This window comes from Bos mutus, chromosome 2 (assembly GCF_027580195.1).
Source record: "Bos mutus isolate GX-2022 chromosome 2, NWIPB_WYAK_1.1, whole genome shotgun sequence".
NCBI classification, from domain to species: Eukaryota; Metazoa; Chordata; class Mammalia; order Artiodactyla; family Bovidae; genus Bos; species Bos mutus.
The window spans coordinates 13706931-13850687 of record NC_091618.1 but is presented as its reverse complement, the minus strand read 5'-3'; the positions used below and the strand labels follow the sequence as shown (position 1 = coordinate 13850687).

At 44.4% G+C, this 143757-nt stretch overlaps 4 protein-coding genes and 1 pseudogene across 7 annotated transcripts in view; 3 read left to right on the top strand and 2 right to left on the bottom strand.

The window, feature by feature from the left end:
- Positions 1–3077, bottom strand: part of SERINC2 (serine incorporator 2) — a 16151-nt gene extending 13074 nt beyond the window's left edge. Inside the window, exon 1 of one of the 2 annotated variants that reach the window (XM_070384418.1) lies at positions 2948–3077. In XM_070384418.1, the coding sequence (XP_070240519.1) occupies positions 2948–2986 (39 nt within the window). In that variant the 5' untranslated portion in view covers positions 2987–3077. Of the gene's footprint in view, positions 1–1240; positions 1309–2947 lie in introns of those variants that run through there. The other variant, XM_005906180.3, reaches the window with a different exon arrangement.
- A 9756-nt stretch (positions 3078–12833) lies between these two features.
- Positions 12834–14120, top strand: LOC102273547 (methylosome protein WDR77 pseudogene; annotated as a pseudogene).
- Positions 14121–39805: 25685 nt separating this feature from the next.
- On the top strand, positions 39806–48270 carry FABP3 (fatty acid binding protein 3). The gene is made up of 5 exons (XM_005906169.3): positions 39806–39918; positions 40767–40851; positions 44321–44493; positions 46386–46487; positions 47984–48270. Exons 2-5 carry the CDS (start codon positions 40779–40781, stop codon positions 48035–48037), a joined length of 402 nt encoding a protein of 133 aa, XP_005906231.1. The 5' UTR covers positions 39806–39918; positions 40767–40778; the 3' UTR covers positions 48038–48270.
- Positions 48271–48968: 698 nt separating this feature from the next.
- Positions 48969–100579, bottom strand: ZCCHC17 (zinc finger CCHC-type containing 17). 3 transcript variants are annotated; one of them, XM_005906171.3, is made up of 9 exons: positions 100474–100526; positions 92189–92289; positions 91868–91988; positions 83064–83121; positions 73855–73955; positions 72331–72422; positions 64502–64602; positions 62384–62529; positions 48969–49869 (listed from the first exon to the last, which is right to left on the bottom strand). In XM_005906171.3, the coding sequence occupies exons 3-9, from the start codon at positions 91931–91933 to the stop codon at positions 49708–49710; spliced, it is 726 nt and encodes a 241-aa protein (XP_005906233.1). In that variant the 5' UTR covers positions 91934–91988; positions 92189–92289; positions 100474–100526; the 3' UTR covers positions 48969–49707. The 3 variants fall into 3 exon arrangements, with proteins under 3 accessions (XP_005906233.1, XP_005906235.1, XP_070240512.1); XM_005906173.3 differs by lacking the exon at positions 92189–92289 and having other exon boundaries at positions 100474–100579; XM_070384411.1 differs by lacking the exon at positions 92189–92289 and having other exon boundaries at positions 100468–100536.
- A 160-nt stretch (positions 100580–100739) lies between these two features.
- On the top strand, positions 100740–126561 carry SNRNP40 (small nuclear ribonucleoprotein U5 subunit 40). The gene is made up of 10 exons (XM_005906177.3): positions 100740–100938; positions 103738–103867; positions 105517–105610; positions 107325–107490; positions 108538–108660; positions 116612–116732; positions 118939–119021; positions 120102–120163; positions 125418–125521; positions 126054–126561. Exons 1-10 carry the CDS (start codon positions 100795–100797, stop codon positions 126101–126103), a joined length of 1077 nt encoding a protein of 358 aa, XP_005906239.2. The 5' UTR covers positions 100740–100794; the 3' UTR covers positions 126104–126561.
- Positions 126562–143757: the final 17196 nt, after the last annotated feature.

The following is a 143757-nucleotide window of genomic DNA, read 5'->3' as shown; positions in this document are numbered from 1 at the left end:
CTCACCCTGTGCTGACCTGCTTGGTGACTCCCATCCCCAGTGGGTCTACCTTATCCCCTCCTGGCCAGGACTCACCTTCAGTCCAGCACAAACACTGACCAAGAGGGCCACTTGTGGACTTCCCTGGTTGTGCAGTGGATAAGAACCCACCCGCCAATGAAGGGGACACGGGTTCGATTCCTGGTCTGGGAAGATTCCACGTGCCCCGGAGCAACGAAGCCCATGTGCCAAAACTACTGAGCCGGCGTTCGAGAGCCTGTGAGCTGCAACCACTGAAGACTGCTTGCCTAGAACCCGTCCGCAACAAGAGAAGCCACCACAATGAGAAGCCCTTACTTGGTGACTAGAGAGTAGCCTTACTTTCTGCAACTAGAGAAATGAAGTTGCAGTTCAGCAATGAAGACCCAGCAGAGCCAAAAATAGATACATAAATAAAACTCTTTTTTTTTCTTTTTTTATAAAAGAGAGAGCCACTTGCATTCCCTACTTGCTGTGACAGATTTGCATCTGACCAAGGGGACCCATGTATGCCAAAATGTTCCCCCTAAAGATGCCTGACAACCCCTCATTAGAACTTCAGTCCTCTCAGGCAAGTGTCCATTGAAACACTGTTATTGGTTATCCAGCAGTGCCCAACAGCACCACTTAGTACTACGTGGCTGTGGGAAAATCGTCTTCTCTCTCTGATCCAGCTTCCTCAGCTGTGAATAATGTTAACTTCCTCACTGGGGTCGCTGTGAGGACTAAATGAAAAGATATATACAAAATGTTCACTACACCGCTGGGCTCTGAATTCTGGGCCTACAGTAAGGACCTAGTCAATGGCGGCTATCATCAGTATCACAATCTGCAAAATAAGTTAACTCTGTCATGGTGGGGGGGGAGTGGGATGGGTGGGTAATATGGCACGGGTGAAGGGCTCAGCACAGCACTTGGCATGCAGTAAGCACCCGGTAAACATCAGAATGCCAACAGGAGGCTCCTAACAGGAGGGGCAGGTCCCTTGCAGACATTAGATACCTGCAACCTGCCGAACCTCCTGATTCTACTCTGGGCCAACCCTGCCCCTCAGCACCCAGAATATGAAGGGAGGGGAGACGTGGGCAGAAGCCTAGACTAGGGATCAGATATTAATCCTGACTATGCAGATCTTCCTCCTTTTGCTGTGCAACCTTAAGCAAGTCGGCTAAACTCTCTGGGCTGCAACCTCCTCATCTATAACCCATCGGTTGGCGCTCACCTGTCTGGTGCCTTCTGATTCAGCATTGCAGGAGCCTGACTCACAGACCAGCAACTGGTTCCAGAGGGAATTCTCCACCCACCTTTTTAAAATGATAATAACAATAGCTCCTGTTTGGAGAGCTTACTGTATGCCAAGAACAAGGTGGGGCACTTTTAAATCTTGAGGGAGGCAGATGGAGAGACAGAGGCACCCGGAAATGGCAGGTTTCCTTTCAACAACCTCCCCCGCCCCCAGGCTAGCCCAGATAGAAGGAATTCTAGTCAACTCCAAGGAAACTCCCTCCCCAACCAGGAAGCAAACCCTTTCGGGCCAGAGCTCCAACCCAAACCTTGGTGTCACTGGGCAGGAAAAGACCTCAGGAATCAGCTCCTGCACAAGCACACGTGCGTGCACACACACACATACACCCTTCACAGATGGGAACATGGAGGCCCAGAGGGGACAAGGGTCCAGGGACCCACTCTATAGCCTCTCTGTGCAGACACCCTTCTCGGAAAATAGCTGTAAAGTACATCTCTCTAGATCCCCAGCTGTGGGCCCCAACACCCCCATCCTATCATTCACACACATCGGGGACAAAGGAAAGTTAAGTCTGGGATTCAGCAGCCACCAGAACCCCCTCCCCCTTCCTCTCCGCTCCTCTTTGTGTAGGGCAGAGGGGGAGGGGGCTGCCTGAATGAACCTCAGATTTAATGAAGGGAAGAGGGAAAGGAAAGGGGGCTGGGAAAAGGAGAAGGGGCCTCCCTGCCGGGGTCTGGCTGACACTCCTCCCCTCTGCTGGCAGCAGCGCCAACTGAGCCTGGCTGCTCCCCAGGTCCCCGAGCAGACGACCAGGTAGTCCCTCCCCGCCCCCACACACCCCACCCTCCCTCAGGTCCTGGGTTTCCCCACCCAGAGTTGGGCCGGTGTTGGCGTAACCCGTAAGACGGACTCAAGCTCGCTCAAGATCGGCTTAGAAAGGCAGAGAGGGTCTTCCTCCCCACCCCCGACTTCGGCCCTGGGGCCTAGGAGGGAAAGGTCTGGGGTTCACTGGAAAAGTGCCCAGGAAAAGCAGGGACAAGGCACAGAGAAACTGACAGCCCGGACAGACACGGAACCATAAAGACAAACAATGACAGATGTTAAGAGGCTTCGGACGGACAAAGACAGTCGGACGAACGAACGGACAGATATGAGACACATACAAAGGGACAAACTGAGGCAGACGGGCAGGGACAGACAGTCTGACTTGACACACACAGAAACAGAGGACACCCGGCAGAGAGGGGCAGGGACCGGCAGGCACACAAAGAGAGCGTCCGGGAGGCAGACGAGAGGCTCACTGCCAGGACGACTCCAAGTTGGGCCAACTGGGGCTGCAGCGCCCATGCCCTCCCCGAGCTCTGGGCCTCAGTCTCCCCGGTTCCCTGGAGGGGCGCCCGCCCAGGACACTCCCTTCCCCCCGCCCCGGGGCGCCCCACCCGTTCCCCCGCGGTAACCCGATCGCCGGACACCAGCCGTCTCCGGCGCCCGCGGGCCCGGGATGGGGGTGGGGGGACTCGATGAGCCGGGGTACCCGAGGAGCGAGGAGGCGGGGTGCGGGCCCAGAAAGACAAGTTTGGAGGAAGAAAAAAGAAGAAACTATTTGGAGGAAGAAGAAAAGACAAAAGTGCGAGCCCGAAGAAGGGGCAGGCGGCGCGGGCGGGCGACGGGGTCAGGACTCACGCAGCTGAGCAGGGAGCAGGCGCCCAGACAGGCCCCCATGTTTGCGGCGGCGCGGGTCGCGGGGTGCGGGCCGAGGGGCGCCGGCTCCCGTCCGGCTCCAGGCGGCCGGGGCTGGCCCCGCCCACCGGCCCCGCCCTGGCCCGGCTCCGCCCCACCTGCCGAAACCGCTCGCCGCTTTCCGGCGGTGTTCGGGGCCTCCCGGGACTCACCTGGGGCAGGTGCGCTGGGCTGGACCATAAGGAAAGTCGGGGTACCGGGGATTCCAGCTGCCGCGCAAGCCGCGCAACTGGACTCACGTCCGGATACAAAGTGATGGTTTGGAAATAGGGAGACCTGGGTTCGATTCCCGGAGAAGGCAATGGCACCCTACTCCAGTACTCTTGCCTGGAAGTACTCATCCCATGGATGGAGGAGCCTGGTAGGCTACAGTTCATGGGGTCGCTAAGAGTCGGACACGACTGAGCGACTTCCCTTTCACTTTTCACTTTCATGCATTGGAGAAGGAAATGGCAACCCACTCCAGTGTTCTTGCCTGGAGAATCCCAGGGACCGGGGAGCCTGGTGGGCTGCCGTCTATGGGGTCACACGGAGTCGGACACAACTGAAGCGACTTAGCAGCAGCAGCAGCAAGGTTCAATTCCCGGCGAGGCCACAACACGACCTCAACAACACTTCTCCCTACCCCAAGAGATGGTCACACGGGACTCCTCGGCGTTTGGCATAGCCTCTGCCCAATATCGAAGTGTTGCATGATTGGACAAAGAAATGGGCAAGTCACTTCTCCTCCCTGAGCCTCAGTTTCCCCGTCTGTGAAATGAGGATACCGTCTTCAAAGAGCCAAGTGTGTGCTCCCTGCCCCCGCTTCTAGGACACAGCCTTGCACCTGTCCTCCCCTCCATCCACCTGTTCTTCAAGCTCGACTCACTCCTGGCTTGGACCACATGCTCCCCAGAGCCCCCTGCACCTGGTGATTCATCACTCCCCAGAAACACCCAAACCTGGCCCCCAGCTAAGGAGCTCAGAGGGATGGGTGGGTCACATTCCTGCCAGACCATCCCGCAGAGAGGTGGGAGAAACCCAGATGCAGGGCTCTGTAATTACACTCACTTCACCCTCCAGCCCTCTCTCCTCACCCAACCACAGGTAAGATAATGTTAGGGAAGAAATCTGTGTGCCTCGAAGCTGGCCCCAGGGTCAGAGATCTGGGCCTGCCTACATCTTTGATGACTCAGCAAGCGCTAGCCTGAGCCATTCATTGTGTTGCAAACAAACCCTACACTTTCCCTCCTCCACACTTTTGTTCACAGGTTACCCTCCTCCTGAAAATTCCTTTTTATCCTCCTCTCAGCCCTTCAAACTCTTGGTCCTATCCCGTGTCTTCTCAGTGAAGAGGGCAGCCACTGCCCTGAAACCATTACCTGGCCCCAGTAGGGATAACTAGCCTCCTGCATCTCTGTGTTTCTAAAACATGGGACTCCTTTGTGGCCTCACAGATAACTAAAGTTACCACACAGCTAAGCTCATACCAAACTCTTCCACCTGCGTGCTGCGTGCTCAGTCATGTCTAACTCTTTGTGACCCTATGGACTGTAGCCCACCAGCTGCTCTGTCCATGGGATTATCCCGGCAAGAATACTGGAGTGGGTTACCATTTCCTCCTCCAGGGGATGTTCCAGACCCAGGGATCAAACCTGTGTCTCCTGCGGCTCCTGCATCAGCAGGCGGAATCTTTACCACTGAGCCACCTGGAAGCCCCAAACTCTCCCACCTATGTGGTCCCATTCAAGCCCTACAGTAACCCTGAGAAGTAGATTAACTCCCACTTCATCCCATTTTACAGATGAGGAAACAGGTTCAAAGAAGTAAAGTGATGTGCTAGATGTAAACTGAGCACTTAATACAAATCAGCTATGACTATTGTGGTTGCTACTATTGCTGCTTAAAGCCACACAGCTCAGAAGGGCAGCACTAGAAGACCACCCAATCTGGCCCCAGTCTCAGAACCCAAGGCCTGTCTCCAACATCCTATTGCCTCTGGGTGAAAGCAGACAATACCCACTGTGCCTATTTTTCTGTCCAATCATGTCTTCAGCCCTAGTCTGAGACCCTTAAGCGACGTTGAGCCACCCAAGGACTATTTGATTCACCTCTGGTGGGTCCCTCCCCTGACCTGGGCACAGCACAGGGCTTGGCACAGTAAGGCAGTGAAAGTGCCCCAAATGAATGAACTCCTGAATGTTTCCCAAAAGCCCAGTGTCCTCATTCTGCCACTCAGCAGTCTGAAGTGAATCCTTCTCATGGCCACCCTCCCCAGGGTCATCTCCTTTTGACATTTCTGCCCCAAGCATCAAATTTTCCATCCCTCAACCTCTCCCTTTCCAAGACCTGGTCTAGTAGAAAATGGCTAGTGGTCCAGTGGCTAAGATTCCACGCTCCCAATGCAGGGGGCACCGGTTTGATCCTTGGTTGGGGAACTAGATCCTGCAAGCTGCAGCTAAAAATCCTGCATGCCACAATGAAAAGATCCCACGTGCCGCAACTAAGACTGCTGCTGCTGCTGCTGCTAAGTCGCTTCAGTCGTATCTGACTCTGTTCGACCCCATAGATGGCAGCCCACCAAGCTCCCCGTCCCTGGGATTCTCTAGGCAAGAACACTGGAGTGGGTTGCCATTTCCTTCTCCAATGCATGAAAGTGAAAAGTGAAAGTGAAGTCCCTAAGTCGTATCCGACTCCTAGCGACCCCATGGACTGCAGCCTACCAGGCCCCTCCATCGATGGGATTTTCCAGGCAAGAGTACTGGAGTGGGTTGCCATTGCCTTCTCCGGCAACTAAGACTCAGCACAGCCAAATAAATAAATAAAAATATTCTCTAAAAAAAGAAAAAGAAGGGCTTCCCTGGTGGCTCAGTGCTAGAGTCCGCCTGCCAATGCAGGAGACACTGGTTCAATCCCTGATCCAAGAAGATCCCACAGACCTCAGAGCAACAAAGCCCAGGGGCCATAACTATTGAGTCTGTGCTCTAGAGCCTGGGAACTGCAACAAGAGAAGCCGCCTTGCAGAGAATCCTGCTCACTGCCACAAAGAGTAGCCCCGGCTGGCTGCAACTAGAGAACAGCTAGTGCAGCACCAAAGACCCAGCACAGCCAAAAATAAATAAATATAAAAGAAATCGCCCAAGACCTCAACAAGCAACACCTGACACCCTGGTTCTGTCACCGCCTCTCATACCCTCTGCCGTCATGGAGGTCACTTCTCCTCTGAATTGGGCGTGATTATCCTGCTTAACCTCACAGAACAGTTGTGAGTGTCTGGAAAGCATTTTAAGAAATAGGCAGTCATCTGAAAAGAGGGAGGGATTAATATGCTTGCAAGTGTAGAGAGACAGCCCCTTCTGACTTTTTTAGATTGAAGCTTTCCAGAACAGGAAAAACAGAGGTCGTGCCCTCACCCTGCCCAAACTGGGCTCTCACATCCCTGTGTTGCCCCGGACAGAGGGGCAGACCCCTCCCCACCCCATGCAATAAACTCACTGTGTTGCCTGGTCCTGGTGCCTCCTCCTCTTTCAGCCTCATCCTTCTCATCTGTAAAATGGAGATAATTGTTTCTGCTACAGTTATCTCAGGGGACCAGTGAGGAGGTGGATAAAGAGGCTTCATTCCTCGGTATCCTGACCAACCCACCCACCTTTCTCCCAGTCTTAAATCTCTTACAAGGGACCAGAATCACTCTGTCCTTCACACCTCCAAGGGCAAGATTGGAGTCAGCAGCTGTGTGATTCTGGCAAATCACTCATTCTCTTGGAGCCTCACTGGAGGGTTGGGATTCTGGATCACCACAGCTCTTCCAACCATATAATGCCATGTAAACTATGTCCATTGAGAGAAAACTGCAGTGATCATTTGGTCCATCCCCCTGTGCCCATCACCCAGCTGAGACAGATGCTAAACTCTCCAGATCCCAAGGAAGCAGGCTCTGGCTTCTTGGGCCACTCACCCCAAGAGTTCTCTTATCCCATCTCATTGGGGCTCAGTTTTCAAATGTGCAATATGGGAATAATCCCCTGATCAAGCCCCTGGTGCCCCCTAGTATCTCCCAACCATCCTTGCCCGTCTCTCTCACCATCCTCCCGTCCATGGGGACTCAGATGCACTCTGGCTTTGAGCCTCCTGTCCCCTTGCCTTCGCTCTCTGCACTGGCCTCCACTTCCTGCTTCTGACCCATTTACAGAGCAGGACTGAAGCTATTCCTTATGAATATTCACGTAGGTAATGAGGGCTTGGGATTGGGAGAGCATCTGGGGAGAGGCATTAATGAGACACCATCCACCTACTGTCCCCACACACAGCCCCCTGTCAAAGCTGCCCTCCCTCCCAAAGGGTGCTCGGGAGTTTGAGGCAAAGGTTGAAGTAACCGCAATAATAATATCCACAGCAACCATTTTCAAGTGCTTACAACATACCAGGCACCCTACTAAGAGCATCTCCTGTAAGACGCTTTTCAGATGGGAACTATTTTCCCATTTAACAGATAAGGAAATCGATGCTCCAAGAAGTAACACTCACATAAGTCATATGTGAAACCTGCACAGTGATTACGTGCAGAGCAAGGATGGAACCCAGGTTTTGTCAGACTCTAGAACTGGTACTGTTAACTCGTGCCCCCCGTATGCACGGGGCCACACCTGGACCTCCCATCCCAGCAAATGTGCTCACGGTGGTCTTCAGTGACCAAGGCTTTAGGAAAGGGCTCAGGTGCTGGAAGTGACTCCATCTGGATAATGGGAAGACACGCAGACAGGCGTGAGACTGTGTGATTCACACACACACACACACAGTGCACTGTGAGTCTAGAGTGCGTTGATACAGGTAGAGTGTATTGTATGTGCCTGGCAGTGAGTGTGTGTGACACAGATGCCCCTGAGGTTGCCCAGAGACGCACTGTTCTGCCACTGTTCCTTTTCCAGTTGACCAGGGGGCCTGCTGGGTGCCAGGTCAGGGCATGTGGTGTGAAAAGGTCAACACCATCCGTGCCCTCCTGGAGAGACAGTGTGGTGGCTTTGTACCCAAATGTGGCAATACCGCAGAAGGAGCCTTTGTGGGAGGTCTTCTTCGTTTGGGAGGTCTTTTTTGTGGGATGTGGCTGGAAGGTAAGGGACAAGACTGTGGGGAGAGCAGAAAAGTGGGACATGCAGGAGTTACTGGGAACCCCCTGACACTTGCCAGAGGCAAGGGACTCTCCGAGGGTTGCAGGTCTGGAAGGTCTCTGGATGCTTCCCTCACAGATGTCAAAAGTCCGCCACAAATGCACATGGAGGCAGTGTGTGTGTGTGCGTGTGTGCGCGTGTGCACGTGCGTGCACAGGTGATTATGTGTGATATTTGTATATGCGAGTTCATGTCAATAAGGAGAGGACATGCTTGAATTAGAGAACATGGGAGAATCGTGTGTGGTGTGTGTATATGGGTTTTGCATGTAGGGGTGTGTGTGTGAGTATGTGTGAGTATGTGGACAGCAAGAGTGTGGTACTGTCAGGGAAAAGGAGGAGGGAAAAGAGCATCATTCGACCCAGGCCTCATATTCATGAGCCTCAAAAATACATCAAAAGACAGATGGATGGGTGGAGGGGTAGAGAGATGATGGATAGATGGATGGGTGGATTCAGATGGACTGACGGGTGAATGGAAAGAGAGATAGATATGTGATAAAGCAAAGACTGCAAAATGTTCATTGTAGATTTCAGAAGGTGAGGATGTTAGTGTTCACTGTACGATTGTTTCAATCTTTCTAGATGCTTGAAATTTTTCATAATAGAATGTTAGAAAACAATGTACACACCAAGAAGACTGGATGTCGAGCTCCAGGGTCTCCTGGATAAGATGGAAAGAAGAGGACTCTCATCGTACGATTTAAAACTGTATCCCATCACCAGACCACACAGCACTGTGAACTCATCTTTTATAATTCTGCAATTATCTTATGAATCTCTCAGTTGCATTGGATTTGTGTGTGTGCATGTTAAAGATATTAATTTATTAAGTAAAAATGTGTGTAGCACACCACAACTGTGGCCAACCTGTTTCAGCATATCTTCATTTTTAACTAACAAAGAGCCCCAAAAGTCAGGACTGGTTCGGGCCTCTCTTAGCCTGTGAGAGTCCCTGCTGTGCGGCGTGTGCATGTGGGCTTATGTGTGCATGTGCATACAAGCACATGTAAGGGTGTGAGTGCACGTGGGCAGGTGAGGCTAACGCCCACAGGAGCACCCACCCAGGAGCTCAGCCTCCTCGAAACCCCCATGAAGCCAACACTGTTCCAGGAGAAGGGAAGGGGAACCACCAGCCCCAGGGCAGCCTTGGGGACCGAGAACTCTGTCATCTAAGGCTTGGAAACGCTCAGGCCAAGCGGCGTCCCCTGGCCAGTAGTGGAAGTGTGGGCGGCAGAAGCTGAGGCATTTCCCCAGGAGAGAGGGGCAAGGCTGGGTGTCCTTCAGCCCCAGGGCACCTCCCTTCCTCCCCACACTCTTGTTGCCTCCTGTCTAACCGCTCTTCCTCCTTTGCCCAGTGCCTGTAGGCTCAAATGGTCAGCAACTCCCATTGTACAGAAGGGGAAACTGAGGCCTGGAGGGAGCAGAGTTGCCCAGGCCACATAGCAAGATAGCAGCAGAGTCAGAACTGAGCTCCAGCCTGTGTTCTGTTCTCTGCGCCACTGCCGGTCACCTTCGAGTGTCCCACCTTCCGTAGGGGGAGAGGGGAGGGGCAGTCACTGTAGGTGAGGGTCCAGGCCCAGCAGACTGAGCATGGAAGGCCCTAGAATGCCCCTCTGCCTGTGTGGATCACATACAAGATCCAGGAGGCCACGTGGGTACCAGAGACAGCCTGGCTGGGAGGCTGGACCTGCGTTCTAATCCCAGGTCTGCCATAGACCCCTGTCGAAATGGCCTTGGACAGCTCCCTGCCCCTCCCAGGGCCTCAGTTTCTCCATCTGTAAATGGATCTAGGTGAACTACAGCAGTGGCTTTCACTTGTTTGGAAGCAGAACCTCAAGCAGCAATGAGAGTTGTTGCCCCAATCAATATGCAGGGATGGCAAATAGGTACCCAGCCAATGGACCCCTTCATTTCCCTTCCACCAAGGAGCTAAAGGAAGTCCCACCCAATCGCAGAATCAGGGGTTAAGAGATCAGGCTCCAGCATAGAACAAGGCTGGACCACTTACCAGCTGTGCTTGGCTCTCCAAGCTTCAGCTTGCTCCTCTGTAAAAGGGGGTTAACAGTATCAACCTCCTAGGGCTGTGTGAGGTTAAATGAAATAAGTCATGGCCAGTGCTTGACATGTGATGAACAGATTAAAACTTCAGGCAGGGACTTCAGATGCATGGGTGGAGGGGTAGAGAGATGATGGTCCAGTGGTTAAGAATCTGCCTCCCAAGGCAGGGGATGTGGGTTCAATCCCTGGTTGGGGAACCAAGATCCCACATGCCATGGGGCAACTAAGCCCACACGTTCTAAATCCTGCACGCCACAACTAAAGAAGCCCCTGCATGTCACAACGAAGAGCCTGTGCGCTGCAGTGAAGACCTACTGCAGCCAAAATCACACACACACACACAACTTCAGGCAATAGCAGCTCTTACTACTAGTCACACCAGATGAGAACCATTCATAAGCCAGCTGGCTTCACCGTGACTTGTATCTGTTGTTCTGGCCCCAAAGCCAGCGCATTCTGGCAGCTGCTACCCTAGATTCCTCAGCCTGCCTGTCTCTGCAGCTGCTCCGGAACAGCTGGGCATGCAGAAGCTGCTTTGAGGCCAGGCCTGGCCCTGGGGAGGGGAAGCAGAGGGTGCCCTGTAATCAGGACAGGCCATGGCGCAGGGTCTGGTTCATCCGGACGACCAAGCCTCTGGTAGGCCATCATTAGCTCCCCTGCCTTGCCCCAGGCCCTGACCCGGCTCCTGAAACCCCAGAGAGAAGGCAACAGGTATTTAGTCAAAGCCTTTCATTCTCAGGGCCACCCCCCAGCTGCCTAGTGACACAGGCAAGAGGGAAAGTCTGCCTGAAGCCAGGGGCCTCACCCACAGGCAGCCATCAGCTCCGGCAAGGACAGGCGCTTGGAACTGGGAATCCTGCGATGTTGGAGCTGAAGGAAACTCAGAATCACCTAACGTGTAGAAATACATACAGTGGAATATTATTCAGTCTCTGAAAGGAAGGAAATTCTGACACATGCTGCAACATGGATGAACCTCGAGGACATCGTGCTAAATGAAATAGACGCAGAGAACAAATGGTATACGGTTCCACTTACATGAGGTCCCTAGAGTAGTCGAAGTCAGAAAGACATAGAATGAGAGCTTCCAGGGGCTGGGGAGAGAGTGCAGCAAAGAGTTATTTAAAACAAACAAAAAAACACTTCTGGGGTCTGCCCTTATTTAACAAGTGGGGGAACCAAGGCTGAGATGTGGAAGGAGCTTACACACGTGCACTCAATGGGCGAGTGTTGAGAGACGCCCCCTGACTTTCTGCTCCTTCCCAGGCAAGCCCCACTCTCACCCCCACCCCACCCCCAGCTGCCCGTTCCACCTCCTAAACCTGACTCCAGCTTCCAGCTGGCTCTTTGGCACCCCTTCCAGTGCAATTTCTTCCATTTAAAAAAAAAAAAAAACTTTCCTCCTTCACTCCAGGCTTTTTCCTCCCAGTTATAAAATATCCCTGTCCCATAGCAAAGAGGGACCTCATCTGTTTGTTTCACCCCAGGATCCCATCTCCCAGATTTGTGTCAGGCAGGGCATGACCCAGGCTGAATACATGAATTTCAGAAAATTTGGAAAATACAGGAATACTTGAAAAAAAATAAATCACCTGTGGTCTCCCACCTTCAACATGCTTTAATGTATCTTATTCTTTCTTTAAATTTATCTTATTGAAGTATAGTTGATTTACAGTTAATTTCTGCTGCACAGCAAAGTGATCCAGTTATATATATATATATATATATATATATACACATTCTTTTTCACGTTCTTTTCCATTATGGTTTATCACAGGATACTGAATATAGTTCCCAATACTATACAGGCTTCCCAGGTGGAGCTAGTGGTAGAGAACCTGCCTGTCAATTCATGAGACTTAAGAGATATGAGTTCGCTCCCTGGCTGGGGAAGATCTCCTGGAGGAGGGTATGGCAACCCACTCCAGTACTCTTGGCTGGAGAATCCCATGGACAGAGGAGCTGTTCTATACAGTAGGATCTTGTTTCTTACCCACTCTGTATATACTAGGCTGCATCTGCTAATCCCGAGCTCCCGATGCCTTCCTCTCCCATCCCCTTCCTCCTTGGGAACGAGTCCACTCTGCGCGTCTGCGAGTCTATTTCTGTTTCACAGGTAAGTTCGGTTCTGTCATATTTTAGAGTCCACAGATGAGTGATATCATATGATATTTGTCTTTCTCTTTCTGACTGACTTTGCTTAGTATGATACCCTCTAGCTGAATCCATGTTGCTGCAGATGGCATCATTTCATCCTTTTCATGGCTGAGTAGTATTCTATTGTATATGTGCACCACCTCTTCTTTATCCATTCATCTGTGGATGGGCATTGAGGTTGTTTCCCTGTCTTGGCTATTGTGAATAGTGCCGCATTGAACACAAGGGTGCAAGTGTCTGTTTGAAGGTAATATATCTTATTCTAAGCGCTAATAACACTTAAACACAATTTTAAAAAAAGGTCAGCACTCACGACATGAATAGTTTTGTGTCCTGACTTTTTCATGTACCATTTCACCATGAGCATTTTCCTGGTCATTAAGATGTTTTCTTGGGGAGGGACCACGTGGGGTCTGGCGGAGCTGAATTTCTGGCAGTCCTCCAGTTGGGGGCTAGGTTGGAAATATGGAGTTGCTGAAGGAAACTTTACCCAGCCTTGTGCCCCTGGCGGCCTGGGACTGGAATCTTCCCCTTAATGTGTCCACCTGTATGGAGCATCCATTGGAGGCTGTGAGGTACTGGTCAGATCAGGTGTTCCTGCTCCAGTTTGCAGCTTTAGTTTCCAGCTTGAGCAGCCAGCTGCTGGGCTGGCTCCCTCTGGCCATTTATGGACCTTTGTGCTGCCCCCAAGGAAGGTTTCTACTCCACTGGAATCCAGACAGAGGCCAGAGAGGCTGACCTCACTTGATACCATCAGAGCCAGAGGTATCCTAGTGGCTTCCAGCACAGGTGCTGTTGACCTGTGGGCACTGGCTGAAAATGAGACACTCGTTGGCACCAAGTTCTACAAGTATGAGCAGATCACGTTGTGTCTACAGGGTCCCGGGCTGTGGCACAAAAGCTGTCAGAGGAAACAAAGACTTCTGCATCAAGATCCGGGACCTTGCTCAGCAGATGGTTCTGAATCCAGACCGAGCTCACTCTGGACGGGTCACCTGTATTGCTGCCTCTCCCCACAAGGACTCCATGTTTCTTTTCTTTTAACTATTTTTCATTTATTGGTAACTCACATCATTCTGAATAGCATTTGAAGCCTTGCTTCAAGCAGTGTTAGAAGCCAACACAGTAATAGTTGAGATTTATGATGTGCTCACTGTGGTTTAATTTTGGCCAAAGGTCAGTTTTGAGCTATTACAAAAAGAAAGCTCAAAGTAGTCATGATACTTGGTAACTTTTGTATTTCCCGTTAATCTAGCGAGGGAGTCCGTGTTCACGCAGTGAGGACAGCAGACTTTCACTGTGGGATCCCCCCGTCCCAAGCCAGCGTCACAGATCGGCTGCGGTGCCTCTGCCCACCTTCCTACCTCCCTGGCTTGGCATCCTCAGCAGACAGAAGTCTTTGTCTCTGGTGATGAGAAGCGATTGTTTCCCTTGTGGACACCAAGAGTGCAAGCCGTGTCCCCAACACAGCTGCACACTCCCAGGGCGTCACTGGGCTAGTGTTCTCCCCACACAGGGCCCCCTTCCTGGCCTCAGTCAGTGAAGCCTGCTCACCCAGGCCTTTCCAAGGTGTTTAGAAGCTGAGCCCACAGAGACTTTGTGAGCGATGCTGCTTGGTCCCTGCTCAGTCACTCCCTTCTTACTGCAGGGGGCTGGGACCACCAGGTCACCCACCATATCCTGCCCACAGAGCCTCTCCTAAGAGTGTTGCCAGGTAGACTGGATTTTAGACAGAAAGCAAATCCCCTATGAGTATCCACTCCCTTTGCCCCTATCCTCTCAGCTTGTGAGACAACACAAGAGCCTCATATAGTATGTGGGTTTCGTTTTTGTTTTATGATTTATTTGTTCATGGCTGTGCTGGGCCTTCATTGCTGTGTGCAGGCCTTCTCCAGGTGCTGTGAGCTGCACACCAGTTTCAGTGCACAGGCTTCTCATTGCAATGATTTCTTCTGCTTCAGAGCACAGGCTCTTGGCACACAGGCTCCAGCAGTTGTGGCACATGGGCTCGTTGTTGAGGCTCCCAGGCTCTAGAGCACAGGCTCAGTAGTTGTGGTTCATGGGTTTAGTTACCCTGCCACATGTGGGATCTTCCTGGACCAGGGATTGAACCTGTGTCCCCTGCACTGGCAGGCGGATTCTTTACCACTGAGCCACCAGGGAAGTCCTATACAGTACGTTCACATGCCAGATCTGTGCAGTTAATAGGCATCATCTCTCAGACTGGGGGAGGGCTGGATTCTGGGGTCCTGTAGTCCTGGAAGAAAAACATCCTTGAACATGGATATGTATGTGTACGGGTATACACATAGGTTTTTTTTTTTTTTCCAGGGGGAATAAAAAGTCCATTCCGCATCTCTCCCAGGCCCAATTCCCACCCCCCAAAGTCAGCAAAAGGTGTTTTGTTTTGTTTTTTTAAATAAAAAAGATTTATTTTTTAAGCCAGACTTTTTTTGCTTGTTTGTTCTGGCCACACTGCACAGCATGTGGGATCTCAGCCCCCTGCCCAGGAATTGAACCCATGCACCTCGTGTTGGAAGCACAGAATCTCAACCACCAGAGCACCAGGGAAGTCTCAACAGACGGTTTCTTTGCTTCACATGTAGCTATGCATGAGGAACTGGCCATGTCTGGATGGGGTATGAGATGTGGGCACCCCTGGGTTCTTGGAAGCAGCTCATAGACTACTCATAGAGATAGGAGCAACTTCATAAATATTTTTTTTTTTATAGAGTCAAATTCAGCTCTATCATGGGCAGCGCTCACATTCAGCCCAGCTCACCTTGTAGAAGAGCCAGGACGCTCACCACAGTTGTGCTCATCTCCCTGCTATGAAAGTGAGCCAGAAGCCTAGTTTCTGGCTGAATAAGAAGTTTGGCTGGCACCTGTGTAATGGCCACCCCTTACTCCCATGGAGCTGTGTATACCCTCAAAAGAGATGAGTGTATTTCTGCCACAGATGCCACTGAGAAAAGTTTCAGGATGGAGAGCTTAAGGGCATTTCAGTTAAAAATGACACAGACGTGCTCAGGAATGTTGGCCGCTGCCTGGGCCCTGACACGCTTTCCCCTGGGCCCCTGCCTCTGGATACAGGAAGCCTGGATGCTATTTGGGGGGACTCTCAAGATTTTAAATGCAGCATCAGAGAGAATCCGAAGTTCTGGTCAGTGAAATAAAAAGTTGATTCATTGTTGTTATTTTTTCAAAGAAAGGATGTTTTCTTAACAACACTGAGAGTGGCTCTGTCAGTGGGTGTCCTTCACTCAGAAGCCGCCTCCTCAGCAAGGCTCCTAGGACCACTCAGCTTAAAGTGGCCCTTTACTCAATCACCTTATTTTCTTCATGACGTGTCTTACTATCTGAAATTATCTTATTCCCTTATCTGCTCACTAGTGTCCTTTAAAATGCATTTAATGTATCTATCTATCTATTTGGTTGCACCTGGTCGTAGTTGCAGCATATGGGACCTAGTTCCCTGACCAGGGATCAAACCCAGGCCCCCTGCATTGGGAGCTTGGAGTCTTAGCCACTGGGCCACCAGGGAAGTCCCCTTCACTTGTGTCTTATTTGTCTGCTTATAAAACTAGCCATGAGGCAGTTGAAGCCCTAGGACAAGAGGAACGAATGGACCACTGGCACCTAGCATACAGCTCCCCTTACCAAACATTCATGGGCTGTGTGCCAGGCAGAGTCCTGGTTCCTCAGACCACAGCAGTGAATGAAAAGACAAAAACCTTTACACGTCACTGGGGAATGAATGAATGAAAGGATGAACGAACTGGATGAATGGATGGATTTACCTCCTGTAGTTAGACGTTTAGGTCAGTGCACCTTAAACTTTCCCCTGATTTACCTCTCAGGAAATGTCTTTAAATTCTCGCATTTGATCATTCAAATAAATGTAAAGTTTGTATTCTACGCAGAGTGACCAACTTGTCCTGTTTTGCTTGGGACTTTTCTGGTTTTCCCACTGAAAGTCTCTTGTCCCAGGAAAATATTTAGTTCTGAGCAAACTGGGACAGCTGGTCACCCTAATTCTTCACCCTATTATATTCATGATTAAAAAACAAAACAACCAGCTTTATTGAGATATATTCCACGTACCGTAAAATCCACTTGTTTTAAAGTGACAAATCAGCGGGTTTTAGTACAATCACCACCACTATCTAACCCCAGAACATTTTCAGCACCCCAAAAAGAAATCTTGTACCCAAGAGTCCTTCCATTTCTCTGCTGCTTTTGGCCATTTGTGGACAACACCTCCTCCTGGATAACGCCCAGGCTCACCTGCCCACTGCATGGAATCACTGATGGATTCAGGGATGGAATCTGTGAATTCCGTCACAGTCTGATGGAATCACTAGTTCTTGGGGTCACCTTCCTGGGCACACAACCTCTGAAGAAGAACCCCCTGGTTTGGAAGGGCCCCTCAATTGGTTTAATGCTCTGCTGTCACCACTTTGAAATTCTGAATGATTTTTTTAACAAAGGGTCTCACATGTTTATTTTGCACGGGGACCTGTCCATTATGTAGTCTGTCTTTCTTGTTTACCTTCCGCCTCTCACACAGGTTAATACACTCTTTGACCTCAGACTCTGTCCTACCCTCTCCGTGCCCTAGTGCCTGGTGGAAGCTGAATGAATGACTACTCAAAATGCATGAATAAAATGAATGAATCACAGGAAGAAAGGAAGGAAGGGGGAAAGAAAAGGAGGAGAGAGAAAGAATGAAAAGAAGGAACGAACGAATGAAGAAAGAAAGAAATTCACCTATTATACCTTGAGGAATAAGGTAGGAGGAATTTTCAGTGTAAACAGAAGTCGAAAGAACATTCCAAGCAAGGGGACAGCGTGGGCAAAGGCAGCCATGGGTGAAAATTTCCAGAGGGCAGGAAGGACCAGGAGGCCCTGGGAAACGTGGTTGCACTGGTCTCAGCTGAACCCCAGGATTCTGGGGGGAAGAGAGGGAGGCAATGGCTGCTCTCTGAAAGAAGCTCTTTCCCTGACTGGGGGCAGGGAGAAAGCCCTGGAATCCAGAAGAGGGGTGCTAAATAGTGCCTCCAGAGGGGCCTCTCCTGTCATGGGTGGTTGGAGAGGTCAGGCCAGGAAGTCGAGGGGAGCCGGTGGGGACAGCGTGGCTCAAATCTAGGCCATCAAGGCTCAGTGATCTTAGTGACTCCAATTGAAACGCCTTTGCCACCACTGGGACAGACGTCAGGGCTTTGACTCAGGGCTCTGCACCTCCTGCCTGGTGCCCTAGCAGCAACAAGGCTTCTCAGGGCCCCAGGCCCCCCACTCCAGCCCACCCTTGGCAGCTAGATAGTTCTCAGGGTCCCAGGACTAGTGAGAGGTCAGAAGAAGCCTTGGCAGGGGAGTCCCAGCTGCCTGCAGGGACAGGAGATAATGACCTCTTGGAGTTTATGGGCATAGGACTTGGTCCTGCCAAGTTCAAGAGAAGAGGCCCAGATAGCTGCAACCCGCCTCCGCCCCACAGAGTTTAATATTGCTAATCTGGGTCCGTCTACTCCTCCCCTCCCCTCCTGACCTCCCAGCCACAGTGACTTTCTTTCCGGCCCTTGATGAGTCAAGTTCATTCTCGCCTCAGAGCCTTTGGACTTGCTGTTCTCTCTGCCTGGAGCATTCATCCCCTAGATCCAGGCTTGCCTGCTTCTTATCATTAGTGGGGTCTTGTCTCAAACTCCACCTCCTCACTCTGGAACGTTGGAAGGGTCCACTCCAGCTGGACCCATGACCAGCCCTTCTCCACTCCATGACCTTGTTTAATTTTCAGACTGCCAGGCTCAGAATCCTCCCCACTATTATCTACTAGCTGGGGCAAGTTTCTGAACCTCTCTGCTTCTATTTCCTCACCTATAAAATGGGGATAATAGTAACACTTATGTCATTATGTTGTTGGGAGGAGTGAGATGGCACAGGCACACAGCAGGATTCCATAAATGGTAGCCCTTGTGACCATCACCGTTTGCCTGCCCCAACTCCCCCTGAGAGGAGAGCCTGTGTCTGGCTTGCTCATAGCTGCAACCCCAGGGCCCAGAACCGTGCTTTGTACAGAAAAGCCATTTCAGCAATAGGTTTTGATGTAACTGATCTCTTTGTTTCTCTCTTAATATTTTCCCTTTTCCTATTCTCCCCACTCCCCATGCAAGAGAGGCTGTTAAGCAGACTAAAGGCCTCCCAAGGCTAGAATGAGAGGAAGGATGGACAGAGTGATGAGAGCAGAGACATCGTGGGTGCTGAGAGGTCCCTGCAGGTGGCAGCCGGAGCCCAAAGGAGGACCTACCAGGACTCCCAGACCACAGTGTGACCCCAACTCGGCAGAATGATTCTGTGCCCTCCACAGAAGAAGTGGAGAGGGGTGTTGGCCCCCAAAAGCACCAAGGCGACCCATGCAGACTCATGGCTGGAAGACCCACGGGCCTACCCAAGCCTTAGCTCTATGTACATTCCTCTCCCTGACACCAACTCAGACACACCCCTGGGCTAACGAGAGAGAAAGTTCTACTTCTCACACCCTTGAGTCCTGGCCTGGCAACCATACCTGGCCCTCAGCTAGGAAGTTGCATCATTGTGGCTCACTGACCTCTCTGGGTCTGTCATCTGTAAGGGGAGGCAGTTCCTCCCAGATGCTATTCAGTTTTCAGGCTTGATAAAAAGCCTGGAAAAACTTTATGTGCTATCTCATCTAAGCCTCTCAAAACCCCTGAGAGATCAGAACTACTATATTCTCTGCCTGACAGATAAGGAAACTAAGACCCCAAAAGACTTGCAACAAAACAAACCTGGTCTGGGGTTGAGTGGCTGATCTGACCGGAATCCACTTCACCTAACCCCAGGCCCACCCTGGGTAAGCAGAGAGTGACAATGTTTTCTAAACCACACAGACCTGTGCTAGTGACAGGAGGCAGTGGGGCGGGGCGGAGGGGGGGGAGGGGCGCGGGCCGTACAGAACAGGAAAGAAGCAGAGTGTGACTCAGCCCTGGCCAGTGTGTTGCAGGGAGTATGTGCAATGTCATGCCACTTGGGGGGTGTGGCGCAGCACAGCCTGGTCTGAGTGGTCAGCAAAAGGGCAGAGAAGACTTGCCCCCTCCAGGCCCCAGTCAGCTGCCCAGGGAAGGCACCTGACTGGTCTCAGGAAGCCTGGATCAAGTGCCAGCTCTGCCTCTGGCGCTCAGAGTGACCTCTGCAAGTCTCTCTCCGCCCAGGGCCTCAGTTTTCCCACTGGGCCCAAGTACACAAGAACCTTGGCTGGAGGCTCAGAGAGCTGACAGCAATTCTAGTTGGGCTCTCTATTGCCCCCTAGTGGACAAACTGATGCATGCTTCCATCAGTTCCTAGGTGAGAACCTGCAGAATCGCCCCTCCCCAGTCTTGATCCCTGACCTTGAGTAGGTAGAGGCGGCACCCACAAGTCTCACTGTCAAGCCTCAGAGGAAGGGAAAGGTCCAAAGGAGATCTGGATGGGGCAGGAGAATTCCCACGCCCTGGTTCTGCTCCTCAATCGCTGTGTGAGCTTGTACTCACCTTCCTTTCTCTAAGCCTGCTTCTCTAAGGACGAGAGTTACAGGAAGAAGCCTGATCTGGGAAGCATAAGGCTTGGTTTCCATCCTTCTAAGGAGCTGTGTGTGTGTGTGTGTGCTAAGTCGCTTCAGTCGTGTCTGACTCTTTGCGATCCTATGGACCATAGCCCACCAGGCTCCTCTGTCCCTGGGATTCTCCAAGCTAGAATACTGCTGTGGGTTGCCATGCCCTCTTCCAGGGGGTTTTCCTCACCCAGGGATTGAACTCTACTGAACCCGTTTCTCTTATGTCTCCTGCATTGGCAGGCGGGTTCTTTAGCACCAGCACCACCTGGGAAACTCTTAATGAGCCATGTGAGCTCAGGCAATTGCCTGCACTTCCCTGGGTTTCAGTTTCCCCATCTGCACAACAAGCTGATGGGACCACATGGTCTCAGGACCTCTCTGGCTCTGACATTTAGGGATCTAAGTGGGAAATATGTGTTTAGGGAGATTAAGAGGAGGTGCAAGGGGCCACAAGGAGAGCTTCCTTGAAGGAAGGACTAGGTCAAAATTATCCCCCAGGGCTTATAGAGGGTCACATGGCATTGAATATATATTCAGGTTTTATATTTACTGAAAAAACCCACACCTAGGACCAGACCCTGTACTGGTCACTGGTCATATGATAGCATACAAAACAGACACAATCCTTGTGCTTGAGGAAAAATTCACAGCCAAGTCAGGGGCACTGATTAGTAAACAAACATTCGCACTCTTGTCTGAACAGGGATGATAAGATTATGGACAAGTCATAGCCATAGCAGTGTTGGAAAATGAAACATCAGAAGGGAGGTAACATGTGAGTAGGGTTTTGAAAGGTGAGGATGAGTAAAACAGGTGCTGAATTCTTCTAAAATTAAACAATTTTTCCTCTCACATTGGCTTGTGCAAAGATAGTGATCTTAGTGAAAATTCTGCTTTTACCTGGGAAAGAGGGACAAGCAAGTTGTTGATGGAGACAGAAAAATCTAACAAAAAGGGCTTCTTCTCTGGGTGCCTAAGTTGAAAATAGATATCAACAGACTGTGACAAATGAAGTGAGTCTCAGACACAGAGTGGGATGCAGAGAGGGGCTGAGGTCAAGGGTCAGAGATGTCTGGTGAGCCTTAATAATAAAAGAGAAACCTCATATTTTGATATGAAGGACTCAAAATGGCCAAGCCAAACTGGCTGTGTCTATGTGGCCTTGAATTTGACAGAGTCATTGCTTCAAGTTTCTTCCTCTGCTCCAAGGCACAAGCCAGCTCAGATTTTCCAGGGTAAACAGCTTCACCACAGTCTCTCTAGTCATGGGGCCTCTTTTATTGGCAATGTCCCATGGGATGTGTTTGGATGCGACAAGAAAAGCAGCACACCCAGCTGGCTCACACCAGCTCACAGGAGTCAGCTGCTAGAGTTTTGGGAATTCTGCAATTTCAGGTTGTTGAAGAGTCATTGTCTTAAAAAATTAAATGATATGAATTTACAATTAAGAGATATTAAAATACAGATAAACAACAAGGTCCTTTTGTATAGCAAAGGGAGCTATATTCAATATCCTGGGATATACCAGAATGAACAAGAATATATATAATTGAATCACTTTGCAGCATGGAAGAAATTAACACATGGTAAATCAACTACAATTCAGTTAAAAAGAAGAAATGTTAAAATAAAGGTAATACTCAAAACTCATGACTTCCTAATGATTTTACTACACTTTACTATGCTTTTAAGGTTATCTGCATCCACTGTAGCTAAATAGCAGAACTCTGGCATAAAGATGTACTTCCGCACACCTCTTTCCAAGTCAGCTTGGTGATTCATTACATTGGTAACTTGAAATTGGCCACAGTGGGAATTGGCAAATGTTATAAATTGGGACTTGATTTGCTGTTTTGTTGACTTTCTGGATTAAAGAAAGTGATGGGCAAAATATTAACAAAAGTGCTGAAGCTGAAAGAGGTCTCAGTTTAATGAATGTATTTAGAGGGGACTGAGAGAGAGTAGTGTAACAGTAGATCACATATCAGATTTAATGACAATAAATTTATTGGGAGGACAGTTAGCCCCGCAGACTAAAATGCAACTCCATTTCAAACTGTGGTTGAATTGCAACCACAGATTAACTAGACATACAAGAGTTCAGCTCTCTCTCTCTCTCTCTGTGTCTCACTCTCACTCTCTCTCTCCCTCCCCGCGCGCTCCTCCACTCTCTTCTCTTCAAGTCTTTGGGTTGGCATGCCCTCACACTTCGAGAATGGATTCTCCTGCTATCTTCTAAATAAAATAGAGCTGTAACACTGATTTGCCTAAGAGCTATAACACGGTTTGTCCAAGACCCGAGAGCTGTGACGTGCCGAGGACTTTAATGTCTGTCGCTCCAATTCTTTGTTGTGATGAGAGAAAGAACCGAGGAACATACACTCGCATGACATCTATGGTGCCGTGACTCGGATTTAACCTGGCTGAAACAACCTCTGCACGGAAGAGGCCAAGCACAGCAGGAGCCCAACTCAGCAAAGCTCCCGCGCTAGAAGCAGAAGGTGAAGAAACCCAGCACAGGGGAAGGCCCATCGTGCTGGAAACCAGGACGGCGAAAAACGAACTCAGCAGAAAGCTCACATGGCCCAGTCTCAGATTCCAGAAGACCTCCCGTTAAGATGGGAAATAACCAATCCACTTCCCAGCAGACGCCCTTGAGATGCATCCTTGATAACTGGAAGCTGTTCGACTCTCTAGCTCTAAGGAGAAGTCGTTTGAAATTCTTTTGTGCCACTGTGTGGCCACAGTATCCACTGGGGGACAAGGAACACTGGCCTGAGGATGGAACTTTAAATTACAATACCATCCTGCAATTAGAATTATTCTGCAAAAGACAAGGGAAATGGACAGAGATCCCCTATGTCCAAATTTTCTTCCGACTAAGAGATATGAAGGAACTCTGTCTTAAGTATGGGATTGTTGTATGCCCTAAAAGTGAACCCACTAGGCAAATGGTGTTAGGCACAGGCAACCAAGAAAAGGAACCCCCTCGTGAAGGCTCACCTCCCACAGGTCCCGAGTTGCCTAGTGCTCCTTCCTCATACCCAAATGTGCCCCCATATCCAGGAGCACCCCCCTCCACAAAAGCCAGCTCGAGTATGTCCCTTAGTTGAAACTGGAGGAGAATTAGGACCAACCCAGATGGAAGCAATCTAGATGTCCATCAACAGATGAATGGGTAAGAAAGAATTGGTTTCTTTCCACAATTGTGGTACATATACACAATGGAGTATTACTCAGCCATTAAAAAGAATACATTTGAATCAGTTCTAATGAGGTGGATGAAACTGGAGCCTATTATACAGAGTGAAGTAAGCCAGAAAGAAAAACACCAATACAGTATACTAACGCATATATATAGAATTTAGAAAGATGGTAACAATAACCCTGTATACGAGACAGCAAAAGAGACATTGATGTATAGAACAGTCTTTCAGACTCTGTGGAGAGGGAGAGGGTGGGATGATTTGGGAGAATGGCATTGAAACTTGTATAATATCATATATGAAATGAGTTGCTAGTCCAGGTTCGATGCACGATACTGGATGCTTGGGGCTGGTGCACTGGGACAACCCAGAGGGATGGTATGGGGAGGGATGAAGGAGGAGGGTTCAGAATGGGGAACACGTGTATACCTGTGGTGGATTCATGTGGATATATGGCAAAACCAATACAATATTGTAAAGTTAAAAAAAAAAAGTTCAGCAAAAATGAAAACCTGGAGAATCAATTGACTACATGGAATTTACAATCAAGAGTTCCTACATTGTGCTATTTGTACATTATGTTCTGCACATCCATTTTATCAGTAAAATTTATAACAAACATATGTGTATATGTATATAATGTATACACTTGGATTTCTGAAGAATCAGTTGTCAAATATGTGCTGGCACACCCTTGGACAGCCCAAGTTTAATAAAATCCTTTGCAAAGCACATTTCTGAAACTGAGCAAAGGGCTGGTGTGCTAGCAATGCAGAAAGACAAACTCTGACAGAGGAAGTTTGCAGCAAAGTAAGGGTTTATTTCAGGGCATCAAGAAGGAGGGAGAGACAAGACTCAGATCCACCCCAACATGGTCTTTGAGTTAGGGATTCTTTTTAAAGCGGAAGAACAAAGAGGCTGGGATTAATCATTGCCCAGTGAAGGTTCTTTGTGCCTCAGCTGGTAAAGAATCCACCTCCAATGTGGGAGACCTGGATTGGATTTCTGGGTTGGGACGATCCTCTGTAAAGGGAAAGGCTACCCACTCTACTGTTCTAGCCTGGAGAATTCCATAGACTGTATAGTCCATGAGATCGCAGAGTCAGACATGACTGAGCGACTTTCACTTTCAGTGACGGTTCTGTAGCATTTCTTAATTGTAGTTTCGGAAGTCAAGATGTCTCTAGTTTATGATTATTCGACCAGGTGGTCCACAGCTGGGGTGGAGGTAGGGGTCAGTTGACTCATCTTACCCTGGAAAAACAACCTAAATTTGTACATTAATGAGCATATCTTGTAATGACAACTGTAGTACATTAACAAAATGTTATTGACTACAGCAGTTTTAGTCATCTGACTCTGGTTGATGAGTGTTCAATTAGCACAGGATTGACGTCAGAGGGAACAAGAAAGGGAATAAAGTTTTGGACAGAGATTAATCATAAACTCGATAAAGGAACTCGGCTTCATTTCCACTTGGGGAAGCCCTCTCCACAATGGGAAGCATTTTCAAGACAAAAGACAGATGACTTCATGCTTCCACTGGGGACACTCCCAGGACATAGGGTAGCTCTGTGGCTTTGGGATCTGTCCTCTTCAACAACGACTATAAGACCAACACGTTCAGGGGCTTTGTGGTACTTTGCCGTTTTCCAGTTTAAACTTAAATAAGGCTATGTGGCTGCAGGTAACAGCCATTTCTCAAGCTAACTCACACGACAGCAAGAGTTATCCTAAGGATGAACGTAGGGGAGGAAGCGGTCATTAGCAGAAGGGGCAGCTCCCCTTTCCCTCCACTCATCCCTTGGAGGCTACTTCATCCCTCTCTGCCCCTGTACACAGCTTCCTGCATCTTTTCTTTTGTGCAAACAGCAGTGAAGGTGAAAGCAGCTGGTGTAGTCTACAAGTTTACCTGTTCTTAAGTCAGAGATCATCCTGAGTGGATTGACAGGCGGGTCCACAATTCTCAAAGGATCTGATTGGGTGGCTTGGAGCGTGTAGGCATTCCTGGACCAATCAGTCAAGGTCAGGGGTACGGATGGGCGGGGCCAAGGCTTCAGACCGGGCCTCAAGGGCCACACTGAGTGGGGAGCGTGAGCAGGGGCTGTGCAGACTCCTAAGTGATATTTAAGGAGGCCAGTTGGATGCCCAGGACTCACTGGCAGGGCGGGTTTCCCTTCATTCCAGTTCGTGAGAAAGTCTTCTAGATTAATTGGCCGCCACGTGGGGTCTACGATCCAAGCATGTAACTGACACCTCTGTCGGTGAAAATGCCTTCATTACATGTATGATGTTTTTCTTTGCAACAAGATTTTGAAAAGGAGTAAGTCTCTAGCTCAGGCATCTTCTATATAGTGAGCTTGGAATAAGGACAGTCATCTCTATGTGTCTGCAACCTGGTGACCATCACGGGGCTTCCGGGGTTGTCCATGGATCCCAGTCAAGGTGATGCTACATCATAATCTTTTTTCTTCATTTCACAGGAGGCCCCAAGAGCCCTGGGTCCACAGTGCCTGGTACATTCCTGGTCCAGCACCATGGCAACCACTGACAGAGAAGGCTCTCTGGAGCAGACAGCCTGGGCTAAAATCTCAGCACCCTTACTAGCTGAGTGATCTCAGATAGGTGACTCAACTTTTCTGTGCCTGAATTGCCTTATATGTAAAATGGTGATACATGACCGTACCTCTCATCAAATTGTGAGGACTAAATGAGTGAATATAAAGTGTTAGAAGTGCCTAGCACATGGTAAATGTTTAACAAGTGTTAGGTATTATTGTTACTGGCATTTCAACATCAGCTGTGCCCTTGCAGGCCGGCACACAGCATGGGTAGAGGAGCTGGCTTTGCCCTCCTATCATTCACCCCCAAGCCCGCAGGCAGAGTGGTAAGTGCAGGGGGGAGTTGTGTGGAGTAGGAAGGGTAGGAGAACTATGCAGCCCAGATGAAGGGCGGCTGGACCTACCCAGCTGGGAGGGGCGCTGGCTCAGTGTGAAGCTCAACAACCCAGGCACCGGTGCTCTTCTGTGTTTCTGGAGGGAGAGGTGTGTGTGCCTCGGCGGTGGTGGGTCTAGGCATGCAGCCAGCTTCCCAGGTGTGAGACCTATGCAGCGCAACAGGGCCCTGCACTCAGAAGGGCCTCCCTTGTGGTTTAATGCTTGGAATTCTTACTAATTTTATTTTTCTTTTTAAATTTTCTTAGTAACTTTTTAAACAAGGGGGCCACTTTGCATTGCTCCTGCTGCTGCTAAGTCGCTTCAGTCATGTCTGACTCTGTGCGACCCCATGGACGGCAGCCCACCAGGCTCCGCTGTCCCTGGGATTCTCCAGGCAAGAACATTGGAGTGGGTTGCCATTTCCTTCTCCAATGCATGAAAGTGAAAAGTGGAAGTGAAGTTGCTCAGTCGTGTCCGACTCTTCGCGACCCCATGGACTGCAGCCCACCAGGCTCCACTTTGCATTGGGCCCCACCAATTATGTCACCAGTCAAGGGTTGGGGATATGTGAGCAGGCGTCTGGGTAGGTATGTGAGGTCACATGCAGCTGAGTTACTGACGGGTTCCTGGACTGTGTCATCTATAGCAACTGATAAAGAGGCCAGATGAGAAATTCAGGCAAAGTTTTACTGGGACTTGTGCTGCAACAAGAGGGAGCAAAAACAAGAAACAGGTTCCCTTGCTCACTCCCTGAAGGAGGGCAAGCTGGTCCCTTAAATGGGGTGAGGGTAGGGGTAGGTTCATGGGTCAGGTCAGAGGGGTGGCTTGGGTGGTCTGCTCACCCACCTTGGTGGTGCTGTGTGCAGGGACTATGCACAATACCCTGATTTTTGCTCTTGACACCTCAGATGTAGCAGCTGGGTTTCTGGCATTTTTGTATCTTGTTTTTCATAATTTGCCCCAACTGTGCATGTACACAGTTATTTTTAGTCTCTTATAGTTTGTATTTTGTCGTTTGAGGAGACATTTGTCCAGGTATAAGCACTGCAACAAAGGGTCTCAGGTCCCTGGTCCCAGGAGTGTGTGTCTGAGGTGTCTCTTCCTCTGGACTTGGGGACTAGAATGGTGGTCTTTGTGAGAATTTCAGAAATACACAGAAGAACTATAAAAAAGATCTTCATGACCCAGACAATCACGATGGTGTGATCACTCACCTAGAGCCAGGCATCCTGAAATGTGAAGTCAAGTGGGCCTTAGGAAGCATCACTATGAACAAAGCTAGTGGAGGTGATGGAATTCCAGTTGAGCTATTCCAAATCCTAAAAGATGATGCTGTGAAAGTGCTGCACTCAATATGTCAGCAAATTTGGAAAACTCAGCAGTGGACACAGAACTGGAAAAGGTCAGTTTTCATTTCAATCGCTAAGAAAGGCAATGCCAAAGAATGCCCAAAGTACCTCACAATTGCACTCATCTCACACACTAGTAAAGTAATGCTCAAAATTCTCCAGCCAGGCCTCAACAATACGTGAACTGTGAGCTTCCAGATGCTCATGCATAGAAAAGGCAGAGGACCAGAGATCAAATTGCCAACACCTGCTGGATCATTGAAAAAGCAAGACAGTTCCAGAAAAACATCTGCTTTATTGACTATGCCAAAGCCTTTGACTGTGTGGATCACAACAAACTGTGGAAAATTCTTAAAGAGATGGGAATACCAGACCACCTGATCTGCCTCTTGAGAATTCTGTATGCAGGTCAGGAAGCAACAGTTAGAACTGGATGTGGAACAACAGACTGGTTCCAAATAGGGAAAGGAGTACGTCAAGGCTGTATATTGTCACTCTGCTTATTTAACTTATATGCAAAGTACATCATGAGAAACACTGGGCTGGATGAAGCACAAGCTGGAATCAAGATTGCTGGGAGAAATATCAATAACCTCAGATACGCAGATGACACCACCCTTATGGCAGAAAGTGAAGAAGAACTAAAGAGCCTCTTGATGAAAGTGAAAGAGGAGAGTGAAATAGTTGGCTCAAATCTCAACAGTCAGAAAACTAAGATCATGGCATCTGGTCCCATCGCTTCACGGGAAATAGATGGGGAAACAGTGGAAACAGTGACAGACTTTATTTTTTTGGGCTCCAAAATCACTGCAGATGGTGACTGCAGCCATGAAATTAAAAGACACTTACTCCTTGGAAGGAAAGTTATGACCAACCTAGACAGCTATTAAAAAGCAAAGACATTACTTTGCCAACAAGGGTCCTTCTAGTCAAAGCTATGGTTTTCCCAATAGTCATGTATGGATGTGAGAGTTGGACTATAAAGAAAGCTGAGAGCCGAAGAATTGATGCTTTTGAACTGTGGTGTTGGAGAAGACTCTTGAGAGTCCCTTGGACTGCAAGGAGATCCAACCAGTCCACCCTAAAGGAAATCGGTCCTGAATAATCATTGGAAGGACTGATGCTGAAGCTGAAACTCCAATACTTTGGCCACCTGATGTGAAGAACTGACTCATTGGAAAAGACCCTGATGCTGGGAAAGATTGAAGGCAGGAGGAGGAGCAGACGACAGAGGATGAGATGGTTGGATGGCATCACTGACTCAATGGACATGAGTTTGAGTAAACTCCAGGAGTTAGTAATGGACAGGTGTCAGGAAGCATTTAACAGGAGGCTTCCTGTGTGCTGTTTTGGATCTGTCAGGAATTCTCTGCTCCTTATTAATTCCTGAAGCCTCTCCCAGGACTGAGGAATCCAGGCATTTCCTTCATTAGCGTTTCTATATGGTGATAAGTACCCTCCTCCTTCTTGTGAACCATACAGTAAAAGTGATTGTTCACAAATCTCTAATATGGATTGCCTATGTTTTGTAAGTCTGGAATTTTAATCTTTATCTTTGATGGCATATATGCCCACACCATGTTGATTAAAAGACCTTTGCTCCATCAGAGCACTGGTCCCCATGTGTGTGTGTCTTTCTCTCTCTCTTTCAGGTTGATCCCTGAGTTCACTTTCCTGCCCGGGCTTCTAAGACCCTCTCGAGAAGGTGCTCTACGCCTTCACCCCATCGAGAGGGCGCCTGAGGCCTTCATGAACAGAGCAAGCCCCGTGCCAGGGGCTTTATTGGCTTTCTGGAATATCAGAAACCAAGGAATATCAGCCTCTTTCTCTCCTTTACTTTCCTATCGTCGACTCCAGACCACCAGGTTCCAGTCCATTAAAGGACCTCAACAGATAGGGAGCCTGGCATGTTGCAATCCATGGGGTCACAAAAAGTCAGACACAACTGAGCAACGAAACTGAACTGAACAAGGAGGTAACCACCCCAGCCCAGACACAGGGAATAGCCTGTCTCCAGTTCCTCCCTACACCCCGCAGCCCAGACTCACCCCCCACCTCTGTCTCTGCAAAACTTCAGTGTCCCACAGCACCCCTCCTCCCACCCCTGCGGGAAGATAGGAAGGGCAATGGAACTTAGATCACCAGTCCCAGGGAGAGAGAAGCAGAAGCCATGCTGGCTGGGCTAACATTATGTGCCATCATCTCCAGATGTGTCACCTCTGTCCTTCCCATCTCCCCCACCCCAGAGATCAGGGAAGAGCCTGTCTCCCCACTTCCCAGGTTGCTCTGTACCTCTTGATCAGGGCTTCTTATGGAGAGAAGCTGAAACAGGTGATCAGGAGTCCCTGTTTGGGGCCTGGCTTCGTCCCCAACTCATTCTGGGACCCTGGTTGCCCTTCTGGAAACCCAAAAAAGTTGATATTATAACCCCGAAATTCTCTTCAATAGTTGCATCTTACCTGACTCTTGGGTTCCCATGGCCTGTGACAGCCACTCTCGGCTCTGGACAGTGGGACCCTGACCCCAGGCCAGCTCCAAATCCCTGCCCAGTCTGACCTAGACGGTCACTGACTCCTGGATCTGACAGCACCCGGTCCCCTTAGACCGGGAAAGTGTGGTCCTGAGAGGGAATGTGGTGGCAGTGGCTTAGTTGCTAACTTGTGTCAGACTCTTGTGACCCTATGGACTGTAGCCCATTAGGCTTCTCTGTCCATGGGATTTCCCAGGCAAGAATACTGGAGTAGATTACCATTTCCTTCTCCAGGACATCTTTCTGACCCAGGGATCGAACCCACGTCTCTTGCATGGCAGGTAGATTCTTTACCACTGGGCCATGAGGGAAGCCCCTGAGAAGAAATAAAACACCAGTTTAGTTGCAGAGCCCAGGCTCAGGGTAAATCTTCCTGCCAGACCACCTCACCCCACCCCACCCTCTCCAAGCCTCTGATGCCACACCCACCATCCCTGCCTCTGAATTCCAAGCAGGATCCCATCTCTCTTGGGAAACCCAGCGCCAACAGCACCATCTCCAGCCCCACCCCCATCTTTCCTCCAGTCACGGAGGGTTTAAGGACATCACTGCATTCATCCATTGGACAGATGGGAAAAATGAGACCCAGAGAGGGGCAATGGTTGCTCCAGATCACCACTGGGGTACCAGGAGGCTCCTGATACCAAATCTTGTGGCTCCCCTTCATTTCTCCTCTCATCCTCTTACGTGGGACTCTAAATCCAGTTAAGCATCCAGAGACCCTGGAATCCAAATCCCTCCCTCCAGCACAGGAACTCGGGGTCGGGGGAGGGGGGGCAGGGAACACTCTATCTTTGGGAGTGGGGCTGGGACAGAAAGGTAACCCGGGATGGGCTCTGCCTCTTCTTTGCCAAAACACCTTAGACACCCACCTCCCCACCACCATCCCCGCCCCCACCTCCAGGCTGCAGGAAGAACAGGCAGGGGTGGGGCAGCCAGCCCTGCCAGGCCCAGAGATCCAAGTGTCCACCCTGGCACTCTTTACATCAGCCTCGCTAGCCCCCTGGACAACACAAGTATGTACCAGGCCCCTTCCCGGCTTCCACCGGTTCAGGTCCCTTTTACTTGTTTCATCTCCTGGACTTCTACCTAAAAATGTGTTTGCCGTGTTCTCTGTTGTAAAATGGCTCTTAAACCACATTGCCTCCTCATGCTATTCAGATGGGGAGACCACTCCAAAAGGCAAGTGGTTTGTCCCAGGTCACAGAGCAGAGGGTGCCTTGTCTGGGACCCCATCTCCTGCCTTCCAGGGCATGCTTTCCTCCCAGGGCTGCCTTTCAGATTTTCCCCTAAGCAGAGTCTGGAAGCGTGTGTGTGTTTGGGGCAGCAGGGGTTGGGGGGGCGCATAGAGGGCTTCATGACGGCCAAGGATGCTGCTGAGTCAACCAATGAACTCTGACAGCAGATCTGTTTTCTCTGGGGGACTATCGGTGCCCTGGAAGAGGACAGAGGGATCAGGGAGGCACAGCGCCTGCCCTCAGCAAGCTCTGCACCTGGGCCTGAATATGGGGAACAGGAGTCTCTCCAAAGCTAACTCTAGACACCTCCCCACTCATACTAAGCTTCTCATCCCTGCCCAAGAGCCCTCAATCTTACCACTCTGCCTTTTTCCTGAAGTTGCTGTATCTTCCTCCCTCCCACTCCAATCTTTCTAGGCTCTTCTCCTCTCCCTCCCACATCAGCGTTTATCCCACCCTGTTTCACAGACAGTAGCCTGGGAAAAGGAGCACAGGCCAAACAAGGGAAGAGGTAGGACAGGCAAGTGGCCCAGCAGGACCGGACTGCAACGCCCCCACTTCCCAGGAGGGGGCGCACTGTCATCCACAGCCACCCATCCCTCCAGGAGCTCAGCCCTGCAGGTGCAACCCAGATTCCAGAGCCAGGACCGACATCTTCACAGTCAAGCGGCAGGAAGGCAGGGATAAGCTTCCAAATGGAAAGACCCAGGTCCAGAGAAGGGTAAAGATGGCTGGAAACCTGGAGTGACAGAGCAAGTATGAGGCAGAGTCCATGAGCCCTGCTTCAAGTGCCCTGGACTCAAAACTACCTACCTTCTCCCGGTCCTGGCAGATCTACTCCTGCGAGTGGGACTCCATGCTGGGCTGCCTCTGGAGCTCCTGGGTCCAGGGGTACTTTTTCTTGAATTTCTTGAAGGGTACGTATTCTTGAATTCCTTCCAAGACTGACCTTTCTTTTCCTAGGACCCAGAGGGATCTCAGCTCTGCCAGGGGACTCAGGCAGCACCTATTCCCCAAACACTCGCTTCTCTCAGAAGCCAAAGACAGCCCTGGGACCTCACTATGTACCAGGCTCTGCTCCAAGACATGTGTTAGCTCACTGAACCCTCAGGTGAGGCGCAGAGAAGGCAAGTGACCTGCCCACATGGCCAGTGAGTGGCAAAGCAGGACTAAAAACTCAGGAAGTCTGATTTCAGACAAAGACTGTTAACCACTGTGTCAGAGACCTCTGGCCCCCGGATACCCATTATCTCCTGTTTCTAGACTAACAGGCAGTCCAGAATAACGACCACGTTTCTCAGTCTCGCTTGCACATGGATGCGTGGCTAACATCTAACCCAGAGAGAGGAGATGGTGTAGCTGTCAGGTCGCACCGTTAATTAGGAGAGGCGTGTCCACTCTGCTTCTCCCCTTCTGGCTGTCTGCTGGCGTGGGTGAGCAGACTGACAGCTGCCACAGCCTCACACGAGTGCCAGAAAACTCCTCCCTTAATATGAGTCAGATCGTCGTGCTGTCCTACCCCCAAACCTTCAGTGGCTTCCCATTCCTTCAGAAGAAAAGCCACTTCCTTCATGATGGGCAAGGCCTTCTCCTGCCTAGCCGTAAGCTATCCTCCCTTCCCAGATCAATCAGCAGGAAAATCTCACCCTTGTTTAACTCTCCCCACGTCTCCTGCTTTCCCAATTCCTTTCCCCACCCAGAAGACACTGATGTATTCATCAAGGCCCAGCCCAAAGGGTATCGTGGGATATCATCTATGTGAAGCCTCCCCTGGCCCTACTGGCAGAATGAGCGACTCCCTCCTGTGGTCTCTCATGGTCTGTGTACAGCCCGAAAGAATAGTGACAGTCTTTCTGTATTGTCATAATCTGTAGATGCATCCACTTCTCCCATCTCTCAAGAATGAGAGTTAAGTCTGGGATATCTGTTGGTTGTCAGTGACCTGTACAGGCCTAGCCATCATGCCAGTGGCAGTCAAGTTCAATGAGTGCGAGAGAGAAGGATACGGGGTGTAAGTGTGTGTGTGTGTGGTGTGTGTGGGTGCCCTGAGCTGGCTGAAGGCCCAGGCCAAGGAGACAAAGAGGACGCTTAGAAATAGCCCTATCCTAAGCCCCAGGCCAGGCCTGGTGCCCAGATAGGCTGACCCTGAGTAAGGAGGTGGGGGCCCAGGATGGGTGGGTAGAGAGGTGTGGCTCCAGTGGGCTGTGGCCCTGCTGTCCTCTAGAGTCTGCAAGCCGAGGCAGATGGGCTCTGCCTGCCTGTTGTCAGGTATCCTGGCACTTGGATTTCAGTGACCGCCCCCTTCAGTGACCAGCGAGTATTTCAGGCTGGGGCTAAACATCACCTGTTCCCTTGGCCCCACAACTTGTAGGGCAAAGGGGAATCCACCAGTCCATCCACTAAGGAGGGCCAGGGTTGGGGCAGAGATTCTGGAAAAGTTTGTCCCTTCATCCCTCTAGCCCCACCTCACCCTCTTCCCCACTTGGAAGTTCCCTTCCTGAACTACTGACTGCCAAAGGTTGAAGGATTAAAGAGATCACCTGGCCCAAGTCCTGCCATGGAGTTGGGGACACTGAAGGGAAAAGCCTGGCCCAAGGCTGCAGAGCGAGACAGGGCAAAGATGGCCACAGGGAAAGGTGATGTGGAATAGCAGTTAAGTCATACAAACTCTGATGCTGAAGCTCCAATACTTTGGCCACCTGATGCAAAGAGCTGACTCACTGGAAAAGACCCTGACGCTGAGAAAGACTGAAGGCAGGAGGAGAAGGAAGCAACAGAGGATGAGATGGTTGGGTTGAATGGTATCAGCAAATCAATGGACATGAGTTTGAGCAAACTCCGAGAGATGGTGAAGGACAGGGAAGCCTGGCGTGCTGCAGTTGATGGGGTCGCAGAGTCGGACACTACTGAGCGACCAAACAACAATATACAAACTCCAAAGAAAGTATGCCTGGGTCCAAATCCTCACTCTCACGTGTAAACGGGTGATGGAGACAATGCACCTACATCCCTGAATCGTCGTGAGAGTTGTAAGAGCTGAAAGATAGAAAGTTGTTAAGTCCAGTGCTCAGCACTTAGTAAGGCTGCACTGACTTTAGCGGTCATCTTCTGCACCACAGTTTACAGCACACAAAGCTTCTCAACACCCAGTCTTATTTGCTCCTTCCAGCAACCCTGAAAGGTAGGTATTATGAGCCCCATCACACAGAGAAGGAAACAGGCACAGACACTGACCGGCCAAGTTCACACAGCTGACATGTCTCAACTGCCCGGCAGTGGTCTTTCCATACCCAGCCCCCTGCCTCTGGCAGTTCATACACTGGTTCATCAAATAGAGACGGCGACATGGAGAGCTGGCCCTCGGCTCCTGACGCCTCCCTGGGCTCGTCTTACCCCTGCACTGGATGACCCAGTGCAGGGAAGACTAACGTGCTCATCTGACATCCCTTCTGCCTCTGATCCCAACCTTCTAATTCTTAGTCTTGCCACCACCCGCCCCAGAATGGGAAACCTCTCACTGCGGGCTCTGGTCCTGGTAGTCCCCCAGCCAACCCAGACCTTCCGACAAAAGGCTCTCTCCTTTTCCTCTCTAGTGTCTCTGTTCACTACAGAGCCCAGGGGTGCTGCCCTTCACTGACCCCCAGCCAATCCCAGGATCCCAGGCCCCTAAAAAAAGGCCCAGCCAGGCTGACAGCCTTGGCTCTGTATCTGCTTCCTGTAACACGCTTGGCCCCAGTCTCCCGAGGCCAACGGCAACTCCCTGCCAGGCCCCCTGCCATGGCCTGCCAGATCTCCTCACCTAAGGACGCAATACAGTGGTCACACGTCTGCACCAACCAGGTTCCCTGGGCCTCCTGGAGCTGCTGAAACTTCCCAGAATCTTGGGCAAGCTATTCCTAAATGAAGTGCACTCGAGGGAGTGACCATTGAACCACCTGTTTGGTGCCAGGTCACATGGCACTCGGACATGACCCAGAACTTAGGGTGGTGTGAGGTGCTGTTTGTAAGCACTAGGCTTACCTAATTGTACTTTACTTAATCCAATCTTAATCATCTGTAATTTTTCAGAGGCACATTTTTCATCTGATAGAGGAGTAATCTGGGGAAGGAGCCAGGAGCAGCCCCAAGTCTGGGATCCGGTTTATTTCCTGGGAGCCTCCCTGTCCCCAAAGAGACTCAGGCTACACCTATGTGTCCAAAAGGGCACTTCTCCCTTGAGAAGACTTGGGGCCCTACTCTCCACCGGAAATGACCCTCAGGAATGGAATGAGAAAAGAAAGAGGAGAGGAGATGGGATACTTTGGCAGGAAGAAAGCTGAGAGCAGTAGACGAGGTGGGGGTAGGAGGGGGGCTTTTCAAACAGAGAGAACACTGACGGGGACAAGTGGCTTTCTTTGCTGGAGAGAGATCGTCTGTCTACTCTATAAAGCCCTGCCCGTCCCTGCACCAGGCCCTGTGGGCACAGCGGGGAGCCTTCACAGGGTTTCTGGCTTAATAGGAAGACGGTGTGTGTGCGTGCTTCGTTGCTTCAGTCCTGTCCGACTCTTTGTGACTGTATGAACTGTATCCCGTCAGACCTCTCTGTCCATGGGATTCTCTAGGCAAGAATACTGGAGTGGGTTGCCGTGCCCTCCTCCAAGGGATCTTCCTGATCCAGGGATCGACCCCAAGTCTCTCATGTCTCTGGCATTGGCAGGTGGGTTCTTTACCACTAGCACCACCTGGAAAGCCCCAAGAGGAAGACAGATTCTGAAGCAAAAGGATCGCATGAAAGTAGGGTAAGTGCTACGACAGGGAGCTTTAGGGCTTCCTAGAGGCAAAGAAAATTAAGCTTAAAAGCGAACAGGAATTAACTAAAAGAGCAGAGCCTGGGACTCCCTTGGTGGCCCAGTGGCTGAGACTCCACACTCCCAATGCAGGGGCCTGGGTTCAATCCCTGGTCAGGGAACTAGATCCCACATGCCGCAACTAAAAAAAAAGATCCCACAGGCCACAATGAAGACTGAAGATTTTGTAATGCTGCAACTAAGACTGGGTGCAGCCAAATAAATAAAACTTAGGAAATAAAATAAAAAAGAGCAGGGCCTGGGATGGAAGAGTATTCTAGGCAGATAGCAAGCGAGAAACATGGCGCCCCTTCAAGGCACAAAAAGGGCAGACGGGCTGCTGTGTAGGGGCCACAGCATGGGCGCTGTGGGGCCTGCCTCTCCAAGCAGGCTGAGAAGAGAAATAATTAACCTTTGTAATTGCATTCCCAATCCTACCTTATCTTCCCAGAGTCCTTGGGAGGTCAGCTGGGTGGGGCCTGCTTTTTGCAGATGGGGAAAGAGACCCAGAGAGATGGTGATCTGAGGCCACGGTTAGTAGATAAATAACAAGGGCAGGAGAGGAATGCAAGCGAGTCTCACTCCTGAGACCCTAAAGCTGGGGAGGCAAACAGATTCACTCACTCACTCATGCGTTCATACGCTCACTCCCTCAGTGTTCAGTAGTCATTCATTCACGCCTACTATTTGCCAGGCATCCCCCCTAGAGCAACACTTAAGTAATAAATTAGACTTATGAGACAAATGAGATAAGGCTAAAAGAGTTTGGGCTGATTCTACCAGCAACAGGGAGGACGGCCAGTTTCTGAGAAGGAAGAGTGACTGTCCTCCACCAGGAGCTGCAGCCCATCCACCCCACCCCACCCAACCTCCCACAAGAAAACCCATTGTTCTCCTTCCAGGGAGCACTCTGCCACAGGCAGCAGTTTCTCAAAAGCAAAGCAGTGTTGAGTAAATCTCTGTCTTCTGCCATCATTTGTTCTCTCAGACCCACAGTATCTAGAACTCTAGGGGAACAAGGAAGCGATTTCCTAGTGACAGAACACTCCATTCCTCCCACTGTGGCAGCTGTCCCTCTCACACTGTAAGTTCAGGGAGTGCAGAGCTGTGGCTCTCCTGTTCCCCCTGGGTCCCCACTGAGCCCAGCACAGTGCTGGGCACAGGCAATGCTCAATTTATTTAGAGAAAGACAGAAAGGGAGAGATGAGGAAACTCCTCTGCAGCATCTGAAGGCACCCAGTGACATCAGAGAAGAGAAATAGATATATTTGGATCCTCTCCTATGGGTCTCAAAGAGCCTTGGTTTATTCTTGAGCACTGCTGGGTCAACTGCCCTGGGGAGGAGACCCAGAAAGGAGAAGGGGTGAGGGGTCACCATTCATGGTGTGTGAGGCTTACCATCTGTTATTTCTTTCTATCCTCATGACAATTCAGAAAAGTAGATGGCCTCCCTCCATTTGGGAGGAAAGGAGACTCAAAAGGGGGAAGGCACTAGTTCTGGGTCTCTAGCTAGTAAGTGGCAGGCTTGGGATTTAGAAGCCAGGCCTCTTCCCAAAGATACTGCTTCTGAACAGACCATGCACCAAGGGAGGGGTATGAGGGTGTGGAGGGAAAGGTTGTCTAAGACTTGATTTCATGGCAGGCAGAGGCAGAGAACCCCACCACCATAACTAGCCAAAGAGGAAAATTCCCAGTTATTGGGGGTGGGCTGAGGGTGGTCAGCATCCACAGACTTAGGCCCTGACGGGGTAAAGGGAGGGTCTCCATATCCTGGGTCACTGGAGCCTCCGAGCTCAGCTTCTTTGGCCTCTACCTCTCGCATCTCTCCTGTGCCAGCAGCACATCCCCTAGCGTAGCGGAGGCGTCCAGATGGCAGGGAGGGCCAGGGAACAGCTGAAGATGCTGAGTAGGCCTCCGTCGCCCGCCTTCCCATGGCCCCACGGATCATCCGGTGCTGCCAGCCCATCTCATTGGCTCTCTCCTGGTTACTCATCTCTCCTCTTCTCCATCTTTCCAGCCTGTGGTTGCTGTGGAAACACAGAACAGTGACATCACTATAGGGCGAGGGCTGGGGTGACGCTGCTCTTGGCAGGGACTGGTTCCTGCTGCCTGCTAGATGTTAAATCCACATCTGGATTTACCAAGGGCGACAAAACGGGGGGGGGGGGACAGGAAAAGGGACAGAGCTCACACACTCCCTCCCCTTGTGCCGCTTTCCCCCAGTGTAGTGAGCACAAGAGGGCGGGGAGGATGCAGGTGATCAGAGGGATGAGAAGCTGCACACACCTAGGAGGGAGAATAAAAGTTAAGGAGACAGGGTGTGGCTTGGGAGTCAATTCCAGTGAGCCAGGTCTGAGGGTGGGGCACGGGGCGGGTGAAGATGGGGGTAGAGCTTCGAGAATAAAGGGTCTGGGGTTTGTCTAGTTTCTCAAAGCACCGTGCTGTTCAGCTTAGACAGGGCCCACGAGAGGATGCAAAAGACTTCTGAAGATCTCTAGAGCCCCCTCCTCACAGCTACAGCAGTTTTTAATCTTGTCTCATAAATAAGAAAACTGAGGATCAGAGAAGCAAAACAATCTGCCTTGTGTGGCCCGGCAGGTCAGAGCAGAGCTGAGAGCAGGTCTCAGAAGTCCAGTCCAGCACTAACCATGGAGATAATCATTATCCTATAATGATAATAACAGTAGCAGCATTGAACACTGATTCAGTCTACCCTGCTTAGCATTTAAGAGCCTCCTACACCTCGGTGTGGTAAACACTGTCATTTCTCCCATTTTTGAGAGGAAGCTGAGACTCAGTGTGGCTTAAGTGAATTGCCCACACCCACACAGTTAGCACCCACTGAAATCAGAACTGGAACCCAGATCTATCTGCCAGGAGCTGCTCACCCACCCCAGCTCTCCAACACTGCTTCATAAGGACCATGTAGGGAGAGCGCTCTGGTCCCTGGCTCTCCAGCCACTCTGTTTCTGAGAGAGGAGGTGGCCCTGTGTCTAAAGGTTGTGACCTTTAGTTGGAAACCAGCTCAATCCCCTCCTCCTCCTACACCTGCTCCGGCAGTGAGGTCACTGGGGCTCTGTGCCCAGCCCTGAGGCGGGTCCCTGCAGCTTTGGCAGAAATAGGCCTGCTCAGTTCTGGCAAGTGGACCTGTCCAACAGAACCAAGAACTTGGGGGAGAAAGGGCTCTTCCTCCCTGGCCTGCTTCCCAGAACGTTAGGGGAAGGGAGGCAGATGTTCTCCACTTCCACATTCAGAAGCAGAGGTCCAGGGAGGTGGCCTGCCACAATGTATGTGTGTGGCAGAGCTGGAGGGATCCCAGGGCTCCTGGGCCCCACCCTGCGGATCTCTGCTGGCTCAAGTGCAGGTGGGCACCATTCCCTTCATGTTCCCAGTTGTCTCTCCAGAGCCTAGCCCAGGGCCTGGCACAAAGTAGGTGCTTTAATAACTGTTGGATTAAAAAAAGGAAGGGTTCCTCTAAACCTCAAGTCTGCTCCTCTGTAAAAGGGATGATAACAATAACACCTACTTCAGGAACTTGGTTTTAAAAGTTCAATCAGACAATGCACTTAAAGCCCCCAGCATGCAATAAACAACACAAGGTGGATCTTATCATTAAAAGTGCTTTGGAAACTGTAGTGTCGAACAAGGTAGATTAAGGCCAGTCTCTGAAAGTGCAGGCTGCCTGTGGAAGGCTGCCTGCCGGTGGAAGGTCAGAGAAAGGACGGCAGCTGGGAGCCAGTGGCAGTCAGGCAGAACAGAGCTGTCCTTGAGTCTTGAAGAGCCGGCTGAAAGGACGGAATTTCGGAAGGAGAGTGAGGAGGCAACGGCCGACAGGAGCAAAGGCTCGGAGCTGTGCGCAGAGGTCAGAAAAGCCTGGCGCACGGGCAGGGTAGAGGGGGAGCTGGACAGCTGGGAGGAAAGGCGCGCGGTAGACATTCCGCAGGGAGGGGCGAGCACGTGTGGGGCAGACGCGGCGCGTCGGACAGGGTCACGCTTTTGCCGGGGGCGAGCAGAGGGCACACGCTGACCCCGGTGCCTCTCCCCGCTATCGGGCAGAGTGGGGAGCGGTGGGAGAGCACGGGCTCTGGGACCAGCTAGACCAGGCTCGCCACCTGGACTCCCCACTCACCGTCTCCTTATTTCCTGCGAACTTGTCAGCCCTACGCTGAGTCTCGGCTCCCCTCACCTGTAAAATGAAGATCGAGATGATGCCTGCGCCGCCAAGAGTCGGCCAGCGCTTTCCCGGCGTGGGCATCATGCCCAAGGGGGAGTTTCCTTTCTCCTCTGGTTTCTCATCTCTGTTCTGACCCCAAGCTCCGGGAGGGACCAGGGTACGGATGTCGGTGGCCTGCGCCCCAGCTCTCGGGCACCGTGCCCCCCCAACTGCTTCCTTCTCAGATTCCGAAGAGCGCCTTGAGGCCAGGGAAGGGAGCAGGGCTTACCAGCCCGGGGCAGGGACACGGAGCCCGGGACCCGCGCTGACGTAGGCAAACTGGGTGCCACCGGGGCCCCATCGCCCCTGGGAGCATTGGGGGATGGGCGACCAGCCCCGGACGAGAAAGGGCCTGCTTGGGGCTTCCTATTTCGGGCGCGGGGGTGTGGGCCACGCCCCGTCACGTGACACAGGGGCCTTTTAAAGCGGCAGCGCGGGCTGGGAGCTGCTGGTCCCAGAGTCCTTGTACGCGTTCTCTGTCGTCTTTCCCAACCTAGCCCAGCTTCACCATGGTGGACGCCTTCGTGGGTACCTGGAAGTTAGTGGACAGCAAGAATTTCGATGACTACATGAAGTCACTCGGTGAGGACGGCTCGGGATGCTGGGCTTGGGATGGATGCTGTGCTGGGGAGGGCTGGCCGCGTGCCCGATCGGAGCAGTTCTCTAGCCCTGGCTAGATCCTGCATGCCTGCTGCATCCCTCCTGGTCAAGGTTGGGGAGCCAGGGGACGCGGAGAAGGTGGCAGCCTGGGCTAGGGCATGCGAGGCCTGTTGGGAGGGGTTTTTTTTTTTTGCCTCCCCGCGGCGCATGTGGGATCTTGGTTCCCCAACCCAGGATGAACGTTGCCCCACTGCAGTGGAAGCGCGGAGTCCCAACCACTGGACCGCCAGGGAATGCTGGGAGGGGACTTTAACGATCTGAACTTGGTCAGAGAAATTCGCAGGCAAGGAGGCGCCAGGGGGCAGCTGTGTCGGTTGATGGAGGGTGGTGGGGGCAGGGAGGCACTTTCGAGGAAGTAGGGCTTATGATCTGGAGGTAGGGGTGTGGGTAAAAGAGGAGCACTGATTGAAGGTGAGGAGGGAGGAAAAGAAGCATGGGCAGTTTAGGAACTGGAAACTGAACCGTGAAAGGGAATAGAATGGATGGGAAGCGTCCTAAGGTCTAAAGTAGGTAAGTCCCCAGGAGAAAGATGGAAGGGGGAACAGCTGTGAACAGGCTTTGAGGAGGAGGTAAGATGGGCCTGCAGAGTTAGCAAGAACCCCTGCTCCTCTTTGTTGGGTTAGTTAGGGCAAAGGATTGTTGCTGGAGGTTGCCCTTTCTCACCAACCAGCCTAGTGGTAGGGTAGGGCAAGAGGCCCCATCATCAGCTGCAGCCCAAGGATAACTGCTCATTGGAGAAGTATCTGGTTAGGGGGTACAGCAAAGAGGCCTGAAGCAAAGCCAAGACCTAGTAACAGCAGGGAGGGTCGTTGGCCTAGGAGGGTGTGGTGCCAGGATGGAGGAGAATGAAGATTCAAAGAATCTTGCAGAGAAGGACTCCAGAGATCCCCATGCCTTGGTTCAACAGAAGGAGAAGCCAAGATCCAGAAAGAGTAGAAACTTGTCAAATCAGTTCCACAGCAGAGCTGATATGAATATCTAGATTTCTAAATCCCAACAACTCAGAGCAGTTCCCACTATAGGCCCTGGGGGTGGGAGTAGTAAGAACTGCTTAATTCATCATTGATCTCAGCCCTTCCCCTTCTGATATGGATTAGAGGGAGAAGGTCATATCCCTTCTCTGGAATCTCCAACTATGAGATTATCCCAGTTCCCCAAGCTGGGATGGGGAAAACTGGATGGTTGAGCTAGGTTCCATGCCTTCCTCCCAGGGGACGGCTGGATTACAGTAGTTAACCAAGGTGGAACCCAGGCACTTCCCACCTGTTCCTGACCCCTGAAATAAGGACAAGTGTTGACTTTTGAGGCCAAAGTGCTCAACTGCCCCTCTATGCTAAGCACTATACCCAATGACTCCAGGAAGGCAATAATTCTTAAGAGAAGTAGGAGGCCCAGGGCAGTTCTTAGGGAAGATGGGATGCCCAGAGCTAGCTCCACACCCCCAATCCCCAAAGTCTCTCCTAGCAGACATTAGAACTGAAAACCTAGGTCCCTGAAGTGAGTTGCACCATCCTTACCACCCTTGCTCCCTTATTTTGCCCCAACTTGGATTAAGTCTAAGAATCCACCCATCCTGTTTGTACAGATGGAAAAAATGAGAGGCCGAAGGGGAGAAAAGACCCTCCTCAGCTCTCAGTAAATAGCTTCAGCTTCATTTCTAAGTGGAATCCATCTCTTCCCGGGTCTCCTAATTCTGTAACTTGTTCTTAGCTCAGTCCCTCACTGACTCCACAGTGCCTTCCTTCCTCAAACACTCCACACCTCTGGGTAGGTCCTAAGTAAACAGAGCTCCTTGCACAGTGACAAGGTCCTGCTGTGTGCTGGGGAGTGGGACTAGCCTAACTTACTCTGATAACAGGTGCGTGATCAGTCGTGTCTGACTCTGCGACCCCATGGACTGTAGCCGACCAGACTCCTCTGTCCTTGGGATTTTCCAGGCAAGAATACTGGAGTGGGTTGCCATTTCCTTTTCCAGGGGATCTTCCTGACCCAGGGATTGAACCTCCATCTCTTGCATCTTCTGCATTAGCAGGCAAATTGTTTACCATGTGCCACCTGGGAAGCCCCTGATAACAGGGGGCAAGGCCAAACCCTCAGTGGCCAGGCAGGGTGGGCCAGCAGCAGCACAGCTGCAAAGGGTGCCTGAGCCTCTTTTATGTTAAACCAAAAGTTCTCAGAGGACGAAGAGGCCCAGCCTAGTTAGTGTCAGTGATCTCAGGCACACTTGGCGGCCTCAGACCTAGATGAAGTGCATGCTGGGAGACAGGATGGCCCAGGAGGAACAGTGAACAGTTTTGGAGCCTAAATTCAAATTTAGATAAACCACTCATCCTTTCACTTTGGACAGTACTTCACTCTCAAAGCCTCGTTTGTAAATTGGGGATAATAAAGCCAACTGTTCAGAGCTTTTATAAACATTAAGTAAAACCACCCATGTAGCCAGGCATATCCAGGGACTTTCCACCCACCACCTCACCAAAGCCTCTGCTCTTGGAGAACAGCTCAGCAGAGACTGTTCGAAGGGGAAATTGGAGGCGAAAGGCATATCAGGGAAACCATGACCTGCAGGGCTGTTTGTTCCACGCTCTCTTGCAGCATTGGGGAAGACTTGCTGAGGCCCAGAGGGGAGTCCCCACAGGAGGGGGGGACTGGAGGTCTGACTGCCTACCACTTCAGGCCTCTCCTAAAACTGAACACTGAGACTAACACCCCCTCCTGCCTATCTCCTAGATTATGGATAAGAGGTTTTGAAAATGTCTTTGTTATCATTTATGGGGAATGAGCACCAGTGCATCTCAGAGCAAAAACTTTCAGAAGCAGAAAGTCCTTGTCCATAGGTTCCAGAAGGCAAAGTCCACATTTCTTTTCTTTCTCCCTCAGCCTGTGCTTGGAAAGCTGCTCAGGTGGCCTGGACGAGAGCCTTGGGCTCCAGCCTTTTTTAGCTGAGCAGTAAAGTGAGCTCTGCAGTCAAACATTCTGGATTTGAATCCCAGATTTGTGACCCTGGGCTTCACCTCACTCTCAGTTTTTGCATCTGTAGAGATACTAGCATCAATCCTGCAGGGAGACCGGAAGAACTGAGAGAGACTTAAACATGTGGTTTTTACCACACAGGAGGCACTTAATAGTAGCTTATTCTACTCAGCTCTGCCACTAACTTGCTGTGAGGCACGCTTGTCCATTAAGTTTCTCATGTCCCATGGAATCAGTAATGTCTCTTTACTGCACAGAGCTAACGGGAAAAACTGAATTACAAAAGCTATGTAACGTCTTTGAAGGTTCTCACCCGCCTCTTCTCCCTCCCCAACATTCTGGTCTGAGTTGGTCACTGAGCCCCTTGTACTTCGCCTCTCGCTCCAGCTCATGCTCATACCCTTCCCTCTGCCCTCAGGTGTCGGTTTTGCTACCAGGCAGGTGGGCAATATGACCAAGCCTACCACAATCATCGAAGTGAATGGGGACACAGTCATCATAAAAACACAAAGCACCTTCAAGAACACAGAGATCAGCTTCAAGCTGGGAGTCGAGTTCGATGAGACCACAGCAGATGACAGGAAAGTCAAGGTGAGTTGAGGAAGGGGCCGTGGGGGATGGAAGGCCCTGAAGGGGAATAGGGCGTCACCCTATTGTTGCACCTTGAGGGGTGGGCTGTTGTGGGGGATTGAAGCCGGCCTGTGGGGTGCTGGGATGTCCCAAGTGCTAAAGGCATGAGTCCTGTCCTCTTGTTCTCTTCCCTGTCTTCTTGGGAAGCATCTACCTGTTGCCTGTGGGACTGGACTGCACAGAGCCAGGATATTCTGACCTCAGCGTCTACACCAGCTCCAGCTGGGTGACCTTGCACATGGCATGCAACAGCTCTGGCGTTCCTTCCCCTTCCATAGATGGCGGGGAAGTTATGTGGACATGGCTGTGACCTCAAGTACTTTAGGAACAATGCCCAGAAGTCAGGGTCCTCAACTGAACAGGTGATCCTGGCTGCCAGGAGCCGAGGAGACAGCTGAAGGACAAGAGGTGGAGACCTACTCAGATGCTTCTTCAGCCTCCACCTCCCGGGTTTGGTCAGTGACCCTGAGAAGCCATTTCTAGTGCTGCCAGCCTACGGGGAAGAAAAGTTATCTTCTGGATGGAGCATTGTCTTTGGTGTGTTTGTAGTATCTTCTCGCCAAGCCTCCGCCCCTCTCCTTCCAGGGAGGAAGAGGACATCTGCGTCCAGTCTCAGGACTTCTTGGCAGCTTGTCTGCAGGTGGCTGTCTTGGCTGCTTGCCTCAGGCCTCCTAGGCCGAGCCAGGCATGGGAGAGAGAGAACAAAGGGGTTTTGCCTTCGACAAGGTGTTCCTCCAGCAGCACCTTTCCACTAGACCCTATCTCCTCTTCCTCACAGCTGCCCCTGAGGACAGGAGAGGGTCTAGTATCCTCCCTGTGGAGGAAGCTGGAGCCCAGCCCAGGATCACACAGGAAGCTGGCAGCATAGAGGGGGTGGTACCCCCAAATCACAGCCCACCTTGGAAAGAAGTGCTTACCCTACCATAAACCTTCACCTCCTTGAACTAGCCTATCTTCTTGAAGGGCAAGAACCCCAATTAAACACAATAGTAGCTCTCTGGGATGCCTCGGCTAAAAAACTTGCTGAATGGACCAAAAACTAGAGGAATGGGAATGAGGAGGAAGGGGGTGGTAAGGGTGCACACCTACCACCCCTCTAGCCCCAAACACATACACACAGCCTCTTTAGATCTGCTGGTCCATCAGGGTCCCCCAGCCTGGCTTAAAGCCCCCAAATTTCTAGAGAGACCTGGGAAGACTTGCCAGATGAGAGCCAGCTGACGTAGGCTGGCAGCACCCAGAAGACAAAGTGGACATTTGACCAGGGCTATGGAACACCCCAAGGACACCCAGTCCCAGTACCTGGCAGTTGATGCTCACTTATCAGCTGGAGGGGAGAGGCCATATGTGATATGGACCAGGGGGCACAGGAATACGGATGGGACAGTCTAATCTTCCAACACCTCGCATCCCCAAGGTTCTTTTAGACACTATGTGTGATCACCACCAGGAGTCTCAGGATTATTCCTCCTCACTGGTCTTTCCCAGGGATTAGGCTGTACCCCGCTCCTATATCTTAGAGGGACTGGGGCTGTGGGCATCACCCAGGGTATGGGATAAGTGCCCATCTTGAAGGCTGGTGGCACTTCTCAGAGCCAGGCTGTCTGACTTCACTGTACTGCCTGCTTCTCCCTTCTTGCCCAACAGCTGAAGGCCCCTCTTCCAGCCAAGCAGCAGTGGTGAAGTAGACGTCTCATGGGACTGGGCTGGAGGTGGGCTGGCTGAGCTCTGGCTCTCACACCATCAGTAGTTTGGGTTAGAAGCTAAGTCCTTTGTGGCCCCGGTGACCAGACCTCTTCTTGCCCCTCAATCCTAGCTCAGATCTCAGCTCAGCCTCTACCCTCTTTCCACAGTCCATCGTGACGCTGGATGGCGGCAAACTTGTCCACGTGCAGAAGTGGAATGGACAAGAGACATCACTTGTGCGGGAAATGGTTGACGGGAAACTCATTCTGGTAAGATGGATTAACTTTGACGCCTTACCCAATTGGTTGCTACTGTCCCTTCAGCTAAGCCTAATGTGCAAAGCCAAGGTCATGCCCTGTGACCAACGGAGGGTGGAGGCAGGCCTGGGTGGTATTAGGACTCGTAATACTGTGGCTCTGGGCTTTGTACATGCCTCGGCATAAATCTCAGCTTATAGGGTGCATGATTTTGGACAAGTCACCTTCTCCAACTGTAAAGTGGGTACTAATAACGACACCCTTGTAGGACTGCTGGGAAGTCTGAAGGAGAGAGTGCTTGCAGAGCACAAAGCCTCACTGGTGTGGGAGGACTACAGTAGGCACACTCTACAGCCTTCGTTTCGTCCTCCGCATGGGCCCACTGCCTTGCCCAGGGAGAGGTGGAAAGCACAGCCAAATGTGATTCGTGCCCTGTAGGAAAGGCTCCCATCTCCTAACCCTTTGGGCAGGGACAGGCTGGTGATGGGTTGGGCCCTGACAGCACAGTCCTTTCTACTTCATTCCAGGCTCACTCACCTCCTCTCATTGCTTTCCATGCCTGACCTATTGCAAGTACCTGATGAAGGCCGGGGTTGAAAGCAACAACCAGGCTGTCAGATCTGTCTAAGGACCACACTCAAAGAATGTAGCCTTGACTGAATACCCCCCAGGGGTAGAGATAGCAGTCACTTGTGGTCTCTGCCTCCTTATTCTGTAGGGTCTCAGGTTTTCACCTCAGCATCTTCATTGTAGACCTTCTTGGGTCAGTGTAACCTGCTCACTGCATTCTTGCACTCACACAGGGCAGGGGTCCCTGCAGTTTAGAATGAGGTACCTGGCTCTGGTGGGAACGTGATATACAGAACTAAATACTTGCTGGGCAGTCAAGCTATGGTGAAACCATGGGCCTGGCTGTATGATGCCTGGAAGGATGATGGGGGCTTTGGCCTCTGGCCCTGGCACCACCCTAAGTTAGGGAAAGAATGGAGAATTGGTGGCCTAAGATAGTCCTTTACCAAGAGTCTCTGGACATTTTTATTCACCTTTTTATCTACTATGTGCCAGGCACCTTCTTAGGCACTAAGGATGGAAAGGAATGGTACAAGGGAAAGAGAAACACTCTGGGATCTTGACCAAGTTGCTTCCTCCCTGAAAGTTCATTTTCCAAAATCTCTGCAAGAGGAATTACAATACCTAACTTAAAGACTTGGGTGGATTCCCTGGCAGTCCAGTGCTTAGGACTCAGCACTTTAACTGCCGTGGTCCAGGTTCAATCCCTGGTATGGAACTAAGATCCTGCATGTCATGTGGCACAGCCGAAAAAAAAAAAGAAGACTTGGTATAAGCATTAGGAAAAAAAAATCTGTCAAGAACCTGGCACATAGTAGGTAGGCAGTAAATGAAAATTATCATCATGAAGTAGTAGAGGGCTCTCCCCATCAGAATGGAGCATTCCCAATACCTTCCATGCCCATGCCCTTGCCCTAATCTGACTGTCTTTTTTCCAGACACTCACCCATGGCACTGCAGTTTGCACTCGTACTTACGAGAAACAGGCATGACCTGCCCTCTCCTTCCACTGACTGCTCTTCTGCCAGTGGGCTACTCCTGGACTCGGCACCAGATTGCCTCATTTTTCTCCTCTGGCATTTTGTATAAATCCACCTTGACTGGAGAAATTCTCCTGGGGTCAGGTGGCACCAGCCTGGATCCAGTTCCGTTCTCATTGTGTCTGTTTGTTTTTTTAACTGCATCCAAAGGGTGCTCTGAGGTCAATAAAGCAGAGCCAAGGCCACCCAGTTGCCTTTCTGCCTTTGGTGACATGATTCTGGGATTCTCAGTTTCTGTGTGTGTCAGAGAGTAGGCAGAAAAGACTGCTACTCAGGAAGCAGCACTGGATGAGACTGAAATGGACAGTCTCAGGGACAGTGACAGCTGATCACCTTACATGTACAAAAAATAAAACAGCTGTACCTACACCCTGCCTTCACAGTGCCCCCCCCTAAGTCCAAATGAGCTAGTCCAACCTGGAATAATCACTCAGTGACAGGACTTCTGAACCATCACCCCTGGCCCACCCTGCACTGAATGCCAGGGGGTCTAGACAGCTGCTCTTCTCTGTGGAATGCTGTGGACTCTCTTCAGGCTTGTGCCAGTGGTGGTGGGAGAAAATGCCCACTGGCCAAGATGACTGCTGAGCTTCTGCACATGTGCCAGGCCATTACTCATGGGTACAAATTCTTACTGGTTCTCTAGTCAGCCCTGGGGGAGAGGTCATCCGATCATTACAGAAGTGAGGGCTTATAAGTGATCTCCTAAGAAGGCTGTGACCTGCTAGTGCCTCTGGCTCTGTACCTTAGCTGGGCCGCTCTCCAAGGTCTAAAGTGACATATTAAATGTTTTCCTGTCACCTAATGCAGCCTCAATGACTTTTAAGTCTGTAAGTTTACAGGAAGAGGGATTATACTAATAAGGACTCTCAGTAAGTTTAAAACCAGACACACTTCCATTTAGTACCAGGAATTTAAGCAGAAACCTGAAATGGAACCAATTGACTCACACTGTAGTAAATACAAAGTAAAGCAATGATTTCAGCTCGAGCTATCTGGTTCAGTGGTCTGCGGGAATGTCACAAGCAAGCTAAGTCACTGCAAACAATGTTTTTCTGGCTGTGACCACTGGCTGTCACTTCTAACATAGCAGAATCATGTCGGGGGGATGGAGAAAGTGAGCACCACTTCTTACCGTGTTCTCCCTCATACTGCCAGTCTCCCTCTGCCCGTGTGCTGGATGTCACAGAGACCATCCACCAGTCAGGCCAGGGTAGGTAGGCCAATAGGCAGGGGCCAATCACTCTGTTCAACTACAGCCAGACTCACCCCCACAGCAGTTCCTGTGGCTCTATCCTGGACTCCTGTACGGGAATCTGGCTCTGGCAGTGGCAGCTGGAGAGGGTAATACGACCTCCCGCTGAATGAAGTTGGGTGAATGAATGGGAGAGCTGCAGGGGTCACTTGCAAAGGGCCCAAGAGTGATAAGGGAACAACTCATTCAGGCAGATGCTTTTGATACCTAACTTCCAGACTTGCCTGTGACACAAGGGGACGCCATCTCCCATGGGAGAGAAGAGGGTGGGAGGCCATATTCTTACTACTGAGTCTTTCTAGGAGCCAGGGCTTCAAAGCACAGGCTCCGGATTCCTTCTCTCAACCACCCTCTCTACGCTCCGTTCTCACTCCTTGTGCTTCTTCTTGTGCTTCTTCTTCTTTTTCTTCTTCTTTGCTGCCTTGCTGTCCTTTGACGTGTGTCTTGCCCTCTTGCCTGTATCACTCTCAGAGTCTGAGCTGTCGGAGTCAGATGACTTCCTGTCTCTATGTTTCTTTTTCTTCTTTTCCTGAAGAAAAAAAAAAAATTTAAGAACTCAACATTATATGTGTGTATTTACTTTAAAAAAACATGGCATGTAATCATTAGGGGATAACAATAAATTAGAAAACATTCATAATAAAATCTTTAAGTACTAACAAGAAAAAGTGCTCAAAACAAATAGAAAAGGATCAAGTCATAATGCAGTGTGTATTCTAAGTTCCAAGGTATATAACATATATACATACCATGTGTAATATACATTTACATATATAAATTATAATATTTTGCACAGTAAATTATAATACACATATTTAACATACTTGAATATACTTAAAATCACAGAAAACAGTGAAAACGACACAAACAGGCAACAAGGGTTAGCTCAGGAATGAACTGAATACAGGGAAGCTGGGGCCCTTCACTGTCCTTTTTCATTTTTTTAAAATAAGCATTTACTACTTTCATTTTTAAAAAGCACAAGATATTAATGCTGAAAGTCAAGTCCTTAGAGATCACCTGGTCTCTCAACAGACAGTACCTCACACGTCCGAGAATAAGAGAATAATAGATTGAGAACTCCTGACTCCCAGGCTGGTTTCTATCAGACCCAGCTGCCTGGGGAAATAACAGCCATCAATTAATAAGGCCCTACCTGCTGCCCTTGAATATTTATCATCTCTAACTTTCACAACCAACCTTACAAGAGTAAACTGATACAGAACTTTCTCAACACTCCAGACCCACCCCACCGTGCTGCCAAACTAACAGCACAAATGCACACAAAGAATGAGACAGACCTGTGGGCTTCTGTAGGGTACTCAGAACAATTTTTAAGCACTGCATGAACCTTTTCCTTGGACTGCAAATGTGCATGTTGCCTTGGTAAGGTTTCTAAGAGATTATGGGAGGAAAAAAGAGAGTAGACGAGGACAAGGCTGCTGCTCCTCCCATAGGCTTCCAGTCAGCATTCTGAGAGCTGTTAAGTCTGCCTGACAGACCAGGTCTTGGGAGCGGGCTGTGAGAAAACAGTGGACCAAACACAGAACCAGCTGTTACACCCAGACTTGAATTCTGGCTTTGCCACTTATATTACTCTCATGTAACCTTGGGCAAGTCATTTTACCTCAGGGTGGCCTAGTCTCTTCAAACGTAAAACAGAGATAAGACCGGCACCTATGTCACACGCCATGATGAAGATTTAAAGAGACAGCGTCTGTGGCTGGAGAAGCTGATCACTTGCCCCTGATCACACAGGTAGGGTTGGGATATGCATTTAGATCATTTGACTGGAAATCTGAATTTTTCTCTGTAGCACATGGCCCCTGTTCCTGAACAGTGATGGGAGGCCTCATGGTAAATGGTGGTCAGAACAAGAATTTTGGAACAAGATGGAATTAGGCTCAGATTTCAACTCTGCCACTTACTATGTGACTTAGAACAAGACTTAACTTTTTTGAACTTAAGTTTTCTTTTCAGTAAACTACAAATAATAAATACCCACTTCAAAAGATGCTATGAGGATTAAACATAGTAAGAACTGTCATTAACTATAGTGCCTGATACACAGTAAGTACTCAGTGATAGCCAGAAGTATCATACTATTAGAGAATTCCCAGGATGTTCGGACAGTCTGGCCAAGTATCTACAGCAGATAAGTCAAAGTTCTAAGAGAAAATTAAACCAAAATTCTTTCTTGGAGTCTCCAGTGGAGCAGAAAGAGGGGAAGCTTGCCAGGCCCATGTTACCAAGCTGTAGGAACCATGGCTGGGAGAAGCTGAGAGTCGGCAGATCCATGATTTGGCTTATGGTGTTGCAATCTCCTGGATGGCAAGATCACGGACACCAATCACAGGCTATATGGGTTTGGCAGCCTTGTCCGTTTTTGCCCCTCAGGTAGGACAGAGTCCTGGAAAAGTAAATAAGCAAGTGCAGAATCTGGCACCAACTCCCCCAAGCCTGGCCCACCCTGGATAAATAAATGAGAAAGGAGAGTAACAATACTACTTTACAACCAAATAGCACTTTAGTTTATCTAGCTTTCCACATCTCATATCTAGTAATATTAATCTGGTAAGGTCAAAATTCAGGAATTATTATTGCCATTTTACAGAGGTGAAAACAACTGAAAGAAGTGAATTAAGCTACACCAAAGACAAGAACAGGGCTTCCCTGGTAACTCAGCTGGTAAAGAATCTGCCTGCAGTGCAGGAGACTCTGGTTCAATTCTGGGTCAGGAAGATTCCCTAGAGAAGGGATAGCCTACTCACTCCAGTATTCTTGGGCTTCCCTGGTGGCTCAGACAGTAAAGAATCTGCCTGCAATGCTGGAGACCTGGGTTTGATCTCTGGGTTGGAAAGATCCCCTGGAGGAGGGCATCACAACTCACTCCAGTATTCTTGCCTGGAGAATCCCCATGGATGGAGGAGTCTGGCAAGCTGCAGTCTATGGGGTCGCAAAGAGTCGGACATGACTGAGCGACTAAGCACAGCACACACAGCAAAGACAAGAACATTAAACTTTCTAATCCAGAGTTTGGCATTATTTGTACTTTGCTTTCTCTCAATGATGAATGCTCAAAAGGAGGACAGAGAAGAACAAATCACTAGAGAATCCTGACATGATAGAATGTGGCCTCTAGCTAGCAAGCAGGACTCAAGAAAATGGTCTTCTAGACCTCAGTCTTGACATAGAGGCTCTTTTGCACCCTGAACAAAGAAAATCTTGTCCTCCAGCAGGTTGGCACCATTTTCATTGTGTGTCTATAATCTTGAGCTGGAGAACAAAAATTACTTCATATGTTGTAGTTCAAGAGGAAAGTTGGGAGTTGGGGTAGAGGCGAAGATGGAAAGTCAGAGGTAAAACTAGCTTCTGGTTCCTCAACTGCATTCAATGGTAAAGAGAAGCATAAGGTAAAGGGTAGTGAACCAGGGGTGTGAGCTCATGGCAGACAGGCCAGAAGGACAGAGGAAAGAAGCCACTCCTCAAAACCACTCTCTCGGAAAAGCACATACCCTGTGCTAAACAGTTAGTCCAGCCACATTCTCTATAGTTCTGAAGAAGGATAGCAGTAAACTAGTGTGAGATAAAAACAAAAACTGAGAAAGGGGAAATAACAGCAGTTAACACTTCCTGAGTACCTAGTTTTCTAGATATTGAGCTGGGCACTTAGCACACATACCTCATGACCTTCACAACAAACCTATTAAGTGGGTATAATCATCTCTATATTTTCAGGAAAGAAAATTATAACTTCAGAAAGGTTTATTGAGATACAGTGCCTTGCCCAGTGGTAGAACCTGGATTCAACTCAGACTGGGCCCCAAATCAGATGTTCTTCACATGGGCTTCCCAGATGACTCAGTGGTAAAAAATCTGCCTACCAACGCAGGAGATGTTGGAGACATCTCGATCCCTGGATTGGGAGGATCCCCTGGAGGAGGAAATGGCAACCCACTCCAGTATTCTTAGCTGGAGAATCCCATGGACAGAAGAGCCTAGGATGCTACAGACCATGGGGTTGCAAAGAGTCAGACACAACTGAGCAAATCAGATGTTTTTTATATCTCCGTGTATATTAAAGGTGGAGAAGGCAATGGCACCCCACTCCAGTACTCTTGCCTGGAAAATCCCATGCATGGAGGACTCTGGTGGGCTGCAGTCCATGGGGTTGCTAAGAGTCGGATACGACTGAGTGACTTCACTTTCACTTTTCACTTTGATGCACTGGAGAAGGAAGTGGCAACCCACTCCAGTGTTCTTGCCTGGAGAATCCCAGGGACGGGGGAGCCTGGTGAGCTGCTTTTCACTTTCTTGCACTGGAGAAGGAAATGGCAACCCACTCCAGTGTTCTTGCCTGGAAGTCGGACATGACGCAGAGTCGGACACGACTGAAGTGACTTAGCAGTAGCAGTATATTAAAGGCAGCACCTAAATTAGCATTTTTAACCCAAAGGCACTGATTGGCCAGAAATCAAGCAAGCAAGCATATATTCTTTTTTATTCTTTTCTCTTTTTGGTTGCACTGGGTCTTTGTTTCTGCACCCAGGCTTTCTCGAGTTGCAATAAACAGGATCTGCTCTTTGTTGCGGTGCGCAGGCTTCTCATTGTGGTGGCTTCTCCTGCTGCCAAGCACAGGCTTGAGTAGTTGCAGCACAGAGCCTCGTTAGTTGTGGTCTGTGGGCCCCAGAGTGTGTGGGCTCCAGCAGCTGCAGCTTGCAGGCTCTAGAGCGCAGGCTCGGTAGTTGTGGCACCTTGGCTTAGCTGCCCACAGCATGTGGAAACTTCTCGGACCAGGGATCAAACCTATGTCCCCTGCACTGGCAGGCAGATTCCTATTCACTGTGCCACCAGGGAAGTCTTTTTCTATTTATTCTTAAGAACCACTCTTGAGAAAGCACTGGTTATTTATTCTCTTATTCTTGAGAAATGATTGATTCTCAAGAGAAAATCTGATTCTCAAACTGATTCTCCAGGGTGAATTTCTGTACAGTAGGATGGAAGGTGATTCCTGGTTAGAATTTGCCTATAAGACCCAATTTATCAAAGCTTGTAAAGGGTAAGACTGGAAGGAAAAGGTTTATTAATCAACTCACAAATATTTACTGAACTTTACTACCTACAAAGCATTTTAGAAAGCCATAGTTACATGAAATGTTGCTTAGGAGATAAGAACACACAGATTTTTAATATAATTCAGACAAACAGAGTACCTGCTAAAGCCATAGTAGCAGATGCAAAGTAAACACATTTAGTAGCTCAGTAGTAGTGACTGGCGCCATTCCTCCAAACCTAAGCTAACCTCGTCAAACAAGGGAAAGAATAACTAACTCCCTATAACCATACAGTACACTCATTCAACAAATATTTGTTGAGTACCTTCTATAAGCCAGGAATATCTACTAATTTGTCTCTTGTAATACTTGAATGACATTAGAAATCAGGGATCAGAAGCCTTCAAGGTACACACTAATCAAGGAGAAACACTAATTAAGATACTAGGCAGTCCATGGAAGTGATGTAAGAAAAGTACAAGCAACATACCACAGACACATAAGGGAAAGAAATCAATTATATCTGAGGAATCTGGAATGGTCTCATGAAGGATAGGTAATGCGTTGTACTTCTAAAAGATGAATATGGCTTTGGCAGGTGGAGTATGGTGGTAATGCTGATGGAAGAAGGGAAGTGAGGGTCTTCCAGACAGAGGGAAGACAGATAAGGTAAATGCTTGAAAGCTCCCATGTGGCTTATTTACCATGTACTGGGTCCCACCACTTCTTTCTTACTCAAAGGCATCAGTCCAAGAATTGTCCCCTCTTTTCTGCATCAAATTTTCCTTCTTTAGTGGCTCATTCCCAGCAGTAAACAAATGTGCTCTTATAGTTCCCATTAAAGAACAAAACAAAACCCTCCTAAGCAATTTTAACCAGGTTAAAATTGTTAAGCTGGTTAACACCACTCTACTGAAACCGGTCTTGTCAAAGTTACCAATGATCTCCACACGGCCAAATTCATGGTTAATCCTTAGGCCTCATTTACTTGATCGATCAGCTGCATTTGACACAGTCTATCATGTATGGATGTGAGAGTTGGACTGTGAAGAAGGCTGAGCACCGAAGAATTGATGCTTTTGAACTGTGGTGTTGGAGAAGACTCTTGAGAGTCCCTTGGACTGCAAGGAGATCCAACCAGTCCATTCTGAAGATCAGCCCTGGGATTTCTTTGGAAGGAATGATGCTGAAACTGAAACTCCAATACTTTGGCCACCTCATGCGAAGAGTTGACTCATTGGAAAAGACTCTGATGCTGGGAGGGATTGGGGGCAGGAGGAGAAGGGGACGACAGAGGATGAGATGGCTGGATGGCATCACTGACTCGATGGACGTGGGTCTGAGTGAACTCCGGGAAGTTGGTGATGGACTGGGAGGCCTGGTGTGCTGCGATTCATGGGGTTGCAAAGAGTCGGACACGACTGAGCAACTGATCTGATCTGATCTGATTTTCCATAAAATACACTCCTCACTTAACTTCCGCCACATTCTCTCACTCTCCACCAACTTCCCTAGCTGTTCTTTTTCAGACTCCCTTGCTCCATAACCTCTAAAAATTGAAACACTCTGGGGCTCAAGTCCTCAAACCTGTTCTCTTCCCTATATTTACTCTCCAGGCAATCTCATATATGAACTCAAATACCATCTATCTATAGATGGCTCCCAAATTTATATCTCACCTGAGCCTTTCCTTTGACCTCCAAAACTACACATCTAACTGCTCACTCTACACATCCATGTGTGTACCTGATAGGCTTCTATGCCTTACCCCCTCCCAAACCTACTCTCCTGCCCCTCCAGTTTTCTCTCCCATTTTCATTGATGACAACTCAAACTAAACCCAACTGCTCTCCATTCCCAAACCTACTTCTGCATTCCTTCTCTTAGCTCAGTTAACCCAAAACCTTGCAGTCATCTTCAATTGTTCTCTTCCTTATCTTACATCTGATCACTCAACAAATTCTGTCAGCTCTGCCTTCAAAATATATCCACACTTCAACTCCCTTCTCACCATCTCCACTACTTCTACTTCTAGTAGAAGCCTCCATCATCTCTCATGTTTCCATCATCATTTCCATACAGTAGCCAGAATAATTCACTTAAAAGAGAAGTCAGATCATGTCATGCTGCTGCTGCTAAGTCACTTCAGTCGTGTCCGACTCTTAGCGACCCCATAGACAGCAGCCCACCAGACTCCCCCGTCCCTGGGATTCTCCAGGCAAGAACACTGGAGTGGGTTGCCGTGTCCTTCTCTAATGCATGAAAGTGAAAGTGAAGTCACTCAGTCGTGTCCAACTCTTAGCGACCCCATGGACTGCAGTGCACCAGGCTCCTCCTTCCATGGGATTTTCCAGGCAAGAGTACTGGAGTGGGGTGCCATTGCCTTCTCCAAGATCATGTCATCCCTCTACTCAAAACCCCTAATGACAACCATCTCATTCTAAGTGAAAGTTGAGGTCCTCATATTCTCATATAAGGCCCTGGTTTCCTTTAATTCATTCACTTCCTATACTGGCCTCCTTGCTGTTCCTTAAAAAGGCCAAGTTCATTCCCAATACCTAGCTATCATACCTGTTGAAGGGCTCACTCACCACTTCTCTGAGTAGCTTGCTTTCTCACTTCCTTCAAAGATCAACTCAAATGATGCTTTCTGAGAAAAGCCTCATGGGAAGAATGGGAAGTCTAGAATGGGAAGTCTAGAATGGGAAGTCTAGAATGGGAAGTCCTGTCTAGAATGGGAAGTCACCTATTTCCTTACCCCATTCTACCATTCCCTATCTCTCATAACCAAATTAATTTTATCCATAGCACCTATCGGGCTTCCCTGGTGGCTCAGACAGCAAAGAACCTGCCTGCAGTGCAAGAGACTCAAGTTTGATCCCTGGGTTGGGAAGATCTCCTGGATAAAGGACTAGCTACCCACTCCAGTATTCTGCCTGGAGAATCCCATGGTCAGAGGAGCCTGGCGGGATACAGTCTATGAGGTCGCAAAGAGTCAAACACAACTGAGCAGATTAACACACAACACACAGGACTTATCAGTACTTGAAATGTTAGTATTTACTTACTAAGTTCATTGTCTGTAACCCTCATTAGAAAGAAAGTGCCATGAATTTTACCTGTTTGGTCACTACTGTACCTGCAATGACTAGAACAGAGCTTGGCATATAATAGAAATTCTTTTAATGAATGAGGTTGGAGTAGAGTATGTGACAGAAGGGACTGGTAAAGAGATGATATTGTGATGTTGGACAAATCATGAAAAGTCTTAAAGGAACTCAGACTTTTCCATAGAAAAAGGGGAATCATAGAAGGCTTTTGAGTGGACTACACTGGATGACCCTCTGTGCTCCAGCAGATCGGGCCCAGGACTGGCAACCTCTCTCGAAGGTAGGCACCAGAAATTCTCTGGATAATAGAACAGAGCCAGCACTGCAGCCAAGGGATGGCTTTCTATTTCTGTTTTCTATATATAGTACAGCAGAGAGTAATTATAGTAGCCGAATCAAAAGATGAAAATTATATTCTGGATCAAATATAGCTAAACTTCACTATAATAAGCGGGCAGCCAACCCCAAGGTAGATGCTTCCTCATAATAGAGCCTGATTTAGAAAGACCCATGATGGTATATGATAAGTGAAAGAGGCTAGCAAAGCGCAGACCACAGGTTCATGGAAAGAGTATCCAGGGCTTCACTATAAAAGCCTCTATACCTATTTTACTAGCCTCTTCATGGCCCATTTCCATTTGCAACACAGAGATTCCTCTTGTTCTAATTACGGCCAAAAAAATAACTTGCAATCTTCAGACACTGGGATGAAAACTGTCATGAATAGGTATAGCACTGAATTAAACCAATGCATACTAGATTTTTGTACAAGGCTTCCCCGGTGGTCTAGTGGTTAAGACTCAGCACTTTCACTACAGAGGGCACCGGTTTGATTCCCGGTCGGTTAACTAAGATCCCACATGGCATGCAGAGTGCCCCCAAAAAGGAAAAGGAAAAAAAATTAAGATATTTTATAAATTTTAAATACTAAACAAATGTATGGCATAAAAGATAATGAAGGGATTAACGACAAGGTGCGAAGACAATGGTGCTAGCTGCTTTCTTGGTAGAAACAATGGGCACCAAGGGGGGAGATTTTACCGTGTCAATTCCCTTAGAGCACTTTTTAATCAAAGAGGACTCATGAGTCAGAAGTTCATATACACAAAGGCACTTTAAAAAGTAGTAGGTATGATGACTGTTACTGCCACCGTTCATCAGACTATTTCTCTACTAAGTGAAGAGCAACGGAAGGTTGGATAATGGGTTGACTAAGCAGGTCATAAAGAGCCTCATACCTAGCAGATCCTTAATAATTATTTTGGAGAACTAAAATACACATCTCAAAGCAGCTTTAGAAACAAAGCAATAACTAATTGTACCAGCTGTATTAAGCAACACAAAAACACCCAAAGACCCACAGCAGTGAGAAAACCACAGAACCATTTTAGGAATCTGACAAACACCATTTAAACTCTAAAAGGTTAAAAGAGAATGAAAAAAATCCCTGCAACATATAAATAGAATTCAGTTTAAAATCAAGCTCTACTAAAGAAGTAAAATTATCTGTCTATAGATATAATCTTTATGTAAAAAATCTTTAAAGAGTCCACAAAAAACTATTAGAACTAATCGATGAATTCAGAAAAGTTGCAGGACACAAAATCAACATACAAGAATCAGTTTCATTTCTATACACTAACAACTAGCAATCTGAAAAGGAATTAAGAAAACAATTCCATTTATAATAGGATCAAAAAGAATAAAATACTTAGGAATAAACTTAGCCAGGGAGGCAAAAATAGTAATAATTCTACATTAGTAATAATTCTACAATAATGAAAACTACAAAGCAATGCAGAAAGAAATTATTCCCTGGCAAACAGAAGGCGAAAAAGTAGCAGTGATAGATTTGATTTTCTTGGGCTCCAAAATCACTATGGACAGTGACTGCAGCCATGAAATTAAAAGATACTTGCTCCTTGGAAAGAAAGCTATGACAAACCTAGACAGCAGAAATTAAAAAGCAGAGACATCACTTTGGCAACAAAGGTCTGTAGGTCTGCAGAGTCAAAGCTATGGTTTTTCCAGTTGTCATGTATGGATGTGAGAGTTGGACCATAAAGGCTGAGTACTGAAGAATTGATGTTTTCAAACTGTGGTGCTGGAGAAAACTCCTGAGAGTCCCTTGGTCAGCAATGAGATCAAACCATTCAATTCTAAAGGAAATCAACCCTGAATATTCGTTTTAAGGACTGACGCTGAAGCTGAAGCTCCAATACTTTGGCTACCTAATGCAAAGAGCCGACTCACTGGAAAAGATCAGGATGCTGGGGAAGACTGAAGGCAAAAGGAGAAGCGGATGACAGAGGATGAGATGACAGATAAGATATAACATCACCAACTCAATGGACATGAATTTGAGCAAAGTCCAAGAGATAATGAAAGACAAGAAAGTCTGGCGTGCTGCAGTCCATGGAGTTGCAAAGAGCTGGACAAGATTTAGCCACTGAACAACAACAGTTACAGAAGAGAAGGGAGAAATACAACAGCCACAGCCTCAGAGCAGTCCACATTCAGAGTTAAAGCAGAGGGCAAAAGAGAGTCAAGCAGTGAGATAAGGGTTTTTTGTTTTTTTTTTCCCCCAAAAAATCAGATGTCCAGACCCAGGCCCTGTGAACTTGGTACTCAAGAGGTAGAAGGGAAACATGTATTTTAAAAATCTCCATGGGCTGGGACTTCCCTGGTGGTACAGTGGACAAGAATCTGCCTGCCATGCAGGGGACTCGGGTTCGATTCCTGGTCTGGGAAGATTCCACATGCCACAGGCAACTAAGGCCCATGCGCCACAAATATTGAGCCTGTGTTCTAGGGCCCACGAGCCACAACTAATGAGCCCCTGTGCCACAACTACTGAAGCCCACACACCTAGAGCCTATGCTCAGCAACAGGAGAAGCCTGCACACTGCAAATCAAGAGTAGCCCCACTCACTGCAACTAGAGAAAACCTGCATGCAGCAAGGAAGACCCAGGGAAACCAAATATTTAAAAAAAAAATTTTTTTTTAAATCTCCTTGGGCTAGTTCACAGTCTGAATATAAGTGAGAGAGGTAAGGAGCAAAAAATACACAGTAGTAGTGGGAGGGGGAAGAAGGAAGAGAACTGAGATATTATAAGGCACCACAGACAGGACTTGGTGACTGACTATGTACAGGATAGAAAGGAGAAAAAAATTAATTGCACATTGTTTCTTTCTTGGAGACTGGAAGGTTATTGCTGTCATTAAAACTAGAAATACAAGCAACAAGGGTTTTAGTGGTTGTATTTTTATGGGGCTTGGGGTAGGAGTGTGTGTATAGGGAGGAGGGCCAAAGAAGAGCTCATGATAGTCGTGACAGTTAACATTAATTAAAAACTTATCAGTGCTTTATATCTAATTTGAGAAGCTGGGCATCACTCTGCAAGGAGCACATTTATCAAAGATCCACAACAATCCTACTTTGTCAGTTACTGATGTTAGCAAATAGCACAGAAAGGTCTTATACTATGTCTGACTGGCTCCAAGCCAGAGTTTGAGGTACCACTGGGATATTACTTAGTGATGTCAAAGTTGTCAGGGCAGCTGAAGTCTTAGAAGGGATGTGATCACCCAGGGAAAGAATATACAGATTGATAAATTATCACCCATATATTGGGCTAATTCTTAATAATGGTACAATGGGCCTTTTTCCTTGTCCAAAAAATGAAGAAAATACTTAAATTTTTAAATAATGCCCACTGAGGGCAAGGACTTTATCAGAGTTTTTATGTTCCTAGGTTTGCAATGCCTGGAACAAAATGACCACTTAATAAAAGTTTGCTAAAGCTTTAAAACAAAACAAAACCAAAGAAAACTCCAAAACTTAATAACTGGCCACAACTAAAAAAACACTACACTATATGAGAACAACTATTTCTGACCTAATTATAGCATAGTTGTGTTTTTTTTTCTTCCCATTTCCTCTCTGTGCTGTATGCTACAAATGCACTGGGTTTTTTTCTGCACTACAGTAATGTCTGTTTTATGAATTGTATAGACGGAAGATACAACGCAGTGAGACAGGCACTCTTATGCACTGCTGGGTGCAAAATAAGTACTTTTTAGAAAGACAATTTGATAAGATGTATAGAGAGTCTTAAAGCCCTTATTCAGCAATCTTACTTAGGAATTTATCTAAAGAAAGGAATAACAGACTTGGCCAAAGACTAGGTTGAAGTATTCAAAAATATCCCACAAAAAATACAATTAAATGAACCATCATTTAGCCATAGGGTAGAGTATCGTATGGTGCTCTTTAATCAAGTTTTTAAGAATACTTAGGGCTTCCCTGGTGGCTCAGATGGTAAAGAACCTGCCTGCAATGCAGGAGACCTGGGTTCGATCCCTAGGTTGGGATGATCCCCTGAAGGGAATGACTACCACTCCAGTATTCTTGCCTGGAGAATCCCATGGACAGAGGAGCCAGGCAGGCTACAGTCCATGGGGTTACAAAAAGTCGGACACAGCTGAGCAACTAACACGCACAAGAACACTTTAGGTTACTAGAAAATGCTTTTGATAAATATGAAAAAAGTAGGATACAAACTATACCTAGCAAGATGATGATTGTGCGTTTATGTGTAAACACATATATATATATGTGAAAATCATATATATATACGTGATATGATATACAAATCATATCATATATATATACAATTACATAGAGCATTATATATTTATCTATGTATATATTTACCTAGAAAAATATAGGAATATTAAGAGTCTCACTGGGTGGAAAGATTATAAGAGATCCTAACATTCTTTACATTTCTCAGTATTTCTAAAATTTCCGCAAAAAGTATATTTTTATTTTAAAACTCAAAAAAATATGATAAATAAAAGCAAGATAGCACTCACCTTCTTTCTTTTTCTAGAAGAATTTCTCGTGGTGTCAGGCTTTTCAAACTCTGCTAACTTTGCCTCTTCTTTCTCCTCTTCCTCATCAGGTATCAGAGAATACTTGGTCCCACCTGGTTGCATGAAACAATCCTTTGCAAAGTGGCCTGCAGAACAAAAGTAGAAAAAGTAGGGAGGGAAGAAGCGATCTCTCCCCTTAGCAGGTGGATCTTCCCCAGAAGCTCCTGAAGGGCTGGCTGGTTCAGGAGGTACTACTAAGTTCATTCACAGCAGCTATTGCATTCAGAGCAGCTTGACGGCATTGCTCACTCAACCAGAGCTAGACAGGCAGCTGGTCCTAGAGCTGTGGGAAACGCTGGCACTGCTTTGGAAATGGCAAAGAATGTGAGGGTATAGGCTTGTGCTGCCCTCATTTGCAACTGGGTTGAGTAATTTTTAAAGGTCTTATTGTTGTTGTTTAGCTGCTAAGTCATGTCTGATTCTTTTGCAACCATAGCTATGGACTGTAGCCCGCCAGGCTCCTCTGTGTGGGATTTCCTATATAAGAATACTAGAATCGGTTGCCTTTTCCTTCTCCAGGGGATCTTCCCAACCCAGGGATTGAACCCACATACTCTGCATTGGTTTTAAAAGTCTATCTGGAACTTATTTCTGACAATGAAAGGCTGCTCCAGAGAGCAGAATATTTACCAGAGGGAGCCAAGTGGCAGGCAAAGAAGCCCTAAAGGAAGATAGCTCTTAGGCAGCAGGCAAGAACACAGCACTCAAATTCAAGCTAACACATAGAGAGACAGCAAAGTCACCTAGGGGCAGTCAACATTCACAGTCTGTCAGGTCCGGCAAGGCCTGAGAGATCATCAAATCCAACACTGCATTTGCAGAAGATATGAAGGCCCAGAGTAAAGGAGTACCTCAAGGTCACACAGACAGCAGAACTAAAACTTACCCTGGGTCTCATGTCTCCCTGCCCTGTGCTCTTTCTGTTGCACCCAAACCAACCACCTTTGGCCTGCCTCGGCCAAACTCCATCTTTCATTATTCTTTTCTGCCTCATGTAACACCTGGTGGAAACAAGTTGAAGGTAAGAGAACCTCACTCTCCCTGCGCCTACATTACTATTAAGGGGCCCTTTAACAGATGCTACACAGCTGGTTTTATGTGAGCTTTTTGTAGGCCCTGCCTTAGGGGCACAAAGAATTTGATGAGATCATCAAAAAGCTATGTGTAAACTATAAGACTTTGCAACTCAAGAGTCCAGAAGCTGAATAGTGCCTGGAAGGAGAATACAGCATAAAGTTTTCCAAATATCTGGAACAATCCCACAATATCTGCAAGGAAATATTTGTTCTCTCAATTTCATTTTTCCCTTCCTCCCTCTACATTAATGATAAATCAGGACTTAAACCCCACAACCTCAACCAGGACACAAATCTGCTACCACTCATAGAAAAGTCAAGAGAGCAAGGTAGATGAAAGGCTAGGGAGACCTGGTGACAAATTGAGGTCACTCTGAAAATGAGAAGATGGCAATCCCTCTCATTATAGCTCCAACAAGGGAAGTCAGGCTGAAAGAGCTCTTTAATATTTGAGTAGGACTGGAGGAAACTTGAGGAAACAAAGCTAAAAGGAAGTGACTAGACTATTCTTTACTATGAAAAAAATATTGTATTCATAACTCAGAAGTTAGAGAGAGAAAGGTAAAATAAGCAAGAAAGGACTGACTTGGATCCTTAAGGAATATATTTCCAAGTCACTTAATTTTTGCAACCAAACAATAATGGTCCTTAGAGATGAAATTTAGATTGTTAATAATCCAACACTCTTACCCCTCCTGTCATAGTACATGGGGGCCCTGCCCAGGGAGGCATCGCCTGCGAGGGAGGGGAGTAGTGGTGGTAGTGTAGTACCCGGCAGGGCCAGCATTCAGAAAAGGAAACAGAAAAAGCAACAAGTCATGAACTCTGATGTGAGTCTAGTAGGAACAGCAGATAAGCAGGTGAGGCCAACACTTGGCTAAAACCCAGGGTGATCTAAAGGCACACTAGGTGGCCTCCCTAATCCTGTAAAGGGTTCATCCACAAGGAGAATAAAATTGAAAGGGCAGAGGCTTCACCTTACCTTTACAGCCACACTTCTTGCAGGTGGTGTTCAGGACAGCCTCGAGGGTGATCTTCTGCCCAGTGTAATCCTGGAAGGACCGCCTCCGCCTCTCTTCTTGCCTGTAATGAAATGATACTGACTGTTGGCCCTCTTAAGAGATGTGGCCACAGATATTACTAGCTAATACTCTATGTTGGTTTTTTGTTTTGTTTTTGGCGGGTAGAAGGGAGAAAGGAAAAGCACTGGGCCTAAGGAGATAGGCAGTGAAAGCAACAACATGAACTAGACAGTTTTTTCATTCAGGACAAGGCTCTGAATTAATTACTATGAATAAGACTAGATTTCATCTTACTCGTGCACAGGGGATAAAGATACAATTACTCACCTTGCTAGGTCCCCTACAACCCTTACAAGGTCACTCCCGGTGACCATCAAAGATTTCTTAAAAAATCAAGTCCAAATTTCTTATGCTGGTATTCAAGGCCTCTCATAGGCTGTCTCTAACCTACTTTTCTGGCCTCACCTTTACTTGCACAATATGCTCGAGCCAAACCACACTATTTTACCTTCCCCAGATGGTTCACTGCTTTTGCTTAGGCCCCTCCCTCTTCCTGAAATGCTTTGCTTCCCCTCTTTACTCCCACCTCACCGCCTAACTACACCCAAACATTTCAAGGCTCGGCTCAGTTATTGCTCCTCCTATCAAACTCTCCTCCCTAAGTCCCTCAGCCAGAATTAATCTCTTTGTTCATAGTCCCATAACACTTTTAAAAAATTCTAAATATATGATCAAATAATAAAATACACACAGAAAAGTACTCACAAGTATACAGCCTGACTGATTTTTCACAATTTGAAATACCCACATAATCATTCCTCAGAGAAACAGAACATCACCAACACCACAGAAGCCGCTCTAGCCACTGTGCCTCCTCCAAGAACGACCACTATTCTAGTTCCTAACAGAACAGACTAGTTTTACATATTTTTCTAAGTTATATCAAGAGAATCAGAGCAAGGACCCTTCTGTATCTGGCTCCTTTCACTGCTTTGTGAGATCCATCTAAGTGTTGTGTGTGGCTGTGGATCATTCATTCTCATTGCTGTAAAGCATTTTCCCGTTGACGAATATTTGAGTGATTTCTACTATAAGAGTGCTTCTGCGAACTTTCTAGCACATGTCTTTTGGTGAACTTGTATATGTACGTGCATTTCTTTTGGGACTGTAGGACTGTAACTACTGAGTTACAGGGCATCTGTCTCAGTAGACACTGCCATACAGTGTGTTTACCAATTGCACTGCTACCAGCAGAGCCGAAGTGCCCCAGCTGTCTCAGCTTTTACTACCTTTACTATAATACACAGGACCTACACAGAGTTTTCTTAGACAATGTTTAACTGAAGAGTATCATCCCTGATCACTCTTCCTTTCAGACTCAAACTGCATCCTATATACACTTCAATCCTAGCACATATCACACCACATAGTTATTTCTTTCTAGATCCAGGCCTGTTTAAAAATATCTTACTTGTCTTTGTTTCCCTGGCACCTCAGCCCAGGGCTTGGCAAGCAACACATCAATGGATGCTTGCTGAAATTTCTTTGTTCTTTATCCAAAATATTTTTCTTTACCTGAATGTCTTTAACTTTGAACTCTGACTTCACCTAGGCTTTTCCAACTGTTCACTAGCGGGTCTCTCCAGAGTCCAGCAAAAGTAGAGAAATATTGTGCAAAAAGAGCCACATTACCCAAAGCAATGCAGGTTAATCAAAGCAGAACAAAGCTACTCACTTCACAGATTCTAGTCAAGTTTTATGGGCTATGTGGGCTCAAGACAGGAAACAAAGAGGATCAAGATACTCCATATTCTATCCCATTCATTCTTCAAAGTTCAGCTCAAATATCGCATCTTCTATAAAATGCTCCCTGTTACCACAGGCAAAGTTAATACTCACTTTATTTTACTAATTTGTTTATATTTTGCCTCACCCTTTATTCCACAACCTGATGCAAAAAGCCAACTCATGGGAAAAGACCCTGATGCTGGGAAAGATGGAAGGCAAAAGAAGGGAGCTGCAGAGGATGAGATGGTTAGATAGCATCACCAACTCAATGGACATGAATTTGAGCAAACTCTGGGAGATAGCGAAGGACAGGGAAGCCTAGAGTGCTGTAGTCCATGGGGTCACAAAGAGTTGGACACAACTTAGCAACTAAACAACAACCTTATCACAACCAGGACTTGAAAAGTAAAGTCTATGTTAAATTCTTTTCCATATCTGAGCAGACAGCACACCATCTAGCATACTGTTGTCAAAAAAAAAAGCAAAGATGTAAAGTTATAAATATGTCTGTACTGCTGACTACGTCTGACTTTGTGTCTATGGCTAATGAGCACTTCAAATGTGGTTTGTGATTGAGGAATTAGATGGTAAACTTTATTTACTTTCAGATAATTCACATTTAAATCGCCTATGTGACTAGTGGCTTCCCAGCTGGGACAGACCACACAAGCATATGGTTTAAGTTCTAAAGTCTGTTCATATCCCTAGCTTGTGCCCTAGAAGAATCTTACTCAAATGATAGAAGGTCAGCTGTCTGGTATGGGTCACAGGAGAGGGTCCATTCAAAGAGTGAAGCTTGAGGAACAAACTCCAAGGTGAGGAGCGTGAAGAAGTAAATAGTGAGTTACTTACCTAGGATATAAAGTTTCAATTAAGGAAGATGAGTAAGTTCTAGCGATCTAATGCACAGCACTGTACCTATAGTCAACAATACTGTATTATACACTTAAATATTTGTTAAGAGGGTAGATCTCATGTTAAATGTTCTTGCTGCAATAAAATTAAATTTAAGAAAACAAAGCAGGTTCTTGGGGACATAACTTGAACAGTCACAAAAACTCCATTGCTTTCAGATGTCATTTGTAGAGCTCAGTTTCAAGTGGCTATGAGTTGCAGCCTAAGCAAACCCTCATTATAATCAATTCCAATCCTCTGTGGATTCAAACACACCATAAGCCAAATCATACCTCCCACCTAACACTCAATTCAACAAATATGACACTCACTCTCTTTCTGTCCTTATTGCCATCAAGCTAGTTTAGGCTTCAGTACATTTCACTTAAACAGTAATAATTCATTTACTGGTCTCCAGCACACATAGTTGGATTAATCTTTCATTTTTAAGTTTTAACTAATAAGAAGCAAACACTAGTACTAATGATGTGAGGAGTATAGTAAAGTGATAGGACATGGTAGATATATATATATATATATATATATATATATATATATATATATATGTAAACGGATAATTACAGTGTGGTCATACATAAACGCTCTTTCTAAAGACTATACTATGCTGGTTAAACCCAACTGGAAACTGTATTTAGCCCTTTTCCGTTTGCAGATTCACTTATTAGATGACCTTGTTAATATTCAATACTTTGGGGCCTGAGGGAATGAAATATAAGACCACTAGATTTTGATGGAGAATGAAAGGTAGTTGTCAAGCTGTGGGCAGCTGGAGACAACATGAAGATATTGAGCCTAAAGGGTAAAGCCAGAGAATGGGGTACCCGGAGAGTCTCTCCCACTCAAAGGCTTTAAAAACATTCATATTCTTTGACTGATATGCAAAGCTGCCCACAATCTGACTCCAAACTATCTTTCAAGCCCTACATTCTTGTACCTAAGCATACCCTCTTCTTTCCTTAAACAAGACTCTTGAATGTGCCACATGCTTTCCTGCCTCATGCCTTTCCTCAAACTGTTCCTTCTGCCTGGAATACTATTCTTTCCCCTGCTGCCTGACAAAATCTTACCTAGTCTTCAAGACTTAGCTCAACTGTCCCCTCTTCTTTGACCATCAAGGCCTGATATCAACTCTTCCTCTTCAGGATATTTCCTAGAATCCTTCCTTTAAACCACTCTTTTAATATTTATTACATGTTGCCTTGTATCAGGAGAAGGCAATGGCACCCCACTCCAGTACTCTTGTCTGGAAAATCCCATGGACGGAGGAGCCTGGAAGGCTGCGGTCCATGGGGTCGCTGAGGGTCGGACACGACTGAGCGACTTCACTTTCACTTTTCACTTTCATGCATTGGAGAAGGAAATGGCAACCCACTCCAGTGTTCTTGCCTGGAGAATCCCAGGGACGGGGGAGCCTGGTGGGCTGCCGTCTATGGGGTCGCACAGAGTCGGACACGACTGAAGCGACTTAGCAGTAGCAGCAGCAGCCTTGTATCAAAGTTATTTGCATAATTACTTCATTACACTAGGCAGTAAGGTCCTTAGACAGAAACCTTGGTATTGCCATTGTACTTCAAATAGAATAGGAGCCCAATAAATATTTGTCAAATAATAAGTAAATGGATACACTAACTAAACAACTACTAAACATCAGGCATTATGTGAGACAAGAAAGATAAGATGTGGCCTCTGCCTCATGGCTTTTATATATTTTTCAAAAGAAAGAGTGTGGGGGACTTCCCAGGTAGTCCAGCGGTTAAGACCCCATGCTTTCACGGCAGGAGGCATGAGTTCGATTCCTGGTCAGGGAACTAAGATCCCTGCATGGCATGCAGAATGGCCAAAAAATAAAAAACAAAAGAAAAGGTATGATAATCTCAGATACTAGAGGAAAAATGAAGAAATATTTTAAAACAACAACTACATGTAGTTGTTATATGTTAAATTTCTACTATAGATTAGATAATAAGCTGAAAGTGAAAGTCTCTCACTCATATCTGACTCTTTGTGACCCTATGGACTATACAGTCCATGGAATTCTCCAGGCCAAAATACTAGAGTGGGCAGCCTTTCCGTTCCCTTCTAAGTTAAGGTTCTTTCTAAACAAGATTTAATTTAAACCATACCATCATTTCTATTACACCAAGATGTAGGTGCCAGTCACTTGGTACAGTGAAGATATACCTTCACTGAGGTTCAGAGAGGCTAGGTAACCTCTTCAGGGTCATGCAGAACTAGGGCTCTTCCTGATTCAAGTCTAACTCTAAAACCCGTCATCATTCCACTACACCATGCTTCTTTCCTAGATGCAGTCTATAAATAGTTTACAACAAAAGTTACTGTTCAGCCACTTGGTCATTACTAGAAATAGCCCATACATAGAAACATGTACAACATAAAACCAAGGGGTCCCTTCCTTCCAATTTTATTCCCTCGTTGTAAGAAACAGATGCAGCTCTTTTATCTTGTTTTGTATTTTTACCCTTATAAGAGTGGCTTTAGGAAATTTCACTGCTTTTTAATGTGTCTGTATAGACAGGATTCTTTGGAGCAGAAGTAATTTATTACAATGCAATCACACTTAACATTTCTGGGCTCAGAATTATAAAAAATTTCAAATGTAAAGTATTTGTCAATAATTAGCCCTACCAAAAAACAAAAAAATCAGCCCTACAAACCTGTCAACATTTACAGACTAAACTACAATAATATGAAAAACTCCGTAAGTCACATGCAACACCTGGAAGCATCATGTGGGGAAAACAATATTAGTTTTAACACCAGAGAGACCTGGATTCAACCCACCATAACTTGTTACACAATCCCGGCAAGTTATTACCAAGTATCAAGCTAGAAACTAAGAAAATAAAGTAAAATGGAAATAACATCCACTTTGCAGGTTGTTATAAGAATTAGACACATTAATGTGCATGAATCACCTTGCGTAAGTCTGACATATAATATGTATTCAATAAATATTACTTCCCGTCCTTCATATTCAAAATTATTTTTTTTCAGAAGGGCTTCCAAACACTGCATTGCCAAACCCCACTCAAACAACACTTTTTTTTTCTTATTTAAAAAAATTAAATAACATGATGGCCACTAAGAGCACCAAATTAGCATGAAATAAACAATGTGATATTTTATGTAAGAAGCAACAAAATAATGTCATGGTTAACCTGAGGATAAACATATGATTTTAGTTGGCTTTCTGAAACACTGAAAACAGTTCATAAACCCCTCAGCCTCCTTCAAGGGATATTAAGGATCTAGGAACCCCTAATTAGAAACCACTTGGGAAGTGAAAGTCCCTCAGTCGTGTCCAACTCTTTGTGACCCCATAGGCTATATAGTCCATGGAATTCTCCAGGCCAGAATACTGGAGTGGGTAGCCTTTCCCTTCTCCAAGGGATCTTCCCAATCCAGGGATCAAACCCAGGTCTCCCGCACTGCAGGCAGACTCTTTTATTAGCTGAGCCACAAGGGAAGCCCAAAAATAGTGGAGTGGGTAGCCTATCCCTTTTCCAGCGGATCTTCCCAACCCAGGAATCAAACTGGGGTCTCCTGCATTGCAGGCGGACTCTTTACCAATTGAGCTATCAGGGAAGCCCTAGAAATCACTGCTGCTGCTGCTGCTGCTAAATCGCTTCAGTCGTGTCCGACTCTGTGCGACCCCATAGACGGCAGCCCACCAGGCTTCCCTGTCCCTGGGATTCTCCAGGCAAGAACACTGGAGTGGGTTGCCATTTCCTTCTCCAATGCGTGAAGTAAAAAGTGAAAGTGAAGTCGCTCAGTCATGTCTGACTCTTAGCAACCCCATGGACTGCAGTGCACCAGGCTCCTCTGTCCATGGGATTTTCCAGGCAAGAGTACTGGAGTGGGCTGCCATTGCCTTCTCTGGCACACCCTAATTTTACTGAGCTTCACAGATCCTGTGTTTTCTACAATTTGAAGGCAACCCTGAATTGAGCAAGTCTACTGGCATTATTTTTCCAACTGTATTTGCTCACTTTATGTCTTAGTATCAAATAAGGTAATTTGGCAGTATTTCAAACTTTTTCATCACCATTATTATTTCATTTGTTATAGTGATCTCTGATGCTACTATTATCATCATTTCAGCACTTTTTAGTAATAAAATATTTAATTAAGGTATATATATTGCTTTTTAGACACTGATATTGCACACTTAATAGACTACAGTATACTTTTGTATGCACTGGGAAATCAAAAAATTCATGTGACTCACTTTACTAAGGCATTTGCTTTATGTGGCGGTCTGGAACTGAAACCACAGGATCTCAGAGCTATGCTTGTATTCAAGAAAGATTCTGAGACAGCAAATTCTGTGTATCACCAGACAGTATCCTACACAGAAAATCTTCTATTCATAAATGAAAAGTCAGAAGAGCTAGTGAAAGTAAGGTGTTGTGTTCAGGACACAGCACATCCCAAGATGCAGGAGTCTAAAACCCCACTGGAGTTGTCCCTTGTACGTGGTCTCTGCCTTTTTTCAGTCCCAGAGCTAGGGGAAAGGCAATTAACAAGTACCTCATGATGAATGCTTTTTGGCTAACTGGTTAAAGGGCAGAAGCAGAAAAAGAATAAGGGGAAGGAAACTTCTATGCTAGGAGCTGCAGAAAAAGAATAAGGGAAGGAAACTTCTATGCTAGGAGCTGCATGCTTGCATTTCATCTTAGTGTTTGCTACAACACTTTCTGGGCTTCCTTGGTGGCTCAGATGGTAAAGAAGTTGCCATCAATGCAGGAGACCTGGGTTCGATCCCTGGGTCAGGAAGATACGCTGGAGAAGGGAATGGCTACCTAACCCCAGTATTCTTGCCTGGAAAATCCCATGGACAGAGAAGCCTGGTGGGCTATAGTCCATGGGATCACAAAGAGTCAGACATGACTAAATAACTAAGCACACACACACACACATAACACTTTCTACCTCTAAAAACCAAAGAGCACATAATTTATTAATATCACAGTCTACAAACAGTGGAGTTTAAAGGTGGGCCTGATTCACTATATCATTCTGTGGTTTGAAAAGTTATTTTAACCTTTCTAAACCTTTTACCTACTCAATGATAACGTTGTTGGGATCAAGGTCCTTTCCAGTCCCTTGGTTGACAACCTTCATGGAGAGGGATACTTTTATCCTATCATTTTTCATCTGAAAAACACAAAAGGAAAATTGGCAAAAGCTCAAAGTACATCATTTGGACTGCTGGTCTAAAATTATCTAAGAATTGGACGTTTTTATCATGTATTTAACACTGAATTCCTCTAACGGTCAACATTTTGGGTACTAACAAGCATAACAGGCAAATTCTATGGCAAGGCATTTCAGGAAATGGTTTTCTTATCATTCTTGACCCTCCTTAGGGGAAAGACAAAAATAATTGCTCAGAAATCCGGGGCCTGTGGAAGTAACCAGGCAAAAAATTAAAGCTATTTTTTTTAATATAGTTCAGTGTAATAATCGGTTCAGAGATCCATGAGCATAGAATGGATTTCAGAACATTCCAGTGGACTAGATCTCCTTTTGGACTTTGTCTAAAAGCTTCTTAAACATGAAGTCAACTAACAGTGTCTTTAAATGTGAAGACAGTTGTTAGCCACATTGGTCTTCTTTTGCTTCCATCAGCACTTGAAGGCCTCTACAATTTGCGGTCTTTATCAGCTACTCTCTTTGCCTGCAATATGCTTTTCTCAACTTTTCACATGACTGGCTCCTTTTCCTTTGGGTCTCAGATCATATACAACCACCACCCCCTCAAAAGTCTGTTTTGTTTTATCTAAATCAACCTCCACATCGTTTGACCCTACTATATAGCACTTACTGTAACCTGTAGTTATTTTTAATTATTTTAGTTTGCTTACTTCTTATTTATCTCCTCTTGTATAGAATATATATTCTACACAAGTTCCATCACCACTGAAGTCAGTTATATCTGATTTACTAACTCTTGCATCCCTCAGACCTAGTATATATTAGGCACTCAAACATTGTTGAATGTCTCTTTCAGGACTGTCTCCTCTGCCATCCTCTGGGAGAAGAGCAGGTCTCAGTGTGCATGCACATCACTCCGGTGGTCTGAAGAGACCCCCAGACCCTCAAGTGAGCTGCTGTTAACAGGGTCCTCCAGCATTTTCTCACTCTTCCTCACATAGCCTGGTGTCAGGTATTATGAAAAATGTAAACTCTATGTATGTTTAAAAATGTATGTAAACTCTATGTTCTTTTTTGTTTTGGTCCAAATTGAAGTGTATTTTGAAGTTTTCTACTAAAGACAGGCTCATAGATTTAAGTTTTCTTCTCTCTTTTTGGTTTTTTTTTTTTTTTTCCTCCACATCCATCATTTGGATGAACTACAGGGAGGGAAGTCTTATAAACAAGTAATTATTAGACCACACTAATTACAGCTCACACTGTCCTTCTGAGTTTGCATGACAGACAGATGGCCAAAAGGTTTAAATTCAGGTCAGATTATCAGCCACAGTTAACAACATATACACACTTGGGAAATATCACCATGAAAAACTTAGAAAATCCCGGCTTTACTTAATAGTTTCTAACCAGCTAAAGTTGCACAGAACTTTACCTCTCGGCCAATAAGCTTCACCCACACTTTGTCTCCAACATCTACTATCTCAGAGGGCTTATCCACGCGACAGGATGACATGTGAGTTCGATGGACCAGACCTGGGCACAAGAAGAAAAGCGCACTGGGCATACTCATACACATACTCTAAATAACACAGTAAAGAGGCAGTGGGAGTTGGGGGTTCACTGAAAAAGTTTTCATTGGTTTAAAACTGCAAATTAAAACAATTTGAGATGACTTTTTATACGTAATCAACTAACAAATATTCTTTAAAATAATGCTTAATTATAGAGTAGAGACGTGATACAACAACTATATTTATATAATACTGGTAAAAATACAAGTTGGTACAATTCTTTGAAAATAAAAGGCATTAAGATGTTTATACCTTTGATGCAAAAAAACACCACTTGAATTTTTCCAAAAGAAAAATTCAACAGAGGCAAAAATTTATGGCATATAAAAATGCCTGCAGTATTATTATCTACAAAGGTTAAAAATAAAAATTATTACAAAATGTAAATGACCAATACTTGGAAAACAGCTTGATAAATTATGATAAATCTTTCATAAAAGAGTAAGCAGCCATTTAAATTAGTTATAAAAAATAATTATGATGTTAAGTGAAAAAAGTAAAAATAAACAAGGTTGCCATTTTTAATCTATTAAATTAGCAAAATATTTAGAAGAGAATAATATCCGGTGTTGATATAAATATAGTAAAATAAGAAATACTGCTGAAGCTAACGTAAAGTTTTAGAAATCACTTAGCAATGGCTATCAAGAGTGATAGAAATATTTAATAAAATTAATAGACATCCTTTTCCTTGTCTATCCAAGGTCATTTTCTGGGAGAACCACCTTCCTTACATTCTAAAAAAATCTGGTCAGTCCTTGTAGTTTGGTTGGAGCTGATCTAACCCCCAACTGTGGGGATATGACACAGGCATAGTCAATCAAGGTACTTCATTCCCCAGGCCACAGCAACTGACTGGTTCAGGGACAGACACAAGATACTAGCTAAACCAAATCTTTCTCAAGACTTTTGTCAGGATTATAAACTACAAGAAGTTACCAATGCCCATCTTTACCACCAGGTGGCAAGAATCAGCCAGACAGAAGCAAAGAAGAGCCTGCATAAACAAGAGACAAAGCCCTGAAGGCATAAACTAAGCACTGGATCCAGCCCTGGTGGAAGCTAGATTTATTAATATCTTACACTGCCCAGGGAAATTAGCCAGAAATTTACAAAATGTTTCTCCTGCATTTCTGTCCCTAGGAACCAAGAGTTCTAATAATTAACTTGACCCGTAATCACTTCTGAGACTAAGAAAAAAACTTATACTTAGAAAAATCTATATGTACCTAGAAAAGTGATTTACATCAAAAATATTCAATGTATTTTTAAGACAGTGAAAAAAATAGAAACAACCAAATATCCAGCAATAGGGTAATGGCTAAGTCAACTACGGTACAGCTACTTGACAGCCCATTAAAAACAATGTTCAAAAGATTATGTAAAAATATATCAATAATTCATTCTTTTGCAAATATTTGAGTGCCTACTATGTGCCACGCACTGTAGGAAACAGCATTTCTCATTTAAATAATGAAAATGCTTAAAACAGATTCCAAAAACTAGAAAGGAATAATCCAAAATGCTATAGCAATGGTTAGACTAGGGTATAGGATTGCAGGTTAATTTTTTTTATTTTCAAATGTTCTAATAATAGAGAAAACTCTATTCTGAGGGAAATTAATATAATAAACACTTATTCTGAATGAAAATAAACCTGGAATCTAAAGAAAAAGTAGTAAGTCAAAGATTTCTGTCCAAAAAACTTGCACTCCCTGAAGTTTCCTGAGAGAATCACTAACCTTTATTCTCAATCTCTCTTACACACAGGCATACACAAGGTTGTCAGCACATGCCTGTAACAAAGTATCTGCCATCTGTGTCTGGAGCTCCTGTGGGAAGCCACTCCTTTCACTGGTCGTGGTTACTGGGTCTCTCAGACCTACTTCAGCTGATTCTGGAGGCTGACAGTCTATCCTCCAATACCGCCAGAGCTAAAATGCTTTATATATATAATATAACCCATGTTTTAAATTTTAGACCATCGTATAATCTTTAAATTGGATAAAATTCATGGATCTGGGTTCTCTTCTTTTTCGTGATCAAGTAATGAGCAGAGTAACCTAATTAGAAAACCCAGAGGAAATTCAGATGCCCTAAAGGAAAGGGAAACATTTCATTTTGACATCTTTTTGGCTCCAACTGTCCTCTAATTCTAAACTTCACTTTTTTCCTGAACTGCAAATGGAAGTTGTGAAGGAAATTAATGTTGAACCTAATATACTTGAGAGAATATTTTTTTCCTGAAACAGGTCTATTTATTGGAGTACCACAAAGAAAGAATGAGTTAACCATCTGTTCTCCTATGTGATTCCAAAGTAGGATATTTTTTGGCCCAAGCATCTCTTAAATATGGCATTTTGCAGAGCATTAATAATGAAAAATTATAAACAATTTAAAATGATTATGTGATACATGTGAATGATAAACTAATGCCATTTAAATGTTTACAAAAAGTATTTTAAAAGACAAAAAAATGTTTAACATTCATTAAGTGTAAAAGCTACAAAATGTATACACAGGGTATAATCTTAATTTCAGTATGTTCATTTCTATGTACATATGTGACTATAAAGAAATGCACTGAAATGTTCACAGCACCTATCTCTGTGTGGTAATAATGATCATTTGCTTTGGTAGGTTCTCTCTTATTATTCCATAAGCATGAATATTTTTAACCATAAAAAATGTTAACTATAAAAACCAAATATATATATATTTATAAACAAAATCTAAACATGATACGTACACTATGATTGAAATTATGTAAAACTATGTCTCATGGACACAGATGAAAAGGGAATACAAAAATTGTTATATTGGTGTGTGGGATTTTTAGAGTTGAAACTTAATGGCTTATCTCCTTCACTTATTGGGTGAATTAAACAAGAGAAATGGTCGAGCCCATAGTCTTGAATGTAAATGTCAGGTAGGCAGTTGGATATCTAAGTCCATAGATCAGAGGAGGGGTATGAATTGAAAATAAAGTGTAGGAGTCTTCAGCGTACAGATGCTTATATACCAAAATACATTAATCAGACTGTCAATTTAGTGATTGGTTCAGAGATACACACAATTCACCAAGTTATTAACTTACAGTGGAAGATATACTTTTCTTATACCTGGAAGGTTCCAAGTCCTTATTTGGGAAAACTACTCACTGACCCCAGTATCATATACCTAAAAATCAGATTAATGATTGGAAATTGCTTCAACACAGAATAAGAACAAAAGGGAAACAAATGTTTTGAGAGGTGTTTCCTGTCCATGAAGGTTTGATGGACTTCCTCATAAGAGAATCCATCTCTCTAGTTCCTATCATCAGATTCATTTCTTCCTTAATAAGGTAAGATAAACACTGCCAACTTCAGGCTCTCAGGCTTTCTTTTACTATGTTCCAGAGATTGATATCTACTCATATAATCTCTTCCTAGTAGAAAGATACAATCAGATTCCAGTCTACTAAACTGCAATTTCATTCCAACTCTTTTTCCCTGGAATTAAACTCAGATTACCTTGTTGAAGTCTTAAATGTTCCCATCTCTTCAGTCACAGATTTACAGGCAATTACCTGGTATATTTCTATCTGTGGCTAATCCTATACTCTGTATAGGGGATTCATCATTAGTTTAATTCTCAGCCTGAATTCTTGGGAAGTATTTCACTGTTAACCACACACACCACCAATAGTTGGATTAAGTATATATGGCAGAAAACCAAAATAAAACATGAGGCTCCCTGAGTTCATACTGGATACCTCACTAGATCCATTTAATCCTTCCTTACATTAGCCCTTTGACATAGACTCACATGAGGAAATAGTCTAGAAGTAAATTGTCCAAAGTGACAGAGCTGATAAAGAAATGCACTTCAAATGTCTTTGACATCATATTGATACTTCTCCATTATTTTCTATATTATCAATCTGTTATCTTTTCAATTAAAAAGAGAAAGATGACCTGCAACAGTAGAAACACATCTAATTCTTTTCTAGCAAAGGCTCTAAAACAGAAATCAACACAAATGCTTTGCTCATTGTGTTACATGGAGGAAGCAGTCTGTATCTGGATCTCTGACATTAAGTCATAAATGCCCAAAGGGCATATCAAGTCCATCACAATATTCAATAAACCCAATATGATACTTAAACAGAATGACTCCCAACTGAGTGTCTGCTGGTAAAAGAAAAAAAATTCTGACAATTTAGAAAGAGCTAGAATCTTAACTGCCATATGAAAAAAACAGAATTAGCCTATTACAGTTCCCTTAAAAATATTCCCCCAACTGTTTTAGGTTCACCATTAATTTTACAAACTTCACTGACAATAAAGGAAAAACGTAAAAATTACAAACCATTAGAGGTCAGCTGCAGCCAAAAAACATCAAAATAAGGTCTCCTTTACCTCTGGGACATATGAATTTCCTCTCTAGACTTTTCAAGTTAAATTACTGATCTGGTCAAAAAGTTCGTTTGGGTTTTGTTACGGAAAAACCCAGAATGAACTTTTTTGGCTAACTGAGTATCTTCAATCAGCGATTTATAACAATAATGTAGGCACATAAATTAAAGTGCTTGCACATCCTTTATCTTGTGGTATTAGGGATTCATTCAGACATTTACTAAACATCCACTATACTATAAGCAAAAATGGATCCAAGGATGAGTAAGACATGATCTTGTAAGTCAAGAAACTCTAAAAATAACACACATGGCCCCATTTCACAGATAAGGAAACGAAGGCTCAAGGACTCAAGGTTCAAGGCTCAAGCAACCTGCTATAGTCAAGAAGCTAGTAAGTGGCAGAGCTAGGACTAGGATTTATTTTTTTCATTTAATAAAATTCACTGAACATCCATTATATCTCAGGCACTATAGCAGGCCCTGACTCATCCCAGTAGCCTAACTATTACACAGCTCAGTGGATTAACTGAAACTTCACTCATTTTATTATACTACATTGTAATTTGTTTACACCTCTAGACTGTGAACAATCTGAGAGCAGCAGGGACTATGTTTTCTTATCTCTGTTCCCACATGACACAGTGACCAAAACATAGAACTCAGTAATCATTTGTTAAACCTGAATTCACTGCTAAAAATATTTGCACTTCTACCACAAGCAAGGCACTTTAAAAGTGCAACAGTGAATAATCTCTACTCTCAAAATTTTGTAGTTCAGTGCTGGTGGGAAGAGGATAGTAGAGAAAGAAAGAACTTCATAAACATATAGGGCTGCAATGTCCAATACAACAGTCACTAGCTACAGATGTTTAAAGTTTGAATTTAATCAAAACAAACAAAATTTAAAAGTCAGTAGGCTACTGTATTAAACAACAGATGTGGTACAATATAAAAATACATTTGGTTTTTGTCCCTGCTCCCTACACAGAACACTTAAAACTCTTGGAATTTCCCTAGTGATAGTGGTGTCTTTGTAATTCATAAGCCTCTTTTGATCATACTAGAGTTTATGCTAAAGAGGGGACTTTGTTTTGGGGACCCTTGATAATTCCTGGATGGAGCTGTCACCAGAAAGACCAAGTGATGAAAGGATTGGAACTTTCAGCTCCAATGACCTCCAGGAAAGAGAGAGAGGGGCTGGAGACTGAGCCCTATAAACACCCTTAAAGCATGACAGCCAGAGAGTTTACGGGTTGTTGAACACATCAAATTGTTGGAGGGCAGTATGCCAGAGGACATGGAAGCTCTGTGTACTCCCCACTCCTGTATCTTGCCCTGTGCATCTCTTCCGTTTGGCTGTTCCTGCTTGCATCCTTTATAATACACTGGCAAACAAAAGGAAAGTGTTTTCCTGAGATCTGTGAGCCATTTTAGCAAATTATCAAACTCACAGAGGGGAGGTCGAGAGAACTCCTGATTCATAGCAAAGTATTGACTGGAGACATATTTAATATGTTTTTTGTTACCCAAACATTATTGACCAGAAACGTTTCAATTCTCCAACCAGTTGGTGCCTGGAGAACTGGTGAACTGGCTGGTGTTACACAGCACATCAGATAAAGAACATTTCCATCACTGTGGAAAGTTCTATCAGACAATACTATAAGAGGGGAAAGAAAATCTAGTTTAGATCTGAATACTAGGAACCAGTCTTTAACTCAGTAGTGATTTAAAAATTCTGAAAACAGAAATCTGAGAAAAATAACTCAAATTAGAGTCTACCTTCCTGACAGATGTTAAGATCTAGAGATCATTTATTTCATAACTCAGCCCTCTCAGGACTGGACTTAATAATCTTCTTCCATTTAAGGGCAGAGAAGCTAAAGTACACTGTGGAAAAGTCAACTGCTCAAGTTACCAAATAAACCTACAGAAGTGCCCAGGATTAGAACTCATGGAGTTTCCATCTAACGATTTGGCTCCCTGAGCTCTCCCTTCAAGCTTATCTCAGCACAGTTGTTAGACTGACAGATTCACTTGTAAACTGGCAGCTACGATCAGAGGCATCATCTGACAGGGTATGGATATAAGTGAGTTGAGGACTAACTGCTGGAAGCTGGCAGGCTTTTAATCCTCACACAGTCACCAAAGTGTCACATAAATGCTCAAGTAAGGATGGGACTTTCAGGTACTGGTGGCTATGGCAAGTACACTGACAAGAAAATCTGTCTTCAGATCTAAAGAGGTGCATACCATACAGGGATGAGGATTAGTTTCATGTCATTAAATCTTAGCCAACATGAAAGGAGAAATTTTATTACAGATTGCTGATTGCTAGCTTGGAAACTGGAGAAGGCAATGGCAACCCACTCCAGTACTCTGGCCTGGAAAATCCCATGGATGGAGGAGCCTGGTAGGCTGCAGTCCATGGGGTTGTGAAGAGTTGGACACGACTGAGCAACTTCACTTTTCCTTTTCATTTTCATGCATTGGAGAAGGAAATGGCGACCCACTCCAGTGTTCTTGCCTGGAGAATCCCAGGGAGGGGGGATCCTGGTGGGCTGCCATCTATGGGGTCACACAGAGTCAGACACGACTGAAGCGACTTAGCAGCAGCAGCTTGGAAACTACCAGTAAGCTATTTCTAATTAGCTAAGATGCAATTTGCAGCAGAGTAGTCTCCAAAGCTAAAGGCAAGGTCAGCTTTTGTAAAACAACAAAAAAAATTTTTTTAACTACAAATAGCAAAAGTTCCTTTAAAAAAAATAATTTTATAGTATAGTTGATTTAGAAAGTTGTGTTTAATTTCTGCTGTACACAAACTGTGAAAGCTCTCTTTCCATCTCTCCTTTAGCAAACCAAGCTCCCCAGTGGTGACCATGGCTAATTTGTTGACTATTCTTTCAGACTTTCTTCTAAGTATACACAATGACATTTAAAATACATAAGTATATGTTGTTGTTCGTAAGTCACTAAGTTGTGTCCGACTCTTTTGTGATCCCATGGACCTTAGCCCAGCAGGCTCCTCTGTGCATGGGATTCTCCAGGCAAGAATACTGGAGTGGGTTGACATTTCCTCCTCCAGGGGATCTTCCTGACCCAGGGACGGAACACAGCACTTGCATTAGCAGGTGGATTCTTTACCACTGAGTTACCTCAGAAGCCATAGGCATATGTGAACATGCCTTAAAAGGGGGAGAGGGAGATAAGCAATTTGGAGCGATTGATAATAGGTTATTGTCACATAAGCATGCTGATGCTCAGTCGTGTCCAACTCTTTGCAACCCCATGAACTGTAGCCCACCAGGCTCCTCTGTCTATGAGATTTCCCAGGCAAGACTACTGGAGTGGGTTGACATTTTCTCCTCCAAGGGATCTTCCCAACCCAGGGATTGAACCTGGCAGATTCTTTACCACTGTACCACCTGGGAAGCCCAATAATAGGTACAGAGTTTCTTTTGTATGACAAATATGATATTAAACTAGATTGTGGTGATGGCTGCAAAATTCTGTGCCTATACTAAAAACTACTGAACTGTGCACTCTGAATGAAATGTAGATCTGTGAATTATATCTTAATAAAACTGTTAAAAATGTTATATAAATGGAACCATAAAACAGGTCATCTTTCAGGATTAGTTTTTTTCACACAGTATAATTCTCTGGAAATGAATCTAGATCATTGCGTATTTTGATACTTGATTCTCATTCCTTTGTATTGCAGAGCAGTATCCCATTGTATGGATATATCACAGTTATATTTTTAATCACTATCGAGAATGAGCATCTTCTAAGATATTTATTGTTCAACTGCTGTTTTTTCTCCTATGAATTATCCTTTCATATCCTTGGCCCCATTCCTACTTTCCTCTTTTCTATTAGTCCTGTGTCATATGGACTGCAAATTCTTTTTTCTCATTTAACTTTGCTTATGATGATGTTTGCAATTATGTTTTTTACTTTTATGTAGTCAAATATACTTCTAGATTGACTTTTATGTAGTCAAATACTCTTCTATATTTTCTCTTAATAATATATCTATGTACATCTTTTACATTAAGATCTTTAATACATCTGCATCAGGAGGCCTGGGTTCTAGTCCTGACCATGCTATAACCTAGCTCAAACATTCTGAGCAGGTCACCAGTCTATGGAATCTACTTAACACGATTATTTGGAGAAACAAATAAGATATAGATACAAAAATGATTCTCTAAAAATGTTCAATAGATCTATCAATTATGAAGAAAATTTAAAGCATTTGATGTATATAAATTTGTACTGGTTACAATACTATTTCCTTTCCCTGTGCCACATACTAGAAAACTCACAATGCTGGTCTCAGAGAATAAGTAGCTTGCTCTCCCCCAAATCCTAAGTCCAAAGAGGTCAAGTGACTCAACCAGGATCACAGGAGAAATCTAGGGAAGAGTTACTTCTAGAAGTGAACACAAATGGTTATGCCCCCTGCCCTCCCCAGAAGTCAGAAAAACACCATTCTTCAGAGTTAAGGCTTCCTAAAAGTGAACTTTAATCAACTGTCTGTATTTGTATCTTTACACTAGAAACAAAAACAAACTACTATCTGAAAAAATTAGAGCTTATAATTAGAGGTGAAAGTAGACAGAGCCAAATGAGAGTGCTGAATTTCAAGTTATTGGTTCCCACCTTGCTTCCGACAGCCTGGGATTTTGATAAAGGCTCCATAGTCCGTGACCATAGCAACCTATAAAAACACAAAAAAAGAATCTTTATCACACAAATGAGCTCTCTCCTGTAGAATTTAACCTCATGTCTTTGAATTTCCACTTGGTACTGACTGCCTGTGTCTGTTGCAAAACTGCCTAAAAGTGATATTCTGTCAAACATTCTTTCTGTTCTTTTTGAGATTTAAACTGACAGGTATGTATGATTCTAATAAAAACACTGGTGAGACTGGAGTTATGTCAGATGATATGATGGTACTTGTTGTTCAGTCACTAAGTCATGTCCAGCTCTTTGCGAGGCTTCTCTGTCCTTCACTATCTCCCTGAGTTTGCTCAAATTCATGTCCACTGAGTTTGTAATACCATCCAACCATCCCATCGTCTATCGTCCCCTTTTCCTCCTGCCCTCAATCTTCCCCAGCATCAGGGTCTTTTCCAGTGGGTCGGTTCATTGCAAGTACTGAAGCTTCAACTTCAAAATCAGTCCTTCCAGTGAAGGTTCATGGTTGATTTCCTTTAGGATTGACCGGTTTGATCTCCTTGCTCTCCGAGGGACTCTCAGGAGTCTTCTCCAACACCACAATTTGAAAGCATCAATTCTTTGGCTCTCAGCCTTCTTTATGGTCCAAGTCTCACATCCGTATAAAGTTATAGTTTATATTTCCTGGAACAGAGGTCCCCGATCCAAATAGAGAAGTTTAATAATTTGGGATGAATCATGTGAGGCATCTCTTTTTCCTAAACTTTGAACCAGTAAGACCATATAGCTTGCTCTGCTGCTGCTGCTGCTGCTGCTAAGTCGCTTCAGTCATGTCCGACTCTGTGCTCTATTTCACTCCAACCCGGAGTCTTGGGTTTTATCAAGACAATTTTAAAAAAAGTCATTACACAGACAACAACTGACAGAACTTGAAAAGATATAATCAGACAAAGAGTTGTCTTTTGCAGAGTCGACCTAAAATGGAGAAGTAAGAGGCTTGATGTTAGTTACTCAGTCATGTTCCATTCTTTGTGACTCCATGGTCTATCACCAAAATTGATGCTTTCAAACTGTGGTGCTGAAGAAGACTCTTGAGAGTCCCTTAGACAGCAGGGAGATCAAACGAGTCAATCCTAAAGGAAATCAACCCTGATTATTCATTTGAAGGACTGATGCTGAAGTTAAACAGCCAACTCATTAGCAAAGACCCTGATGCTAGGAAACACTGGGGGCAAGAGGAGAAGGGGGCGACAGAGAATGAGATGATTGGATGGCATCACTGACCCAATGGACATGAGTTTGAGCAAACTCAGGGAGATAGTGAAGGACATGGAAGTCTGGTGCGTGGTGCAGTTCATGGGGTAGCAAAGAGTTAGACACAACTTAGCGACTGAATAACAACAACAAAAGAGGCTTGATGGATTTATGTAATATGCAGGCCATAGGTAACAGAAACATAAGGCCCAAAAGCCTTGTCAAAGAAATCATCATCTCAGACTCTACCTCCACTGCTTTCCTCCCCTCTATCCTCTAACCCCCTGCTTCCAATTGTGGATTGGGATTAAAGTTGCCACTATATACTGTATTTATCACTAAATTCATTATTATTTATAAAATATTCAATACAATGTTACACACATAAACTTTGTTCTTTCCAGTGACTTTAAACTTGGTTGTTTCATCTTGGGCAATCACTGTTTATGCTTAAACATAACTAAAACAAGGGGAAGGAAGAAGGGAAAGGGGAAGATAATTTTTGCTGCACCTCTATTCACTAACATATACTAAATACTCACTACATGCAAAACACTATTCAAAGTGCTTTACATAATCCTCATGACACCATATAATGTTGGATGGACTATTATTACTCTCATTTGATGGATGACAAAACTGATGCATGGAGAGACCAAGTGTTTGAATATACAATGTTCAAAGCTAATAAGTAGCAGAGCTGTAGTTTGAATCCAGGGAGTTCTTAATGACACTACAGCTGCTCATGGGTTCCCTTTAACTATAAAACTGTTAACAGCCAAAAGCAATGTGACATTTGTTATCTTATCTGCTCCTGGAACAATCTTAGGAGTATATATAGTGGGCCCCCATGTTCCAGATGAGGCAAAACAGTTTAGATATAGGAAGAGCCCAGGCTTTGAAATGAAAGATGTAGCTTCTAATCCCAGCTCTGCCACTTCTTACTTGTGGAATCTTGAACACAACTTGCTTTCCCATTTGTACTCACTTTGCTGCTGCAAATAACAAATCAGGTACTAGTACCCGGCATCCAAAGTACATTCAATAAATTGTAGCTTTCTATTAATTTAAAGTCCAAAACACTGAAGCACAAAAATGTGAGTGACTACTGGAACCGCAAAACAATTACCTTAGATACAGTAGGCACAGAACCTAGATCCTTTGACTCGTCGTAATCCAGTGCCTCATAGTTCACCAAATATTATCACTACTCACTTCAATGTTAGGATAGAAATAGATAAAAACTTCCACTCTCCTCATTCTTAAATGGGCACTTAAACTAACTGTCCAAGATATAGCATTAAGAATGGGTTAAGAACCAATATTTCTAAACTCCTGTTTTAAAATGACAAATATACTATGTTGGCGTAGAAACCAGGTATTCTCAAAGAAACAGGTCAATGAGGCAGATACTGTACTTAAAATCAAGGCAAGGTGGACTTTAGAGATTAGCTGATCCAATCCTGCCATTTTTCAAATGAAGAAAGTGAAGACCAGAGACATGAAGTACTTATCCAAGTTCACAAAGCACGTTGTTCTTTGTAAAAAGGGCTGCATGGATAAAGAAGATAAAACTTAATATTTTTAGCTACAATAAAAGAAAATCCCTTCTTCTTTCTGGACCAACTAAAGGCACCCCGGCTTTTGCCCCAGGGTTCTAGATAGAGGGCTGAAATGATTCATATTGTGTAACATCATTATTTAAGGGCATAATTATCTAAACAACTTAAAAGCAGTATCTGGAAACTGAAGCCCAAATCACCTTACTGCTGTAAAAACAGTATCACCTTTCAGTCCTGAAACTTCACTGTCAAATTATGATCTTTTGTGGAAATATCATAACAGATCTTAATTTGGCCTATCCCAAAAGAGAAGGTTAATGTGCTCCAGAATGGATGCACTCAACTGTTTAGTTAGGAAAACACATTCCTGCCCATTTCTAACACCAGGTGTTTCCATCACTGTGTCTCTTAGGGTGCACTCAGACTTGAAATTAACAGAATGGCACCTGCCTTAGATGATTACACAGTCTGCCTGGTGTCCCAAGAGCAATTAATCAAACAGCTCAGGGGAGAAAATTCAGTAATTATCTCAACTGAACTCAGGGCTTGGGTAAAATGAATTTACTATCTTCAGATTAGACATTGCATCAGCCTTAAAAGTAGTTATCCCCATAATGTGAACAAGGACTCTGAGGCTCAGAGACATAAGTTATCTGTCTAAAGTCACAAAGTTAGAAAGTATCAGGACCAAGTACAGAAGTTCTCTGACTTCTAGTCCAATGTTATTTTCAATTTACCAACACCAATCTTGCTTCAGCATTTCTTTGGCTATGGCTGGGTTAAGCCAAATTCCAAATCTCTTTGCTATGCTTGTATCCGCTACTATGCTTAATGGACTCTGACACCAAGATGCCTCTCAGAGGACAAGAGAAGGATGAATATTAGCTTGTCAGCAATCTTGTCAATGGGCCCCCCAACTATGCTGAGCCTGCTAAAAGAATCGCTAGAATATGGGGCACACCACCAGTTTCTTCAAAGGGAACTGATCCTAAAATGCTTAGATTCAAATTTAACGCAAACATTTATTTACCAAGCACTTGTATGCAAGATACAACATCACGCACTATGAAATAAAAACAACATAAAAAAAAGAGATGCTCAGCCTATTTTTTAAAAAATTTGAATTAGTTACCAAGATACATGAGATAAACATAGCCTCTGCTCTCCAGTAATACACATTCTTGTGGAGAAGACAGACATATACACAAGAAACCATAGTACAAGATAGACTATAAATGTCATGATAGAGGTACAAACAGAGGATGGAAGAACAACTAAGTTTGCCATCTACCTTCCTCCTATACCACCCAATTCAACAAGAGTTCTCTTATGGACCTTTAGGTTCCACCACACATTGATGAACAACTGAACAAACCCAGCTGCAGATTTGGAGAACTTGATTTAGAACTTGCCATTTATTAACCATCAGGGCAATTATTTAATTTCTAAGAAGTTTCATTATCCATAAAATGGGATTAACAATTTCTTCAAAGAAAGTCAATGACACATAATGTGTGAAAGTGCTGACATACATCGGGTTTACAAATTTTTTTTGAATTTTAATGTAAAGTCTGCTGCTGCTAAGTCGCTTCAGTCGTGTCCGACTCTGTGCAACCCCACAGACGGCAGCCCACCAGGTTCCACCATCCCTGGGATTCTCAAGGCAAGAACACTGGAGTGGGTTGCCATTTCCTTCTCCAGGGCATGAAAGTGAAAAGTGAAATCGCTCAGTTGTGTCTGACTCTTCGTGACCCCATGGACTGCAGCCCACCAGGCTCCTCCATCCATGAGATTTTCCAGGCAAGAGTACTGGAGTGGGGTGCCATCGCCTTCTCCGTTATTTACATTAATGGAAATACTTCTTTATAAATATTAGGCACTCAATAAATGTTTGCTGGATGAATATTCTGAAGTTTCTTCTTTTTAATTTATCATGAAATTGCTCTTTCTCTAATACCAGTCACTTCTAGGCATTTTTCAAAATGTGTTCCTGAAATATTAGAACTATAGTTCTAGTATTACAACTATAAAGTTCTTTCTGAACACTACTCTAGCCCATTCATCCTTGACCAATAAAATATAAAACCTACACTAATTCAAGCCTCATCTCATATAAAAAGATAAAGGTTAAAAGACACTTTATTACAAATCTGAGTCAGTTTGTAGAAAGAGCTCTTCTCCCTTTTGTGCAATACCTCACAAGTGAGGCCTTCATGATCAGAAAAATCAGTTTTATCTCCTGAGCTACAATTTCTTCTTTTTGAGCTCTAGTATCTCACTGACATCTGGGGATACCATATGCCCTAAAGAAAAAGGACAGAGGTTCTGAAGAGCAGTTGCTTGCTATTTATCAGAATGTTATCATCCTTTCTACCTTGACTTGTACATTACAAGTTGGAATCCACTTAATAGAAGTCTAGAACCACATTTATCTATAATCAACCAATAGTCACAAAGTCTGTCTTCAAAGGCCTCACATTATTAGGTGGTAAAACTTTTGTCAACTATCATAAAGAAAGTATGAATGCCATAAGAATGACATAGTTAAAATAGGTACTCATAAGACACTGAAAACAATCTCGTTTGCTTTATAAAAAGGGAGATAACATTAATGAATTGCTGTATCTCAGGCATTGTGTTTTCATACATGATAGTTTATTTAACTATCATCACAATCCTATGAAAGTTGTTTTTATCTCCATCTAACAAATGAGAAAACTGAGGCTCAAAGAAATTAAGTGACAACCTTAAAGATTACATAGTAAGTAAAAGAGGTAGGACTAGAATCCAGGTTTTGTATGGTTCCAAAGCCTCTGCTCTCTAAACAAATACAATGCCTTCTCCCTCAAAGGTTGATCATTCATTCAGTCATCAAGGTGTATTGAGCACCTTCCATTTTCTACTCACCTACCTGAGACTACACAACAGTGAACAGAACAAGCAGGGCCCTGACTTCATGGAGCTTAGCATCCTCTAAGGAATGTGAAGTCAAGTGGGCCTTAGAAAGCATCACTATGAACAAAGCCAGTGGAGGTGATGGAATTCCAGTTGAGCTATTTCAAATCCTTAAAGATGATGCTGTGAAAGTGCTGCACTCAATATGCCAGCAAATTTGGAAAACTCAGCAGTGGCCACAGGACTGGAAAAGGTCAGTTTTTATTCCAATCCCAAAGAAAGGCAATGCCAAAGAATGCTCAAACTACCACACAATTGCACTCATCTCACACGCTAGGAAAGTAATGCTAAAAATTCTCCAAGCCAGGTTTTAGCAATACGTGAACCGTGAACTTCCAGATGTTCAAGCTGGTTTTAGAAAAGGCAGAGGAACCAGAGACCAAATTGCCAACATCCGCTGGATCATGGAAAAAGCAAGAGAGTTCCAGAAAAACATCTATTTCTGCTTTATTGACTATGCCAAAGCCTTTGACTGTGTAGATCACAATAAACTGTGGAAAATTCTGAAAGACATGGAAATACCAGACCACCTGACTTGACCTGCCTCTTGAGAAATCTGTATGCAGGTCAGGAAGCAACAGTTAGAACTGGACATGGAACAACAGACTGGTTCCAAATAGGAAAAGGAGTACGTCACGGCTGTATATTGTCACCCTGCTTATTTAACTTCTATGCAGAGTACATCACGAGAAACGCTGGGCTGGAAGAAGCATAAGCTGGCATCAAGATTGCTGGGAGAAATATCAATAACCTCAGATATGCAGATGACACCACCCTTATGGCAGAAAATGAAGAGGAACTCAAAAGCCTCTTGATGAAAGTAAAAGAGGACAGTGAAAAAGTTGGCTTAAAGCTCAACATTCAGAAAACTAAGATCATGGCATCTGGTCCCATCACTTCATGGGAAATAGATGGGGAAACAGTGGAAACTGTGTCAGACTTTATTTTTGGGGGGAGCTCCAAAATCACTGCAGATGGTGACTGCAGCCATGAAATTAAAAGACGCTTACTCCTTGGAAGGAAAGTTATGACCAACCTAGACAGCATGTTAAAATGCAGAGACATTACTTTGCCAACAAAGGTCCGTCTAGTCAAGGCTATGGTTTTTCCAGTGGTCCTATATGGATGTGAGAGTTGGACTGTGAAGAAAGCTAAGCACTGAAGAATTGATGCTTTTGAACTGTGGTGTTGGCAAAGACTCTTGAGAGTCCCTTGGACTACAAGGAGGTCCAACCAGTCCATCCTAAAGGAGATCAGTCCTGGGTGTTCATTGGAAGGACTGATGCTAAAGCTGAAACTCCAATAATTTGGCCACCTCATGCAAAGAGTTGACTCATTGGAAAAGACCCTGATGCTGGGAGGGATTGGGGGCAGGAGGAGAAGGGGACGACAGAAGATGAGATGGCTGGATGGCATCATGGACTCAAGGGACACGAGTTTGAATAGACTCCGGGAGTTGTGATGGACAGGGAGACCTGGCGTGCTGCGATTCATGGGGTCGCAAAGAGTCGGACACGACTGAGCAACTGAACTGAACTGGATGAAGACAGACTTTACACAAGTACAAAATAAATATAAGGCAAGCCATTTATTTATGGTGGGAAAAAGATCTCTGAAGAGATGACATTTGGGCTGAGACCTAAAAAATGAGGAGTTGGTGAGAAAGCAGGATGGTTAGAGACAACTGCATGTACAAAAGTCCTGAGAAGGAAGCAGGCTTTAAGAATATTTGAAGCTATAAGGAGACCAGAGTGACTAGACAAACAGTTGTTGTTGTTTTAGTCACGAATTCATGTCTTGACTCTTTTGCAACCCATGGACTGTAGCCAGCCAGCCTCCTCTGTCCATGGGATTTCCCAGGCAAGAATACTGGAGTGGGCTGCCATTTCCTTCTCCAGGGTATTCCCAACCCAGGGATTGAATCCGAGTTTCAAATCCCATGGACAGAAGAGCCTAGGGGACTACAGTCCATGGGGTCACAAAAAAGTTGGATACAACTTAGTGATTAAACAACAACAACAACAAGACAATGAATAGAGTAGAACAAAACGACACCGCCAGAGTAAGCAGAAGCCAAGTCGGCTAAGGGTCATAAAAACAAATTTGGATATATTCAACTGTAATGAGAAACCGAGAAGAGCTTCAAGAAAGCAGCTTGGTCCAATCTGTTTTTAAAATGACATTCTGGGCAATTTCCTGGTGGTCCAGTGGTTAGGACTCTAGGCTTTCACTCCCAAGGGCTCAGGTTCAATCCCTTGTCAGGGAATTATGATCCTGTAAGCTGTGCATTGTGGCCAACTAAATAAATAAAACGTTATTCTGGTTACAATGTGGAAAAACAGATTGGAAGGGAAGTACAAAAGAAGTAGAGAACCCAGGAAGGGCTAGGAAGAGATGGAAAACTTAAACTAATGGGGTGCCATAAGATGTCCGTAGAGACACCAGAGACATATTTGGGAGGTAGAAAGATAGGACTTGCTAAAGACTGGGGAGAGAGGGAAAAAAAGATCAAATCAAGTAAAGAAATCAAGGATGTTGCCTGGATTTCTAGCGTGGGTACCTGAATGAATAACGGGTGCTTTTGCTGAGATGGGAAAAATGAAAGAACAGATTTCTTGAGAAAATAAAAAATTCAGTTTAAAACATAAATTAGAGGGAGTTCCCGGTAGTCTAGTGGTTAGCATTCCAGGCTTTCACTGCAGTGGCCCAGGCTCAATCCCTAGTTGAGGAACGGAGATTCCACAAGCCATGAAGCATGACCAAAAAAAAAAAAAAAAAATTCCCTTAAATCAGAGATGCTATGAGGTATCCAAATGAAGATGTGTCAAGTCTGCAGTTAGAAGTCTGGAGCTTAGAGGAGGTACATGTGGGAGTCAGATGTTCTACTAGTACTCCCCATTTAAACTGTAACATTCAAGGCATTCTCAAGTATTCAGGAGCTCCAAACCCTGCAGCTTTTCACCCTTAATTTATGCTTAATGTAAATGGTAGGATTTCAAAGACAAAAGAATATACCTCTCCTTGGAAAATAGTATAGAGAGCAGGCAAGTTCTCCATGGTCTCGGGTCTTCCTGAATTCATCCTTAATGCTCTATGGTTCCTCCATTTCTCTTCTGCTAAAGCTAATTGAAGTGTTCTGTCACAAAGAAATAAAACAAGCAACAATTAGAGACATATCCGTATAAACAAAAAAGTGTTGCTGATCTACACGTTCTCCCTACAGAATAATATCATTAGAGTTAACACCATGTACTTTTATTCAAACCTCTTTTGTCCACTGTAATTATGAGGAGTTTTGGAAACCTTGATCTTACTCCTTTTCAATTTGATACTTACCCAAGGCAATTAGCCTATTGTTTTTTGTTTTTTAATTGTTATTACTGCTATTCTTTTGCCAAGCGAAGGCTTTTGGTGGGGGAGGGAAGCAATGAATGGACCTGTAAAAAAAAAGGAATAATAATAGTAATAAGAGCTAATGTTTATCAAGCACTTACTATGTTCAGGCTCTGTGCACATCCAATATCTCATTTAATCCTCAAAATTTTCAAGATGTAGGTTCAATTAATTATCATATACATGAATGAGATAACCAAGGCTTCCAGAGGTCAACTTAATAGGTCTATGTCAAAAACCCAGAAAATGGTGGAGTTAAATTTTGCCTGACATCACAGTCCATGCTTTTAACAATGATGCTGTGCTGTGCTCAGTCATTCAGTTGTGTCTGACTCTTTGTGACCTCATGGGCTGTAGCCCACCAGGCTCCTTGCCCATGGAATTTTCCAGGCAAGAATACTGGAGCAGGTTGCCATTTCTTACTCCAAGGGATCTTCTCGACCCAGGGATCAAACCTGTGTCTCTTGCATTGACAGGCAGATTCCTTACCACGGTACCACCTGGAGAGCCCTTTTAAAAATGACACTAGGCACTGAAATGACTTCAAAAAGAGAGTATAGCTTACTTTTTTTCCCTAATGAAATTAAAAACATGCATGCTCATTTTAAAAGTTCATATAACACATTAATAATGAAGAAAAGAAAATCATCTTTAATTCAGCCTGATTTATATCCTTTCAGACTTTTTATATCTACAAGTGGGTTTTTTAATGGAATCATGAAACCATTAATTAATCTTAATTAGTAGCCATTTTCTTCTATATTTTAATAATTCATACACAAATACACACATCTTTTTAAAATGCCTATATAATAATCCCATTGCTGGATGCACTGAACTTATTTAATTATTTATGAATCATGTTAAAGCGCAGATTGCAATTCAGTAGGTCTAGGGTGGTGCCCAAGAAAAGGCATTTCTAACAAGCTCCCCGGGTGATACTGATGCTGCCAGAGTATCAAGTCTCAGAACTCTGAAGTTGGAAGAGACCTTAGAGGTACTCTTGCTCAGCTTTCTGGTTTCAAACAGAGAAGAAACCAGCAACCTAGTGGCTCTTAACCATGGCTCTTTCAGGATAATTCGCTGCTGTGCCGTGTGCTGTGCTAAGTTGCTTCAATGGTAAGTCGGACTCTCTGAGACCCCATGGACTATAGCCCACCAGGCTCCTCTGTCCATGGGATTCTCCAGGCAAGAATACTAGAATGGACTGCCATGTCCTCCTCCTGGGGATATTCCCAACCCAGGGATCGAACTCGCGTCTCTTAGGTCTCCTGCATTGGCGAGGAGGTTCTTCACCACTCGCACCATCTAAGAAGCCCACAATACAGTATGATCAGTGCTTTAAAAAAAAACAAAGTGATTAGGTTCAAAGTATTAAGAAAACAAAGAGGCCACAAAGACTTGGACACGACTGAGTAATTTCACTCACTTACTCATTAAGAAAACAAAGAGAAGACAGCCTGGGGGAAACAAGGACATTTGAAAGTTTAAAAGGTGACAAGTGAGTAGAACTTTAAGAATAAATGGAAGTCCTCTAGCAGAGAATACTGTTTGTTGGCCTCATAAGAGTGTCTGATTCTTTGTAACTCCCTATACATTAAGATTGCCGGGAGAAATATCAATAACCTCAGTTATGCAGATGACATCACCCTTATGGCAGAAAGCAAAGAAGAACTAAAGAGCCTCTTGATGAAAGTGAAAGAGGAAAGTGAAAAAGTTGGCTTAAAGCTCAACACTGAGAGAACTAAGATCGTGGCATCCGGTCCCATCACTTCATGGGAAATAGATGGGGAAACAGTGGAAACAGTGCCAGACTTTTTCTGGGCTCCAAAATCACTACAGATGGTGATTGCAGCCATGAAATTAAAAGACGCTTACTCCTTGCAAGGAAAGTTATGATCAACCTAGACAGCATATTAAAAAGCAGAGACATTACTTTGTCAACAAAGGTCCGTCTAGTCAAGGCTATGGTTTTTCCAGTGATCATGTATGGATGTGAGAGTTGGACTGTGAAGAAAGCTGAGCGCCAAAGAATTGATGCTTTAGAACTGCGGTGTTGGAGAAGACTCCTGAGAGTCCCTTGGACTGCAAGGAGATCCAACCAGTCCATACTAAAGGACATCAGTCCTGGGTGTTCATTGGTAGGACTGATGTTGAAGCTGAAACTCCAATACTTTGGCCACCTGATGCGAAGAGCTGACTCATCTGAAAAGACCCTGATGCTGGGAAAGATTGAGGGCAGGAGGAGAAGGGGACGACGGAGGATGGGATGGTTGAATGGCATCACTGACTCAATGGACATGGGTTTGGGTGGACTCCAGGAGTTGGTGATGGACAGGGAGGCCTGGCATGCTGCGGTGCACGGGGTTGCAAAGAGTTGGACACGACTGAGCGACTGAACCGGAGAAGGCAATGGCAAGCCACTCCAGTACTCTTGCCTAGAAAATCCCATAGATGGAGGAGCCTGGTAGGCTGCATTCCATGGGGTCGCTATGAGTCGGTCTCGACTGAGCAACTTCACTTTCACTTTCACGCAATGGAGAAGGAAATGGCAACCCACTCCAGTGTTCTTGCCTGGAGAATCCCAGGGACGGCAGAGCCTGGTGGGCTGCCGTCTATGGGGTCGCACAGAGTCCGACACGACTGAAGCGACTTAGCAGTAGCAGCAGCAGAGCAACTGAACTGATACATTAAGACCTGAAACTATTTTCCTTGAGTTTTCATAAGCAAGTTACTTCGTCTTCTCCTGAACCCTGAGCACACCCCCATACTTTCAGATGATTACTTCAGGTCCTTCTTTTGGAAACTCTTCCTGATTTACAATGACCATCCATTAACTGAACGGTCTCACTTAAAAATGAAAGAATATTCTGTCAGCCTTCCAAACCCTAGTTCTAAAACATTCCAATACCCAGGAACACGCCTGTCCTTGAATTCCATAAGACAACTCATGTCCTTTATAATAAACTTGCCCTTTTTTGTTTAGGTCAGCCAGAGGTGAGTTTTATTACTGATTTGTCAGTTCTTGAGAAATGGCTGATAAACAGCTTACATTTAAGCATCACAGCCTGATTGGATCCTGCCTCTTCCAATTTCCAAGCTATGCAGTCTCATCTCTAGTCCTTCCCTTCCCTCTGCCCAGCTTCCTCACCTCATATCCTAAAACAAAAGTTATTAACCTGAGGCCAATGACTCTATGAAGACACCTCAATTATCCCTTCAACTCTTGGGGCAGTACTGAGGTACAGACTCCATACAGGCATCAGCAGCTAGGACATCTAAATTAAATTCAAACAACCTATTCTATCAACTGTTCTTCTCTAAACAAAAGTCACAGAAAGAGCTATACAATCTTAAGTTATTTTTGACAGATTTTTGCCGTGATAAGAGTATGAACAGCTAAGTTTAAAGCTCTCCTATTTGCTCCTTTTTTAGAACAGTAGCTTGAGAAACCCTATGAAATTCTTCAAGCAGGAAACTGGGATGCATTTTTGAGAGAAATCTTATTATACAACAGTAACAGGCTTACAATTTCAAGACTGTAAAGGGTTGCCATTTTTTAAAATGGCATTTAGATTTTTTTCAAATTATATTCTGCAGAAACCTAGGGTTTTATAATGGTTATTCAAAAGGAATCCAAATTGGAAAAGAAGTAGACCTGTCGCTGTTTGCAGATGACATGATACTGTACATAGAAAATCCCGAAAACACTACCAGAAAACTTACTAGAGCTCATCAATGAATCTGGTAAAGTTGAAGGATACAAAATTAATATACAGAAATCTGTTGTATGTCTATACACTAACAATGAAGGATCAGAAAGAGAAATTAAGGAAACAATTCCCTTTACAATCGCATCAAAAATAATAAAATACCTAGGGAAAAATCTACCTAAGGAGGCATGGTAGTTACCGAGAAGCTTCTCAATAACTCAAGTTCATCTTTAAAAAGTCTGTTCTGAGATATCTAGGGGCCTCAAAAAAGTAGGGCCTAGGCCAACCAACCAAAAGAGAGTCTCCATACTAAAGATGAGGGAGCACAAGCAAAAAAAAAATCAGAGTTAGGAGAGGTCCCACCCCAGCAGTTGGGAAGCAAGGAGCCTAGCCCCAGTAACTAAGTAGATGTTGATCATCTTTTTTTAAAAAACAAAAAAATGTTTTATTTATTTAATTTATGACCGGGTCATCCCTGCTGGGTCCGGGCTTTCTTTAGCTGTGGCAGAGGCTTCTCGCTGTGGTGGCTTTTCTATTGTGGAAGACCAGCTCTAGGGTGCTAGGCTTAGCTGCCCCACAGCATTCAGGAATTTAAGTTCCCAGACCAGGGATAGAACCCATGTTCCCTGCATCAACAGGCAAATTCTTAATCAGTGGACTACCAGGGAAGTCCTAAACACTCGATTATTGCTGATTCCTATTGCCCTCCCAGCTTTGGGATGTGTTATGGGAGTGGGGGGCGGTTTATAGGATGGGGCCTACTTTTAACAGTATATTCTGCTTTGATCTGGTTTACCTATCAAGCTTTTATATAACATTTAATTTGGAAAAAAACATTTCTGTTGCTTTTAAAAAGTTTATAAAACATTGAGATAGATAATAAGACCAAATCTGTGGACTTAAAAGAGCTATTAAATTGACAAGGATTGAGGTACACCATTTGGAGTTGCCTTGCAATAGTTCTAAAGACAGAAAATCTCCCTTAATTGTTTCATTGACTGCTTTAAACAACTATAATAAATAAGGAAGCAATAGGGACCCAGTTATTCGCCACCTCCTTCCCAAAACAAAGGGCAGCAAGAAAAATACAGTGTGGGAATGGAAATGGGAATGGGAGGTGTAGCAGGGGAACGGTAGCCCAGAGTGAAGTTAGAGCCTATGCTGGGTGAAGAGGAAATTTGCGAAGAAGAGCAACCCAGTGCAGGGAGAAGCAGGATGATGAGTATGTCTGCACATTGGGGTAATCCAACGGGAAGTCAGTGCCCAAGGATGGAAGAGCAGGGCATGAGGGTTAGAGGTAGTTACGTAAAGCGAATTTTCTGATTTTAGAAGTTATATTATAGTTATACAATAGAATGTCCTTGTCTGTAGGAAAACTAATTCATGGGTGATGGGGCAACAGTCAGCAACTTGCAAGTGATTCATTAAAAAGTGTTTTTTGTACTGTACCTCCATAATTTTGTTAACTTTTCAGGCTTTTTTTCCATGTGCCTGCAATTGGGGAAAAAAATAACCACATCCTCTTCTCCTATCTCTCAAGCAATAAGAAGTTCATAGAATATTAAATTGGAAAGATACTATATGGCCACTTTGGAACTTCATTTCATGTGTCGCCTTACTGATCTGGCTCAAGATTACAAAACCATGAATGATGGAGATGGGATTCAAATCCTATTTACTAATTTTTTTTTCTTTTTTTTTCTAGATTGTGAAATTCTTCTAAGCATGCCCTTGTCTTGCACATCATCATATCCTTCAAATCGTCAGTGCTTACCACAGTATGGAGCACATAGAAAGGCTTAACTGTCAACTGAATTACTGACATACTTAATTTTACTTGATTTTAAATTGTTAGTTAATTTATCAATTCAGCACCTTCATTGATGTTTATATGTCAGGCTCTGTGTTAGGCACTTCATAAACCTCCTTTCAATCCTTATAACAATTCGACAAAGTAGGTTCTCTGTTTTAAAGGAATGAAGTAACTTGTCCAAAATTCATAGCTAGCATAAGTCACTCAGTCCTATCTGACTCTTTGTGACCCCTGTAAACTGTAGCCTGCCAGGGTTCTCTGTCAATGGCATTCTCCGTGCAAGAATACTGGAGAGGGTTGCCATTTCCTTCTTTAGGGAATCTTCCCGACCCAGGGATCTAACCTAGGTCTCCTGCATTGCAGGTGGATTCTTTACCACCTGAACCACCAGGGAAGCCCCCAAATTCATAGCTTGAAAGACACAAACCTTAGGCCGTGCCAAGAGACACACATACTTGCTACTAAACCATCCTTTTCATCACCATCTCTGTCCTCAGAAACTTCCTAGTCATGTAAGGATAATGGTGACAATTACAATGCAGTATGATCAGTGCTTCAAAAAAGTGATTAGGTTCAAATTATTAAGAAAACAAGAAAGAGAAGAAGGGCCTGGGGGAAACAAGGAAGTTTAAAAGTTGAAATGGTGACAACTGAGTAGACCTTTAGTGATAAATAGAAGTCCTCTAGCAGAGAATACTGTTTGTTGACCTCATAAGCATGCATGCCTGCATACTCAGTTGTGTTCAACTCTCTGCAACCCCAAGGACTACAGCCCACCAGGTTTCTCTTTCCATGGGATTATCCCAGTAAGAATACTGAAAGTTAAGGTCACTCAGTTGTGTCTGACTCTTTGCAACTCCATGGACTATACAGTCCAAAGTGGGTTTTCATTTCCTCCTTCAAGGGGATCTTCCCAATCCAGGGATGGAACCTGCATCTCCTACATTGGCAGGCAGAATCTTTATTGCTAAGCCACTATTTTCTTCCAATCTATCAGCCTTCTCCTTTTTCTTCAGTCCTCCTTATCCAGCTTAGATTCCATAGTCCATCATTCAAACAACAGCCTAACTTCCCTTTAATTCTGTCTTTATAACTCACCTAACCAGCAGCACCTCTACCCTGATGGAGTGCAGCAGATATCAGAACCCATTCTAACTAGGTTAAGCAGAAAGGGATTTACTGCCAGGTATTATGTGACCTACAAAATCACTGGAACGGGTATAAGAAGTATTGGTAGAACTTCCCAGGAACAACTCCTAACCCACAAAACAACAGTTTTTACGATGATAATAAAGTTATGGCTCTCACTACAGAAACTCACAAAACCAAAAAGCCTCTGCTTTATTTACCAGCAAAATGGGACACCTTTCACCCTCCTCCTCTCACTTCTAAATTCAATTTTCATCTTAGGTGCAAAGGAGTCCAGGAAATCTCTGGCTCTCAGTTCCACCAATACCCCAGTCTTCACTGCCAGCAACTCTCAACAAAGTGCTCTTTCTGCATCTATTCATACTACTAAACCTGAGGCATCAAGCTGCCTTCCCCAAGCCACCACCCCCTCCACCCAGCAAACACACACACACACACACACAACCCTGTGATTGCCCATTAATCTTAAAGTAAAAGCTACAAAGTCTGGCCTCTACCCGCCTCCAGCTTCATCTTGTACCACACTCCCCTTCACTCTCTGTGCTGGCCACAACGGCCTCTTTGTGCCTTTTACTCATTTTCCTCGCATTTGCCACAGGACTTCTGCACATGCTGTTCTAGATGGAACATTCTGCCTTCCTCCCTTCACCCAACTAATTATAATTCTTCCCCAAGGCTATCAGTTCAGGCATATTTTCCTCAGAGAAGCGTTCCTGTTTATTCAGGCACCCATAACACCACGTACCTCTCCTAGGTAGCACACACTTCCGTACTTCCCATTTCCTAGTGAGATCACTGGTGAGCATTTATTTCCCCCCAATCCCAGACTTAAAGCTCTGAAGTCAGGGACCATGTTTGGTTCACAATGTCTCCCCAGTGCTCTGTATTATAAATATTAGTTGGACGACTGAGAAGAAGGCCTAGTTCATAGGTCTGAGTCCGAATTTCTCAACAAAATTGTACTCTGGAGGCCAAGAGTCGGACATTTCCTTCATCTCTATCTTTATGAGGGGCACTGAGGAGGCGCTAGTAAAGGCTGCGGAATCATGGCAGTGACAAGTCCGCCTCTTCAGTCAGAGAGGGCCCTGATGGAGGCCAGGAGATGGGCCTTTTCTCCCTGGGATCCGCCTGGGCCAGAGCTCTGCACGGAAGGCACTGTTGAAGAAGTCAGCCATTGAGGGCCCCAGGCTGGTGCAGAGGCTCCCAAAACTCTGCTCCAGGCTAGAAAGGGAACCCAGGCTACGTGCTAAGTCGCTTCAGTCGTGTCTGACTCTGCGACGCCGTGGACTGTAGCCCGCCAGACTCCTCTGTCCGTGAGACTCTCCAGGCAAAAACACTGGAGTGGGTTGCCATGCACTTCCCCAGAGGATCTTCCCCACCCAGGGATCGAACCCGCGTCTCTTAGGCTTGGAACCCAGGATACTACACACCAGAGCTGGGAACACGGGGCCCCCCTTTGCCTGCAGCTGAGAAGAGCCAGCCTCAGACCACACAACGGAGGCGCCGCCTCCAGATCCCACAGCCACCCGCCCCCCGACCTTCCTTACACTTACTCGTTGTCAGCTTCTGGTCTTCCCCTCGCAGCATTGCGCGAAACACCAAAACCCAGTCAGTGAGCGTCCACCCACAAGACACAGCGCGCCTAGGCGGGACTCCAGCTCCATCCACCAATCCTGAATTCGTACTCCAGTGATGTCAGAAAGAACTGGCCAATAACAGGAAACTTCTCAGGGGGCGGTGCTGAGAGGTATATTGGAAGTCGATTGGGTTCTATCGGCCGGAAGTTCTACGGGAAAGACTAAGTCCGAGCCAATCGTGAGGTACCTGAGGGGGTCGGCGCGGTCAGTGGCGGCCTGAGGAGAGTGGCTGCCGCCATGATAGAACAGCAGAAGCGTAAGGGCCCAGAGTTGCCACTGGTCCCAGTCAAGCGGCAGCGACATGAACTACTGTTGGGAGCGGCAGGGTCGGGCCCTGGAGCCGGGCAGCAGCAGGCGGCGCCGGGAGCTTTGCTGCAAGCGGTGAGTATAAGGAGCAGGCGGCCTTCGGCCCTCAGCTCATCTTCCTCTCCTCAGCGCTTGCACCTGGTGATCCTGCGCGGCCCTTAACCTGCACTCCCGGGCGGAGCGGGACTCTCCTTCCTAGGAGTTAAAGCAGAGAAACACAGTAAAAGCGGCGTACACCCGGCGATTCTCCCTGCGTTTCTCCATTTGACGCTCGTTTTCAGCGTCTTGACCGCCCTGTGAGGAGATGTTAGAATTAAGAATTAAGGATCTTGAGCTAAAAACCGGGACCAGGGTTTTGACTTCTTAAATGTTCCAGGGATCCAGTGTAGAATAAACGATAAACGTTCAGAAAACTTGGAAGATTGGATGGATGAATGAATGAATGAACGAAGGAAGGGGGGAAATGAATGCCATTGGCTCGTTTTGGGGACTTGGGAAACTTGCTTTTCGCTGTGTTTCTCTGCACTGGTATTAATAATAACCAAAGAATAGTTACCATCCATTGAGCCCTTGTGCTGTGTAAATGAAAACTCTATTAATCTCGGTAACTTCCTAAGAGTTAGGAAATATTATCCTATTTTGTAGACGACTCATAGCTCAGTTGGTAAAGAGTCTCCCTGCAATGCAGGAGACCTGGGTTTGATTCCTGGGTCAGGAAGATCCCTGGAGGAGGAAATGGCAATCCACACCAGTATTTTTGCCTGGAGAATCCCAGGGACAGGGGAGGCTGGTAGGCTACAATCAATGGGGTCGCAAGAGTCAGACATGACTTAGTGACTAAACCGCCAGGAACAGCTTTTAAACTCAGAATCCATGCTCTTTAACTACATTTCCTGTAAAATTGAGGTGGTGATCATACCTCTGCCTGTATCCTGTTAGGCTCAGCTAAGGAAATATATGTCTTCCTGCCCCCCACAACTCCTCAACCAGCTGGTCAGCAAATGTTGGCACCATCCTCAAAATATATCCAGACTTGCTACCACTTCTTCCACCTCCTGGCTTCCATGGTGGCTCAGACAGTAAAGAGTCTGTCTGCAACGGGGGAGACCCAGGTTCAGTTCCTGGGTTGGGAAGGTACTCTGGAGAAGGAAATGGCAACCCACTCCTTTTTTCTTGCCTGAGAAATCTCATAGACAGTGGAGCCTGGCGGGCAGCAGTTCATGGGGTCACAAAGAGCTGGACATGACTGAGTGAGTGACTAACACTTTCTACCACTTCCATCACTAGCTCCTGATTTAAGACATTAGGGCTTCCCTGGTGGCTCAGAGGTTAAAGTGTCTGCCTCCAATGTGGGAGACTCGGGTTCTATCCCTGGGTCGGGAAGATCCCCTGGAGAAGGAAATGGTAACCCACTCCAGTATTCTTGCTTGGAGAATCCCATGGACAGAGAAGCCTGGTAGGATACAGTCTACAGGGTTGCAAAGAGTCGGATACGACTGAGCAACTTCACTTTCACTTTCACTTCACTTATCTCATCTGGCATTATTGCTGTAGGATGCTAATGGTATTCCTGTTTCTGTTTATGGATGCTCAGTCTATTCTCAATCCAGTAGCCAGAGAAATCCTTCTAAACATAAGATCATATTACCCCCTACTGAAAACTTTCCATGGTTTTTCACGTCAGTCAGAGTAAAACTGAAATCTTGACAATCTTTTGCCCTCTTTCACTTGACCTCTCTAATCTACCAATTTTCCATTGCTCGCCTTTCTCCAGTCACAGTGGCTTCCACGCTCCTCCTACAAAGTCTTTGCGTTTGCTCTGCTCTCTCCACATGGTTTACACTCAGCTCTTCCCAATCTCTGCTCAGATAACACTTTTCCACTTTCCTGACCAGCCCATTTTAAATTGCCATACCCTGTGCTCACCTACATTGCTGCTTTGTTTTTCTCCATAACACATGCCACCGTCTATATGTTTTACTTATTTCTGCTCACCCTCCCTCTTTTCTGTCCTTCCCACTAGAACACAAGCTTCATTTTTTATCTCGTTCAATACTGTTTCCTAAGTGCCTGGGACAGTACCTGACACAGTATTTCTTGAGTAAATGAGTAAGCTGGAAACTGCTAAGGAGATTTGCAGATTATTAATAGTGTACTTCTGTCTGACGAGAATATCAGCCCGGGTTTCTTTGAATTGCCCACTACTGAGACTGGTCTTAATATCCAAGACCATAATCAAAACTACTTTCTTCAGTAACCTGTACCCTGCAGGGTTGTTGGAAACATTAGTTCAATCATTCACTCATTAAACGAACTAGAGACTGGGAAAACAGTGTAATGTTACACTGGTAAGGTTCCTGCACTACAGAGCCCTTCTCATGGCAGAGCAGGGGAGACAAACTAAACAAATACATAAGAAACATTATTTCAGATAGTGATAAGTTATTTGAGGGAAAACAGTAGTGTTGATCAAATACAAAAGAGAGGTAGGGTGCTGCTTAGGCTTGAGTGTTCCAGGAAAGATAAGAGAAAGCACTGGAAAGAAACCACACACAGAAAGATCTCAGGGAAGAGGCCTCCTGTCAGGGGCAACAAAAGATCCTGAGGCAGAAATAAGTTTAACATGTTTGAGCCATTAAAATTTGGCTATGGGAGAGCACGTGAAGGAAGAGAGTTAGTGTAACAGACACTGGAAACTTCAGCAACAGAGTATCAAATTGGAGGCATAAGTTATATGAGAAGAGTTGCTGTTCTCTAAATCAGGAGAAATACACTCCATCATTGTTTCCATTGTCCTTTCCCTGTACTCCCGGTTCCCCAACTTTTCAGTCTCCTTTGTATGTAATAACTACACTGTACTTCTCATTTTTTCAGGGTCCTCCAAGATGTTCCTCCCTTCAAGCCCCAATCATGCTTCTCTCAGGACATGAAGGGGAAGTGTATTGCTGCAAGTTTCACCCCAATGGATCCACCTTAGCATCTGCAGGATTTGACCGACTGATATGTAAGGCATAATTTTTGAATCTGGAGTAATTGCTGTCTGCCAGTACTGCCAATTATACTGATTATTTTTTAAAACTTTCAGTGCTATAAAAGGTATCAATCTAAATTGGTCACATAACAAACTGTGTGGCTAATAAGCTAAAATAGAGTCATGAAAATACTGAATGATTTTGAATGTAGAACTTAGGGTCCATGTGGTAAATACAGTAGGAGTTATATCACCTGCTGGAAAGTGAGTTGCTCTAGTTTGGGAATTTCCTCTTCATGGAGGCAAATCTCAAGCCGATTTAGCAAGCCTAAACTTTAAGATCTACACTTTAAGGCTAATGAGAGTAATGAGGAGAGAGAACTTTTTCCCCAAAGATATGAGGCTCTCTTGATCCATAGCCTCAGAATCTTAGCATTCAGGAAGGAGGAAATCCTAACATGGCAACTCACTTGGATAATGTACTTGTCTCTTATTTGGATCTGCTACCAGATTCTCAGCTTCCAGTCAGAAACACCCATTTGGGGAAAATAAGTAGAAATCATATTGAAGAAGTCATGAGAAAAAGCAAAAGAGAAGGTTACAGAAGCATCTGATGCTTCCTCTGGCATCATTTGCCACATTGTGAAATGAAATGGGTCCTTTGACTCCGTTCTATTAACTGTGCCTCAGGGTGAATGACGTAGAAGGCAATGGCAACTCACTCCAGTGCTCTTGCCTGGGAAGTCCCATGGACAGAGGAGCCTGGTAGGCTACAGTCCAGGGGTCTCGAAGAGTCGGATACGACTGAGTGAATTCACTTTGATTTTTCACTTTCATGCATTGGAGAAGGAAATGGCAACCAACTCCAGTATTCTTGCCTGGAGAATCCCAGGGACGGGAGCCTGGTGGGCTGCCGTCTATGGGGTCACACAGAGTCGGACACGACTGATGTGACTTAGCAGCAGCAGCAGCAGGGTGAATGATGTCTGTTTTGATTTCAGTTTCTAGTTTGGTGTTCCTTAAACTTACTGGTGGCCAAGTCTCTAGAAGGCTTAGGGATCTTAGCTGAACATACTTTAACTGCTGATATACTTAATTTCATCAAACAAACTAGAAGCAGTTTTATCTGCAGGAAAGTAACTCTTAAGTAGCTTATTATGTATATAGTGTTCCTTAATAATACTTATCAAACTTCACTCTGTGTTGGACCAAGCCCCCTAAGAATTGGAACTGTCTCTATTCATTTACCTTATTTTACTCCAGCACTTGGAATAGGTATTTAGTACATGTACACTAAGTAAATATAGTATAAAGTCATTACCATGTGACTTTCAAGTCAGTTGCAGCTTCCAAAGTTTCCCGTAAGTACCATCATTTTGCAGTCTGCTTCTACTCATAGGAGACAACTAGCTGTGAGTGCCAACTTTTTAAAAGTATGGAAGAAAACTTAAGATTTAAAAAATTATATCCATTATCTAAAATGTTTTTATTTTATGAAATGTGAAAACGCTGCATTATTTTTGTTCTAATGTAAAGAAGATATTGTTGATAGAATTAATGGTGTTTCAAAGCAGTGTAATTTCAGAACTGTGGTTCTAGTGAATTCTTAAGTACCCTTTCCATGGCCAGTAATAGTTTTCTTTTGCCTAGTAATGTTCACAGAGCCCCTGTCTCCCTAACAGTGTTGTGGAATGTCTATGGAGACTGTGATAACTACGCTACATTGAAGGGACACAGTGGAGCAGTGATGGAGCTTCATTATAACACAGACGGCAGGTGAGTATTCTGCATTGTGGATGACGGCTGCTGCTTATATTAATTCTTCTTGGCATCCTTTCATATTTCATCCCTGAGTTTTCTCTTAAAAGATCGTGCTATCAAAAATTACTGCATTTTGAACAACCACCTTATCATCCTATCACTGTCACCCCAAGTAAGGTATTTATTGCTCCATAAGAAAGTCACTCAGTCACATCCACAACCACATGGTCTGTACAGTCCATGGAATTCTCCAAGCCAGAATACTGGAGTGGGTAGCTATTCTCTTCTCTAGGGGATTTTCCCACGCCAGGGATCAAACCCAGGTCTCCCGCATTGCAGATGGATTCTTTACTGTCTGAGCCACCAGGGAAGCCCATTGTTCCATGTATGTATTTATAATATCTAACATTTCAACAGCCAGAAAATTTTTTCATTTTTAAGACATAAAATGTAATTTCCTTCTGTAGAAATTAATTATTTTTTATTATAAAAGTAGTGAAACAATTTGTTGCAAGAAAACTAAAAAAAAAAAGGCAGGAAAATGACAAAATACACTACAGCCACCAGGGAAGCCCATTGTTCCATGTATGTATTTATAATATCTATCTAACATTTCAACAGCCAGAAAATTTTTTCTTTCTTAAGACATAATATGTAATTTCCTTCTGTAGAAATTAATTTTTTTTATTATAAAAGTAATGAAACAATCTGTTTCAAGAAAACTAAAAAAAAAAGCAGGAAAATGACAAAATACACTACATTTTTATCATTCTAAAGATAATCACTGTTAATATTATGGTATATTTTTCTCAAGAGTTTTTCCTATTCAAAACAGTTTGATTTTTATGTATGTATTAGAACTACTTGTGTAAATTCCCTGGCAGTCCAGTGTTTAGGACTCAGCGCTTTCACTGCCATAGCCCAGGTTCAGTCCTGGTTGGGGAACTAAGGTCCTGTAAGCCACACAGTCAAAAAAAAAAAAAAAAAAAAAGCTCTTATACAACACAATCTTGTCTGCTGTTTTTACCCTTAACATTATTCAACTTTCATTATCTGTTCATTATGACATTTATTATAAATATTTTAACAATTGAATAACTTTATAATAACCATGGATTATATAAAAATGTAATTCTACAAAATTAATTAATCCCATTCAGTATTTCAGTAAACGTTTATTGTCTTACCGCTCTTACCTCTAAAATTTTAGAGTTCCTTGAATAACTAGGTACATAGCCTTGTGTGGTTTTCCTGTTTGAGTAAAGAAATCATTATAAAATCAATCATAACTTAGAAGTCATTCTCAGAGGCAAAATAAAAGCTTTGATTTTTAGAGAAAGAGTTAGATTTACTGAGCCAGGAATTGCTACTATCTGTCTTACTTCTGCAGCAGGGAGTGATTATACATTTTCAAGTGGAAGGATGTGTGAAATGTAGTATATCACAGAGGAGGGAAAGATTGAGAAGACTGCCGTATTAGATGTACAACATGTCATGGGGACTGACAAAGGGAAAATTTTTTTTACATTTATTAGAGTAGACCTTATAACTGGGTCTAGACTACTATTAGGATTTTGGTACATTGGGTGAGACATTCCCGAAGCAGGTGCCAAACTGTCAGAGCACAGCATGTTAGTGATCTTGAAGACTCGGGTGCATTTTGACGAGTAAGGAAGACAGATTGCTGTTCCTTGTCTTCACTTTTTTTTTTCTTCCTCTTGCTTTCTAGTATGCTCTTCTCAGCATCCACAGATAAAACTGTGGCGGTGTGGGATAGTGAAACAGGCGAGAGGGTTAAAAGACTGAAGGGGCATACTTCCTTTGTGAACTCCTGTTACCCAGCCAGGAGGGGCCCCCAGCTTGTTTGCACTGGCAGTGACGATGGTACAGTCAAGGTGGGTGTTGTCTGTCTCTGTGTTGAGGGTTTCTGAGGCGACAAAATGTGAAACTTACCTTGTCTTCCCACCTATGCTATACCCTTCTCTCCACAACTTTGTTTTATCACACATTTCCCAAAACAGACTCTTTTTAAAATACATTTCAGATAATAAGCAGTTGAGGTTTTTTTCTTTTTTTATGAATCCTACAGACTGTTACAACCATGTAGAACAGTTGTCACTTGGAATAAAGTAGACCACCATCCAAGAATAATTAGATTCTTGACTTAGTGTTTACTTAATTATGTGACTTTAGGTCACTTTTCTGATCTTCAGTTTCCCAGTCTTTAGTGACAGTAATATACATGTCTTACAAGGATGTTTTGAAATTTCAGTCAGTGTATAAAAAGGCCAGTACATGTTGTTTTCAAAGCTGTTGCTGAGTGAGGATGGAGCCAGGGTAAGTTAAAGTGCTAGAAAGCCCTCTCACTAGGACCCAGCTGGTTTTCATCCTCAGTGAGTATTTACCTGGTTGCTGTAAACTGTAGTTTCTAGAGTTCTGATGCAGTTGATTCTGACAGAGTTTTGCCAGTTTTCTGCTTTTGTAGAGGGACAATCTTTGGGCACTCAGTACTCTGCCATTTTCACTGATGTAACCTCCTCTCCATATGTATCTCTATATATTTTTTTTAATGTAAGTTGTAGCCGAATAATGAATTAAGATCTACAATTTCAAAACACTGGTCTAATATCCTTTGTGTAGAACAAATGAACTAATAAACATGGTGAAGATGTCCAGTCTAAAGGCATTTAATTAACCACATGTGTTCAGACTTTTAACAAAGAAGTCTGAAAATATAACCAAAGTGATTTATTCTACCAGCATTCAGATATATTGGCAAAATTATAGTCAGTTCTCACCATGTTGATGGGATAATCAGACAAATTTCTGAACAGGGTCCCTTTACTGATGTTTTCACTTCCACAGTCCTTAGATTTATGGGTGTACTGTGCAGTTGTTTCTTAGAGTGATGTTACTGTAGACTGTCTTGTCCTCTTTTTCAGCTTTGGGATATCCGCAAGAAAGCGGCCATCCAGACATTTCAGAACACCTACCAAGTTTTAGCTGTGACTTTCAATGATACAAGTGATCAGATTATTTCTGGTGGAATAGACAATGATATCAAGGTATTTTAGATGTTTATGTTATATTTACTTTTCACCTGTCTCCATTTACAGAGGTAAGTCTTTCCAACTTCTTAACTTTGCACTTTATACCACCTAAGTGAAAGATAAACTAGAACTTGTTTTCTTTCTGTCTTGTCTTTATTGACTTCTGTGTCAGGGTTGCATTACAACTTATATGGTCCCTGTCCATCAGGGACCAGGCAGTTTATATGAAGTGAGAAGTCCCTGTGTGGGAACTCTGAAAAATGAAGGGTGTATTCCCTGAGTAACAGCATTTGAAACTTTTTTTTTTTAACCTGCATTGCCTTCATTGAGATAGCAATAAATCAGTTTGTGATTCTTTACCCTAATCTTTCAGTGTGTTTTTGTTTTTGAAACTATAGAAAGGAAGTTTTGGGGGATCCGTAGCTAAGAATGTGAGAAGGTAGTGATGTTGACGAAAAGAGGCAATAGACTTCTTGATAGTATAATATAGCTCAAGCTTTCAAGTAATTGACTTGGGGTCTAATCTCAGTTCTACTGTTCTCTAATTTTTTGTGACTTCACGCTAGTTCTTTAACTTCTTTCAACTTCTGTTTTATGTGTGTAGTAGGGGTTAACAATATCTATCGCGTAGAGTTGTCTTGGGCATTAATGAGCCGAATGCAGTAGAGCAGTAGAGTAGAGTTTCTGGACATAGCAGGTGCCAGTAAGTATGAAATGTGTGGGGGGAGGGGGCAGCGACTCCGTTTGTCTCTGCTTTTACTTATTGGCTTCCTTAGGTATTTCAAAGACTTTGACTTACCTTATGCTTTATCATGAGAGTAGTAATTATTGGGTAAATACTCAACTTATTATGTTGTTTCTACCTAGAAATTGTACTGTACTCCCATCTCTCCTTGCCTCCTTTGCTGTTACTATGGATGGAATGTCATTTTATCTACAGGTAGTCCCTTAAATGGAAAGATTTCAACCTTTCTTTCCTGTCTCTGGGACCTTATGCTGTCAGTTTTCCCAAATCCTATCCTTTTAACCAACTGTATTGCTTCTTATTAGCATTTCATCATGCTCAGGTCTTCTCTTGTTGGGGAAAGAGTCTGCCTTCAGTTCCACATTGTCTTGTTATTGCCCTTTCAGTCTTCCCCTTTACAGCCAAACTTCTTTAAAGATGGTGATAGTGGTTACAATCATAATACTGTTATCATCATCCTCTAACACTTAAGTGTGTTAGGCACTGTTCTCAATGTATGCTGTGCGTGTTTGTCCATAAGTCGGGTCCAACTCTTTTGCGGACCCTGCCAGGCTCCTCGTCCTTGGAATTTTCCAGGCAAGAATGCTGGAGTGGGTTGCCATTTCCTACTCCAGGGGATCTTCCTGAGATCAAACCCGCATCTCATGCATCTCCTACATCAGCAGGTGAATTGCTTACCACTGTGCCACCTGTTGTTCTTAGAGCTTTACGTTATAATTCTTTTAAGCTTCACAACGGACCTATGAAATAAGTGCTGTTAATGGGCTTCCCAGGGTCGGAAAGAGTCGGATAGGACTGAGCAACTGAGCACACACACAATACCATTTTACCAATGATTCAAAACCCAGGGTTTGGGCCCAGAGTCTTGCTCTTATTACCTGTGAGAAATCCCCTGAATATTTTCTACACTCACTGTCTTTAATGCCTTATCTCCCTTTCATTTCTCGATTCCATGTCTCCTGACCACTGCTCATCAGTCTGGCTCTGCCTCCGTTGTTTTATTAACACTGTTCTCTTCAAGGTCACCAGTGATCTCCCTGGTACTAAATCTAGTAGATCCTTTTAGTCTTTGTTTTTTTTAAACTTGCTCTGACAGTATACTTCCCTACCCTTTTCATCAGGCATAGCCATCAGATACATCTGCAAGCTATTCTGTCTATGCATTTTTTAAATGTTGTTATTCCCCAAGGTTCTTTCCTCAGTGCTCTTATTATATTCCTTTCCCTGGGCAATTCCCATCTAATTCTGTGACTCTAATTGTCATTTCTATGCAGATAACTCGATGTTCTCAACCCACATCTTCAGATCCAGACCCATATATACAGCCAGCTACTCAGCATCCCCATTTGGAGTACCTAAAAATTCACCATTTCCAAAATTCAACTTCACGTCCCTTTTCCACCCTATGACTCTTTGGAGACTACGGTCAGAATGTGGGTGCTTAATTAGATCACCTCCACAGCAAATGCATTATTTCCCTGAGTGAAGTTTGGGAACCCACTATCATTAGAATCGCTAGACAGCTTCTAATACATTGGAGGTGGACTGGTGTCATCTAGCCATGGTAATTTTCATACTTTTAAGTTATTATTATAAAAATGTACCTACTGTGAAATTAGATGCTCCCCGGTAGTCTAGTGGTTAGGATTTGGTGCACTCCCTGTTGTAGCCAGAGTTCAGTTCCCAGTCAGGGCAGCCTTTCCCCTGGGTTTCCCAGGTGGCACAGTGGTAAAGAATCCTCCTGCGAGTGCAGCATACTCAAGAGACACAGGTTCAATCCCTGGGTTGGAAAGATCTCCTCGAGTAGGAAATGATAACCCGCTCCAGTATTCTTGCCTGGGAAATTCCATGGACAGAGGAGCCTGGCAGGCTACAGTCCATGGAGTTGCAAAGGGTTGGACACAACTGAGTGACTGGGGACACATATGAAACTAACCTCTTTTTAGTATACAGTTCTGTGGATTTTAATGCTTATGCAGATTCATGTAACTACCACAGACAGGACAGAACAATTTCCATCACCCAGAAAAATTTTATAGTACTGTTCTGCATCAAACCCTCTACTCATTCCTAATCCCTACAAACCGTTGATCTCTTTCTTGTCCTATAGTTTCTATTCCAGAATATCATATGAATAGAATCATACCATGTATGACCATCTGAGACTGACTTTTTAAACTATGAGAATTTGATCTTTTCATAACTGTGGGGATAGACGAGCCTAAGAATAATAATCTCATGCTAGTAAGTCCTTTTTAAAACAAATAGTGTGGCTTATTCTGGGCTCTTTGTCTAAACTGTTTTGGGACCTTCTATAAACAAGTAGGCTTCCCTGGTGGCTCAAACAGTAAAGAATCTGCCTGCAATGGAGGAGATCTGGTTTCAGTCCCTGGGTCAAGAAGGTCCCCTGGAGAAGGGAATGGCTACCCACTCCAGTATTCTTGCCTGGACAAGAATTCCATGGACAGAGGAGCCTGGCGGGCTACAGTCCATTGGGTCACAAAGAATTGAACACAACTGAGTGACTAGCACTTTTAACTTTCATAAACAAATATATTCAGTTGTACTTTAGTTCTGAAGGCAATGAGTTTGTTTTTAGGTTTTGAAGGTTTTCCATGTCTTCTCAGATACATATATGTACCTTCTCTTGGATCAGTTTTTTCCTCACATAGCTAATCTCAGTCTTTGTTGATATATACCAATTTTGTTCTGAAATCCAAATTTATCTCAAATATGAGAAATATATAAATAGAGTCCTATGAGTACAGCACTTAATGACTCTTCATCATAGCCTTGTAGGCGCTTTTTTTTTTTTTTGGCTAAAGTATAATTGATTTACAATGTTGTACTAGTTTCTGGTATAAAATAGAGTGTTCAGTTATACATATGTATTCTTTCTCATATTCTTTCCCATTATGTTATATTACAAGATACTGAATATAGTTCTCTGTGGTATACAGTAAGACCTCATTGTTTATCTGTTTTCTATATAATGTGTGTGTTAGTCACTCTGTCATATCCAACTTATTGCAATCCCATGGACTGTAGCCCACCAGGCTCCTCTGTCCATGGAGTTCTCTAGGCAGGAATATTGAAGTGGGTTTCCATTTCCTTCTCCAGGGGATCTTTCTGACCCAGAATTGAACCCAAGTCTCCCACATTGCAGATTCTTTACCATCTGAACCACTAGGGAAGCCTGTGGGTTGCCATGCCCTCCTCCAGGGGATCTTCCCAACCCAGGGTTCAAACCCAGGTCTCCCGCATTGCAGGTGGATTCTTTACCAACTGAGCCACCAGGAAAGCCCAAAAGTACTGGAGTGGATAGCCTAGTGGGTTGCCATGCCCTTCTTCCCGGAATCTTCCTGATCCAGGAATCGAATCAGGGTCTCCTGCATTAAAGGTGGATTCTTTACCAGCTGAGCTACCAGGGAAGCATATAGTAGCTTATATCTGCTAATCCCAAACCCCTAATTTATACCTTCCCCATTCCCTTTCTTCTGTGGTAACCATGAGTTTGTTTTCTATCTCTGTGAGTCTGTTTTGTAAATAAGGTTACTTGTGGCATAGTTTAGATTTCACACATACGGGATATATATACACACACATATATGTGGCTAGTCCTTTGCCTAGAATCCCCAACATTGGATATTGCCATGACTGGCTTAGTGTTTTCTCTAAGTATGAGCTCAGACATATCTTTTTAATTTTTTTCCAGCTGCCCTGGGTCTTCGTTGCTATGCTCGGGTTTTCTCTAATTGTGGTGAACAGAGCTGCTCTTTGTTGTGCCCAGGTTTCTCGTTGCAGTGGCTTCTCTGGTTGTGGAGCACAGGCTCTAGAGCGCATGGGCTTCAGGTGTTGTGGCCCACGGGCATAGTTTCTCCATGGTATATGGAATCTTCCTGGACCAGGGATCCATCCTGTGTCCCCTGCATGGGCAGGCGATGTATTTAGTATTTTTGGCTGTCCTGGATCTTCGTTGCTGCACAGGCTTTTCATATGTATCACTATCACAAATTATGCTGCTGTATGCAATGTATCCAATATATCTGCGTGTGAAGCTTTCCATATTTAATTACTTCTTAGAATAGATTTCTAGATGAAAATCAGTGTGTTAGCAAATATAAGGATAGTTCATGTTTTGGATACAGTTGTCAGATTGTTTTTTGATGATAGCAGTTAATAAAGATGGTATTTGAAATTAGGTTGCTTTAGTTATTTTATTTTGCTCCTATATAACTAAGGGGTATGCTAGAGGAATGTGAAACCATCCATAGAATTTCAGTCTTCTCCCTATTTAACAGCATCCTGTTCTGACATGCTTAGGGATGAGTAACTGTTCTTGGACCCAGAAAGACTCTGAATAGTACGCAGGCCCTCATAAGTTTCTTTTTAAAATGCAAAAGGGAGGCTCCTTTTCCATCAGAAATAGACTCAGAAAATGTCAAACCTGAAAGGGACTTTAGACATCTCGTCATCTCTCTTATTGTACAGGTGACTAAAGCAAAGCTCTAAAAGGTTAAGTGATTTGGCCAAGATCAAATAGTCTGTGGTAGAGCCAGGACTCTCCAGAGGGCCAGTAGTCTTACAACTCTATCATATTGCTTCTACTCAATTAACAAGTATCCTTTAAGCAGACAGGGGCTTACCACTCTTGAGCTTGCTTGACAAATCCCTGCACTGCCTTACTACGTTAGGAAGTACTCCTGAAGAGCCTGGTTTTTGTTTGCTTCTCAGTCTCTCAGAGAGCACTGCCTATTCTGGGACAGGAGGAACAAATAGGGAATGGAAGGCCCTCTTAAAATCTGGAGTGAGCAAATTCTGATTATATTTGTGAACAAACACACAGTTCCTGTTAGGCTCTTGAGATTTTCTTCCTGGGTATAGGATTGTGGAGTCAGAGGAAAATGAATAAAAGAAGAAAATGTGCTTCTGTTTGGTGGCTTGAAGATCTGGTTGGCATTTCTTGTAATCTTGAGCTCTAGTCAGAATGGGAGGTCAGTTGGTGAATTTTTTTAATTTATTTTTTTAACATAGTCCCATCTGTGTTCTCATCCTTTCCAATTATTTGGACCAGAAGGCTCTTTCTAGAATCTGATCAACTCATTCCACTACTCTACCCTTCTGTGGCTCCCCAGTGAGGGAGGTAAAGTCCAAGCCAGTCATTCAAAACCTTTCATGAGCTGGCCTTTGCCTGCCTATCACTCAGGCATTGTCTGCTTCCTCTCTGCCCATTTCCCTACAACCCAGCAATTTTTTCCTGTCCCTCTGCTTTCATGCATCATCTTTGCCTGGGAATAACCTTCTACTTTGTCTAAATAAAGAAGTACTTCTTGGGAATTCCCTGGCAGCCCACTGGTTAGGATTCCCTGCTCTCACTGCCAAGGACCTGGGTTCAGTCCTTGATCAGGGAACTAAGATTCCACAAACTGCGTGTCATGGGAATAAATCAGTAAATTCTTTTTCCATGCCCTGCTCAAGTGCTTTATTCTTTGTGAAACCTTCCCTTTCTCACTCCCATCCGTGTACCATGGCAACATTAATCCCTCTGCCCTCTTGGCTGTTGCCCCTTGTGCAGGCCTCTCGTCACTTGTTTAGCTCCTTGAGAACAGAACAACATTTCTTTTATCTCCAACAGTGCCTGCCACAATCACTGAACAGCTGATTAGGACATCTGCAAAATATTTTGCTTAAATTACTGCCCTACTCACTCTTCCTCTGGCAAATCCCGGATACATTTTGGGTATACAAAACAACGTGTGCAGGCCCCAAAGTGGAAGGTCTGGAAATAGCTCCCAAGTGCTGTGAAGGATGATGAATTTCATTCTCCTAAAGAGCTAAAGGTTTCAACAATGCCTTCTCTGAAGAGAAGGAACAATGGCTTGAACAAAAAATGTCAGCCACTTCAAGCTTTCCTGATTATTGAGGCAGCAAACATCCTGACACAAAAATCATTGTGTATAAAGTGTGCTGGGTTCCACACATGAATGAGTTATTGATGGGGAAAGTGGAGTTGTCTGCCGTATGTATTGCTTTGACAAACTCATTTCTAGATGAGGAAAGTGCCTTAAAGGGACAGCGGAAAATTTAAGTTAGAAAAACTGTGGCAATATTAAATCAAATTTGGATGAAATTTTGTATAACAACAGTGACCTTAACAGAACTGCTGTTCTTTTTCCACATGACATTCCAGACCATTTCTGTTGCCTTTAATGTATTTCTTTTATGTAATTATAAATAACTTTTATATTTTTCTTATTTGCTTAATAATAGTTTGTTTATAAACATTTTTACATTTGATCTTCAGAATGTTTTTAGGATTTGCTTAATAATAGCAACCAATTAGAGGGCCTGCTGTGTACCAGGCATTCTATCTGTAATCCTCACAAAAGCCCTAAAAAGTCAATGTTATCCCCATCTTACAGGCCAGAAACAGGCTCAGAAGGGTTAGTGGCCCAATAATACAATACATAACTCATTAAGTTGCAGTGACTGATTCAGCCTGGCCCTAAACCCTCATGCATTCCACTTTGGTCTTCAAAGTCTAGCATAAGCGCCTGTAGTGTTACAGTGTGTTTATGAGCCATAACTTAATAAACCATTTATTTTTTTCTGTTTGACATTAGGTTATTTTCAGCTGAAGTGTTTCTCTTAGCTTTCCTAACCAGAAAACCGTGAACTTAAACTTTATTTTTCTTTTAATGTGGTTTTCCATCGTATGTGTATATATGTATTATGACATTAAATGAACATTTTTAAACCTCTGTTTTTGTATATTACTGTGTTATGTACATTTTACATGCAATCAAAATGCCTTTTTCAAATGAAGTCATTTAACTGTGTTTATATAGTTGTTTGCAATAGTTTGTTTCTAGTTACAAAGAATCATAGATTGTATTTTAAAAGCTACTTTATTTTTTTAATTCCTAATACATTTTGTTATGAATTGAAAATAACCTCTTTAAATCCTCTTATGTTTTGTTAATATTTTGACATTCATTAGTTTATATTTTTCTAGCCAAACTTAGTAACTTTAACTCTGTTTTTAGAAAGACAGGAGTTTTTCCTTCTTTGACAGAAATTCTATATTTTGTGGTAAAGTAGTGCTTGGCCCAGAGGCAGATTAAGAAGGGATGCCAGTTTTCCCAGGTCGACTCTTTAATAACTGTTTCTTTGCTGTTCACAGTTTGATTTCTGGGAGTGTCACCTTGTTTTGTTCTGTAGGTCTGGGACCTGCGCCAAAATAAGCTGACCTACACGATGAGAGGTCATGCAGATTCAGTGACTGGCCTGAGTTTAAGTTCTGAAGGCTCTTACCTCTTGTCCAATGCAATGGACAATACAGGTAACTTTGGAAAGGAAACCTCTCCATGTCAGTTGCTGTAGACCCTAAATAAAATGGGCGTTAGGTGCTCGAAATATGTGCTGGGGTAAAAGAGAGTCCAAGGAAAGAGCCCAGGATGGCTTGCAGGTGTCCACCAGGGCAATTAGGAAAACAGGTTGTAATAGAAAAAACTTTGGAAGAGATGGTCAAGAAGCCATGATGATAGTCCCAAATCTTCCATCTAATCCCTGAACATCTTTACACATAGCATTTGTTCTTTCTGGGCATCAGTTTCTATACTGATAATGTAGAGAGTTCCAAGCTCAGATGATCAACAGACCTATTGATATCTCACTTGTACTCTTTCTGCCAGTCTATCTTCCCTCCCTACTCCAAAAGCATCGATGTGACGAGAGGTCCTCATTAAAACACCTCGATTTCTGGATTTACACTAACACACTTGTCCTTTCTTCACTTGTTTTTAAGTTGTTGGGTGGGAGGATGTGTTTTCCATAGCAGAAAAGGAAGATGACATCTTGGATTATATGCTTAATACTGAAGGAGTTTGGAAATGCCCCTCTGGTATACTAAAATGTTTTCACTAACATTTTGTAATGAAAACTGTGCCTAACCCTCAAAGTGAAGTGAAAGTCTCTCAGTTGTGTCTTAACTCTGCAACCCCATGGACTGGACAGGCCATGGTCCATGGAATTCTCTGGGCCAGAATGCTTGAGTGGGTAGCCTTTCCCTTCTCCAAGGAATCTTCCCAACCCAGGGATTGAACCAAGGTGTCCCACACTGCAGGCAGATTCTTTACCAGCTGAGCCACAAGGAAAGCCCAATAATACTAGAGTGGGTAGCCTATCCCTTCTGCACGTGATCTTCCCAACCCAGGAATCAAACCAGGATCTCCTGCTTTGCAGGCAGATTCTTTCCCAACTGAGCTATCAGGGAAGCCTAGCACTCAAGGGGTGCTCAATAAATACTTGCTGAATGAATGAACATCCTTGCCTTCTGGCTGTATTCTCAGCTGAATAGCAAACTTTCATGTGTAGTTTCACCTTTTTATGCCTGTTTAACTTCAAGGATTGTTGGCTTTTTTCCCATACTCAAGTAAAATTACAGCACTCAAATTTCACTGTACATTTAGCTTTAGTTAACAATGGCTGTGGCCACTGCTTATTGTGGGTATTTATATCCTATTTCAGTAGATTTTTGATTGTCTAATTCTAGCATTGTTTGTTAAAAGGAAAGGTAAAAAAAGAAAAAAAGTGAAGTCGCTCAGTCGTGTCTGACTCTTTGTAACCCTATGGACTGTAGCCTACCAGGCTCCTCCGTCCTTGGGATTTTCCAGGCAAGAATACTGGAGTGGGTTCCCATTTCCTTCTCCAGGGGATCTTCCCAACCCAGGGATCGAACCTGGGTCTCCCTCATTGTAGGCAGACACTTTACCATCTGAGCCATCAGGGAAGTCATTATAAGGAAGGGTGAGATTTCCTAAATGGTTTTTAAAATAAAAATAAGAATTTCTCATTATAGGTATATAATAAAAATTACAAATTCATTTTATTGTTTATTGCTGCCAATCTTAAAGCCCTTTTATGTATCATCTTATTTGACCTTTAAAATATTTTTTAAAAAAAGATCAAATGGCATTCTCATTTTACAAAGGCACCCAAAGCACAGAGAATCTCACTATTTTCCTGATATTTTCCCCATATATATAGCAGAGCTAGAACTGGATTCAAAGTTCACTTTTTCTATATTGGCCTTGATTACAATTAAATTGTCAGATTTTCCTGTGAGCATAACTGGAAAAGCTTAGTCCCGAGTTTGATTTTTATAGATTGATTGTCACAGTAGTCAGTGGTGTTTAGATTGTCATGTTGAAACTTTGCTAGATGGGACTCAGGTTTACAGAGGAATCATTGGCAATATGTTTTGTTGAAATCAGTATCGCACTCAACTACTTTCTGTTGCAAATACCAGCAGTGTGTTTGACATTTTCCCTTCCTACCTTCTCAGTGTCTTTAGTCCCTGTTAAGGAACTTGAATGCATTTCATTCCCGTTAGTAAAAGAAAAAAGGCTTATTAAATAGCATTGTACCACGTTGGTCTTTCTCCACCCACTAAATAGCATCTGTCATTGACATGATACTGGTTTCAGCTGGGTTCTCAGGAAACCGCTGTCTGATAACTGTTTTGTTTTCTTTGTTTGAATTTGCAGTGCGGGTCTGGGATGTCCGGCCATTTGCTCCCAAAGAGCGGTGTGTGAAGATATTTCAAGGAAATGTGCACAACTTTGAAAAGGTGAGTTCTGCATGGCAGAGGAATTTTACTGTCCATTTGATTCAAAGACATTTAAGATGATGCTAAGGATATAGAGATTAATAGCTCTCCTTAGAAGGAGCAGCATTCCAGTAACACTTTTGTCCAGCAAAACTGCTCTTGCCAGAAATAAAACTGACAGCAGCATAGGCAAGGAGGCACTCATAGGCAGATGGTGATGGAGTCCTCAAATTTAGGACTTCCCACTTCAACAAGATGCTTCTGTTTTCTTAATTCTTTGGGAACTTTGACTCTCACAGGTCAGTGTTCCATATGGGACTCAGACTCCCGTGGCTGCTACCCAGATGACCTCCCTCACCCTCCCAGTGACCAGCTCTTAGAGTCCTCAGATACATCCCTTCCCTCAGTAAGAACCACAGGCCAAGCTCTGAGAGACTGAAATTTTGCCAAAACTCTCAGATGAGCTCTTCAAAGCAGCTTTTGCTCCAGACAGTTTGTTAATATAGACTAATGTTTTCCTTTTGAGAACCCATTAAGGTTCACTGAATCTTTTATTTGATTTCAAAATAAAAGAATTTTATTTAAAGATAAATCAAATTTTATCTTTTGTTAGAATTGATTTTATTTTTATTTTCTTCAAGATAAAAATTTTAATGAGGATCCAGATAAATGAGCAGAAGAAGCCCCCATTAGTAGGCAGAACAAAATTTTACAGCCAGGTCCACTGTTAATTTACTATAAATTAAGCAGTTTTGGTTTGAAATATATCAAAATAGGCTGTCTTGGGCCACAGAATATAAGACAATTGTTGATTATATGTTGCAGAGAATACTTAAAACTCTGCTCAAGAGGGCGATTTCTCTAGCAGTCCAGTGGTTAAGACTCCACACTTCCACTGAGGGGAGCACAGGTTCATGCCCTGGTCAAGGAACTAAGATCCTGCAGGCCATGCAGCACAGCCCAAAAAAACCCCAGAAAACAAAAAACTGTACTTAAGCATTTAAAATCTCTTAATTAGTGATGCTATAGTCTAATCAAGAGGGGTGCATACATTTGGTACAGTACTGTATTCATTGGATTCCTGCCTGTTCATCATTATAGAATCTTCTGAGATGTTCTTGGTCACCTGATGGAAGCAAGATAGCAGCTGGCTCAGCTGACAGGTAAGGATTACTGGACATGAGGTAAAGAATGATGTAGCTATGCAGGTATCTTCTCTTGTTTGATACATGAAGTGCCAGTACTGAGCCAGAGCAAACATTGAGTTATAGCTGTACTCAGAGATGAAGCTGTATGTAGTGCAGTCTGAAGGGTTTAAAGATCTTGTGGACAAATACATCGTTTCTACCCTCTTTGGATACATTTTAAACCTGGAAGGTAAACCGTTTTTTTGGTTGTTAGATTGCCTTTGCCAGTGAAATAAAATTCAGACTCCTAATCTGGCTCCAGTTCTCTTCATGAGATTCTTCTGCCATGCTTCAGTTCATTCACATACATGTTGTGTTATTACATACTCCTCCCCCACCGTCAATCACCACAGTGCTTCACTCACGTGGAACTTCTCCTGTTCTTACATTCCTTCCTAGCCTCCATTATCCAAACTCCTGTATCTCCCTAGTAATCTACCTATATTGTATCTATATACTTACCTGGCCCTCTCTCTCCCTTACCTGTTGGGCATTACTAATTGCTCTTTTTTCTGGGTTGTAATCACATTATATACACCTAACCTTTATTAGCAGTCATTGCATCTTCAGTTCAGTCTCTCAGTCGTGTCCGACTCTTTGCGACCCATGAATCGCAGCACACTGGGCCTCCCTGTCCATCACCAGCTCCTGGAGTTCACTGAGACTCACGTCCATCGAGTCAGTGATGCCATCCAGCCATCTCATCCTCTGTCATCCCCTTCTCCTCCTGCCCCCAATCCCTCCCAGCATCAGAGTCTTTTCCAATGAGTCAACTCTTCGCATGAGATGGCCAAAGTACTGGAGTTTCAGTTTTGGCATCATTCCTTCCAAAGAACACACAGGGCTGATCTCCTTTAGAATGGACTGGTTGGATCTCCTTGCAGTCCAAGGGATTCTCAAGAATCTTCTCCAACACCACAGTTCAAAAGCATCAATTCTTCGGTGCTCAGCTTTCTTCACAGTCCAACTCTTGCATCCATACATGACCACTGGAAAAACCATAGCCTTGACTAAACGGACCTTTGTTGGCAAAGTAATGTCTCTGCTTTTGAATATGCTGTCTAGGTTGGTCATAACTTTCCTTCCAAGGAGTAAGCGTCTTTTAATTTCATGGCTGCAGTCACCATCTGCAGTGATTTGGGAACCCAAAAAGATAAAGTCTGACACTATATCCACTGTTTCCCCATCTATTTCCCATGAAGTGATGGGACCGGATGCCATGATCTTCGTTTTCTGAATGTTGAGCTTTAAGCCAACTTTTTCACTCTCCACTTTCACTTTCATCAAGAGGCTTTTGAGTTCCTCTTCACTTTCTGCCATAAGGGTGGTGTCATCTGCATACCTGAGGTTATTGATATTTCTTCTGGCAGTCTTGATTCCAGCTTGTGCTTCTTCCATCCCAGCGTTTCTCATGATTGCATCTTATAGTAAGACAAATATAGTGGGGCAACCCCTACTAAATTATTTGCTCCTAGAGATCAGGGAATGAATCTTACTCATCTCTGAATCCAGGGCAGTGCTTGACCAATTCTAAGCAATATTGCATGAATGAATTCCTAGCTCAAGGATGGTCAGATTTTGTCCTGCATATCAGCTCAGCTATTAATAATACCCAACTGTGTTGGGAATGATTCAGAGCTGGATCTGAGTTCATTGAGAAAAGTGTCAAGATTGCTTGGTGAGGATGTGGCAGAATGCGGGCTAGATATTTTCCAACCCTGAGCTGAATCAGTTTAAACTGCCTGAGGAATTAAATGATGAATGAGAAACAGAGAAGGTAGAGAATTCTTTAGTGAGATGCTATTTTATTTGGTATGCCTACGGTGACGTTATTTGGGAGGGAGTCAGATGTTGAATAGGGATGTTCAAGTGCCCAGGCTTTTGGGCCACAGTATGGGATGGTAAATAATGACGAGGCCCTGGGGACTTACCTGGAGGCTCAGTGGCTAAGACTCTGCTCCCAATGCAGGAGGCCGGGATTCGATCCCTGGTCGGGGAACTGGACCCCACATGCCACAGCTAAAGATCCCTCATGTCACAACTGAGACCTGGCCCAGCCAAACAAATAAGAATAACTATTTTATTTAAAAAAAAAAAGAATGACGAGGCACTCGGATGGTAGACTCTGGGTTTAGCTCCCATTGGGAAATGTTGTTAGCCCTCTTCTGCTTAACCCCATCTTTCTCCCAACTTAGAGATTTTCCTGCTACTCAATGAAAACAGGCATCATCTTATAAGCAGTAAGCCTTTCCCAGGCTAGCTTGGGCTTTCAGCGTATTCTGGAGTTTTCTCCTACTTGGGGCTCTAGCACAACCATAAAGAAGCCTCACTTTGATCTGTCCCACACCTTTCTGACCTGTGAACAATTCTGAATAGAAGATTCCAGAATCCATTTTTTTTCCCTTGGCACGTTTAACGCCAGGGGAAAATGGGTGAATATTTGAGTATTTTATGGCAGGGGAAAGGACCCAGGTAAAACTGTGCCACATTGCTGGTTTGAGTCCTGGTGGTTTAGCAGGTTACCTTGGAGAGGGAATCTAAAGGATTTTCAATTGCCAGGTTTCTAAAGAAGACCGTGAAAAACAGGTCCACGGTTCAGATGTCTTACATTCTGACAGAGTAAGAACCTTTCTAGGTATTTGTACATGATTTTCAGTAGAGCTGTATCTTTCCTGTGTGATTAAGCTTTTAAATGATGTCTACCTAGCTATTCTGAGCAGTTTGTTTCTGACACTGGCTCTTTTCTAGCTTTCGGTGTCCTCTCTTCCCTCTTTCCCTCCCCACTGTTCCTTTAAACCTTGCATGTGGAAGCATGGCTCTGGTCTAGGGAAAAGCCTGTCTGTCTACCTGCTGAGGGTTGGCCACATTTCACAGGCCACCTCACCAATTAGCCTCAAGTCAACAGCGCTCTGTTACATAAGGAGCCTGATTCCTGCCGAATGTTGCCATCCCAGAATAAGGAGAGGATAAGGCCCCTCTAAATTTAGCATCTAATTGGCAGCCGTGGAAAGTGAGGCCTTAAAGTAAACCCTTGGAGATCTGGACTTCTGCTGGCTTTTATATGCCTGGATAATGTATTCTTCTCAGAAAACTGCTTTTCAGCTTGGCCTGAATTTGGCAAATTTCTCTTCCCTACTTGTAGTTCACCTAGCTACTCCTGTTCAGATTTGAAACCTTTCAAGAGTTCCTATCAAGGACTATGAAATGACTGGTCAGTCTCTGCTGTGAGTGATTTATTCAGTGTATTGATTTCATGTGATTCTATTTTGATAACAATTTATTTATTCATCATAACAATAGTGAAAGTGAAGTCGCTCATTCGTGTCTGACTCTTTGCGACCCCATGGACTGTAGCCTCCCAGGCTCATCTGTCCATGGGATTTTCCATGCAAGAGTACTAGAGTGGATTGCCATTTCCTTCTCTAGGGGATCGTCCCAACCCAGGGATCCAACCCGGGTCTCCCGCATTGTAGACAGGCGCTTTATCATCATAACAATAGCTATCATAAATTCTGTGTGCTGGGCACTTGGCATACATTATTTCATTATTTCATTTCTCTCAACCAAGCTGTGAGATCAGCATTGTCTCCATCATTACTCCATCATAAGGCCCTCAGAGAAGTTAGGTAAATGTCTAAAGGCTACTTAGCTATTAAATAGTTGAATTGAGACTTGAACCCAGAACTTAACACACTTTTTCACTATGCCACATAGCCTTAGCTGGATTAATGAGGACAGTTACTGTGTGTGACAAGACACTGGGGAAAACCTGAGCATTAGAGCCAAGGAGTCTAGAGACAGACGGGGTTCCCTCTCCTCCGCCTTGCATGGAGTTTTTATTTATTTCCTATGGGCTTCCCTGGTGGCTCAGAGGTAAGTGTCTGCCTCCAATTCGGGATACCTGGGTTCAATCCCTGGGTCGGGAAGATCCCCTGGAGAAGGAAATGGTAACCCACTCCAGTATTCTTGCCTGGAGAATCCCATGGACAGAGGAGCCTGGTAGGCTACAGTCCACGGGGTCGCAAAGAGTTGGACATGACTGAGCAACTTCACTTTCACTTTGACTTTATGGAGCCTAAACCTTGTGAGCTACACTGTAATTAAGAAGTTCTTTTTTTTTTTATCTTCATTTTAAACTAAAAATGTAATGTTCAGAACTAGGCATTTTATAATCATGTACTGATGAGTATACCCTTTAGGTGTTGATTGAACAAAACAAATATGTGAATAATTGGTATAACCTATTTGAAAATCATCAGCCTTTTAAATGTACCAGCATATTTTCTTTGCATGGTCATGTGAAGATAATATCTATTTATTTTACTTTCAGCTTAAAATGACCCAAACAAGGCTGAAGGTCAAAGAAACTTCTTTTGGCAGGGGTAGAGGGAGTGAGAGGTGGCAAGGGACGCAAGGCATTTGAAGGTAGTAAGAGAAAGGAGAATACTGGAATATATATTAAGAATTTTAATTTTAATTCTGCCACTGATGAACTGTGTAACCTTGGAGAAGTCACTATACCTTAGTTTTCTTTTCTGTAGAATAAGTTTAGCTAATATCTGTTGGCCCCTTCCCATGCTAGCATTAAGTATTTTTCTGCCCATGAATTCAGTGCAAGATCTGGATCGAGTGTGTATTTGGGTTTAAGACATTCCTAGGTATATAAGAAGTTAACTACACCCTAATTATATTGGGTGCTCTTTTTTATTAAAAATATTTATTTATGTCTGCATCAGGTCTTAGTTGCGGCCCTCGGGATCTTTCACTGTGGCATGTGGGCTCCTTTCTAGTGGTGGCACGCAGGCTCAGTAGCAGCAACATATGGGATCTTAGTTGCCTGACCAGGAATTGAACCCATGGTCCTGGCATTGGATGGTGGATTCTTAACCACTGGACCACCAGGGAAGTCTCTGGGTGTTCTTTAAAGATTTCTGTGTGGGAGCTATAGGAAGAACCATTTGTCTGTCTTCTCTGTGATCTTTCCTATTTAAGAAGCTTGTATTAGAAAATACCAATAATTTAGCTATTCCTGTTTCTCCACTCAGTTGCTCATGGGCAGGATCCATGCCTTATTTGTAATCTATATTCCTAGTTTCTAAACATCAGAGCACAGTTCAGTAAGTATGGAGTCACTAAATAAAAGGTTGCTTCCACTTCCCTTAAAAAGCCATACTTCTTCCTTACCCTTAGTTCCAGGATGCCTTAGCCTTACTCTTCATGATATTTGCAGGTTCGTCTACGTCTGGGATACCACAAGCAGGAGGATTTTGTATAAGCTACCGGGCCATGCTGGCTCCATCAATGAAGTGGCTTTCCACCCCGATGAACCCATCAGTAAGTCTGTCCTGACTGGGAGTTTACTTGCTTCAGGTCTGTGATTCAGTGATATAGTTGGATAAAAGAATGATGTTTCTTAATGTTCAGATATAAACCAGAACTTAACTTACCTTTTATTGGCTAGCTAAGCTAAATAATGGGACTTGAATTTCTGAGAAAATATAACTTTTTCCAGGGCTAAGAATAATAAGCAGAAGCACATTTACAAAATGACTAGCATAGACATTGATTCTTCTCTTCTAGAATGACTGAGATCTTTTTCTTAAGGCTTGACTGACAAGGAAAATCAAGATTTAGACCCTGATAATGTATTTCCCATAGCACGGTCCACCCTCATGGTTTTGAAAGAATTCGGATTGAAAAGCCAAGCTATAGTTTCCTGTGAATGGTTATTAGGAGAAGGGGAATGTAAGCTAAATCCAGTTGCTCTTTTATACCAAAATTGCCTCTTGACATAAGAGCCCTTAAACACCAAGTCTCCTTGAGCCTTCATTACTTCCAGTTATCTTCTCTGTTCTCTTCACCTCAGTTCTCTCAGCATCCAGTGACAAGAGACTATACATGGGGGAGATTCAGTGAAGATACGGAATGGAAGACTCCACAAGACTGCTTGACCCTGAGACCTCAGACAGCGTAAGTGGCATCTAATGATGTCCAAGCCAGCATCCTCCCTTCAGATGAAGATTGTTAGTAGCAAGAAATGAGGAGGAGGTAGCTGTGTTCCAAACCACCAGTGTCCCAGTTCACCACGATGACTAAGGCAAGCTTCCAGTGGCCTCTTAAAACCACATGCCAGATTTTAGGGATTGTTTTATTTTTTCCTCTTTTTTTTTTTTTTAAATAAGGTTTCTTCAAAAGGACAGACATTGGTTGGTTCATCATTTCCTGTTTCCTAATCTAGGCTGAAGACAGGGAATGTGACTGAAATGTATTTATCGGGTTTTTGTTTTTGTTTAGTTCAATAGCTTGTATGTTTTCTTTCTTTGTTTCTCTGACTCATTTTGTATTAAAAGCCAACTAGATGCCTTTTTACAGAAGCCATGTGGATTGAATTTATTGCTGTCTTTTCTCTGAAGCTTGATCACTATAAATCTGAGAGCATGGTGTGACCAGGGGATACATACAATCCACTTAAACTTCAGAGAATCTGAACATGGTCTGTGTCTACACTGCCAAAAGCACTTTTCTGAGCAGCAATCCCTACCCTCAGGTTTCCTAAAGTGGGCAGGTTTGCAGCATTCTCAGCCGGTAGCAATAGCATTGGCTGGAATGGCTCAATTCAGAAGGAATATGAGAGGACCTCCCTGGTGATTCAGTGGTTAAGAATTTGTCTTGCAATGCAGGGGATACTGATTCCATCCCTGGTCTGGGAGGATCCCACTTGCCATAGAGTAGCTAAGCCCGTACACCACAGCTACTGAAGCCCACATGCTTAGAGCCCGTTCTCCACAACAAGAGAAGCCACCACAGTGAGAAGCCAGTGCACAACCAGAGAGCAGCGTCCGCTCTCTGCAGCTAGAGAAAGCCTGCATGGAGCAACCAGACCCAGTGCAGCCAAAAAGAAGGAAATCTTTTTTAAAAATTGGTGCTACTGAGCCATGACATTGTCTAAGACTTAGTTACTTTCTACCCCCACGGCAGGTTACTGCTGTCTCTGGATTGCAGGGTGACTATGCCCAGCATACAAAAACCAGCACTAATGAAGCCCATCTGGCACTGGGGACTGGAGTCTTCTTTTCTGAATCTCCTGTCTCAATATAGAGGTCTTCACACCTCCAGCCTGTTCTGAACATGTTTGGTATTATACTTTTAGCTCACAAACGGAATCATCTATTATAAAGTTAGAAAGAGGATGGGGGTTTTTTGGGATCTTAGTTCCCCAACCAGGGGTTGAACTCATGCCCCCCAACAGTGGAAGTACAGTGTCTTAACCACTGAACCACCAGGCAAGTCCAAGAAAGAGGATAGTTTTAATTGAGCATATGTTCAAGATTTAACTCGTTAATGAAGTGACCAGCAGGGTGATAAACCTGTCAAACCAATTACTTCTAATACAGAGAATAAAGTACACTGGAAACAGAAACCACTTTATTGTTTCTGACAATTAAGGGGATTTCACAGATTATATGATTATGCTTAGGTTGGGACTTAGAGACTGAGTAGTAGGACTTTGCCAGGTGGGCATAAAACATGTGCATTCTAAGAAACAGCAGGCGTAAGTTTGAAAGATTGGTGTATTTTATGAACCAAAAGAACTTCAGTATGGTTAGTGGTGGGGAGTTGCAAAATTAAGTATGAGCCACATCCTGGAGAGCTTGTACTTCATGTAATTGATCTTACAGGTTGAGGTTTCCTCAAGTGTATTCCACAGAACACTGTTTCCCAGGTATGTTGGAAACATTGGGGCATAAAGATGCCATGCTCAAATGACTTCACAAACACTTGGTTAAATAAACTGAAACAGGTTTCTTTACTTCAGGAATGCTTAGAACGTTTATTAAGTATAGAGGGATTGTCAAAAGGAACAGTGACTTAGATTTCAGATGTAAGCAATAATCATATGTGTGGTTATTACATATGATAATAATATCATATCTCTTCTGCATTTTGCCAGAAGAGACTTGGCCAAAGATGGTTTGCAAGCTACTTCTCACACCTCTATCACAATCACAGGTTACTCCCTAATCCCTTATAGATACATAGTCTACATACCTCAGAATTAGTTCCCTCAACCCACCTTCATCTTTCTTGGCTTGGGATGAAACTTGAACCTTGACAGTGCTCTTTTAAAAACCTACCAATCCCTTGAGAAGTTGGCAGTGATTGGGAAGAACCAAGGCCGTGGAGACTTCAAGGGCTTTCCTCTAACCTTAGCCTCTTCACTCCTCCCAAGAGCCTTCTTCAAAGGCTGGATAGAAGCCATTAGCAGGAAACAGCAGCACCAGTTATAATTTGTGGGGAATAGGCCCTAGCCTGGGGAATAAAGTTTTGAGTGTAAAACATCCCTAGAGGGTGCAAATTGTATTCTCACTTTGGGAGAGATAGATTGCTCCCAAATGAGTAATGGCATCTCTGGTTTTCAGTTAATTTCCCTTTATGACTTCCACAGTCTCTGGCACTTAATACCATTGGCACTTAAGGAGCCAACTGTATTTTTCACTGGGTGGTTAAATTTTGTGAGCTGAATTGTCGGGGAGGTGAATTTGGACAGGTTAGGACTCTTAACAGAGTTACTTCTTCACAACAAAACTAGAGAGTTATTTGTTTCTCCTGATAGGCCTAAAATCTGCTGCTTGTTAATAATCTCAAGGTGTGTGGATAGGAAAGTGAGATAAGAGAGAGCCCTGAGCACTTTAGGGCTGCAGGCAGTTGAATCCTAGGGACAGGCCATTTGAATTAGGACAGTATTTGGCCTTAGAAGAGATTTTAGCTGCATCCCAGGACAGAAGGCGCCAGACTTAAAAGATAGCCCCTATTCCTGTGGGACCAGATGAGCCTACCCTCTGCCCTCTGGTCAATTGTCTCTAAATTGCAGACCCATAATGATCCTTCTTCAATAAAATAGCCCTGGATGGGCATCCAGCCTCTCCACACCAACCCTGAGCTATCTCAAACTCCTCCTTTCTTCTAGGCTTCAACTTCTTTTCTTCACTTGCCTCCGTGACTCACCTACACTCTTAGATTCTTCTCTAATTTATATCCTCTAGAACAGTAGTTCTCAACTCTGCACAATTTTGCTACCCAAGGGACATTTTCAGTGTCTTGGGACATTTTCAACCATCACACCTTGCCGGGGTCCAGCCCCGGTGGATCTAGGGAATTTGAAGTGGGGACAGCGTCGGCAAGGATCAGGAAACAATTGTTTAATTAAATGTTAATTAAGGATATAAAGAGTAATAGAATAAGGATAGCTCAGTGAGGAAATTTAGTGGAGAAAAGAGGCTGAATAATTCCGCCAGAAAGTGAGAAAGAATGACATGGGGAGATCAAGTTTCGGTGAACAAGGCCCACACTTTATTTTCTAAAGTAGTTTTTATACCTTAAGTTATGCATAGAGGATAATGGGGGAAGGGGTAGAGTCATGCAGTAAGCCAGGCTTTCTTCCTGTAAACTTACCATACGCAAAAGTTTAGGTGATTTGCATCATCTTCTGGCCCGGAGGCCTGTTAACATTTTAAGACCCTTTCTTCAGAAAACTTATTTTTCTCTAAAGGTGATTAGTCAGGCGCCACCCTCCAAAAAGCATTGGATAAAGTTGCATTCCTGTAGGGCAAAGGTGTGGTGGGCTATAACAAGAAAAAGAATTAACTCAAGGGTCCAAGGTTACAAACATTAAAGCTACTACTTACATTCCTGAATGTAATCAATACACTGCCAGGGACACAGTAGGTAAGGGATATGGAGACTTAGCAGCAAACATTGGCCCAACAAGTGAAAAACCCTTCACCAATACAATTTCTAATCAATCTTTTAACTGCTCAAAGGAATCTGTATTTAGACAGTTTAGAACATCTCATGCCTCTCACAGTTGGGAGGCTCTGAACAATCACATGTGGCCGGAAAAACCTATTCAGACAGGCTAGAGGACTTCCAAAGGAGTTTGTAGGTTGAAACACTGTCACACCCAGGAATTACTAACTGGAGCTGTAAGCTAACTCTTTTTTCAGAGAGAGGTAGTGGGGGACAGCCCCCCGTAAAGTCAGAGGTGTAGGTGAGAGCACAAAGCAGAAAGTAGGCAGACTCTGGTTTGGGGGGTAGATGTTTGAGAATTTCCAGGGGGACTCCTGAGGCTCGATCCCACCTTTGTGTATGCCGAGCCGCCTTCCTCATGACCTTTGCCACAGGTGGAGCTCCTCACGCTGGCTCCTGGCAACACCTGGAGGGACACTGTGCACATCTAGTGAGTAGAGGCCAGAGATGCTCAAAGAAGTAGGTGCTTGGGCCTTCCCTGGTGGTCCACTGGTTAAGAGCCCGTCTGCCAAAGCAGGGAACACGGGTTTGATACTGGGTCAGGGAAGATTCTACAGGCCGCAGAGTAACACACCTGTGCACCACAACTACTGAGCCCTTGCGCCTAGAGCCCAAGTTCCACAAGAAGAGAAGCCACTGCAATGAGAAGCCTGGGCAAAGAAGAGTAGCCCTGGCTTGCTGACACTAGAGAAAGTCCAAGGAAGACCCAGCACAGCCATAAATAAATATGTAAGTGTATAAATAAATAAACGTTTTTTATTTTTGTAAAAAAAGAAGTGAAGGTGAAGTCACTTAGTCATGTCCGACTCTTTGTGACCCCGTGGACTGTAGCCCACCAGGCTTCTCCATCCATGGGATTCTCCAGGCAAAAATACTAGAGTGGGTTACCATTTCCTTCTCCAGGGGATCTTCCTGACCCAGGGATCGAAACCACGTCTCCCACATTGGAGGCAGACACTTTAACCTCTGAGCCACCAGAGAAGCCCAAAAAAAGAAGTAGGTGCTCCAAAATGTTATAAGTGATGCTGTTGAAACCCTGCTCCAGAGCCGTGATTCTCAAATTATGGTCTCAAACATTAACATCAGCATCTCCTGAGAATGTACTAGAAATGCAAACTCAAGAGCTCTGCCTCAGACCTACAGAATCAGAAACTTCAGGGTAAGAAGGTGTTCAGCAATCTGATTTAACAAGTCCTCCAGGTGACTTCCCTGGTGGCTCAGATGGTAAAGCGTCTGCCTACAATGTGGGAGACCCAGGTTCAATCCCTGGGTTGGGAAGATCCTCTGGAGAAGGAAATGGCAACCCATTCCAGTACTCTTGCCTAGAAAATCCCATGGATGGAGGAGCCTGGTAGGCTACAGTCCATGGGGTCACAAAGAGTCGGACACGACTGAGTGACTTCACTTTCACTTTCCAGGTGATTCTCTAGTGGTAAAGAACCTTCCTGCCAGTGTAGAAGACATAAAAGACAAGAGTTCTGTCCCTGGGTCAGGAAGATCCCCTGAAGGAGGGCATGGCAACCCACTCCAGTATTCTTGCCTGAAGAATCCCCATGGACAGAGGAGCTTGGTGGGCTACACTCCATAAGATTGCAAAGAGTAGGACACGACGGAAGTGACTTAGCGTGCACACACTCGTTGACTCTGATGCAAGTTTGAGAACCACTGCTGTAGTCTCAGAAAGTTTTCATCTTTCCTGGGAGAGCCATCCAGACTTCTGTTTACTTAGTGATAGTTGTCTTTGACTGTGTAACTGTTCTTTTTGGCTTACGTGATTTATCTCACTTGTTACATCTGGGACAAAACTTTGAAAGAGGAGGAGTAACAACTAAGACCAACCAGCTGATAAGTGGCAAAGCCAAGACATAAATCCAACTGGAAATCTTACCTTATCACCACAGTGTAGGGCTTGGTGACTTTTAACCTTGAATGCACATTAGAAGCAACTGTTGTTCAGTTGCTCAGTCATGTCTGACTCTTTGCAACCCCATGGGCTGCAGCACACCAGGCTTCCCTGTCCTTCACCATCTCCTGGAGTTTGCTCAAACTCATATCCGTTGAGTCGGTGATGCCATCCAACCATCTCATCCTCTGTCGTCCCCTTCTGCCTTCAATCTTTCCCAGCATCAGGGTCTTTTCCAGTGAGTCAGCTCTTCACATCAGGTAGCCAAAGTAGTGGAGAGTCAGCTTCAGCATCAATCCTTCCAATGAATATTCAGAGTTGATTTCCTTTAGGGTTGACTGGTTTGATCTTGCTGTCCAAGGGACTCTCAAGAGACTTCTCAGCACCACAGTTCAAAGGCATCAATTCTTCGACGCTCAGCCTTTCTTATTGGCCAGCTCTCACATCTATACACAACTACTGGAAAAAGCATAGCTGTAATTGCACAGACCTTTGTTGGCAAAGTAATGTCTCTGCTTTTTAATACACTGTCTAGGTTTGTCATTGCTTTTCTTCCAAGGAGCAAGCGTCTTTTAGTTTCATGGCTGCAGTCACCATCTGCAGTGATTTTGGAGCCCAGAAAAAGTAAGTCTGTCACTGTTTCCATTGTTTCCCCATCTACTTGCCATGAAGTGATGGGACTGGATGCCATGATCTTGGTTTTTTGAATGTTGAATTTTAAGCCAGCTTGTTCACTCTCCACCTTCATCAAGAGGCTCTTTAATTCCTCTTCACTTTCTGTCATAAGGGGTGGGGAATGAGTGAATTTAGTTCAGATGACCATTATATCTAACTGGACAAGAATCTCTTAGAAGAAAAAGAGTAGCCCTCTTAGTCAACAAAAGAGTCCAAAATGTACTTGGGTGCAATCTCAAAAACAACAGAATGATCTTCATTCATTTCCAAGGCAAAACATTCGATACCACAGTAATCCAAATCTATGCCCCAACCACTAAGGCCAGAGAAGCTGAAGCTGAACTGTTCTATGAGGACCTAAAAGACCTTCTAGAACTAACACCAAAAAGAGATGTCCCTTTCATCAGAGGGGCCTGGAATGTGAAAGTAAGAACTCAAGAGATACCTGGAGTAACAGGCAAATTTGGCCTTGGAGTACAAAATGAAGCAGTGGTGGTGTTGGTTTAGTCACTAAGTTGTCTAACTCTTGCGACCCCATGGACTGTAGCCTGCCAGGCTCCTCTGTCCATGGGATTCTCCAGGCACGAATACTGAGTGGGTTGCCATTTCCTTCTCCAGGGATCTTCCTGACCCAGGAATCAAACCCAGGTCTCCTGCATTGCAGGCAGACTATCAACTGAGCTATGAGGTAAGCCAAAAATGAAGCAGGGTGAAGGCTAACAGAGTTTTCCCAAGAGAATGCACTGGTCATAGCAAACACCCTCTTCCAAAAGTACAAGAGACAACCCTACACATGGACATCACCAGATCAGATCAGATCAGATCAGTCACTCAGTCGTGTCCGACTCTGCGACCCCATGAATTGCAGCACGCCAGGCCTCCCTGTCCATCACCAACTCCCGGAGTTCACCCAGACTCACATCCATCGAGTCAGTGATGCCATCCAGCCATCTCATCCTCTATCGTCCCCTTCTCCTCTTGCCCCCAATCCCTCCCAGCATCAGAGTCTTTTCTAATGAGTCAACTCTTCGCATGAGGTGGCCAAAGTACTGGAGTTTCAGCTTTAGCATCATTCCTTCCGAAGAAATCCCAGGGCTGATCTCCTTCAGAATGGACTGGTTGGATCTCCTTGTAGTCCAAGGGACTCTCAAGAGTCTTCTCCAACACCACAGTTCAAAAGCATCAATTCTTCGGTGCTCAGCCTTCTTCACAGTCCAACTCTCACATCCATACATGACCACAGGAAAAACCATAGCCTTGACTAGACGGACCTTTGTTGGCAAAGTAATGTCTCTGCTTTTGAATATGCTATCTAGGTTGGTCATAACTTTCCTTCCAAGGAGTAAGCGTCTTTTAATTTCATGGTTGCAGTCACCATCTGCAGTGATTTTGGAGCCCAGAAAAACAAAAGTCTGACACTGTTCCCACTGTTTCCCCATCTATTTCCCATGAAGTGGTGGGACTGGATGCCATGATCTTTGTTTTCTGAATGTTGAGCTTTAAGCCAACTTTTTCACTCTCCACTTTTACTTTCATCAAGAGGCTTTTGAGTTCCTTTTCACTTTCTGCCATAAGGGTAGTGTCATCTGCATATCTGAGGTTATTGATATTTCTCCTGGCAATCTTGATTCCAGCTTGTGTTTCTTCCAGTCCAGCGTTTCTCATGATGTACTCTGCATATGAGTTAAATAAACAGGGTGACAATATATAGCCTTGACGAACTCCTTTTCCTATTTGGAACCCAGATGGTCAATACCAAAATCAGATTGATTATATTCTTTGTAGCCAAAGATGGAGAAGCTCTCTACAGTCAGCAAAAATAAGACTGGGATAATGAACTCATTATTGCAAAATTCAGACTTAAATTGAAGACAGTAGGGAAAACCAGTAGGCCATTCAGGTATGACCTAAATCACATCCCTTATGATTATACAATGAAAGTGACAGATTCAAGGGATTAGATAGAGTGCCTGAAGAACTATGGATGGAGGCAATTTGTATGGCAATGATCAGTGATCAAATTGTAACACTGTACAGGATGTGGTGATCAAAATCATCCACAAAAAAGAAATGCAAAAAGGCAAAATGGTTGTCTGAGGAGGCCTTACAAATAGCTGAGAAAAGAAGAGAAGCTAAAGACAAAGGACAAAAGGAAATATATACCCATCTGAACGCAGAGTTCCATAGAATAGCAAGGAGAGATAAGAAAGTCTTCCTCAGTGATCAGTGCAAAGAAATAAAGGAAAACAATAGAATGGGAGACTAGAGATCTCTTCAAGGAAAATGGAGATACTAAGGGAACATTTCATGCAAAGATGGGCTCGATAAAGGACAGAAACAATACGGACCTAATAGAGGCAGACAATATTAAGAAGAGGTGGCAAGAATACAAAAAAAGGTCTTAATGTCCCGGATAATCACTGTGTGATCACTCACCTAGAGCCAAACATCCTGGAGTGTGAAGTCAAGTGGGCCTTAGGAAATATCACTAGGATAAAACCTAGTGGAGGTGATGGAATTTCAATACTGAGCTTTTTCAAATCCTAAAAGATGATGCTGTGAAAGGGTTGCACTCAATATGCCAGCAAATTTGGAAAACTCAGCAGTGGCCATAGGACTGGAAAAGGTCAGTTTTCATTCCAGTCCCAAAAAAGGGCAATGCCAAAGAAAGCTCAAACTACTGCACAATTGCACTCATTTCACGTGCTAGCAAAGTAATGCCCCAAATCTTCAAGCTAGACTTGAATAGTATATGAACCTAGAACTTCCAGATATTCAAGCTGGGTTTAGAAAAGGCAGAGGAACCAGAGACCAAGTAAGCTGAAACTTACAAGTTTGGCCAGGAAGCAGAAGTTGACCCACTGTGGTCATCTGTGTCTAATTGACTATTGGGCAGAAACAGTCCATTAGAAATTGGCTTTGTGCAGAAAAATTACCTGTGACTTTCCTTCAAAGTATAGCATCCAAAAGCACTAGAGCCAGAAAGGACCTTATGGGTACTTAGGTCATCTAATCCAACCTCATTTGCAGAAGGAGAAACTGAAAATATATCCTTTACACAAGGTCACATGCGAATTAAGTTAGAGGTTTTGCTCATTCAGGAAACATTAATTCAACAGGCCTCTGTGGTGGGCCCTGTGCTGTGCCCAGAGAATACAGAAATGACCGAGTCATAACCTCATCTTTGAAGACTCACAGGGCAGAACAGTGGGGAGAGAAACAAAAATCATGCTTCTCAAACTTATCCACATAAATGCCTTAATGGCAGAGGAGAATGAACTGGAGCAGGAATGAAGAACTCCTAAAATTAATAACTTCGAAATTTCACCTTGAAACTACAAAAATGTATGATTTTCCCCCTCAACTTTTAAAAATGTTCTGAACATAAAAATTGAAATATTAACATAGTATATATATATATATATATATATGTTCCACCTAGATTCAATCATCTCTTCTGGTAGCTATGAAATATATATACTGCCATGTGTAAAATAGATGGCTAGTGGGAAGTTGCTGAATAACAGAGGGAGCTCAGCTTGGTGCTCTTTGACAACCTGGAGAGGTAGAATAGGGAAGGCGTGGCTCAAGAGGGGATATATGTATACTTATGACTGCTTCATACTGTTGTACCACAGAAACCAAAACATTGTAAAGCAATTATCCTCCAATTAAACAAATTTAAAAAAAAACTTTCAATGACTATTGAAAATAAGATGCAGTCATCATAATTCTTTACTCCCAAATATCCCTAAATACTCCAGTAGGTATCTCCTGAAAACATTCTCTTTCACAGCCACAATACAATTACCACATCTAAGAAAGTTAACAGCAATTCCATAATATCATCTAATGATCATATTAAAATTTCCTCATTAAAGTATCTTTTATAGCTAATTTTTCAATCTAGAATCAATCAAGTTTTATGCTTTGGGGTATTCTCTCTCTCCAGTGTCTCTTAATCTAGAACAGTCCCCCATATTTTTCCCCCAGTGAAACTGACTACTTAAATGTATATGATTTTGTATGCTGCTTCGTAATATAGCTGTGCTGGTTTTACAATAATGAATGTTAAATGAGAAAGCAGGTAAAGCCGGCGCCCCAGGAAGATGTGCCACGTTTATATCTGCTTTGTCTTCTCATGTTCTGGTTTTAGAGACAAATATAAATAAGAAATTCAAATTCAGTCTGATACATACTGTCAGAGGTACGCCTGCAAACTAGGAGGCAGTGGCTATGGAGAATTTAGGCAAGGTTTTACTGAGGAAATGATGCTTTAAGTGAATCTTAAAGGAAGATGGGAGATTGAGGGGGAGAGATCTGAGAGGGGGATTAAGTACTGTCCGGGCAGCAGACAACAAACTGATGTGATCAAAAATGACACACAGCGCGTGGTGATGGTAACAGCTTATTTGGGGAGTGACAGATGAGGAGAAACCTTGGGAAGTGTTGGAGTCTAAAAACCAGGTGGTCAGCTTTGGGCTTCATTTTATGGGAAGGAAACCAGCAAAGGTCTCTTGGTACTCTCTGCATAGGAGGTCAGCCACTCCTGAGGTTGCCTCAAAATGCAGAGCCAAGACAAGTGGATTATAAGAATGCAGATTTACACTCAACAAAGAAAGCAGCTGATTCAGACCTGTCCACATACAGAACGGTGGAGAGGTCCTCCGCTCTGGAGTATACAAGTAGAAGCTGGGTGACCATTTGACAGGAATGTCTGTGTTGTACTGATTGAGATAGTTAGAGCTGCTCATCAGAATCCCTGGGGAATATATTCTGTAACCAGGTCCCACCTGCAGAGATTTGGTTGGAGTTGAGCTGGTGTGGGGCCCTGATCGAGGTGCAGGTGGTCTGCACACTAACATTTGGGAGCCGCTCGATCAGAGGACCACTGTGGTCCTTTCCAACTCCACTGTTCTATGATTTTACATGCTGTTTACCTAAGATGGTAATTTTAGAATTCAGTGAATTGTTTGCTGTGAAAGGTTGTCTAGTTGAAGGCTTATGGAAAATGATGAGGAATTGAGAATCCCATCAGAGCATTTGGGACCTGCAGGAGGGGCCAGGCCTGAGCTGACCCCGTCTGTTTTCCTATCCCCAGTTGGCCCTTGGGCAAACCCAGCACAGCGTAATAAAGGCCCAGGGAATTATGGGGCCGACTGGAGAGAGCCTCCTGCCATCTCTCAATGTCCCCAGCTCAGCTGGCCTGAGGGCAGATTTTAACTGAAAGCCCATGTGGCCTCTAAGGGCTAGTAAAAAGGGAGATTAGTCTTGGCTGTTGGCAGATTCTGTGCTAGAATTCTGGGCCCAGACAAGGAAAGTCAACTTTCTATGAGCTTTACTGCCGTCAGAGCTGTTTAGGGTTTCCTGACCTAGACCCTGCCTGTTCATATACACCCTGTTCTTCCTCTTCCTTTCTTTTCAACCATTCTTTCTTATCAGAGATTTTTCTTTTTTCCTCCAACCAATTTCCTGAAAGGAGTGGTGATAGGAAGGAGGCAACAGGCAGTAAAAAGTATGTGTAGAAATCAAAGAGAAGGGATCATATCTCCTAAACACAACTTGCTGTTGAACACTTCTGTGCTGGGACTTATTTTTTGTCTAGCAGCCCACATTTCAGGCATCAGCTTTTCTTGAAGTTTTCCATCACTGCCTGTACCCAAGCAGAGTTTGTCATTTTTTCCACTATTAATTTTCTGTACTTCATTGGCACTTTGCTATTCTGTGTATTGCTCGTAACAATCTTTATTTGTCTGCCTCACCCACAGGCCCAAGAGTCACAAACTCAGATGCCATCAGGGCCCAGAGAGGAAAGGCAAATGGGTGAACCTGCTGGGTTTAGGGAAATAAGTATTGTACGATGTCATGCTGTAGGCCAGTGTGCTAACCCTCCAGACTTTAGCCAAGGATTATCAGGGCTACCTGATTCATCTTTGATTCCACAGTTCCTAGCTCAGTGCCTGACACTATAATGGAAATGACCTGGAGTTCTTGAGATCCAACTCTACCCTAATGTGCTATGTGACATAAAAAAACTCACTCAACCTCTCTGCCCTTCTGTCTTTCAGGTTCTCTGTTTCTTTCTTTTTTTTTTTTTGCCAGCCATATGGCTATGCAGGATCTTAGTTTCCTGACCAGGGCTTAAACCTGGGCCTAGGCAGTGAAAGCACAGGGTCCTAACCTCTGGACTGTGAGGGAATTCCAGGGATCTCCGTTTCTTTATGTATTACCTCTTCAAAAAAGGCATTTTGCAGATCATCTCAGCCGGTGGATTTTTCACTTGGTTCCTGACAGACTTTGGCTCGAGGTGCTGATCTGGGGCCTTCACAAGATGAGAGAGCAAACTGAGACAGCAAGCTGCCAGTCCTCTTTCTCCATACAACCAGAGGGCTCCCACATTCTTTTTTTTCTTTTTTTTTAGTTTTAGAAATGTATGATTTCTTTTGAAGAGAAGAGTCTGCTGCTAAAAAATTTGAAAACCATAAGGAATGCAGTAGGTTCTGCCTGGATTCAAATCCTGATTCTTCCACTTTCTTGTTATATCATGCAAGTGATCTAACCTCTCTGAGCCTCAGTTCCCTCTCCTAGAAACTGCAGATGGTGATAACAGTACCCATTTCAAAGGGCTCCTGTGAGGTTTAATGAGTTAATTCATGGAAGTGGCTCTGAACAGTGCCTGCGCAGAATGCTTAAGAGGTGTTAGTTACTGTGTCATATTAAGGTCTTCATCCCTAGTCCTGGCACAAAACTTCTAAAACTCTTGCAGTGCCCTCAGTGATAGGGAGTGTCTCTTCTTATTCACAAGTCCCTTTTGATCACACCTGAGTTTATTCTAATGAGGTGGCTTAGGATGAGACCCATAGACAGACCAGAAAGACCAAGTGACCAAAGACTGAAATTTTAGCCCCTCCTACTGAGCTCCAGGGCTTCCCTGGTGGCTCGGATGGTAAAGTGTCTGCCGAAGTGCAGGAGACCTGGGTTCGATCCCTAGGTCGGGAAGATCCCCTGGAGCAGGAAATGGCAATCCACTCCAGTACTCTTGCCTGGAAAATTCCATGGACGGAGGAGCCTGGTAGGCTACAGTCCATGGGGTTGCAAAGAGTCGGAGACAACTGAGCGACTTCATTTTCTTTTCTCACTGAGCTCCAGGAAGGAGAGGCAGTAGTCAGTGACCAAGCTCAATAACAACTCTTGAACACTGAGATCCTGAGAAGTTTCCAAGTTGGTGAATCATCTGAGAAGGTTGTGCACTCCAGCTCCACAAAGACAGAAGTGCCCAGGACCCTTCCGGACTTCACACTATACACCTCTTCATCTGGCCATTCATTAGTATCCTTTATAATAAACCAGTAAAAGTAAGCAAAGTGCCTTCCTGAACTCTATGCACTGTTCATAGACAAATTATCCAACCTGAGAAGGAAGTCCTGGGGAGACCACCCTATAGCTGGTTGGTCAAAAGTAAGTGAGGCTAGAGATTTGCAACTAGCGTCTGAAGGAGAGGCAGTCTTGTGGGACCGAACCTTGATGCTGTGGGTCTGTGCCAACCTGGGTAGTTAGTGTCAGGATTACATTGTTGGACCATCAGCTGGTGTTGGAGAATTGGTTGGTGTCAGAAAACACCCCAGAAACTGTAATTGGTGAGCATGTTCAGTCCTCTAACTTGGAGGGAAAAATTAATAACATTTCCTCTATCACGTGAATGAACTTTCTCAGAAACCTTCAGTGTTTCAACCCACAGAGGGACTAATGGTGGAAGATTCAGACACAGCATCTAGGCTTGTTTTAGGTCAAGGGAAGAATGTAACACCTCAGAAATTTCCTCACTTTAGCTGCTCCTGATTCATCTCTCTCTGAGGCTGACCATGATCCTGCCTTCTCACTCTGGAAGCGTGGGTATATTCTGAATCATCTCTGTCCTTTATTTCTAAATCCTGCTTCATTTCCTCCACATTCTTTCTCTAGTCCAAGGGTTAGTCATCTTTTGTGTCAACTGCTCCAAACCCCTCCTGACATCATCCTCAGCTCCTAACACCTGCAACTTCTTGCCAAAGATGTTTCTGTCTCTACAATTAGATTGCCTTCCCCCTTAACATCCTGGACTTCCAGGTGGTAAAGAGCATGGATATGCTACAGCCTGAGGCAGAAATATTCTTTCACCACGTATTTGCTGACTCCTGACACAATCCAAGCTCTGTGGGATATAGAGATAATTTATGACATAGTGATGGTTCCAAATAATAGCAAAGAGAGATAAGAAAGCCTTCCTTGGTGATCAGTGCAAAGAAATAGAGGAAAATAATAGAATGGGAAAGACCTGAGATCTCTTCAAGGAAATTAGAGATACCAATGGAACATTTCATGCAAAGATGGGCTCAAGAAAGGACAGAAGTGGTATGGACCTAACAGAAGCAGTAGATATTAAGAAGAGGTGGCAAGAATACCCAGAAGAACTGTACAAAAAAGATCATGAGCCAGATAATCACAATGGTGTGATCATTCACCTAGAGCCAGACATCCTGGAATGTGAAGTCAAGTGGGCCTTAGGAAGCATCACTACGAACAAAGCTTGGAGGTGATGGAATTCCAGTTGAGCTATTTCAAATCCTTAAAGATGATACTGTGAAAATGCTGCACTCAATATGCCAGAAAATTTGGAAAACTCTCAGCAGTGGCCGCAGGACAGGAAAAGGTCAGTTTTCATTCCAATCCCAAAGAAAGGCAATGCCAAAGAATGCTCAAACTACTGCACAATTGCACTCATCGCACATGCTAGTAAAGTAATGCTCAAAATTCTCCAAGCCAGGCTTCAGTAATACGTGAACTGTGAACTTCCAGATGTTCCAGCAGGTTTTAGAAAAGGCAGAGGAACCAGAAATCAAATTGCCAACATCCGCTGGATCATGGAAAAAGCAAGAGAATTCCAGAAAAACATCTATTTCTGCTTTATTGACTATACCAAAGCCTTTGACTGTGTGGATCACAATAAACTGTGGAAAATTCTGAAAGAGATGGAAATACCAGACCACCTGACCTGCCTCTTGAGAAACCTGTATGCAGGTCAGGAAGCAACAGTTAGAACTGGACATGGAACAACGGATGGGTTCCAAATAGGAAAAGGAGTTCGTCAAGGCTATATATTGTCACCCTGCTTATTTAACTTCTATGCAGAGTACATCATGAGAAACGCTGGGCTGGAGGAAGCACAAGCTGGAATCAAGATTGCCGGGAGAAATATCAATAACCTCAGATATGCAGATGACACCACCCTTATGGGAGAAAGTGAAGAAGAACTAAAGAGCTTCTTGATGAAAGTGAAAGAGGAGAGTGAAAAAGTTGGCTTAAAGCTCAACATTCAGAAAACTAAGATCATGGCATCTGGTCCCATCACTTCATGGGAAATAGATGGGGAAACAGTGGAAACCGTGTCAGACTTTATTTTTGGGGGGAGCTCCAAAATCACTGCAGATGGTGACTGCAGCCATGAAATTAAAAGATGCTTACTCCTTGGAAGGAAAGTTATGACCAACCTAGATAGCATATTCAAAAGCAGAGACATTACTTTGTCAACAAAGGTCCATCTAATCAAGGTTATGGTTTTTCCAGTAGTCAAGTGAGAGTTGGACTATAAATAAAGCTGGGCGCCGAAGAATTGATGCTTTTGAACTGTGGTGTTGGAGAAGACTCTTGAGAGTCCCTTGGACTGCAAGGAGGTCCAACCAGTCCATCCTAAAGGAGATCAGTCCTGGGTGTTCATTGGAAAGACTGATGTTGAAGCTGAAATTCCACCTGATGCGAAGAGCTAACTCATTGGAAAAGACCCTGATGCTGGGAAAGATTAAAGGAGGAGGAGAAGGGTATGACAGAGGATGAGATTGTTGGATGGTATCACCGACTCAATGGACATGAGTTTGGGTAAACTCCGGGAGTTGATGATGGACAGGGAGGCCTGGCATGCTGCGGTACAGGGTTCGCAAAGAGTTGGACACGACTGAGCGACTGAACTGAACTGAACTGAACATGGTCCTCATAGAGCTCACAGTCTATGGGGGGAAACAAAATCAAACAAGGACAGTAAATCCCAGTAAAAACTGTCATGGAGATAACACTGGTCATCCCAAAGGAGGGTGCCTCCTTGAGGCCGTAGTGTTAAGGAAGGTCTGGGTTGGGTGGGGGGAGTAACAAGTGAGCTGAAATTTGAATAGGACGCCTCCAGCCTGAGCATTCAGATGGGAGATGCATTCTAGACAGAACAACACACGCAAAACATGGAAGTAAGTGATGGTGTGGTATGTGTGCGGTGTGGGCAAGACTTTGTCTAAATGGAATGACCCAGGGCAGAGGCTAGTTCTGCTGATGTCAGGCCATCAGTCCTGGTCCCATAGGACAGATTTAAAAGTCAGTCAGTCTGTCCTTGAGCAGGGTGTCACAGGCATAATGTGATACAGCCAAGAGCCTGGCAAGCACAGGTCACAGCCCCAGTGGAATCCGCTGTTATTAGGAGTAAATGAGATAGTGTATGTCAAGTACCTGGCTCAAAGCAAGCACTCAATAAATGGAAGCTATTATTGTTATTATTATTGAATTGCATTGTTGAGTGGCACGAGGGAACTGGCAGATGCTGTATGTGGAAGGGGCTCCAGAGAGGATCTGCTAGAGAACCGTTACATTTGGGCTAAGACTTTGCCAGGCTGGTTCTTTTTCTTTTGTAGGAAATGGACTCTGGAGAATCTGATGAAACCTGTGGACCTTCTCCCAAGAAAAAGACACATCTGTTCAGATGATGATTTGTGTATTATTTCAGGGACTTCCCAGACTCCTGGAGGCCTGTTTAGTCATGGAAACTGGTTGGACACAGCTGTTATTTGCCAAGCATGGCTGAGAAAAGAACCCACTCTTATCTTATTATTCTAAGTGAAAACCTCACCTCACATAATTTCTTTCTTTTTTTTTTAATTTTTTACAATTAATTTTTGTTGGAGTATAGTTACTTGACTAGAGAAGGGAATGGCAACCCACTCCAGGATTCTTGCCTGGAGCCCCCCAGGGACAGAGGAGTCTGGGGTCCATAGAGTTGCAAAGAGTCAGACACGACTGCCATGACTGAACACACACGTAGTTGCTTTACAGTGTTGTATTAATTTCTACTGTGCAGCAAAGTGAATCAATTATATGTATACATTTATTC

Coding starts and splice junctions, on each gene's coding strand:
- SNRNP40 (XM_005906177.3), top strand. CDS start 100,795: ATGATAGAACAGCAGAAGCGTAAGGGCCCAGAGTTGCCACTGGTCCCA. Junction 100,939..103,737: donor CGGGAGCTTTGCTGCAAGCG/GTGAGTATAAGG, acceptor TCATTTTTTCAG/GGTCCTCCAAGATGTTCCTC. Junction 116,733..118,938: donor CAATGCAATGGACAATACAG/GTAACTTTGGAA, acceptor TTGAATTTGCAG/TGCGGGTCTGGGATGTCCGG.
- FABP3 (XM_005906169.3), top strand. CDS start 40,779: ATGGTGGACGCCTTCGTGGGTACCTGGAAGTTAGTGGACAGCAAGAAT. Junction 40,852..44,320: donor TGACTACATGAAGTCACTCG/GTGAGGACGGCT, acceptor CTCTGCCCTCAG/GTGTCGGTTTTGCTACCAGG. Junction 44,494..46,385: donor CAGATGACAGGAAAGTCAAG/GTGAGTTGAGGA, acceptor CTCTTTCCACAG/TCCATCGTGACGCTGGATGG.
- ZCCHC17 (XM_005906173.3), bottom strand. CDS start 91,933: ATGAATTCAGGAAGACCCGAGACCATGGAGAACTTGCCTGCTCTCTAT. Junction 83,122..91,867: donor ATACTATTTTCCAAGGAGAG/GTATATTCTTTT, acceptor GTGTTTTTATAG/GTTGCTATGGTCACGGACTA. Junction 62,530..64,501: donor CAAGAAGTGTGGCTGTAAAG/GTAAGGTGAAGC, acceptor TTTGTTCTGCAG/GCCACTTTGCAAAGGATTGT.